This window comes from Panthera tigris, chromosome A2, assembly GCF_018350195.1.
Source record: "Panthera tigris isolate Pti1 chromosome A2, P.tigris_Pti1_mat1.1, whole genome shotgun sequence".
Lineage (NCBI taxonomy): Eukaryota > Metazoa > Chordata > Mammalia > Carnivora > Felidae > Panthera > Panthera tigris.
The window spans coordinates 3,551,070-3,672,965 of NC_056661.1; the positions used below are offsets into that span (position 1 = coordinate 3,551,070).

At 57.1% G+C, this 121,896-nt stretch overlaps 5 protein-coding genes and 2 long non-coding RNA genes across 16 annotated transcripts; 4 read left to right on the top strand and 3 right to left on the bottom strand.

The window, feature by feature from the left end:
- Positions 1-6,747: 6,747 nt before the first annotated feature.
- Positions 6,748-10,733, top strand: FEM1A (fem-1 homolog A). Its single transcript, XM_042977845.1, is given in 2 exon segments — positions 6,748-8,866; positions 8,869-10,733. Coding segments are annotated over 2 exon segments (1,965 nt in total). The 5' UTR covers positions 6,748-7,134; the 3' UTR covers positions 9,102-10,733.
- Positions 10,734-20,835: 10,102 nt separating this feature from the next.
- On the bottom strand, positions 20,836-32,038 carry TICAM1 (toll like receptor adaptor molecule 1). The gene is made up of 2 exons (XM_042977846.1): positions 31,957-32,038; positions 20,836-23,376 (listed from the first exon to the last, which is right to left on the bottom strand). The coding sequence occupies exon 2, from the start codon at positions 23,242-23,244 to the stop codon at positions 21,118-21,120; it is 2,127 nt and encodes a 708-aa protein (XP_042833780.1). The 5' UTR covers positions 23,245-23,376; positions 31,957-32,038; the 3' UTR covers positions 20,836-21,117.
- A 39-nt stretch (positions 32,039-32,077) lies between these two features.
- Positions 32,078-39,937, top strand: LOC122236549. The gene is made up of 3 exons (XR_006214590.1): positions 32,078-32,100; positions 32,742-32,823; positions 39,875-39,937. It is a non-coding gene; the product is annotated as an uncharacterized LOC122236549 (long non-coding RNA).
- Positions 39,938-40,207: 270 nt separating this feature from the next.
- On the bottom strand, positions 40,208-58,165 carry PLIN3 (perilipin 3). 2 transcript variants are annotated; one of them, XM_042977848.1, is made up of 8 exons: positions 58,110-58,165; positions 55,299-55,392; positions 51,517-51,715; positions 51,306-51,388; positions 47,770-48,067; positions 43,933-44,132; positions 42,533-42,658; positions 40,208-40,869 (listed from the first exon to the last, which is right to left on the bottom strand). In XM_042977848.1, the coding sequence occupies exons 2-8, from the start codon at positions 55,374-55,376 to the stop codon at positions 40,528-40,530; spliced, it is 1,326 nt and encodes a 441-aa protein (XP_042833782.1). In that variant the 5' UTR covers positions 55,377-55,392; positions 58,110-58,165; the 3' UTR covers positions 40,208-40,527. The 2 variants fall into 2 exon arrangements, with proteins under 2 accessions (XP_042833782.1, XP_042833781.1); XM_042977847.1 differs by having other exon boundaries at positions 40,208-40,872.
- LOC122236548 lies at positions 49,987-70,011 on the top strand. The gene is made up of 4 exons (XR_006214589.1): positions 49,987-50,306; positions 53,863-53,968; positions 68,059-68,323; positions 69,318-70,011. It is a non-coding gene; the product is annotated as an uncharacterized LOC122236548 (long non-coding RNA).
- Positions 70,012-71,314: 1,303 nt separating this feature from the next.
- On the bottom strand, positions 71,315-83,782 carry ARRDC5 (arrestin domain containing 5). Of its 4 annotated transcripts, none has more exons than XM_042977858.1 (3): positions 83,442-83,782; positions 81,533-81,738; positions 71,315-71,811 (listed from the first exon to the last, which is right to left on the bottom strand). In XM_042977858.1, exons 1-3 carry the CDS (start codon positions 83,692-83,694, stop codon positions 71,356-71,358), a joined length of 915 nt encoding a protein of 304 aa, XP_042833792.1. In that variant the 5' UTR covers positions 83,695-83,782; the 3' UTR covers positions 71,315-71,355. The 4 variants fall into 4 exon arrangements, with proteins under 4 accessions (XP_042833792.1, XP_042833791.1, XP_007075206.2 ...); XM_042977857.1 differs by having other exon boundaries at positions 71,315-71,829; XM_007075144.2 differs by having other exon boundaries at positions 71,315-71,883.
- Positions 83,783-83,865: 83 nt separating this feature from the next.
- Positions 83,866-120,471, top strand: UHRF1 (ubiquitin like with PHD and ring finger domains 1). Of its 6 annotated transcripts, none has more exons than XM_042977852.1 (17): positions 83,866-84,060; positions 87,669-87,835; positions 96,052-96,315; positions 97,060-97,220; positions 100,346-100,561; positions 106,246-106,346; positions 106,471-106,657; positions 107,252-107,375; positions 107,566-107,673; positions 107,956-108,060; positions 108,858-108,964; positions 111,610-111,772; positions 111,853-111,990; positions 113,672-113,831; positions 113,904-114,061; positions 115,739-115,843; positions 118,914-120,471. In XM_042977852.1, exons 2-17 carry the CDS (start codon positions 87,683-87,685, stop codon positions 119,058-119,060), a joined length of 2,397 nt encoding a protein of 798 aa, XP_042833786.1. In that variant the 5' UTR covers positions 83,866-84,060; positions 87,669-87,682; the 3' UTR covers positions 119,061-120,471. The 6 variants fall into 6 exon arrangements, with proteins under 6 accessions (XP_042833786.1, XP_042833787.1, XP_042833788.1 ...); XM_042977854.1 differs by lacking the exon at positions 83,866-84,060 and adding an exon at positions 86,102-86,356; XM_042977855.1 differs by lacking the exon at positions 83,866-84,060 and adding an exon at positions 86,873-87,000.
- Positions 120,472-121,896: the final 1,425 nt, after the last annotated feature.

Below are 121,896 nucleotides of genomic sequence, written 5' to 3' on the forward strand. Positions count from 1 at the left end.
GAAGGGGAGGAGGGGGAGGAGGAGGGGGAGGAGGAGGGGAGGAAGGAGAGGAGCAGGAGGAGGGGGAGGAGGAAGGGGAGGAGGAGGGGAGGAGGAGGGGGGAGGACGAGGGGGAGGAGGAGGAGGAGGGGGAGGGAGACAGGACCCAGGAGTCCTGCTGGCATTTTTTTTTAACTTTATTTATTTATTTATTTATTTTGAGAGAGTCAGAGCGTGAGTGGGGGAGGAGCAGAGAGAGGGCGCGAGAGGATCCCAAGCAGGCTCCGCGCTGCCAGCGCAGATCCAGACGCGGGGCCCGATCCCGCAAACCGCGGGATCACCGCCGCCCAGGCGCCCCATCTGCTGACGTTTTGACCTGTGACATCTAGGCTCCGGAAGCGTGGGAGGATCCGTCTCCGTTTAAGCCACCCCGTCGGGGACACTTCGCTGCCGCCTTGGCCTGTCCCGGCCGCGGCAGCGAAACGCCGCGAGCTGGCGGCCTCCGAACCGCAGATTCCTGTTTCCTCCGGGTGGGGAGGCTGGGGGCGCCGATGACCCCGGGTGCCCCCTTGCTTGGGGGACGGGCCCTCTGCTCGCCGCGTCCTGACGCGGAGGAAGGGCACAGGGCGCTCGCTCTGGCTCTCGGGGCCTCTCTCTCTGTCTCTCTCTCTCTCTCTCTGTCTCTCTCTCTCTCTCTCTCTGTCTCTCTCTCTCTCTCTCTCTCTCTCTCTCTCTCTCTCTCGAGGGGGGCTCCACCCTCTGACCTGATCCCCTCCCGGAGGCCCCACCTCCTAAAACCGTTGCCTTTTGCGGGTTAGGATTTCAGCGTCCGGGCGGGAGGCATGCAGCCGGTAACCCAGTAACGGGCAAGGGGGGGTAGTTACTTCCATCATTTCTCACCCCTCCCCCCCAGCCCCCAGCCGAGGTTTGGCGCCCCCTAGCGGTCGCCTGGCCTCTGGGCCAACCGGGTGCGTCCGGAGCGCGGCCGCGCAGGTGGCCACCGCGTGGGGCGCTAGGAAGCCCCGCCCCGCGCCCCTGGCCGACCGCCCCGGGTGCGGCCCGACGTTTGTCCCGCGCCGGGACGGACCGGAAGCGGGACAGCGGGCTCCCCGGAGGCGGAGGGGCTGGGGAGGGGGCGGTCGCCTGGCCCCGGGCCACGGTCCCGGCCGAATGGCGGCCCCTCCCCCACCCTGTCTTCTCGCGCGGCCTCCCCGAAGCTTGAGGGCGGCAGGAAAAACTCGGAGCGAAAGAGGAGGAGGTGGACGGCGCCGGCACCGGGGCGATCTCGGCCGCCATTCTCAGGCAGGGTGGCGCTGTGCTGCCTGGAACGGTTCCTTTGTCCACTCGACATCATATATGGAGCGCCTGCTGTATGCCAGGCCCTGTCGAGCAAACGCAGAGCACCGAGCACCCGCAGGCAAACATCGCGGCTCGTCCCAGCCCGCGTGGCGAGCGCAGACCAAGAATAATGGCTTCAATATATAAATTCTAGAGTAGATGTGGATGCAAGGTGACATGTGACGGAGCAGTCAGGGGGCCTTGGGGGGAGGGGTGGTTGACAGAGGGAGACGGAGCGCGAGCAGGGGAGGGGCCGAGAGAGAGGGGGACACGGAATCCGAAGCAGGCTCCGGGCTCTGAGCTGTCGGCACAGAGCCGGTCGCGGGGCTCGAACTCACGAGCCGCGAGAGCATGACCTGAGCCGAGGTTTGGACGCTTAACCCGACCGAGCCACCCAGGCGCCCCTGCGGGGTAGCTCATTTTAATCAGGAGTCCGTTTCTGCAGTGAAGGAACTCCCACCGGGATGGTTTCCCGCTTGGGGGAGTGGAGTCGCAGAGCAGGAAATTGGGAAGAAATGGGTAGGGTCACCGGGTCACGGTCAGGGTCGGGGAGTATTTCCACCCTGCCCACGCGGTAGGCACGAATCACCCCGAGGGCCCGGCTGAAAGCAGTAAGTAGGAGAGTGAGGGGGATGTGATGCGTGTTCTGTATTCATCACCTTTGGTTTTTGTTGTTGTTGTTGTTTTTCGTGATTTGTTAACTTTTAGGCACCTAGAATTTAATTTCAATACTGGCCGGGTTTAACATCTAGTTGTCAAAAATGCTGAAAATTTGACAATCAACTCTTGGAAGGCAGTACCCCGGGGGCAGGGTCCCGCTCAGCCAGGAGAGAAGACTGAGGTCCTCACACACCATGGAAATCAAAAGTCTCAAAAGTCCTGTGGGCGTGTCCCTACTCTGCCCTAGGGCAAGAGACCTGGTTCCCCAAATCTCTCCACTGCCAGGCCTATATCCAGTTCTCGGTCTTCCTTCTGGAGGGTAGATGCATCCAGGGTCAGTTCAAGCCACTTTATGGATCCCCCCTTCCCCCCCCCCCCCCCAATTCCTCTGCTGTCTTGACTTATCTGTTACCCCTAATCTCATGCAAACTTCAGCCCTTCCTCCCCTGGTCCCTGGCTCTCCCTAAGAGTGGACCAGTTAGGATGATGCACGCCCACTGTGGGTCAGAAAATCCAGAATTATAGTGGCTTCCAGAAGATAGGATCTGCAGCGTGGGTGAGACAACCAAACACAAAAGGCCACACGGTGCGTGATTCCATTTATGCAAAATGTCCAGAACAGGCAAATCCACAGACAGGAAGTGGGTTAGGACCTCCTGCCACCTGCCACCACATGGATGGCCCCGGAGGCCACTGTGGGCAGGGACAGAAGCCAGACACAGAAGGACACATCCCTGCGTGACCCCAGGCACAGGGGGGTCCCCAGAGGAGTCCCGTCCACAGAGACAGAGAGCAGATGGTGGGAGCCAGGGGTGGGGAGTCCGTGCTTCATGGGGACAGAGTCTCGGTTTGGGGAGATGGAAAGTTCTGGAGACGGGTGGCGGGGACGGCTGCCCGACTATGTGTGTGCCTGATGCCTCTGAGCTGTGCACTTGGAGACGGTCAAAAGGCTGATTTTATGTTATGTATATTTTACCCCAATCAAAAAAATAATTAAAGAAAACGCAGAAATGTTTGGCCACAAATATGTAGCTAGTGGGGGTTTTAATAGCAGGGGATTGGTTATCTACATACATCATAGCACAATTCCCCACAATGGAATACTACACTATCCCAAAAATACTGCTGGGAAAATCTGTCATTTGAATATCAGCTCTTTCAGAACACAGAGTTTTGTCTGTCCTGTTCACTTTCATACCCCTGATGTCCAGAGAGGTACCTGGCACCTAGTGGGCACCCAATATATACCCACCAGCGGGAGACTGTGCATGTAAAATGTGGCACCTGTTGAATGAATGGTAAAATATTCAAGCTATAATGCTAAGGGCACAAGAGGAGGTATGTAACACCTGTAATTTCTTGGTCCCTCAAATGACCACTTTTCCATGTTTTATCGACTCAGGAAACAGAAAGAAATACTGAACTATATCTAACTCAAAGCCATGGGTATGTGTAGCATGGTGGGGGGTGTTTTCTTGGTGTTTTTTTTTTGGGGGGGGAGGAGTGTTTGTTTCTATTTTTATGTTTCCCCTGGAGAGCGTTATTACATTGAAGGAAGGGACGCCTGGGTGGCTCAGTCGGTTAAGCGTCCAACTCTGGACCTCAGCTCAGGTCTTGATCTCAGGGTCCTGGGTTCAAGCCCCATGTTGGACTCCGTGCTGGGCATGAAGCCCACTTTAAGGACAAAAAAAAAAAAAAAGGTGTCGTTCTCAACACCTAATGGCACTCAAGGATGAAAGAAATTCAGACATGTGAACAGAACAGGATATACAAGAGACCCGTTTGTAGGTCAGGGCACCCGGCTGACTCAGCCGGGAGAGCTTGGGAGTGCGTGTAACTCTTGATCTCAGGGTTGTGGGTTCGAACCCTACGTTGGGTGTGAAAATTATTTCAAATCTTTTTTTAAATTTTTTATTTTTCTTTTTTTTAAGGTGTATTTATTTATTTATTTATTTAGCAAGAACATGAGCAGGGGAGGGGCAGAGAGAGAGAGAGAGAGAGAGAGAGAGAATCCCAAGCAGGCACCACAATGTCAGTGCAGAGCCCGATGCGGGGCTCGATCTCACGAGCCACGAGATCATGACCTGAGCCAATACCAATAGTGGGACACTTAATCAACTGAGCCGTGCAGCGACCCCCCCCCCCTTTTTTTTTTAAAGGAATGTCTGTAGGTCACTCGCAGTTTTGTTTCTGGCGAGGGGATATGGTGCGGAGTTTTCAGCTTTCCTTTTATTTTTTACCCTGTAGAGAATGTATAACGTTTGTGCAACAAGAAAGACTGTAGAAACTACGTACAGCCGAGGACATAAACGATATCACAATTTGCTGGACCCTACGTTGCTGTGACTAAAGGTCCAGGCCCTGTCTGGAGCCACCGGGCCTGGGTTCGAACCCCCATCCCACCACTCGTGAGCCCAGGGGCCTTCGTAACTGCCTTTGCCTCTGGTCCCCGCGTTCGAAACAAACCCCACCCAGCCTGTGTGAGGGGTTCTGTCCTCACCTCTCCTTCCTCGGGCCTCTCGTTTTGCCCCCTCCTTTAGCGCAGCAATCCAGAAATTCCACTAACAGGCCCCAAATCTCAGGAAGCCATTTTGGAGCGCGCTATGCACCGAACATTCGTGTCCCCCGAATCCCCACGGCGAGGCCCCATCCCAGGTGGGATGGCTCTGGGCGGTGGTGCCTTTCCGCGGCGATCGGAGTCAGATGAAGTCACGAGGGTGGGGCCTCCGCGGTGGGATTAGCGCCCTTGTCAGGGGACGAAGAGACCGGAACCGTCTCTCCTCCACGTGGGCACCCAGTGAGAAGGCGGCATCTCCAAACCAGGAAGAGGGCCCTCCCCGAACCCAGCCGCCCTGGCGTCGGGGTCTCCCAAGTGCTAGCCTCCCAAACTGTGGGAAATAAATGTTTTGTCCTTGTAGGCACCGCGATGGTTTATTTTATGTGCCAACCTGCCGGGGCTACGAGATGCCAAGAGAGCAGGTAATACGCTCAACTGCTCTGCGAGTGTCTGTGAGGGTGTCTCTGGAAGAGACTAGCATTTGTGTCAGTAGATGTTAGAGTAAGCAAGATGGCCTCACCGATGAGGGTGGGCCTCATCTAATCTGTTGAGGGTCTGGATAGACCAAAAAGGTGGATGGGTGCCTGGGGGCGGGGGTGGGGGGTGGTGGGGCTCTGTCGGTTAAGGTTAAGCATCTGACTCTTTCTTGGCTTGGGCTCAGGCCATGATGTCGCGGTTCGTGGGTTCGAGCCCTGTATCGGGTTCCATGCTGACAGCACAGAACCTGCTTGGGACTCTCTCTTCCCTCTCTCCCTCTCCCCTGCTCACGTGTGCTTGCTCTCTCTTTCTCTCTCAAAATAAATAAACTTAAAAAAAAAAAAAAAAAAGGTGGAGGGACGGAGAATTTGCTCTCCCTGCCGGAGCTGGGATGCCCATGTCTCCTGGTCTTGGGAATCGGAGCTCTCTCCTGATCCTCGGGCCTTCGGGCTCGGACTGGCTTTCCTGTGTCTGCAGTTGGCAGATGGCCCATCAGAGGACTTCCTGGCCTCCGTAATTCCGTGAGCCAATTCCGTGTGTAGCCTTGGGCTCTCTTTCTCTGGGAGCCCTAACACGGCCACCCCATCTGTGGTATTTCTTATAGCAGCCCGAGCTGACTCAGACAGTCTTTCCCGAAGATTCCTGGAGAACGTCAGTGGTGCCAGGGAGGGCATCCGGGGAGCGCCACCGGGTCAAGGGCTCACACAGGAGGACTCGGGAGTCTCACCCGCAGAGGGTCCAAGAGGTGGCCAAGTGAAGGTGTGGAACAGTGTTGCAAGAAGCGGGAACAGTACCTGTACAAGTTAGGAGGTGTGAGAGAACCCTCTGCGTTTCTGGAACACTCCCGAGCCCGCCCACATCCTTCATCTTTCCTAAGTTCTCAATAACCCTGGGGGCAGGCGGCAGCAAAGGGCAGGCGGGAGCGTGTTGGGGGTCAGGGTCTGGCTTCGGGGGGGGGTGCGGTTCACGCTTCGCAAGTGTGGACCTATGTGTGCAGTCACCCGGGCCCCCAGGCTCAGAAGGACCCCACGTTTGGTTTGAGGCTCTGCTGTCACCACCGGGAGGGAAATTCTTAATCAGTTTGAGCCCACGGAGGCCACATTTTCATTTCGCACGGGGTCCTGCCAATGACGTAGCTCCCTTTCCCCGGGTTCAAATCCCGACCCTGCCATTTACTTGCCCCGTGTCCTTGGGCGAGTGGCCGAAATTCTCGAAGCCCCGAACCCCAGAGGTATTACTCAGAGGGATCTTTAAGACCTAGGTCCGACGACCAAGGGCTTAGGCGGTCTAAGTCAAGTGTAGATTTTGTATTCGGGGCGTCGAGTGTTGGAGGAAGCAACGTTAAGTGTTCAATCGTGTATTAATGAGGGAGTAAATAAATGTACGCGTGCACACGAACGACTGAGAAGCGAGCTGAGCGCGGGACACCCGCCCTTAGGGCCACACGCGTACCCACCCCCCCGCCCCCCGCGTCCCTTACCGTCCCAGGCGCCGCCAGCCTCCCCGCCTCTCCCGAGCGCCCCCTGCCGGCCAGCGGCTCCGCCACGCCACATCCAGATCACACCGGGCCGTTTGGCCGGCTTAGCCCTCGTTCTCGCTCCCGATTGGCTCCGAGTCGCTCGCGATGCCTCTCGGGCAATGTAGTCTCTCGGCCCGCGGCCGCGTTTCCTGTGGGCCGGAGCGCGGAGAGAGCCACAGGAAGTACGTAGTCAGACTTGCCCGGGTTCCCAGAAGTCATGGGGATAGCATTGCGCGACGGGAATTGTAGTCCACGCCCGGCCAGGTTCCGCCTCAACCCTCTGCGCTCGGAACCACAATCCCCACCATGCACCGTGCTCCCAGGTCCCCTCTGCTGGCCCGCGTCCTCCTAGGAGCGGTAGTCTTGACCCTCTACGTCCCTCGTCTGTCTTGAGGGGGAGGCCGGCTCCCAGGACTACATTTCCCTGCGCGCCCCCCCCGAGCCCGCGGAGCGCCGGGACGCGGCAGCCATTTTGTTCCGCCGGAGAAGCCCCTAAGATGGCGGCGGGGGAGACGGTGAAGGTTGCCGCCCGCCCCTCCGGGCGTTAGCCCGCGCCCTCCGCGTCCCCCGGCGGCCGGCCCATGGCCTGGCGGAAGCCCGCGCCATGGACCTCCGCACCGCCGTGTACAACGCCGCCCGCGACGGCAAGCTGCAGCTGCTTCAGAAGCTGCTCAGCGGCCGGAGCCGGGAGGAGCTGGACGAGCTGACGGGTGAGGTGGCCGGCGGGGGGACGCCGCTGCTCATCGCCGCCCGCTACGGCCACCTGGACGTGGTCGAGTACCTGGTGGACCGGTGCGGCGCGAGCGTGGAGGCGGGCGGCTCGGTGCACTTCGACGGCGAGACCATCGAGGGCGCGCCGCCGCTGTGGGCCGCCTCGGCCGCCGGCCACCTGGACGTGGTGCGCAGCCTGCTGCGCCGCGGGGCGTCGGTGAACCGCACGACGCGCACCAACTCGACGCCGCTGCGCGCCGCCTGCTTCGACGGGCACCTGGAGGTGGTGCGCTACCTGGTGGGCGAGCACCAGGCCGACCTGGAGGTGGCCAACCGGCACGGCCACACGTGCCTCATGATCTCCTGTTACAAGGGCCACCGCGAGATCGCCCGCTACCTGCTGGAGCAGGGCGCCCAAGTGAACCGGCGCAGCGCCAAGGGCAACACGGCCCTGCACGACTGCGCCGAGTCCGGCAGCCTGGAGATCCTGCAGCTGCTGCTCGGCTGCCACGCCCGCATGGAGCGCGACGGCTACGGCATGACCCCGCTGCTGGCGGCCAGCGTCACGGGCCACACCAACATCGTGGAGTACCTCATCCAGGAGCAGCCTGCTGGGGAGGGGGGCCCCTCCGCCGGCCCGGCATGCGTGCCGCCCCCGGGGCCCCGCGGCCGCAGCTCCCCGCCGGAGGACGCGCTCGGTGACGCGTACGAGAGCTGCTGCCCCACGAGCCGGGAGGCCGCCGTGGAAGCCCTCGAGTTGCTGGGAGCCACCTACGTGGATAAGAAGCGGGACCTGCTCGGGGCCCTGAAGCACTGGAGACGGGCCATGGAGCTGCGGCACCAGGGCGGCGCGTATCTGCCCAAACCGGAGCCCCCGCAGCTGGTGCTGGCCTATGACTATTCCCGGGAGGTGACCACCACCGAGGAGCTGGAAGCGCTCATAACCGACCCGGATGAGATGCGCACGCAGGCCCTGTTGGTCCGGGAGCGCATCCTGGGGCCGGCCCACCCGGACACGTCCTACTACATCCGCTACCGGGGGGCGGTGTACGCCGACTCGGGCAATTTCGAGCGCTGCATCCGCTTGTGGAAGTACGCCCTGGACATGCAGCAGAACAACCTGGAGCCCCTGAGCCCCATGACCGCCAGCAGCTTCCTCTCCTTCGCCGAACTCTTCTCCTACGTGCTCCAGGACCGCGCGGCCAAGGGCAGCCCGGGCGCGCAGATCGGCTTTGCGGACCTCATGGGCGTGCTCTGCAAAGGAGTGCGGGAGGTGGAGCGGGCCCTGCAGCTGCCCAAGGAGCCCGGGGACTCGGCCCAGTTCACCAAGGCCTTGGCCATCATCCTCCACCTGCTGTACCTGCTGGAGAAGGTGGAGTGCACGCCGGACCAGGAGCACCTGAAGCACCAGACCGTGTACCGGCTGCTGAAGTGCGCCCCCCGGGGCAAGAACGGCTTCACCCCTCTGCACATGGCAGTGGACAAGGACACCACGAACGTCGGCCGCTACCCGGTGGGCCGGTTCCCCTCTCCCCAGGTGGTCAAGGTGCTGCTTGACTGCGGGGCGGACCCAGACAGCCGGGACTTTGACAACAACACCCCGCTGCACATAGCGGCCCAGAACAACTGCCCGGGATCATGAACGCCCTGATCGAAGCGGGCGCCCACATGGATGCCACCAATGCCTTCAAGAAGACCGCCTACGAGCTGCTGGATGAAAAGCTGCTGGCCAAGAGCACCATTCAGCCCTTCAACTACGTGACCCTGCAGTGCCTTGCGGCCCGCGCCCTGGACAAAAACAAGATCCCCTACAAGGGCTTCATCCCCGAGGAGCTGGAGGCTTTCATCGAGCTGCACTGACGGGGTCCTGAGAGCCGAGAAACCACCGGGAAGAGTGGGGCCCACGCTCGTCGCCCCGCCTCCCCCCTCCCCCGAGCCCTTAGGCAGCGGGAGACAGAAGGGCTCTCCAGGCTCCGGAGCCCCTGTCCCCTCCGCTCTGCGGAGAGGGGAAAGGAATCAGCAAGTCGTTGGTGCTCGAAGCCGTCCGCATCTGGCGCTCGAGGAACTGGCCCTCTCCGGGAGCCCGCGAGCCTGTCTTTGATCGGGGGAGGTTGCATCCCATCTGCCCGGGTCTCGGAGGACTTTTGCCTTCTTGCCTCGAGGCAGAGGGATCGAAGCTTTTGCCTTCTTTTCCGAGAACCGGGAAGAAGCTGAGGATCGGGTCCCTGCTTTTACGGCCGCCCCCCCCCCCCCCCCCCCCCCCCCCCCCCCCCCCCGCGGCCGAGTGCAGGGTGAGGACGGGGGAGGGGGGCGCTCCCAGGCGGCGGGTCGGAGAAGCAGGCCGGCTCTCAGTCCTGCAGCCCGCCCGCGCCCTGCCCCCTGCCCCCTGCCCCCTGCCCTCACCACGGGCCGTGGGCAGGGCTCCCTGCCCGGGCGGCCTGCCCCTCGCATGGCTTTCGTTGGTGTGGTGTTGCGTTTCTTAGTGAGCGGGCAGGTTACAGGCGTGGCGCGGGAGGCCAGAAGTTGTGCTGCCGTGTTTTTTCTTTTCCTGAGAATTTTTGGTCACACGGGATGAGCGGATGTCACACAGGGAGGTTGTGGCCGTGGCCGAGGCGGCGAGGCTGTCTACCAGGGGTGAGCTCGGCGGCGTGGAGGATTTGGTGGCGGTCCCTAAAGCGAGGCGACCGTCCATTTTCTAGAACTTGCCTGCTTGCCTTCTACTTGGGCCTCCCCCAACTTTCCACTCAAGTCACAGAGAGGGGCGTTTTCCAAGCGCGGATCGGGCCGGGCGCCGAAGGAGCTGGCGGGGCCGTCACTCCCCGACCCGGCAAGGACCCGCACGGTCGGAGCCGATCGGGGGCTCGGTTTCTGAGTCCCAGGAAGCGCGGTCGCCTCAGCCTCCCGGGCCCCGCGCGCATGCGCAGTGTGGCTGTGCGCAGCCCCGCGGCTCTAGGCTTTTTTTTTTTCTTTCTTTTTTTTTTTTTTTTTTAGCTGCTTGGAAGCCTGAACGCAGGTGTTCCTGAGCCAGGTCCCCACTCGCTGTTAACTGAGCTGGAGGAGGCGGCGAATGTCCACAAGTTGCCAGTGAGGTGATGAGAAATCTCGGTTTCCCACCACTCAGGGCGCGCGTGCGCGAAGCGCAGCGGTGCCGCCCACGCCCCCCGGCAGCGGCGGGCCGGTGGCGGTGAGCGGTGGCAGGTGGCAGAGGACGAAGCGGCCTCCCGGGCTCAGGAGGCGGGGTCCCGCCTGGAGAGGGTGTCCCCCCCCCCCCCCCCCCCCCCCCCCCCCCCCCCCCCCCCCCCGCCTCGTCTCGCAGCTGCACGGAGGCCTCGAGAAGCCACGAGAAGCCACAGCGGGCCCCCGGGCCCCGTTTGCATTTGCAGTGTTAGTTAGGACGTTATTTATTGGCAAGGCCGGGTTTTACCTTCCGTCGAGGCGGGAAAGTGTCCCTGTCCCTTCAAAGCACGGAATAAAGCAATGAGGCAGTTTAAATCGTGCGTCTCCGCGCTGGTGCCCGAGTCATTTAAAAGGCAGCCGTGGGGGGACGCGGGTGGTGGGGGGATGGACGGCTCCCTCCCGGGGTGGGCGGGGAGAGGGTGCCGCCCAGCGCAAAGGTCGTGGTGCGGGGGCTCGCAGAGCCCAGCCCCCGGGCCACCATCTCACGGGGGCAGTTTCTGTCTGTGTCCTGGGACCTTGTGTGGGATTTCCCTGGGAAGTGGCGTGTTTCTGCCCGTGGAAAAGGAGGGAAACCGCTGACTCCTCCCAAACCCCAGCTTTGCGGTAGGGAAGGCTCCAAAGAGGTGGCTTGGCCCTCCCGGAAGGCGAGGGAGGGCTGGGGCATCGGGGGGGAGCGCCCAAGAGGCCGAACTCGGTAGCTCTGCGGTTCCGGTCCGGTCGGGGAGGAAAATCTGGTCCCTCTTCTTTCTCCTGCCGGTTCCCTCGTGTAGTTGCAGTTCTCCGTACGGTAGCACAGTGAGAGCACTGCTCCCTGGTCTGGCGCGCTGAGTAGGTCCCGCTGCCCCCTGTGCGCCAGGCACGGTGCAGGCCCCCTCGGGTCAGGATTGCACCGGCCGGATCGAGGCTGATTATTCCGTGTCGTCCCCTCGCACGACAGTGGGGAAGGCCAGGCTGCTTCTCCGGCTCCTGGTTTCACGGGGGTCCGACCACTAACAGCACCCGCTCGGCTGTAATGGGAACACACGGTGGCCTGGGAGGAGTGGGTGTTGAATCAGCAGGTGCTCCAGAGTAGTCTCGGGACACAACACCGGCCCAAGCATTTATTGGGCCCTTGCTGGATGCCAGGCACCATTCCACGTGCTTCCACGGGCCACCTGAATCGCTGCTCACAGCAGCCCTGTAAACTAGGTGTGTTTTTTTGTGTGTGTCTTTTTTACATTTATTTTTGAGAGAGAGAGAGAGAGAGAGAGAGAAGAAGAAGAAGAAGAAGAAGCAGGGGAGGGGCAGAGAGAGGGAGACACAGAATCCTAGGCAGCTCCAGGCTCTGCGCTGACAGCACAGAGCCTGACACGGGACTTGAACCCATGGACCGCGAGATCATGACCTGAGCCGAAGCCGGAAGCTTAACCGACTGAGCCACCCAGGCCTCCTGAAGTAGGTGTTCTTCTTGCCGTTTTGCAAGTGGGGGAAACCGGCCACTGGGGTGTGAGAAGACTCGCCCGAGAGGAAAGCTGATCGGGGCTAAACACTTCCTTTCCGAGCTCAGACCTGAGAAGTGCGACTTTCGCCCCCAGGCCACGGAGGCCATCTTAAAAACGGCCCGGGCCCGGCTCGGGTGTCAGGTGAGAGGTGATCCCACTGCTCCAAAAGGTTGCAGACGATGTGGTTCCGGTTCCGGGGGCTGGGGGGAGGGGGTCCCCAGGTGGCAGGCGGGGGAGTGCAGGCCGGGGTCCCAGCTTCCCTGGCTCCGTCCGGTCTCGGGGGGCCTAGGGGTGAGGTGAGCTCATCGCTGCTTCCCCTGTCAGCTTGTGAGGGTTATAGGGGGAGCCCACGTCCCCAGTAGGCCGAGTGAAGGTGGGTTGTGTAAAGTGGGAGAGAGAGCAGGCTGCCTGAAGCCGCTCAGCCGGCAGGAAGTGTTAAGTCACTGGCAGGGGGTGGGGGCAACTGTCCAGGCCCCGTGTCCGGGAGCTCAGGACTGAGGCTGAAGCCCAAGGTCGAGAAAGCACGCGGCGCCCCCACCAGTGGGAGCCGCTGCCTGCCTCCACGAAGCCGAATTTGGCACCTCAGTTCTGCTCATTGCTGGGTGCTCGGTGCTCGGTACTCGCCTATCAGACCTTCCGGAGCCCCGTGGCTGTGTGGGGTCACTGCCGTGGCCTCGGGGCCCACGTGTCAAGGGAGCAGGTGAGTTCACGCGGGGGTGTCTCTTGCCTCTGGGACTACAGCTCCTCCCCAGACACTTGGGCCACACTCGTCGCCCCCCCCCCCCCCCCCCAGGATTCCAGGGGTGTCATCTGAGCAGTGTTTACAGGGAGGGGAGCAGAGCGTCCCAGCCTCAGGTTAAAGATAGCACGGGTCGGAATCACATCACAGCCTGGAAAGGGGAGGTGACCCTCCCTGGGACTGCTGGCACAGCAGGGTGCTAACTGCGTGTCCCTGGAGAAGGGGGTGTGGAGTCCCGAGTTAGGTTTGGTGTCGCCCCATGTGTTAGGCAAGACCCAGCCCAAATGTGGGCAACACTGGCACTCCTGGGGAGGGACCCCGGCACCTTTGCCCTCCGTGGGCTGTGGAAGAGACTCTGAACATCGGTGTTGAGTGGGACATTTGAGCTCCAGTGCAGCCTCCCCCTGCCCTGGGCCTTAATGCCCTCGATCAAAAGCTCCTCAAGCAGTAAGTTTGATGGGATGGATGTCCCCTCCTCCACGCAGCCCTCCCAGATTGTTGAAAGCCTCTCAGCCGTCCACCTCCCGCTGTGCGTTTCCTTCCCAGCCCACACGTATAACCTAACCCCTGAGATGACCCCTGTTTGCTTCCTTATTTGTTCCTGTGTCCCCTTCCCTAGAACGTCGACCACACCAGCTCGTCCCCTGTTGTGTCCCCAGTGCCTAGAAGAGGGGCTGACACCCGGTAGTTTGTTGCACGAATAAAGGAATTCACAGGGAGGCCCATGTGGCCCGATGGGGTGAGGGAGGAAGCTGCTGGGGGGCCCGGGGGGAGCACAGGCAGGTGGTTGGCGGCCCGCAGCCAGGGCGCTGGGCAGCCACTGCGGTTTCGAGCCAAGGGGAGATGCCGCCCGACGGCAGCCTGCAGGCCCCTGGCTGCAGCTGCAGAACAGGCTGGGGGAGGGGGGTGCTGGCATAGAGGGCGCACGGTGCCCGTGGCGCTTTCATACCGCGGGTGGTGCGACGGAGCGCTTGCCACAGAGGCGTCAGGCCCCCAAGGTCGAGGGACCTACTGTGCCCTTCGCAGGAGGGGCACGCCAGCCCCTGGCCCAGGGCCCCACCGTAGGAAGCTGGAAAGTCAACCCAGAGCACGTGGAAATCAGTGAGGCAGAAATGCACAAATGAGGGCTCCCGGAGCGAGGGGCCTGCGAGTCTGGGTCCCGAGGCCGCGAGGTCGAGCCCCACGTTGGGTGTCGAGATTCCTGACCTTAAGAAAACTTCTAAAAAAGTTTTTGATGCACAACAGAGAAAAACCAGTGAACCCCAAAGCTGGTCCTTTTATTTATTTATTTTTTTAAGTTTACTTTGAGAGAGAGAAGTGGGGGGGGGGGAGGGGCAGAGAGAGGGAGAGCGAGCATCCCAAGCAGGCTCCGTGCTGTCAGAGCAAAGCCTTGCAACGGGCCTCGAACCCCCCGAAGCCTGAGATGGAGGCCTGAGCCCAAGTCAGGTGCTTAACCCACTGAGCCACCCAGGTGCCCCTGGTTCTTTTAAAAGTTAAATAAAATTGATGCTTCTGCTGAGCACCGAGCATAGAACTGTTCAGTCACTGTACTGTGTCCCTGAAACTAACAGAACGCTGTACTAACTGTGCTGGGATTAAAATAAAAACTTAATTAAGAAACTTAAAAAAAAAAATACTTCGGGGCGCCTGGGTGGCTCAGTCGGTTGGGTGACCGACTCCGACTCCGGTCACGATCTCGCGGTTGGTGAGTTGGGGCCCCGCGTCCCGCTCTGACAGCTCGGAGCCTGGATCCTGCTTCGGATTCTGTGTCTCCTTCTCTCTCTGCTCCTCCCCCACTTGTGCTCTCACTGTCTCTCAAAAATCAATAACTGCAAAAAAAAAAAAATTCTTTTAAATAAAAACATATTAAGAAACAGGTTAAATAAAATTGAATGAAACGTGTGTGGTGGGGGTGGTTCTGGTTTCCGACCGCGGCCACGTGACCTTGGCAACATCACCGGCCCCTCCCCGGGTCTCAGTTTCCTCATCTGTAAGATGGGGTTGGCAGGAGCCGCTGCCTGCTAGCATCGCAGGAAGGAGTAAACGGGTTTGTCTGTGACAACATCCCGGCGCATCATAAGTGCGCAAAGAGCTGTGTGGTTACAGGGCGCCTGCTGTGTGCACGCTCGTTTATACATCTGAGGCACAGATGGATTGGGAAAGCTTTCAAATCTTTTCTTGAACGTGTCTTCGGGGACAAAGCATAGCGAGCCTCCCCTCCCCCGCCACGACATGTGAGTTTACAGATGTTCGTACCGAAAATGACCCCGAGTTTTAAAATAAAGACGAGTTTGTTACAATTTGTAACCGAGCTGAAATTCACCATTCCAAAGCGGACATACAGTTCAGTGGCTTTCACTGTAGTCACAAGGTTGTGCAACCATCACCGCGATCCGATTCCAGAAATAAAAAAGGGAGCTGGGGGGTAATCTTAAAGCCTGTTTAAAGAAAAATACTAAATGACTCGACAAATAGAAAAGACCTTCAAGAAGAGGGCAGATGGCCAGCAAAGAGCCTGCGGGACAGGAGACAGGTGAGCAAGGGGGATGGGCGGGCTGATGCCAGAGCCCGTCAGATCCCACGTGACAGAGGGGCTCCGACACAGCGACCCGCAGGGGATGGGGCGGGCATGTGGCGCCAGGCCGGCCTGCCAACCTCCAGTGCCCAGGTCCCCGCAGAGGAGGGGCGTGGGGTTCGCAGGGCGGGGACAGGCAGAGAGCCCGATAAGAGGTCTGAGGGCCCCCCGGGGGAGCGTCAGGGAAGACAGGAGATGGGGCCAGCCCCCCCAACCCCACCCCCAGAGGTCAGGAAGCTCCTTTTCTTGGGAAGAGTACAATTTTTTTTTTTAACTTCCCTTGGAAATTGGAAACCCTGGGCACCTCCCAGGGCTATAAAAAGGCCAGATCCACTGACCAAGTTAAAAATAAAAGGTCCGCGCCCAGAGGCACTGGGGGTGGGAGGGGGCACTGTGCGGGTCAGGCTGGGGTGGGCCGGCCTTGTTGCTGGGTGACTTAAAGCAGGTGTCTGCCCTCTCTGGGCTCTGGTCCCCAACAGCCTTAGACTGAACAGTTTCCAAAGGCCCAGTTACTGAGGATGTTTATACAGCTGCTATTGTTATTTACGGAGGCGATAAGCGAGGAAAGGGGCGTGGCGGCATGGCCTGAACTTGGCACTCTCTGGGGTCTCTGGGGCCTCTCTTCAGGAGGAATGCTCTTCGGTTCCAGGCAGGGGAGAACCCGGAATCACTGTCCCATGGCGACCCCTGGTGGCGCAGAACGCTCACTGCAGCGCTTTCTGGATTTCACCCCCCCCCCCCCCCCCAATAAACGCAGGATCCTGTTCTGGGGGGAAGGGGGCGCCACATACAGGACACAGGTTCTGTACTCAGGTCGGCCACACTGGCTCCTCCCCATCCTTCGGAGTCTTTGCATGGACTGTACCCTCCGCCTGCAGTAGCCTTTCCTTCTTGGAATGCCTCCTCCAGGAAGCCTCCCATGACCGCCCCCAACCCCAAGGCCCCCACAGTGGCCTCTGCGTCCCCCGTCACACCCAGGACCACCCCGGCTGCAACCACCTAGTGGCGCGTCTGTCTTCCCCACAGAGCCGTGAGCCCCGTGGGGAACATGGAACAAAGAGATTGGTTGCAAGATAGAAAGGTTGGCACATTCGTTCAGATTCATGTATTGAGCCTCTGCTGTGTGCCAGCTACTGGGGTCCAGCAGGGAACTCGCCAGATAAAATTCCCATCCTCCTGGGGAAGGCGGGTGAGAAACCAGGTGTTCAATGAATAAGTGACATTATTACTATTATTAGTCTAAAAACGCTGAGCATTAGGGAACAATAGAGCAGTGTGGGGGAGGATGGGGGCATCTGGTGGATGTGGTTGTAAATTATTTTAAATGGGAGGCTCAGAGAAGCTTGCCCTGGGAGGATGGCATTTGAGCAAATATCTGGAGGAGGTGAGCGAGGAGCTATGTAGACGTTTGAAGGAAGGGCATTTCAAGCAGCGGGAACAGCCCACGTGAAGGTCCTGGGGCAGGACCACACCTGGCGGGTCGAGGCCCATGTGGCTCGCACAGACTAGGCTAGGGGGAAAGACGGAGGAGGGGACAGCAGGTCGTGCAGAGCCTTGGGGGCCCGCGGGGAGGACTTCGGCTCCCCCCCCCCCCCCAAAGAGGTGGGAGCCCTGAAGGGCTGCGTCACAGGAGGTGCTCACAGGCGCCCTCTGGTGGGACAGCCAAAAGGCGCTGGAGACGCAGGGGATGTGCAAGATTCAAACCCAAAGCCCCTCAAGTTCTGCCCAGGCCCAGTGGCAGCCACGCATGCGCTGTGTGACACTGGGCAATGCATTGCCCTCTCTGGGCCCAGGGAGCGGGAGAAATTTGTACAAGATCTAACCATCTCGGAAAGACACCGTTCCAAGCAGGGACACCGCTAAGAACCTCCGAAAATAAATCATCTGTTATTGATTCATGTTTCACAGTTTTTATTTAAAAAACATTTTTTAACGTTTCTTCTTCTTCTTTTTTTTCCTGAGAGACCGAGCACGAGCAGAGGAGGGACAGAGAGAGGGAGACACAGAATCCGAAGCAGGCTCCAGGCTCTGAGCTGTCAGCACAGAGTCCGATGCGGGGCTTGAACTCACCGTGAGATCATGACCTGAGCCAAAGTCGGACGCTTAACCGACGGAGCCACCCAGGCGCCCTCATATCTCACAGTTTTTAGAGAAGGGGAAATTTTCAAAAAATCCCCCTCTATTTTTCCTTGAGGCTGTTTGTTCTAGTGGGGACAGGGGTTTCCCAGGAAACACCCCAGACCTGGGGCCGCTGGGGGCACACTGGCCTTGGGACGGTGGCGGCCAGCAGGGGGCACCAGGGCGGCAGGACGTGTGGCTGAGCGCCCCCGCCCCGCTCTGGGGAACCTTGGCCATGGCCGCGCCTGTAGCCGCGGGCTTTTCTCGCCCCAGTACCTTTGTCCATGCGGTGCCCACCTCTACGAACTCTCTCCCCAACCCATGGCTCTTCCAACTCACGCCTCAGGTCTCAGCTTACTTCCTCCTTCCAGAAGCTTCTCTCAATCCCCCCAGGTTGCTCAACGGTCCCCTTTGGGCCTCCGGAACCCCCCACACCTCTCCATCGCAGGCCCCATCGCCCCGTAACGTCTCCGTCTGTGGCAGCGGACCACGAGCCTGGGAGAGCAGAACTGGGTCATCCTGCGTCACCTTGGGGGCATGGTGACCACTGAGTCACCACTGTGCCCAGAGGGCCTGCGCCCAGGAGGAGCTCAGTAAATGTGGGTTGGATAAGCAGATGGATGAATCCACATCCTGCCCACTCAGTGCCCGGTGAACCCCTTGCGGGTGGGGAGCCGCGCCCCGCACAGACACGGTTGCCCGCGTTGTTGGTCAAAGGACTCACCGAGCAATGACTCTGCTCCACTTCCTGGGTTGGGTTCTGAAAACGCTACAGGGACCCAGACAGATCCACCCCGGTGCTCTCAGGGTATGCAGGGTGTGGCGGAGAAACCAGGAATTAGAAAGTAAAACAAGACTATTTCACAGATTAAAAAAAAAAAAATGGAGGCCATGAATGCACAGTGTGCACAACCTCCGTAGGGGCTAGAATCCAGCAGAGGGACACCTGGCTCCTTCTTCTGCCCCCAAAAGCTACTTTGCGTGCTGTGTGACCTTGGGTAAATGACTTCGCCTCTCTGGGCGTCAGTTTCCTCATCTGTAAATTGGGGCAGGGATAGTCTCCAGCCCCTGGGCTATTGGGAGGGCGAAACAAGTTCATGGGGCATGTAAAACCCTCAGCCCAGGGGTTTCCAAGTGATTGTCCTTTAAATATGCTGCCGTGACACAGGGACGTGGGAAGTGTTGGAGATCCAGACCCGAAATCACCGGGACCACGGACGGATGGGGAAAATGAGGCCCAGAAAAGGGCTGTGATTTGTTCCGAGTCTCACAATTTCTCAGGGATTAATAGGGGTTCGTGCTCTGAACGTGCCCGCTTGTCCCTCCTCTGCCCCCAACGTGCGTTCAGCCCCCATGGTGGCCGCCCTCGCCAGGGTCTGTTGCCACCGCTCTGGTCGCAGGCTCGCTCCCACGTGCACCCACCTCCCAGTCTGTCCTCCCCAGAGAAGCCACCAGAGGGCGCCTGTGAGCACTGGAGTCAGATTCCCACCCCACCCCACCCCCATCCTCTGCTTGCTAAGGGCCTCCAGGACTTCCGCCTTCCGGAGGGAAAAGCCCAAGTCCTTCCCCAGGCCCACAAAGCCATGCATCCCCTCCCCTCCTCCTCTCCACCCTCTCTCCCCCTCGCTCACTCTGCTCCAGCCACAAGGCCTTCTCGCTGTTCCTCCAACATGCCAGGCAGGGCTCTACCCCAGGGCGTTTGCACGAGCTCTTTCCTCCTTCCAGAAAAATCACCTGGTCCTCAAACTCTTCTCGTCCCGGCCAGCTCCTCTTTCTACAGGCCTTGGCTCTAACACGGGCTCCTTATGCCCCCACTGGCCACTCGGTCCAAAGTTTCCCCCCCGGGGACACTCCCATGTCACTGTTCATTTCTTCTGAGGTCTCTTCACTTTCTGAAATTATCTCTGCTTCATTTGATGATTCATTCACTGCTCCCTCCCCTCCGATTCCGACCGCACGGATGTATTGGGTGCCCCTACTGCACTCCAATGCAGGCACACAGTAGGCACCCCATAAATGTCACTTGAATGAACCAAATGGCCTGTTCACTGCAGCTGTCCCATTATTTGCAGCTAGCTCCCGCGTCGATGGTTCGAAACAGTCTGTCCACGAACCCACGCCACCTTGCAGCGCCCTGGAAGCTGATTTCAGGGGCTCCTCCGGGGTTTGACGTCAGTGCTACGAAGGCCCTGGCAAAATCTGAGTCAGCCACTAAAATAATAACTGATATGTGATGGCCTGGGTGAGTCAGCCAGGCCCGCCCTCCTGGGCCCCAAGAAAGGGGGAAAAGGCTTGCAAAGTTCATGTTTGCAGGAAGCAGTTGGGCGGGAGGGGCCAGCAGCTTCCTGGCTTAACCAGCTCAAATTTGCCTTTCCTTCCCTTGGAAATTACAATCTCCTCGCTCCTGACCTGTGTGACCTTGGGGACCAGAATTCACCTCTTGGAGCCTGTTTTTCTTCTCTGTAAAATGAGCCCAATGATGTAAGCCTGTACCCCGAGAGCGTTCAATTTTGGGGATTCAAAATAGGTTCAAGGCCGCCTGGCAGGCTCAGTCAGTGCAGCCTGTGACTCTTGATGTTGGGGTCCAGAGTTCCAGCCCCAGTCGGGCACAGAGAGTACTTTAAATAAATACCAATAGGGGCGCCTGGGAGGCTCAGTCGGTTAGGCGTCCAACTTCGGCTCAGGTCATGATCTCACGGTTCGTGGGTTCGAGCCCCACGTCGGGCTCTGTGCTGACAGCTCAGAGTCTGGAGCCTGTTTCAGATTCCGTGTCTCCCTCTCTCTCTGCCCCTCCCCTGTTCATGCTCTGTCTCTGTCTCAAAAATAAATAAACATTAAAAAAAATAAAATTAAAATAAATAAACAAATAAATACCAATAAAAAATAAAACAAAATACGTTGAGATCTGTAATACCTCCGGAATCCATAAATGTGAGTGCCCCACGAATGTTAATTCTATTCCTTCCCAAAGGTCTGTGACTCCGAAAAAGATTAGCCCCCTCCTCTCCGGGCCTGCCATTAATGAGCACTTACACTGCCCCTGGAGCGTCAGTGTGTCGCAAAGGATCTGCGGACAACCTTGAAACACTGGCATCATCAGCCCACTTCTCCGATGAGAGCGTGAGGCTCCGCAAGCCCAAGGCTCTCCCCTAAGATCGCATGGTGGGATCTGAGCCCAGAATGGGGTAGTGGGGGGGCATCAAGGCAGGACCCCTCCCAGGCAAAAAAAAAAAGGGGGGGCGGGGAGGTTACAGCAATCAAGTAATAAATGTCCTGTGTCTTTTCTCTCCACATTCTGTGATACGGGAACCAAAACTTGCAGCAAAGCACACTGCCCAGCAGAAGACTACATTTCCCAACCTCCCTTGCAGCCAAAGGGACCACGTGACTAGGCTCTGCCCAATGAAATGAGAGAAGCAGCGCAACTTCCGGTCCCGGCGTCTCCCTTCCAATCCCCTTTTTGGGGGAACACTAGACGTCTCCGGGAGTGGCACGGCACTGGAGAAGCGTTCAATAAATATTTATTAAAGTCGAAACACACTTCCCACATCCCCCAGCTCACTCCCCGCCACCGCCAGCACCCGGGTGAGAATCCGCAAATGCCACCACCAACTCCGCGCCGCACCCCCCCCCCTCCTTGCGCGCCAGAAAGTCGCCGGGGCCCATTTTGCACGATTTCCTGAGACACGAAGGTCTCCCCCGCGATGTCCTGAAGGTTGCAGACGACGTCGCGCTCCTCCTCCGCCCCGGGCACGGTGCGGGCGTCCCCAAGGCCGGGGTCACCGGTCACTCCGCGCCTTGCGTCTTGTCCTCGGGCGCCTGGGTCCCTCTCTGGTTCCACATGTGGTTGTGGAGGCCCAGCTGCACCATCTGCGCGTGGTGGATGATGAGGGGCTGCAGCCCCGGGCTCTGAGGGGGCGCCGGGGGCTGCGGGAAGGCGGGCGCGGGTGCCGGGGCGCCGGCCAGCCACGGGGGCGCGGGCGCCGGCGGCTGGTGGCCCGGCCAGGAGGGAAAGGGCGGGGGCGCTCCCAGGGGCCCCGGAGTCCCAAAGGGCATGTGGCTCCCGAAGGCCACCCGGAGCGCCTCCATCTGCGCCTGCCAGGCCGAGTGGCTCTGCAAGTAGGCCGAGTAGGCGGCGTTCAGCGCCGAGACGCGCTGCCGCTCGCCCTCCAGCTGCTGGTGCTGCCTCCAGTGGGCCCTGCGGGCTCGCAGCCTCTGCGGCTTGAAGGTGTTGGCCACCTTCTTGGCGAAGATACGGGAGCGCTCGTCCAGCCACACCAGGCTGGTGAGCAGGCTGCAGGTGTGCGGGCTGAGCTGCTCCCGCGAGCTCTCCAGGGGCAGGAAAGGGATCACGCAGTCCCGGCACTCGTGCCGCGTGAGGCTGTTCATCAGGGACTGGCCCGCCTGGTGCAGGCCCAGGTGGCAGTCGAAGTTGGGGGTCAGCAGCAGGAGGGTGAAGGCTGAGTGGTCGATGGCGTCCTGCAGGCAGCGCAGGTGGCCGCGCCCGGGCACCTGGAAATCCTCGCAGAAGGTGGCGCCATCGGGGACGCCCAGGCTCTCCAGCCTCTCTCGGACCCGCAGGGCAATGTCCTCGTCTGCCCCCGCGTGCAGGATCACAAAGTTGTAGAATTTCTGCTCTGGCTCCAGCTCGGGGGGCGGGGGGCACGGATTCCAGGCGGCGGGGCAAGCGGAAGGAGGGATGGATGGAGAAGGGCAGGGCGCGGAGGTCCTCGGGGCCGAGGGGGTGGGGGGGCATGGGGGGGTCCTCTGGGAAGCGGTATCTTCTACAGGGAGTGAGAGGGGGGTCTGGTCCTTGTCAGGGCAAGTGGTTTTGGGGGGCAAGGGGAGAGATGCGGGGGCTGCCAGCGCGTGGCTGCACTCCACCGGGTAGCGGGTGCCGCTTTCCAGAGCTTTGGGGGCGTCGGGCTGGCCAGTGGGGCTTGCATCTGGGACCACCTCAGGAAGTCTAGGGCCCGGGGTGTCTGGTGGCATCTGGGGGCCGGCAGTCTCTCCGGATGAGGGGCCCTCCAAAGAGGGGCCCTCCGATGAGGGGCCAGCGCTCTCCCCCAGCAGGGGCCCGGCAGTCACCCCCGATGGAGGGCCGGCTGTGTCCCCAGGTGAAGGGTTGACAGCCTCCTCGGATGGTGGCCAGCTCACTTCCTCAGGCTCCTGGCAGCCTGTGGGGGCAGGTTCGGGCCCGGGGCCTGCCCGGGGCTCCTCACACAGCTTGCTGGGCGCACGACAGCCGCGGTGCTGGCTGAGAAGAGGCATGGTGGGTGACTGGCTGATTTCCAGGTTGCTGGCGAGGGAGGCGGGGCTGCTGGTGGATCTCAGAGAACAGCCTCTGCTCCAGCCCGAAAGGCCCTCGATGGGCTTGGGCAGGCTGCGGGTGCCCGAGGGGGACACCGAGCATGGCGGGAGGCAGCCCCGATCGGAGCGAAGGGGCTGGAAGCTCCCGGGGGCCCGGATGACGCCCCAGCCGCACCGGTCCCGGGCCTCTCCCTGGAGCTCGGCCAGCCGGTGGTCGTCCCCGGAGCTGAACGTCTGGAGGGCTGTCTGGTAGGCCAGGTCCCGCATAGGGGCCGGGCACAGCTTCTCCTCGGCGAGCAGGTGGTACACCCGGGCAATGGCCCAGGACAAGTCTGGGGGCTCCTCCGGGGCCTCGGCGCTGTCCACGCCGGCCCAGCGGCGGGCCACGAGCCGGGCCACTGCGTCCGCCCTCAGCGCTTCCAGGGAGATCCTGGCCTCCGTCTCCTGGCCCAGCTTCAGAAGCACCATGGCGTACAGGAGGTCCGCCCCTCGGCAGCCCTGGTGGACCGTCTTCAGCTTGTGCTTAAGGTACAAGAGCTTGTCCTGGCCTGCGGCACCTAGAATGTCGAAGGCGCCAGAGAGCGACGGGCCCGTGCAGGCCATGGGCGCAGGTGGGTGCAGCCGCGGGCAGCAACACTGGAGGCTGGAGGCATGTTCCGCAGCCCCTGCCTTCCTGCATGCTGGGCGTCCCCCGACGTGCTCACCCCAATCCCACGGGGGGACCCTGGGGCCGACCTGTGGGGCGAGACAGACACCGTCAGAAAGGGGGCAGCTCCGGGGGGGGTCCAGACGCCCCCACCTGCCTGCCTTCAGCGCCAGCACCGCCTGCCAGGGTGACCTTAAGAAAGACGCGTCCCCTCCCCCGCCTCCATTTCCTCCTCTGCGACACGAGAGCCGCCGACACTTGCCTGGTGTCCCCCGAGAGGGCGACGCTACGATTTCCCCCACCCGCAAATGGCAAAATGTGTCCAGAGACATGAGGTCCCTTGCCCAAAGTCACACAGCCGGTGGGTCACGGAGCTGGGACTTGAAGCCACGAAACGTGGCTCCAGAGGCTGCGTGCGCAGCCGCAAAACTCCACTGCCTGTTGGGAATAATAATAAGCCCAGTGCTGGGATCGTTTCAGGGCATTGTGCTGCCACAGCCTTATGGAAAGTTCCGAGCCCCGATGCCTGGAAGTCAGCAGGCATCCCATACGTGTTCGCTAGGGAGGTAATCAGGCTCCCAGGTGGCCCCCAGGGACCCCCGTCCTGGCATCCACAGCCCAGGGCGGGGCTTCCAGCCGTAACCCAGAATCCGCCTTTGTGACTGACAGACCTCGGCAAAAGTGACGGGCTGTCACCAGTGACAGAAAACACCAGCTTGGTCACTCTCTGGCACCCCGTCGGGGGTAAGGAAGCGAGGCTGCCCTCCATGAGCCACGTGAGGGGGGCGGCTTGGGCTCTCAGCAACTCCAGCCCCGGTCGAGCCTTCAGATGAGGCGGCCCCTGCCGACCGCTTGACCGTGACCTCATGAGAGACTCCAGCCGGAGGCCCCCACCTCACCTTCCTCCAGATTCCTGACACCCAGTCTCTCTCTGTGTGAGATGATAAGTGTTTGTTGTTTTTATTTATTTTTAAATATGTTCTCCTACCCCGTGGGTTGCCTTTTCACTTTTTATTTATGAGAGAGAGGGCAAGCAGGGCAGTGGGGCAGAGGGGGAGAGAGAGAGAGAGAGGGAGGGAGGGAGAATCTCAAGCAGGCTCCACACTCAGCACAGAGCCCAAGACGGGGCTCGACCCTACGACCCTGGGACCACGACCTGAGCTGAAATCAAGAGTCGGGCACTCAACCCACTGAGCCACCCAGGCGCCCCAGTGTTTGGTGTTTTGAAACCAGGAGGTTCCGGGGTAATTTACGCAGCAGCGGCTGATACGGGCCGTGCTGATGAGACACTAGCCATTGCTGAGAGCCAGCTCCGCGCGTGACCGGGCTGCGGCTACTCGTCTTCTATTTCTCAAAAAGAAAGAAAGAGGAAAAAAAACGCCAAGCCGGCTCCTTCCTCAGACCCTTGCCTGAGCGACACTGTTCCCGTCTTCAACTCTCAGGCCCAATGGCACCGTCTCGGGAGCCCTACACGTCCACACCCGCCCTTCCCGGGCTGTCTCGCCCACGTCACCTGCTCCCCCACAGTGCGTCACGGGTGGACGTGCCTTGTGCGTTAGACTTTTCGCACTTGACACCTGTCTCCTGACCCCGGGGCACCAGAGGAGGGGGCTGAGACTCTCGTGGCCCGGAGCAGGGACCTAACAAATACTTGTGGGATAAATGAATGAGTGAATGGGGCCAGAGCTCCTATGGTCCCAATGTTGTGGATGAAACCACGGGCACAGAAAAAGGCCTTTCCCAAGTCCGCACGACAGACGCTAGGGACACTGTTCCAAACCTCGGAACTTAGGCCACCGGCTGCTCAAAGCAGGTCATATTCAGTTTTAGAAAAAAAAAAATGCCACTTCAGATCATTCCAGGAGGCTGAGAACACTTGATATGCCTTTCAGCCTGGGCCGGGACCTACTGCCTGGTTCACGCTTGTGCCCACGATGACACCCCTAAGGGTACAGACGTCCTTCTCAACTAACAACAGTTCTGAGCCCTGCCCCCGGACCCTCAGCGATGTCTGAGGGTATCTGTGGGTGTCGCGACTACACAGAAAGGTATCGAGTAGGTAGGGTCAGGGATACTGCTCACCCCTCCTTGCCCTCGTGGTGCCCAGGATGCCCCCCCCACACACACACACACAGAACGATCCAGACCCAATGTTGCAAGGTGCTGACATTGAGCGATCCTGGCACAGACCAAGAGCTGCTTCGTGAACCAACCCAGCCCCCTTTGCCGATAAATCACGGACCTCACTGCATAAACGATTCAGGATTTTTTTTTTTTTAAGTGCATTTTGAGTAGATACAGGCCATTCCGGGGCCCCAGGGCCAAGGTCAAAGACTCCAGAAAGGTTGGAGACGGCACGGGGAGAGCCAGCACTGGGGGCAGAGGTGCAAGGCGGACGGGACTGAGCCGATGCAGGGAGCAGGGCGGAAGAGAAGCGGGTGAGAAGGGGCAGGGGGGTGGAGGGGGCAGTGCTTGGGGGGAAGGATGTAGAGGCAGGTGGCTGTCTGGCTGTTTCAGAAATAGAAGCGGCCTGACATGCCGAAGTGCTGACTGGGGGGCGGGGGGCCGAGACAGCACAGACCCCCCAAAGGCCGCCGACTTCCTCGCGTGGAGGACAGACAACCCACAGGTGAGGGACGCTCACAGCATATCTATCAGCTGGGGACAAACGCCGTGGAGAAACGGCAGGCGGGAAGGAGGGTCTCGAACCCCATGAGTCAGGGGTGGGCGGGTGAAGTTTTAAACAACGTGAATCAAGAAGGCTTCAACGATGAGCGAGATTTCATCAGGACGTAAAAATGGAGAGAGTGAGGGGCACCCGGGGGGCTCAGTCCGTTGAGCATCCGATTTCGGCTCAGGTCAGGATCTCCCGGTTCGTGGGTTCGAGCCCCCGCGTCGGGCTCTGTGCTGACAGCTCAGAGCCCGGAGCCTGCTTCGGATTCTGTGTCCCGCTCTCTCTCCGCCCCACCCCTGCTTGTGCTCTGTCTCTCTCTGTCTCTCAAAAATGAATAAACATAAAAAAAAAAAAAATGGAGAGAGTGACCCATAGGGACATCTGAGGGAAGAGAGGTCCAGGAGGAGGGAACTACGGATGCAAAGGCCCTGGGGCAGGACCAGCCCAGCTTGATGGAGGAGCAGTGAGGAGGGAGAAGGCCCGCACGGCTGAGTGGGTGAGGGGGAGAGAGGGAGGAGGGGGAGGAGACCTGGCGGGGAGTCCGGAGGACTTGAACGTTCACACTGAGGGAGGCGGGACCAAAGAAGATGGAACCACCTTAGACCTGTGTAAATGTGGTGGCTGTGACTTAGGTGTGCCGCCACGAGGAAGAAGGACTCCGTGGGGCCACACTGGCTATTACTTCAAGGGAAGAAGCCGCAAAGGCAGAGTTTCAGGAAACTGCTAAGTTTTGTCAAGTGGGCAATCAATTCAAATATTTTAAAAACTTTTTAAATGTATATTTATTTTTGAGAGAGAGAGGGACACAGACAGAGTGCGAGCAAGGGGGGGGGGCAGAGGGGAGAGGGAGACACAGAATCTGAAGCAGGCTCTGGGCTCCGAGCTGTCAGCACAGAGCCTGACGTGGGGCTCGAACCCACGAACCGTGAGATCATGGCCTGAGCCGAAGTCTGGCAATCAACCGGCTGAGCCATCTAGTGGGTCCCCTGAAGGCCACGGATCTTCCTGTTGTTCGTTAAACTTACCAGGCACAGTCCTGCCTCAGGACCTTTGCACCAGCTGCTCTCTCTGCCTGCAATACTGTTGCTGGGTATCCCCCCCCCAGCTCACTCCCTACCCTCCTGCAGATTTTTAAAATCAAGACTGGCTTGATGACGGAGGCGCCTGGCCGGCTCAGTCGGTAGTGTTCGACTCTTGATCTAGGGGTCGTGAGTTCAAGCCCGATGTTGGGCATAGAGATTAAAAAAAGGAAAAAAAAAAAAAAAAAAAAAAAAAAAGGACCGCTCTCATGATACTGTGCGTAACTGCCCAGGCCAGAGGGCAGTTTATTTACTGAAACAAATAAAGTATTTCGGCCCCCAGCCATGCCCACTGATATACACACAGCGCGTGGCCGCCTTCCAACGACAGCCACGGAGTTGAGTGGCTGCAGAGGTGACCACGTCTCCCGCCTGCAGAGCTGAAAACACTCACTCTCTGGTCCTTTACAGAAGACGTTTGACAAGAAACCGGGATGTGATTTTGCACCCCCGCTCCTCAGAGGGGCAAACTCAACCAACGTGACCGGGCAGAACAGCTCATTGGCCCCAATATCTGTAACCTTTTATTTATGTATTTATTTTAATCTTTGTTTATTTTGGGAGAGAGAAACAGGGCACAAGCTGGGGAGGGGCAGAGAGAGAGGGAGACACAGAATCTGAAACAGGCTCCGGGCTCTGAGCTGTGGGCACAGAGCCCGACACGGGGCTCGAACTCACGGACCGTGAGATCACGACCTGAGCCGAAGTCAGACGCTCAACTGACTGAGCCCCCCGGGCGCCCCTCAGTGTCTGTAACCTTAAGACCAAAAGCCTCTCTCTCTCTCTCTCTCTCTCTCTCTCTCTCTCTCTCACCCACATAATCATCATGCAGCACGCAGGCTTTAATGGCCGTGACCGGCTGACCTGTGTCCCCCTGAAAAATCCGTGTGTTGGAGCCCCGACCCCCAGGACCGACTTGATTTCTGCTCAGGTCCTGACCTCACGGGCTCGTGAGTTCAAGCCCCGCCTGGGGCTCTGCGCGGACAGCGTGGCGCCTGCTTGGGCTTCTCCTTCTCTCTCTGCCCTTCTCCTGCTTGCTCTCTTTGTATCTTTCTCAAAAATAAATAAAAAATAAAAAAATAAAAAAATAAAAATAAGTCGGCCTACGCACGTAGGTCAAATCTGTTTGAAATGATCAAGACCGCGGCTAGAAACACGGTCTGATCTGCCCCTTCCACGGCCGTGAGTCACAGGTCGACTGTTCTCTGCGCTCGCCAAGGACTCCTGGGAGCAGCTGTGTTTATAACTTAAAAGGAAAAAACCAGATGCGCTGACATGCACCCTCCCATTTATTTGGGGTGGGGGGAGAGAGCCGGGGGGGGGGCAGCAGACAGGGTGGGGGGGACAGAGGATCCGAAGCAGGCTCTGTCCCAAAAGCACCGAGCCCGACGCGGGGCTCGAAGCCACAGACTGCGAGATCATGACCTGAGCCGAAGTCAGGTGCTTAACGGACCGAACCGCCAGGCGCCCCGTTCCTCTTCCTCTTTTTAAAACATTTTTAACCACATCTGGCTCCTGGCCATCCCCTCCTCCCCGACTCTCCCGCAGTCTCTGAGGTCTCTTCACACACTGGACAAATCTTTCTCGAGCACCTCGTATTGGCTAAGGGCTGCTGTTGCAGCCCCAGACGGGCAGAGCTCACAGTCTAGTTGGAGGAGACCAATAATAAACCTGACCGTGACCCGCTGCAGAGCATGGAACGGGCGGCGAAGAAAACGCGCCAGGGTGCGGCAGTGAGGAACGGGGGAAAGGTTCCAGAAGCCTGAAGAGCAAGGGAGACCTCTGGAGGGAAATGACATGTCGGTGGAGACCTGAAGGAGGTAAGAGAACAACTCAGGTGACGATCTGGGGGAAGACAGTTTCAGGCAAAAGGAGCCGCAAGTGCAAAGGTCCGGGGGCAGGTCAGAGTCCAGCGCGTTGCAGGAATGGGGAGGCGGCCCGTGTGGCTGGCGCGGAGTGTGTGAGGGGGAGGGAAGGAAAGGGGGCGGGGTCCTGCAGGGCCTTGAACGCCACGGGGAGGACTTGGGCTTTTACCCTGAGGGAGATGGGAGCTCTGGGGGGGGGCCTGTGGGCAGAGGGCAGCAGGGCCTGACTCGGGGGCTCACAGGCGCCCTCCAGTGGCCGCTTCCGGAAGAACGGACTGTGGGGAGCAGGGAGAGGAGCCTGGGACCTGGGGGGAGGTGACCACTGGCCCAGCCCAGCAATGATGGGCGCTGGGCCGGGGGGGGGGTCTCAAGGAAGTGGGGGGAAATGGTTGGCTTTGTGGATAATTTGGAGAAAGGGAGAGGAGCAGGAGGAGGCAAGGAGGGTACCTGGGCTTTTGTCCTGAATATTCTAGACAGACAATGAGGAGCTGCTTTGTGGTTAGGAGGGAGAAATCAGAGGTTATCTCAGTCACGACTCCTTGGATCAAGTCCTCCCTGTTCCCACCCTCCCCCTTCCCTTCCCTGACCTCACCCCCCTCCACTCCCCCTTGCTCCCTCAGATCCAACCACACTGTTCCTTAAATATGCCAGACTGGATCCTGCCTCAGGGCCTTTGCACTAGCTGTTCCCTCAGCCCAGGACACCCTTCCCCAGGTAGCCACATGGCTGGCTCCCTTGCTGCCTTCAGATCTCGGCTCAAACGTCACTTCCTCATCAAGGTCACCCTTGGCCACCCTGCCTAAAACTGAAGCCCATTCCCCCACACCCCTGCTTTGTCTTTCTCCTTACCTGACACGATAGATTTTACCTACTTTATTGCACAGGCACCACACCCTACCGGAGTGAGCAGCCCTAAGACCGGGATGTGCGTTTGTCTTGTTACACAGCTGTACCTAGTGACTGGCACACAGTAGGCACTTAATAAATACTGCCGGAAACAATCAACGAGTGGACAGAACAGCACCTGGCACACAGTAAGTGCTCAATAAATGTTTCCTGCTGACTCACTCCTCTCCCCAGCAAGACAAAAAGTCTAATCTGCTTTCCACCAGGACTGGCGCTTAGTAGAGGCACGACTCACTCCTTTTGGCTAATGAAGAAATGTTACAGGGGCGCCTGGGTGGCATCTTGATTTCGGCTCAGGTCATGATCTCACCGTTCCATGAGTTGGAGCCCCGCATCGGGCTCTGGAGCCTGCTTGGAATTCTGTCTCTCTTTGCCCCGCCCCCCTTCAAAGTAAATAAAATATTTTTTAAAAATTTATAGGGGCACCTGGGTGGCTCAGTCAGTTAAGCGTCCGACTTCGGCTCGGGTCATGATCTCACAGCTCTTGAGCTCGAGCCCCGTGTCAGGCTCTGTGCTGACAGCTCAGAGCCTGCTTCGGATTCTGTGTCTCCCTCTCTCTCTGCCCCACCCCCGCTTGTGCTCTGTCTCTCTCTCTCTCTCTCTCTCAAAAATGAATAAACGTTTAAAAAAATTATAAAAAAAAAAAAAGAAATACGACAAGGCACGGAAGGCAAAACGTGTCTAGATTGCCTCTGAAAAATGTGCGGGAGACTGAAGGGGTATTTGTTCAACAAGTGTTTCCTGAGCATCTACTATGGACCAGACACTGAATTAAGCCCATGACAACCCTGTAAGTCAGGACTATTTTGACTGCCGAGTTACACACAAGAAAGAGAGGCACAGAGAGGTACAGCGGCTCGCCCTGGGTCACACGAGTGGAAAGTAAAGGGGCAGGGATTTAAACCAGGAAGCCTGGCTCCAGGGTTCCTGCCCTTACTCACGCAGCACCTACTATGTGCCGGCCCCTTGCCATGCCTGGATCTGAGGAATCCGCAAGCCAGGCCAGCGGAGAAGCTGCTGGAAATGCATTCTCTGCACTCGGCAAGCATCATCTCGCTTTGCTTATTTGTCCTGACGGAGGACTCCGGGAGGGCCCTGCTTTGCCCCTACTATGTGCCCAGCATCCTGAACCGGGTCTCCTGGCACGCGGCAGGTTGGTCATAAATGTGTGTTGAAGGATGAACACATGTCCCTATTCAGAGGAGGAACCGGGCGCAGGCAGGTTTAGGGCCCACCCCCCCCCCGACACCCCCCCACACACAACCCCCCCCCCAACCTCCAGCTTGCGTGGGTGTCCCCGCGACGGCCCCTTCCCAACCTCCTACTTCAGCCACAGGGAAAGGGAAGAAAAGGCCCCGTGCGTGAGGCTCTCTGGGGCCACCCAGATCAGAATGTTGCCAGCAGCCACTGGGGGGGGGGGGGGGGGGGGGCGCGACTTGCAGGGACTCGGAGGCGAGGGCCAACCAACCAACCCTGTCCCCCACGGGAAGGGGTGGGGGTGCGGGGGCCGAGCTGAGGGAAGCAGGCTCCTGCCGGGGAAGCGGGTTCCGGGAGCCCCTGGAAAAAGTGGTTTCAGGGCCCCCAAGGGGCTGGGGGCCAAGAGGCGAGCGGGAGAGGCGGGGCTTGCGGGGCTGGAAGAACAGGGACCGGGGAAGGGGGCTCCAAGCTCCCGGAGGAAATCAGAAACATGGGGTGGGGGGCTGGAGAGGAATGGGGGGGGGTTGGGGAGAGGTACCGGATGTTGGGGAGAAATCCGGGTTGGAGGACTGCTGGGTGTTGGGAGAAGTCCAGAAAGAGTTGGGGAGAGATCGGTGGCGTTGGGAAGGAATTGGGGTGCTGGGGAGGGATCCGGGAGGGGGGGGGGTGGACTTCGAGGTGTTGGAAAGGAATTCGGGGTGCTGGAAAGAGATCTGGGGTGCTGAGGAGCAATGGGGGGAGGTAAGGAGGAAGCAGGGGGTCGGGGAGGACCAGGGCCACCCGGGAGAGGAGCCGAGCGTTGAGGGGGACACCGAAGAAGGGGCGCGAGGGCGCCATGAGCTGGGGGGGGGGGGGATGCAGCTGGTCGCGAACCCTGGGGAGGAGCCGCAGGCGTCGGGGGTGCCCTCCCCCGCCGACGCTAACCCCCTGGTTCCCCCCGCCACCTACCCGGGGTCCCGCTCCGTCCTCTGCGCGGGGGCTGGTGGCCTGGCGACGGAGCCCACGACTGGCGGAGCGCGGACGGCGCGCAGACGGCTCCACCCCTGGCCTCCGCCCGCCCCTTCCGCGTCCCGCAGGGAGCCTGGCAGGAAGGTGAGGTCACGCTTTCCCGCGGGACAGGGAAAGTCCCCGAGACACCCCGCAGCGAGCCCCCCCCCCCCCCCCGGGCTGCGGCCTTCGGCAAGTTTGGGCACCTCCCGGGCGCAGGCGCTGGGGACCACGAGAGGGACTGAGCCTGGCCCTCGGGGCGCCCACAGTCTGGGGAGAAAGTAACCACGGTTCACAAAAATGGATCATCTCGGCGAGTGGTAACGCTTTCCACTGCCGCAAACAGGGGGCTGGAGTGATATCGGCGGAGGCCTACCCGAAATCGGGCGGAAGGGGGGTCCTGGCCACCCTGGGGGTGGGGTTGGGGATCCCCGGGGGGCTGGGAAAAGAGCAGCCAGATGGCCTTTCTAGAAGCTGCGGACACGATATTTCAACATTCGTAAGGGGTCCTAGCCTTTTTGAGGGGGTCCCGGACCCAGCGCCCACATGTCCATTGGGCAGAGTTAAGATGTGGGACCATCGTACTCTCAGCCACCCCCCCCCCCTCCGAAAATGTTTTCATTTCTTTTAAAATCAGAAAAACAAAAACAAAAACAATGAATATAGTCCCATCCTGGGTCATAGTCGTCTTTAAACCAACACAGTTGCAAAATACAATTTTTGTTTATTTGCTTTAATGGACGAAGGGCCAATGGAAATCATAATGCCTCTGACCAGATTTCTTTGTCAGTGTGGAGACGCTCGGAGCCTCTTCTGAAAACACCATCGGTAGGTACATAAATCAAAGCACAAGAGGTTTACAAGGAGTGTTTTGCAAGTAAAAATATTCACGAAAATATTTTTAAAAAGCAGCTTCGTGATCCATTATCACTAAATGGGTAAAGGAAATGTGGTTCGTCCACACACGGGAATATTATTCGGCATTAAAAAGGAAGGAAATCTGACACTACAAGGACCTTATGCTCAGTGAAACAAGCCAGACACAAAAGGACAAATCTTGTCTGATTCCACTCGTAGGAAGTCCCTGGAGGAGTTCAATTTATAGAAACAGGAAGTAGATGGTGGGAGCCACGGGCGGGCGGAGGTGGGGTGGGGGGGGGGAGAGTCAGTGTTTCATGGGGACAGAGGTTCAGTTTGGGAAGATGGAAAGTTCTGGAGATGGGGGTGGTTGCACAACGGCGTGAGCGTGCTTAATACCCCTGAGCTGTGCACCTAAGAGTGGCCAGATGGTAAATTTCATGTTAAGTCTATTTTACCACAATTTAAAAAAAAATTGTGTTTGGGGCGCCTGTGTTTGTGGCTCCGTTGGTTAAGCGCCCGGCTTTGGCTCAGGTCATGATCTCACGGTGTGTGAGTTCGAGACTGGCCTCCGGCTCTGTGCTGACATCTCAGAGCCTGGAGCCTGATTGAGACTCTGTGTCTCCCTCTCTCTCTGCCCCTCCCCTGTTTGCGCACACGCGCTCGTGCTGTCTCTCTCTCTCTCTCTCTCTCTCTGTCTCTCTCTCTCTGTCTCAAAAGTAAATAAACATTAAAAAATAAATTAAAAAAATAAAAAATTGTGTTTGGGGTGCCTGGGGGGGGGTTCAGTCAGTTGAACCTCCTACTCTTGATTTCCGCTCAGTTTGTGATGCCAGCGTCATGGGATTGAGTCCCGAGTTGGGCTCCACGCTGAGCATGCAGACTGCGTAAGAGTCTGCCTGTCTGTCTGTCTGTCTCTCCCTCTACTCCTCTCCCCTGCTCGCACGCTCTCTCGCTCTCTCAAAAAAAAAAAAATTGTGTTGAATACTTGTAAGATAATCACTTTAAAACACTTTTGAAATAGAGCGCCACCGAAACACGCTCAGGGCTATACCTTTCTACTTACCCCCACATTAACTGACAAGATCCAATAACCCCAGTGACTTTACAGTGGTGATGAGCGCGGTATTTCGAGTTGTTTGCGGCAATGCAATCTGATATGAAAATCTCTGTGGTTTTCTATTGGGGACAAAGGCGTAGCTCCTGCCGTTGTCTTCATTCATAATTGAGGAAATGGTGAATATCGGTTAAAGTCAGTGGAAATAAAGTTGTGAATTTTTTTTTCCGTGACTTCATGAATTCCGTCATGGGGTTCTGAAGAGGTCCGTGGACCCCAGGCCGAAGTTCGCGTAAAGAGTCATGGGAGGGGAATCAAATGGAAGTTATACGGATGCTATTTCCTCCCCACCTAGGGTGCCTTGCTTAGCGTGAGTCTCTGGCGGGGGAGGGATTTTATTGAGCACCTACTGTGTGCCAGGCATGTCTAGGCTCTGGGAATCCACTGGGGACGGAGGAAGAAGTCCCTACCTTTGGAGCTTCTGCAGCTAGAGGTGGAGAGGCCATTAAACCCATCTTCCATGCCTCTTGGGTCCCCCCCCCCCCCGACTCTTACCAATTTTTGGAGTTTCATTAGGTACCTGTCCCCACACCGAACACCTCTCGATGGTCATCTGATCCTTGCCTTAAAATAATCCTCCCAGATGGACTTGAATGTGCCCATTTTACAGGTGAGAGAACTGAGGCTCAGAGAGGGTAACCCAGGCTTCCAGGGGAAACCCTGAGCTGCAGATGCGTAAATCTGACCACCCACAGACCGGTACAGTTGCCCACCTCCCGTTTTCCTAAAAGAGGTGAGGTGCCCTGTGCCTATCCAATCTCTCTCCCTCCTGCTCTGGTGGGGGCGGGGCCCTCCACGGGGTGCCCATTCAGCTTTTCACTTTCGCACACACAGACACGTATCCATGAATGTGACATTTAATGCTCTTTGGTTTGCTTTTTAATTCCCACCGGCCAGAAGTGAGCAAACTTTGTTTTCCTGCTAAAGGGCCGGATACTAAACATTGTCAGTGTTACAGTCCAGGCCAGACCGTCCAACAGTTTTCTGAGCCAGTGTAGGTAGCCCCACCTTGTTCCTTTTTATTCTAAAGTTTTTTTTTTAATGTTTTTATTTATTTTTGAAGGGGAGAGAGAGAGAGACAGAGCATGAGCGGGGGAGGAGCAGAGAGAGAGGGAGACACAGAATCGGAAGCAGGCTCCAGGCTCTGAGCTGTCGGCACAGAGCCCGATGCAGGGCTCGAACCCACAAACTTTGAGATCATGCCCTGAGCCGAAGCCGGACGCTCAACCGACCGAGCGTGTTATGGTCTCACTAAGCGTGACTGTAGTACAACTTACTGAGTCCCCAGGCATTGGACACGCAGTTTGTTTCCACTATTCCCGAAAAAAGGCATCGCAACCTTCTGTGGTGGTGGTTGTAAACCCTATGCCGGGGCTGCCTTCGCAATGGGTTCAAATCCTTACTCTTACACTTCGTAGCCCAGGATGAACTCTCTGAAACGTGCCTCAGTTTCTCCCCCCCCCCCCTTGTAACCTGGAGATGCTTCGGGGACTTAGTGGACAGCGTTTCTCTAGGGCAGCTGTGGAGAAGGGGAACTTCTGAGACTTCTCCTCAGACGTGGAGAATATACATTTTCACTCTTACTAAATCCTGCACGACTGTTCTCCAAATTAAGGCTCCTGGTTCACACTCCCACCGGAAAGGGAAAGGGCTCATTTCCCCCCCCCCCCCCCCCCCACTGCATGTTACTTTCTCTTTCTTAATTTGTGTTGGAGGATAATTCATAGGCCCTAAAGCATGTGAATCTTAAACGGACAGCTCAGAGGACTTTTGCATGGGTACCCATTTCCTGCAGCCCACACCCAGATCAAGACGTGTGTCTACACGTCGCTTCCAACCCCTGGAATGCCCCCAAGCGCCGCGGGCAATCCTCCTCCGATCGCTGTCGCCATAGTTGAGTCTGTGTTCCGAAACGTCACCGAAAGGGACTCCGAGTATGTATCCTTTCGTGTCTGGTTTCTTTTGCTCAACACGGTGACTGTGAGCTTCACCTATGTTGCCGCACTCCACCTGAAAAATAAAACAGCCCAGGGGCGCCTGGGTGGCTCAGTCGGTTAAGCGTCCGACTTCGGCTCAGGTCATGATCTCACGGTCCGTGAGTTCGAGCCCCGCGTCGGGCTCTGTGCTGACCGCTCGGAGCCTGGAGCCTGTTTCTGATTCTGTGTCTCCCTCTCTCTCTGCCCCTCCCCCGTTCATGCTCTGTCTCTCTCTGTCTCAAAAATAAACGTTAAAAAAAATTTATAAAAATAAAAAAAATAAAAATAAAAATAAAACAGCCGGTTATTTTATCAGCAAAATGAGCTTATTCAGAATAGCGGAGGAATTGCAATTTGGGATGGGCAAGACAGGGCAAACCACAGCCCAGGCCGGAGAACGAAGGGGAGGACTATTGCTTTCTAGATAAAAAGGAGGGAGCCGGGAGGAGCTGCTCTGAAGCAAAGTCCCCCGCAGGAGAGGTAGCGCTCAGGCAGAGGATGGTTTCTCATTGGCTGAGTTATGGTGGCTTCTCATTGGCTGAGTTATGGTGATTTCTCATTGGCTGACTTGTGGTGGTTTCTTATTGGCTGAGTTACAGTGGTTTTTCATTGGCTGGGCTGTTGCTGGTCAGGAGAAAATCTTCCTCCTGCCCCAGGTTTACGTGTGAGAGCTGAGCTCCCCCTTTCGGGGCTTCCTGACTCCATTCTAAATGAGGTTTCTCTTTATTTTCTTTTTTCTTTTTCTTTTTCTTTTTTTTTTTAATTTTTTAATGTTTTATTTATTTTTGAGACAGAGAGAGAGACAGAGCATGAGCAGGGGAGGGGCAGAGAGAGAGGGAGTCACAGAATCTGAAGCAGGCTCCAGGCTCTGAGCTGTCAGCACAGAGCCCGATGCGGGGCTCGAACTCACGAACTATGAGATCATGACCTGAGCCGAAGTCGGATGCTCAACTGACTGAGCCACCCAGGCGCCCCTCTTTATTTTCTTTTTTTAAAAATAAGTGTTTCTTGATTTATTTTTAATATTTCAATCAGCCAATTTAAAGTATTTTTAATCTTTTAATCAACAAAGTAACCTCCACACCCAACGTGGGGCTTGAACTCACCGCGCCAAGATCAAAAGTCACCTTTCTTCACTAACTGAGCCAGCAAGGCGCTCCTTTATTAACTTTCATATTGTGAATATCAGTAATTTATCTTTGTTCTTTGCTGTATAGTATTTCACCTTTTTTCTGTAAAGCAATAGTCCTCCCTTTGTTCTCTGGACTTGACTGTGATTTGCCCTGTCTTGCACATCCCAAAGTGCAATTCCTCCGCTATTCTGAGTCTCTCCCAATTTATCTGCCTCTTCTCTTTTGGATGTAAACTTGGGTTGTTTCAGTTTGGGGCTATTAAGAATAAGGCAGGGTCACCTGGGTGGCTCAGTTGGCTTAGCGTCTGACTCCTGATCTCAGCTCAGGTCATGATCTCACAGTTCGTGAGTTCAGGCCCCAAGTCAGGCTCTGGGCTGACAGCACTGAGCCTGCCTGGGCTTCTCCCTCTCCATATCTGCCCCTCCCCTGCTTGCAATCTCTCTCTCTCTCTCTCAAAAATAAACATTAAGAATTTTTTTTTAATGTTTACTTTTGAGAGGGAGAGACAGAGCATGAGCGGGGAAGGGGCAGACAGAGAGGGAGCCACAGAATCTGAAGCAGGCTCCAGGCTCCGAGCTGTCAGCACAGAGCGGAACCAGTGAGATCGTGACCTGAGCTGAAGTCAGACACCCAACCGACTGAGCCACCCGGGCTCCTCAATTTACATTTTTAAAAAAGAGAATAAAGCAGCCATGAACGTTTGGGGGCCTTTGTGTGGACATGTGGTCACACTGAGCTTGGGTATAAACTCAGGAACAGGAGTGATAGAACACAGGGGAGATGCCCCAGATGGCTTTTTATTTATTTTTTATTTTTTTTTAACGTTTTATTTTATTTTCGAGACAGAGAGAGACAAAGCATGAACAGGGGAGGGGCAGAGAGAGAGGGAGACACAGAATCTGAAACGGGCTCCAGGCTCTGAGCTGTCAGCACGGAGCCCGACACGGGGCTCGAACTCACGAACTGTGAGATCGTGACCTGAGCTGAAGTCGGACGTTCAACCGACTGAGCCACCCAGGCGCCCCGCTTTTTATTTTTAGAAATGACTTTTTATGTTTATTTTTTGAGAAAGAGCACGAGCTGGGGAGGGGCAGCGACAGAGGGAGAACGAGAGAGACCGAGAGAACTCCAAGCAGGCTCCACACCACCAGGGCAGAGCCTGACGTGGGGTTCCAACTCATGAGTGGTGAGATCATGACCCGAGCCAAAGTCGAGAGTCGGGTGCTCAACCAACGGGGCCACCCAGGCACCCCACAAATGACTTTAATCTTTTTTGGGGTTTTTTAGAGAGCATAAGAGGGGAGGGGGAAGAAGACGGAGATGGGGAGCGAGAGGGAGAGAATCTTAAGCAGGCTGCAGGCTCAGCACGGAGCCCGATGTCGGTTGATCCCATGACCCTGCATTCGGGACCTGACCCAGAACAAAAAATTGGACACTCAGCCGACTGAGCCACCCAGGCTTTCTTAAGGGTTTGTAAACCTTTGTCCATAGGCCAGAGCCCCCAGGAGAAGGTGACGTTGTCCTGCCTTTGCATACAGGGTCATTTTAGTTCTCTAGTGGGGCTGGAGACCCTAAGTCCCTCTCCTCACGCCTGTGTCTTGCTTGAGGACGGACGTTGGACCCGTCGCTCCAGCACCGATCATTCGCTTCCCCGCCCCCCCAAACCTGCTATCATCACCCTCTGCTGGAGATGTGCCGACACCCTTAGGCCTAGTCTCCTAAGCGGGACTCAGTGATGTGTAAAGTTACTGCAGCAAAACACATCGCAGCTCTCAAGTACTGGGAGAAACGCTTCTAAGCAGTCAGACGTTAACAGGAAGGTCTCAAGCTCGCGCCTGGCAAGCTTCCCCTGTAAAGGGTCAGAGAGTGAATATTTTAGGCTTTGCGGGCCACAGAGGGTCTCTGTTGCTTATTTTTGTTTGCTTTAAAAATGTAAACTATGCTGGGGTGCCTGGCTGGCTCAGGGGGTAAGGCGCTGGGGTGCTCTTGGGGTCACGGGTTGGAGCCCCATGTTGGGGGTAGAGCTTGCTTAGGTAATTAAAGAAAAATGTAAACTGTCCTTAGCTCATGGGCCGGGCCAGCACACAAGCAAACACCCGGCTCTTTGGATGGTGAGGGCTTGTGCTTTCGCTATAGTCACTTTGTACGGGGACTGCGTGTAGGAAGTATTCATTATTAAGTTTGAGAGGCAGGGTTTCTGTTGTATCTAATTTAAAAAAAAAAATTTTTTTTTTTTTTTTTTAACATTTATTCATGTTTGAGAGTGAGAGAGACAGAGCATGAGCGGGGGAAAGGCAGAGAGAGAGGGAGACACAGAATCCGAAACAGGCTCCAGGCTCCGAGCTGTCGGCACAGAGCCCGATGCGGGGCTTGAACTCACGAATCAAGAGATCATGACCTGAGCCAAAGTCGGACGCTCAACCGACTGAGCCACCCAGGCGCCCCCGTTGTGTCTAATTTTGAATTTGTACTTGCATGTTCTTTGCCCCCAAACGTGTTTAACCTTCTTGAAAAATTGAGATACAATCGACATAGAGCACAGTATCCGTTTTAGGGGTAGAACGTAGGGATTTGGTACGTGTGTATATTGCAAAACGAGCACGAGAAGTTAATGTCTGCCGGAGCTACGATTTCTTTCTCGTGAGGAGAAGGGTTCAGGTCTACTCTAAAAAAAGTGACAGGTTTTAGTGGCGCCTGGGTGGCTCGGTCTCCTAAGCGTCCCACACCGCAGCGCGCGGCCTGGCGGCGGTGGGGGAGGTGAAGGATCCTCCCTCCCTGCTCTTCTCCTGTCCCAGGGGCTGGACGAGAGCCCTGAGCCCCACTCCGGATCTGGCCCTGTCCTGTTCCCATCCTCGCGAGCAGAGCAGGGAAGCGGGCCGAGGCGGCCACCCGCGGACCCCGCGTCGCTCAGCTCCTGGGAACGCATGCGCGTGCGCACACAGCCTGTACTCAGCGGCAGGTGAGATTTATTAAGGCAACGGTGACACTCCAGGCACCCGCGAGCGGCCGGGCAGGCCCCAGGGCCCCCCGCCCCCCCGCCCGCTCCGGAACGGGTCTCAGCGGTTCTGCCTCCACCCCACACCCCAGAAGGGCCACGTTGCAAGCCAGAAGTCCAAGTCCGTTAGCTAAAGGCGGATATCCCGGGGCCTTGATGTGGCACAGGTGGGATGTAAGAAACCTAGCCTTTGTTTCTAAGAAGAAAAAATTTGGAGGGGGCCTGGGGGCCTCCTAGAAAAAAATCTGTTTCTGGAAACCTCCCCCTAATGACTGATGAAGGCAGGCAGTGCTTCCTCCGAGGCGGCAGAGGGCGCTCCCCGAGGTGGTAGCTGAGATGGGCCGGGGGGAAGGGAAGAAACACGTTCCAAGCGAGGCGAGGGGGCGAAGGGTCCAGCGCTCGTGCTGACCCCTCAGGGAAAGACTAGGTCCCTCGAGCCCCCTTCTGACTGTCCTATTTCTTCTCCTCTGGGGCCTTCTCAGCGACTCCCGGGGCAAAGGGTCCCACCAGCCACATGATGGGCGTGTTCTGGGCCACGTACTCAACCATGTGGTCAAGGGCCTCTCGGGCCTTGGCCACCTGCTCTCGGCTCTGCGTCAGGATAGTGCTGGACAGGTCCTGGAAGGAATGGACGCCAGAAAAGGTGGCCTGGAGGCCCTCCACCTGGTGGCGAGCCTGCTGAACCTGGTCCTTCACGTGGGAGGGCAGCCCCTGGATGCTGGACCCCAGCGAGGCGCAGGTGTTCTGCAGCTGCTGGGCAATGTCGCGGAACATGGTAAGCGTCTGGGACTCCACCTGCTGGGAAGGGGCGGACAGTCAGGACCATGTTTTGGGATCCAAAGCCCGGGGAGAGAAAGTGGGGGTTCTCCTGCCCACCTTCCAGAAAACCTTTCCTTGGCGAGCCCGTCCAGCACAGTGGTTTGGGATACCAGCTCTATTTGAGTTTTGAACCATGTGACATAGACCCCAAAGTGAAAAAGAGGCACAGTCACTTCGGAAGACAGTCCGGTGGTCCCTCAAAACGTTAAGAGTTTCCACAGGACTAGCGATCTGTTCCATTTCTAGGTATCTCCCCAAGAGAAATGGAGACACGCGACCATACACGGGCTGGGGCTGGTCACAGGACGTTATCCACAGGAGGCAAAAGTGGAGACAGTCCAGAAGCCCATCAACTTGTAAACGGGTAAACAAAACCCACACGGGGAACGTCACTGGGCCTCGAGCAGGAGCGAGGCGCCCACCCCTGCTGCCCCGCAGTCGGACCCTGAACACACGACCCTCAGGGAGGGAACCAGACACCGGAGGCCCCACAGAATGTGAAATGGCCAGAAGAAGCTCATCCACAGACAGGAAGGGGGTTCGTGGGTGCTGGGGACAAAGAGCGTCTGCTATATCTCAAGACGTTTTTCAGGTTTTTTTTAAGAGGACGTCTGGAAGAACTTTCCAGGCAGGAGCTGTGTGGTGGGGGAGACGGAAGTGTAAATGCGTGCATCGGGACCTTAACACCCCACCCCCACCACAGGGGGGGGAAGACAGCAGGCTGGGAGGCAGGACTTTGCCCTCAACCTGCCATCAGAGCGCTGGGGAGACTTGAACCTGACAGGGAGGTGCCGACCAGAGTCAACACCCACATCTCGCAGTTGCCATGGTCAGCGGTGGGGGAGAAGGGAGAGGGAGGCGGAGGTAGGTGGTTTGGGTCTGAATGCTAACAATTTTGCACCTGCAGAGACAGCAGGTGATATCTTCACAAATGCCATTTTTGAACGGTTTACTATGTGCTTTATGTAGCAGCTCAATTTCTTCTATAGACGTATGTAACTCACGGACCAGAAAATGCACCCTTTTAAGTATATAGTTCCGTGGTTGTTAGTACATGCACAAGGTTGTGCAACCACTGCCTCGAGCTCCAGAACGTTCCATCACCCACCAAAGAAGGCTCCTCCCCATGAAGCAGTCCGTCCTGACCCCCTCCCCAAGCCTCTGACAGCCTTGAACCCCTTCCCGTCTGTGGATGAGCCTGTTCAGGGCGTTTCACACACGTGGACTCACACCCCGCGGGGCCTCTCGTGTCTGGTTCCCTCCCTGAGCGTCGGGTGTTCAGGGCCCGTCCGCGGGGCGGCAGGTGTGGGCGCCTCACTCCTGCTCGCAGCTGAGTGACGCCCCCCCCATTCGTAGCGGACACGTTGGCGCTGGGACACAGGAGAAGGGAAACACGGCAGGGTTTAGAGTTCAGCAGGTTGAGAGGCGTCACAAGTGTCCTGCAGTTCAAAGCAACACCCACACCTAAAGGAGGAAATCAAGGTGGGCTTCCTGGAAGAGGTGCCGTCACGTCCTAAAGGTGGTTAATGGCAGGAGAGGCTGTGGAAAGCCTTCCAGGCAGGTAGGTCCATCCGACAGAGGCGCGGAGAAGGAAGGAAGTCAGGGCCCTAAGGATCCCACGGGGACCCCACGCTGGTACCTCTGGTTTGGCTGGGTTCTCCTCGGTGCCCCGGAGCTCCTTCTGGCTCCAGCTGAGCCACATCTGGTGCAGTTTCTCCTGACCGTCCAGCAGCTTCTGATCGACTCCGTGCTTGACGGTTTCCATCTGGAGCAGGGGAGGGGAGAGAGAGAGAGTGAGAGGCCGCCTCCAGCCCCTGGCCAATGCTCGCATCCCAGGAGAGGCAGGAGTCCGGAGAGAGGCCCACAGAGTCGTCCTTTTATCCGGGAGCAGGTGGTCTGTGAAGGGGAGGAAAGCGGGACACTGTGCTCACGTATGCTCTCCCCGCTGTGGTTTCATCACCGACATTTCGTCTGCTGCTCCTTGTAACTGGGCCCGGCCCCGAGACGGGCTCTGGCCAACGGAACGTAGCAGAGCCTTGAAAACTGTTTCAATGGAATGTTATTCAGCCTTAAAAAGTCAGGACGTCCTGCTGCCTGCCACCGCGTGGACGGACCCGGAGGCCACCGTGCGCGGTGACAGGAGCCGGACACAGAAGGACACGTCCCGCGTGACCCCAGGCACAGGGGGTCCCCAGAGGAGTCCCGTCCACCGAGTCAGAGAGTGGACGGTGGGAGCCGGGGGGGGGGGGGGGGGAGTCCGTGCTTCATGGGGACAGAGTCTCGGTCCAGGGAGATGGAAAGTTCTGGAGACGGATGGCGGGGGCGGGTGCACGACAGTGTGAGCGTGCCTGATGCCACTGAGCTGTGCGCTTGGAAATGGTTAAGAGTGGCCAATCTTACCCCAATCAAAAATTGAAGAAAAAGAGCGGGGAGGGGCGCCTGGGTGGCTCAGTCGCTTAAGCATCTGACTTCGGCTCAGGTCATCTCGCGGTTTGTGAGTTCAAGCCCCGCATCGGGCCCTGTGCTGCCGGCTCAGAGCCTGGAGCCAGCTTGGGAGTCTGTGTCTCTGTCCCTCTCTGTCCCTCCCCTGCTCATGCTCTCTCTCTCTCTCCCTTCCTCTCTCAAAAGTAAATAAACACTAAAAGAAGAAAAAAAATTTTTTAATTAAAGAAAAAGGCGGGGGGGCGCCTGGGTGGCTCAGTCAGTTAAGCGTCCGACTCTTGATTTCAGCTCAGTTCGTGGCTCTGAGCTGACAGTGCAGAACCTGCTTGGGATTCTCTCTCTGCCCCTCCCCTCCTCTCTCGCTGCAGAAAAAGAAAAAATAAAAAAAGAGGGAGGAGCTAGCACTCAGTACAGGAAGCTCAGCAAAGAGAGAGAGAGAGAGAGAAAGAGAGAGAGAAATAGGAATTTAGCTCCTTAGAGAACAGATAGAAAAAAGCCTGGCAGGAAGGGGCAGGATGTGACCGCAAAGTGGCGGGGGCGGGGGCTGGGGGGGGGGGGGATGTGGGCGGAGCCCCCGGGGCAGGGGCGGGGCCTCACCAGGCTGAGCGCCTGTGCCAGCTGCAGCAGGGCCTCCTGGGCCCGCTGCCGGGTCAGCTGCAGTTTGCCCAGAGAGTGAGCGTAGGCCCGCTGGCGCAGCCGCTCCGAGAGGGAGCCCAGACGCACGAAGTAGCTCTGCTCCTGCCGCTGCTGCTGCACCGACGCGATGTCGAAGCCCTCCAGGGACGTGGCGAGGCGGGCTGCAGGGAGGAAGGAAGGAGAGGCGCCGTGAGGGCCGGGACCCGGCCGCGTGTACCGCTCGGGCTTCGGCGTGCGGCCCTCGGGCCTGCACGCACCTGCCCAAGTTGTGCCCCTCGCAAGCTGGGGAGCCTTGGAGCGAAGGGGGTCCCCCGCCTTGCTTTCCCCCATCTGCAAAATAGGCATGATGAGAACCGCAGTTCCCAAGATCAAGAGGCCTTGGAAGGGCACGAGGGTCTGCAAACCCCGGCCCTCGGGCCAAATACCACTTGTCCCTAGGAACAAAGTTTTATTGGCACACGGTCACGCCCGTTCATTTACCTATCTTCTGTGCTAACAGACGTAAGTAGTTGCAACAGAGACTGACCCACGAAGCCAAACATATTTACCGATCTGGTTAAGAAAATGTTTACCACCCCCTGCTCTGAAGTGATTGTGCCACGCAGCCTCAGTTTCCCCTTCTGTAGGGCCACCCGAGTCAGAGCTGCCTGAATTGTGGAATCTGAACTACCTGCGTCAAAAAAGGCGCACAAATGAGCATTTCGCAATTTTTGCTAGCGGTTTATAGCAGATGATTTGGCTTTCTGTTTTCAGTAAGTGATAATACCCGTCTTTCTAAAAGAACCTTGAAAAGCTGATTTAAAGAAGGGTGTTACATAAATAGCACAGGGAGCACGAACACACGGCCAGGGTAACATAACGGATGACCTCTGGTGGGGCAGGAAGAGCCTGATTAAGTGAGGTCCCCATTTTAGCCACGTATTTTTGCCGCTCCTTCGGGCCAGGCACTGTGCCGTCAACAAGAGACAGAAAGTAAAGGAAGGAAATCCCACAGGCTGCTGTTGACCCACAGCTCAATCAAGGTTAGCCTTCGATCGGGGGATTTCAGCGGTTTCTACAAACGCTAAACATTCCAGAAGAACACACTCTAACCCAGGGGTGGATCAACTTTTTTGGCACGGGGCCAGACGGTCAATGGCACTACTCAGCTCTCCAGCTGTCCTGCAGAAGGTCTCAGATAACATGGACACAGATGGGCGTGGCTGTGTGCCAATAAAACTTTATTTACAAATGCAGGTGGTGGGCCAGATGTGGAGTTGGGGGTAGTCTGATAGAGTCGGCTGGGGAGAATGTCATTTCATGACATTTCAAAAATGAACAGCAGGGGTGCCTGGGGGGGGGGGGCGGGCTCAGTCGATTAAGCGGCTGACTCTTGATTTTGGCCCAGGTCATGATCTCACGGTTTGTGAGTTCAAGCCCCAAGCTGGGCTCTGCACTGACAGAGTGGGGTCTGCTTGGGATTCTCTCCCCCTCTCCCTCTGCACCCCCCCCGACCTTAAAATAAACAAACATTAAAAAAAAAAAAAAAGAACAGCAAGCATACACGTGGGACACTCGGGCAGAGAAAACGACCCGAGTTTCGAGAAAAACAGACCTTCCCATCCCCCCACCCAAGGCGGGTTGCAAAGACTAACCCACACTAGCAACATTCTGAACCTGCCCTACTGCAGTCCAGAACTTCTCCGTGGCCCCCAGGGGCCCTGGGGCGCTGCCCTTGTAAGTGAATGGGGCTCTGCTGTTTTAGGCCAGGATGTCTGGCAGGATCCCAGCACGTCTGAGCCAGCTGGCAGGGCCCTGTGGAGCTGGCAGGTGCCCTTGGCAGAGGGGAGGAGGAGAGGGACCAGCCCGCCTGAATCATCGAGTTTCTCCAGAAAGCCAACGACTACCACTTTGCACTGAGGATTCCCAGGGAGGATCACGGAGACGCAGAGCCAACTCGAGGAGGGTCTCCAACTGGCCAAAAGCAATGGGACAAGTGAAATGTTGCTAAAGCAAATGCGTAGGATTGGAATATGTCACGTAAGTCTGCGCGTTCCAACCAGCTAGCCCCGCGCTCTGTGTTTCCTCCGCGAGCTGTACCCGGGGTGATTAACACTGCAACAGAGAACTTTCCCCAGGGAAGTTTCCCAGCTAACAGAGAAAGAAGAGACACTTAGAATAGTGACGTTTTGCAATTCCAATCGTCAACAGAGGTGCTAACCCACCAGGGAACCACATGGTTCCCTTTGCATGAATGTTGCAGAACAGGTGAAGGAGGGCGTCTCACCTGGGAGGTGAGTCTGCCCCACAGGGGACGCTGGGTAGTGTCTGAGGACATCTGTCTCCGGCCAAAGTCGGATGGAGCACGGTGTCTAACCGACACGCAGCCCCATGGGCCCTCGCTGCCGTGGGCACCAGAGTCCGCATCGCGGTGTGGCAAAAGTCCTTCACGAATGTGCAAAGGATGAAAAACCAAAACACGAATGTCCAAAGGATGGCTGTCCCCAGAATGTGGGGACAGGACCACAAGAGGACTGTGGACCACAGATAAGACCGGCTGCTTTGTCTCAACAGTTTCATCCCCCGCTTGTCGGTCTTCATTCCTGCTCCCGCCTGGCCTAGCCCCCATCACGCCCCCCAGGGACCAGCAGGGTACCCTCAGTCCTGCCCTGGATCCGATGGGCTCCTGCTTTCACCGGCACCGCCTGCCCTTCCGTCCTCCCCGCAGCGGCCACCAGGGGGCGCCCGTGAGCACCCAATCAAGTTCCGCTTCCTCTGCCCACAGCCCGCCACGACTCCCACCTCCCCAGGGTAAAAGCCCAAGTCCTCCCCACGCCCCCAAAGGCCCTGCAGACCTGCCCTGTCCCCTCCCCTGGCCCTCCCCTCCTCCTCCTCTCTCCCTCGCCCACTCTGCCTGTTTCTCTAACACACCAGGCAGGTCCTGCCCCAGGACCTTTGTTTTCTACACCTCTCTCTGCCCTGACAGCCATGCAGCTCCCTCCCTCCCTCCATTCACCGGTTCAGAAACACCTACCCCACCCTCCCCTTGGAATTCTCTCCTTTGACCTGACTTCCTTATACTTTATACTTTATACAGTGAGTTCCTGGAGGGCAGAATTCTGTGCACTGATGTATCCCCCCAGGACTTGAAAGACAGTCAGGAGGCAGGTGCTCAAGGAACATCTGAATGGACAGATAAATGCCTGGGGCGGGGGTGAGGGGAGTGACAGAGGAGAGTGATTTTACGCTTGGGTTTGAATGCCTACTGAGCACCAGGCCCCGTCCTAGACAAGGGGCACAGCAGTAAGACCAAGACAGAAGCGTCTGCTTCGTGGAAGTGATGAGAAGTGCCAGGCAGAAAAACCAAAGCCCAGTGAGGAGGGGGCGGGGGGCAGGTTTTAGGACACAGTATGGACGAGGGAGGCTGCAACTTTAGAGGCTTCACTTGGGAAGGTGGCATTGAAGCACAGAGCTGCAGGCAGAAAGGAACTACCCTTCCTGACATCTAGGGGTTGGACGTTTCCAGTAGAGGGGATAGCTGGTGCAAGGGCCCTGGGGCGGAAGCATGGCTGGAGTGGAATGAGTGAGGGGAGGGGGGAGCCCTGAAAGGCTGTGGGCAGAGGTCAGCACCTGACTGCGGTGCTCACAGGGGCCCTCTGGTGGTTGCTTCAAAGAGAACAGACATCGGGGGCCAGGGTGGAGGCCACTGCCCTGGTCCAGGTGGCCGCAGATTCAAGGAGACACTGAGGGACACACCCTAGGTGGCCGCAAGGAGGGGGGAGGTCTGGGGAGGGGTCCGGGCCCCAGGGCCGCACTCACCCAGCTCAGCGTCCGTCATGGGCAGGTGGTTGTCCATCCATTCCTCGGACTTGCCCAGCATCGTGTCCACCCCGCTCAGCACCACCTGGCCCACCCGGGAGCCCATGACCGACTGGACGCCACTGGCCACCACAGACTTGGTGGCATCCACACCAGTCCGCACAGCGCCCCGGGTCACATCGACCGCCTCCGTCACTCGGGTGGCCACTGTGTCCTTGGCGCTGGACACGGTGTTGGACACGGCTTCTCGGGCCCCCGAGACCTTGGACGAGACCAGCTCCTTGGTGTCTGCCAGAACCTGGAACACAGGCCGGCATCAGCACCCCCGTCCTCCCTTCATACCTGGGTCCCACCACCCCTGCGCCCCAACCTCCGGGGAGGTTAAAGGGAGGACTGCCCCCTCCTGAGTGAACACACAGGGGTCAACACTGAGTCTGGCAGGGAAGATCCTGAGCTCCAGAGCCTGGGTTGAATCCTGGTTTGATAGGTCCTAGCTGTGTGGCCTCAGGTAACTCATTCCACCTCTCTGTGCTTCTGTTTTTTCACCCACAGTGTTACGGGCCGCAGTGTGAACCCTAATCCCGAAGACCTCAGGATGTGACTATTTAAAGAGGTAATTAAGGGGGCGCCTGGATGGCTCAGTGAAGTGTCCGACTTCAGCTCAGGTCACAATCTCACAGTTTGTGGGTTTGAGCCTTGCGTTAGGCTCTGCACTGACAGCTCAGAGCTTGGAGCCTGCTTTGGTTTGTGTGTGTCTCTCTCTCTGTCTCTGTCTCTCTCTCTCATTCTCTCTCTGCCCCTCCCCCAGGCTTGTATATCCCTGGAGGAGAAGCGGGTCCAGCATGCGGTGGGCATTTGTGGATCAACGAGTGTTGATCTTCTTGAATCTAAACAGATCTATGTGCACAGAACTCTCGGGAAAGTTAACAACCAACCACTCCCACTCCCACTCTTTCAAGTTGGAATCCTGCCAGACACCTAGACCTCTCGTGTCCATGGGAATTAGTTGTTCTTGTTTTTGAGACAGAGTGCCAGTGGGGGAGGGGCAGAGAGAGAGGGAGACACAGAATCCCAAGCAGGGTCCGGGCTGTGAGCTGTCAGCACAGAGCCCAACATGGGGCTTGAACTCATGAGCCGTGAGGTCATGATCTGAGCTGAAGTTGAACGTTTAACCGACTGAGCCACCTAGGTCCCCAGAATTGGTTTCTTTTGGGTGGAGAAAGGTGCCCACGGGGGCGGTCACGTAGCTCATGCCGGCCCAAGTTCAAACCCCAGCTGTGACACCACCACATCCCATAGAAACGGGGAACGCTGCCATTTCCTGGTGTGTGTGTGTGTGTGTGTGTGTGTCTGTTAGGGGGTGACCTCATAGGGCCTGGAGTAGGGACAGCGCTGTGCCTCTAAGTCAAGAGCTGGGAGGGGCTCTGTTGGATGGCCTCGTAGAATGTCACCCTGAGCTCATCCCTTCTATAAACGGAAGGAATGTTGGCCTCATGTGGCACCAGCAGAAGGACACGAGTGCCCAGCCCTTAGGAGGTGGCTCATGGCAATATTTTTCCATTCTTCTGTGAACTGGGCAATTTCCACCTTCAATGCCCAGCCTGTTAATGGTCCCACACGGCAAAAGCGGAGACTGAGCGTCCACTACGTGCCAGGCTATATGATGGGCACCAGACAGAGCAAGAGGTAGTCTGTGCCCTTACGCCACTCGGGGACACGGAGCGGCAGCTAAAAAGCCGTTCAGATGGCGGCAAACTTACAAGCCAACGCAACTTGGACACGTGACTCACAATCGCCAAAAGGTGGAAGCCAGCCACTGACAGGTGAAAAAAATAAACGTGGTGCATCTACACACTGGAATCTCGTCCGGCCTTAAAAAGACATCCTACCACCTGCCACCTGCCACCATGTGGATGGACCCGGAAGCCACTGTGCGCAGGGACAGAAGCCAGACACAGAAGGACACATCCTGCGTGACCCCACGCACAGGGGGTCCCCAGAGGAGTCCCGTCCACCGAGTCAGAGAGTGGATGGTGGCAGCCGGGGGTGGGGAGTCCGTGCTTGATGGGGACACCGTCTCGGTTTGGGGAGATGGAAAGTTCTGGAGACGGATGGCGGCGGGGGGCAAGGGGAGCCGCAGGACAATGTGAGCGCGCTTGATGCCCCGGAGCTGTGCACTTAGAAACGGTTAAAGACAATACATTTCATGTCGTAAAGAAACTAAAGTACGCAAGTGCGCACAGCAGTGTTATTACAGCCAAGAAGCGGGAACGACCTACGTGTCCGTGGCGGAGGCAGGAATAAGCACTCGTCCACCGCGCACGCGCACGTCCACAAAGGAACGTGTCCACCGCGCACGCGCACGTCCCGCAGGCGCCTCCACCGCGCACGCGCACGTCCACAGATGAACGTGTCCACCGCGCACGCGCACGTCCCTCGGCCGCGAGCAGGAGCGAGGCGCCCACCCCCGCCGCCCCCGCGGGCGGACCCGAACCCACGCCGCTCAGAGAGGGAACCAGACACGAGAGGCCACACAGGTGTGTGAGTCCCCGTGTGCGACACGTCCAGAACGGGCTCATCCACGGACGGGAAGGGGGCTCGTGGGGGCCGGGGCGCTTGGCAGGAAGAATAACGGCTAAGGGACGTGAGGTTTCTGGGTGATGGAATGTTCTAAAATGGGTGGCGACCGTATTCACGGTGTGAATACGCCCGAACCACTGAACCGTGGGCTTTTAAAGGAGCTCGTTGTGCGGGTTGTGACTCAGAGCTCAGCAAAGCGGCGCGGGCGTGCCAGAACGATGCTGGCTGCTGGCCACCTGCAGCCATTTCCATTTAAAATTAGTGATTGAGTTTCTCAGCCACGCCGGCCAACGTCCCAAGGGCTCGGGAGCCACATACAGCTGGTGGTTTCCACACGGGACGCGGCGCAGAGAACGAACATGGACATCAGAGACGGTTCTGGACGGAGCTGAGCCAGAAGGACCTTCTTTAAGAGAGAAGGGAAGGCCTCTGAAGGGGTGGGATGAGAACGGGGGCCTGAGAGTCGGGTTCATGAAGAAGGAAGTGCACGTGCAAAGGTCCCGGGGTGGGACGGAGACGGAGGCGTTCACAGTATTTGCTTCCCCCCCATCCCCGGCTCTCCCCTGAATGAAAGTTCCACAAGGGCAAGCACTGTGTTTCTATCACCGTGTCCGGTGCCCGCGGGTACTGATGTCACTGAACCCTGAGTACGGAGGCTGGCGTGAGGCAAGGGAGGTGGGCAATGAGGGCAGGGGCGGGGGGACGGCGTGGGCCATAAGGACGGCCTCGGTTTTTGCCCCAGGCAGGGTGAGAGGCACAGCGCGGGGGGGGGGGGGGGGGTTTGAACAGAGCTGGGTGGTGTTCAGAGCATTCTTCCAGTGAGGGTGGTGGGGAGGAAGTGGTCGCGTGTGTCTGTTCTCGCTGAGATGGGACCCCACACTCAGTGCCCCGGGGGACCCCCTCCCGGCTGAGCCCCCGCCCCCCCCCCGGGGCTCCCGATGGCGGAGGTCAGTTACCTTCTCCGTCTGCTGCTGCAAGATGGGCAGATTCTCCTCCAGCTTGTCCAGCCCCCTGTGGGCGTACTCACTGGCTGACGTGACTGCAAGAGACGGGGCGAGGCTGAAATCGAGACTGGGGCGCGGGCACGCCCCTCGGGGCCCGGGAGGGGCAGACCCCCCCCCCAAACAGCCAAGAGGTAGGCTCCGTGCTCGCCGGGGCCTTGCTTACTCTGGGGCTCCAGCTTGGAGAGGATGGGCTGGGCCCCGCTGATGGCGGCCGCCGTGAGGGTCTTCACGCCTTTCTCGGCCGCGTCGCAGACGGTCTTGACGTGGGGGTGGCTCTCCTTGGTGGAGGCGTAGGCCGCCGACACCATGTTGCAGGTGGAGCTGATGAGGGGCATGCCGGCCACGCGGTCCACCACGCTCGGCTACGGGGACAGGCGACTCAGGGGGCCGGGCCTGGGACTTGGGGTGCCCTGCAATTTCGAACTCCCTCCCGGCCAGGAAACGGCCCGGCCCGCGCTTGCTTTGTGGCCACGTGGTTGCACCAGCCGGGGCCTGGGGGTTCCTTCCGCTCTGGGCTTCGTTTATCGTAGCCCCTCCCCCTCATCTGTTTGAACGTGCACTTGACACCCACTGTGGGCCAGTGACCAGAGACGAGAGCCCTGCGCGGCTGGGGTCGGCAAGCTACAGCCCGTGGGGGGCCCACACCTGATTTTCTTATTAAAAAAATTTTTTTTTAAATTTATTTTTGAGAGAGAGAGACCGAGAGACAGAGTGTGAGCAGGGGAGGAAGAGAGAGAGAGGGAGACATAGAATCCGAAGCAGGCTCCAGGGTCTGAGCCGTCAGCACAGAGCCTGACGCGCAGCTTGAACTCCCGAACCGCAAGATCATGACCTGAGCCCGAAATTGGACGCTTAACTGAGCCACCCAGGCGCCCTGTGATTTTCTTATTCTTGTCTGTTTTTTCCTAACAGCTCTATTGAAGTAATTCACACACCATTAATGCCACCATTTAAAAACGCAATTTAAACAAATATTAAAAAAAAAAAAAAAAAAAAAAAGCAAGCACAATTCTGAGGGTTTTAGGGTTTTCACAAGGTCGTACAACCATAGCAGCTAATTCTAGAACTTTGTCATCACTCCCAGAATGGTCACTCCTTGTCCCCCCCCCCCCCCCCCCCAGCACCCAGGAATCCACTTCCTGTCTGTGGATGAGCCTGTTCTGGGCGTTTCACACATGTGGACTCCCACCCCGTGGGGCCTCTCCTGTCTGGTTCCCTTCCTGAGCGTCGTGTGTTCAAGGTCCGTGCTCCATATGGTAGCATGTATCAGTGTTAGAGTTTTTTTTTTTTATTTTTAAAAAAGTTTATTTTGAGAGAGAGAACATGAGTAGGAGAGGGGCAGAGGAGAGGGAGAGAGAGAATCCCAAGCAGGCTCCACACTGTGATCACGAAGCCCATATGGGGCTTGAACCCACGAACTGTGAAATGACCTGAGCTGAAATCAAGAGTTGGACGCTTAGGGGCGCCTGGGTGGCTCAGTCGGTTAAGCGTCTGACTTCAGCTCAGGTCATGATCTCGCAGTCCGTGGGTTCGAGCCCCGCGTCGGGCTCTGTGCTGACGGCTCAGAGCCTGGAGCCTGTTTCGGGTTCTGTGTCTCCCTCTCTCTGACCCTCCCCTGTTCATGCTCTGTCTCTCCCTGTCTCAAAAATAAATAAAACGTTAAAAAAAAAATTAAAAAAAAAAAAAAAAAGAGTTGGACGCTTAACCGACCGGGCCACTAGGCGCCCCTCATCTTAACCGTTTCTAAGTGCGCAGCTCAGTGGCGTCAAGCTCACGCACACTGTCATGCAGCCACCCCCAGCCATCCGTCTCCAGAACTTGTCCCCAAACTGAGGCTCTGTCCCCAGGAAATATGGACTCCCTGCCTCCAGCCCCAGCTCCCACCATCTACACTGTGTCTCTGTGACAGGACTCCTCTAGGGACCCCCGTGAGTGGGGTCACACAGGACATGGCCTTCTGCCTGGCTTCTGTCACCGTGCACAGCATCCTCCAGATCCATCGACATGGTGGCAGGTGTCTGTGCTCCATTCCTCTATGTGGCTGATATTCCGTTGCCGGCTGGTTTTGTAAATAAAGTTTTATTGACACACAGCCACGCCCCTGTTCATTTACATATTGAATATGGCTGCTCTTAGCCTACGGGAGCAGAACTGAGTTGCTGGGACAGAGGCTCAGTTTCCGCACCCATAACATGGGGGCGGGCATCCATTCCTGTTCAGTAGGAGTTGCAAAGATCACTCGTGTGAAGATACCGGCAGGAGACTCACAGGCACCGTGTGAACTCGCGTTTGAACGCACTTAACCGCCAGTCCCGGGAGGTGGGGCACGTTATTCCATTTTACAGAAGGGTTAACTGGGGCACGGAGGGGTTGAGTAAGTCACCCAAGATCACAAAACCAGGCAGCGGCCACTCTGGGCCTTAGACCGTCTGCCTCCAGGATTTACCCACGAGGTCTCTTCAGGACTTAATCACCAATCTCCTGGGTGATCCAGCAACTCTGCTTTTAGGAATCTACCCCAGGGACAAGACACACGCATCCACACAAGACTCGCCCATGAAGGTTCACAGCATTCCTGACGGCCAAGTGGAAACAACCCAGATGTCCATGATTTGGTGAGTGGATTAAAGAGAAAAAAAAAAAAAAAGTATGGTATAAGGTAGGTTTTAAAAAAATTCATAGTCTCAGGGCACCTGGCTGGCTCCTGGAGAACATGGGACTCTTGATCTTGGGGTCGTGAATTCGACCTCTGTGTTTGGAATAGAGTTTACTTAAAAAAAAAAAAAATCAGGGATGCCTGGGTGGCTCAGTGGGTTAAGGATCTGACTCTTGATTTTGGCTCAGGTCATGATCTCACAGTTCGTGAGCTCGAGCCCCGAGTTGGGCTCTGTGCTGACAGCTCAGAGCCTGGAGCCTGCTTCGGATTCTGTGACTCCTTCTCTCTCTGCCCCTCCGCCTCTCACACACTCTGTCTCTCTCTCTCTCTCTCAAAAATAAGTAAACATTAAAAAAAAAATTTTTTTTTAAAAAGCAAGGAAGGCACCTGGGGCGGCTCAGTAGGTTAAGCGTCCGACTCGATTTCGGCTCAGGTCATGATCTCGAGGTTTGCGAGTTGGAGCCCGGTGACTAGCTCTGCACCTCCCCTGACCCCGCCACACCCCCCCCTCCATACACACACACACACACACACACACACACACACACACACAGTTTTTAAAGGAAGGAAATCGAAAAGACAAATCCTGCAGGATTTCACTCATGAGGTACCTAACATAAAAGGTAATAGGTAAATTACCTTAAATTTACCATAAATTTACGATAAAAGGTAAATCTCAGTTTCCCTATTCTGGACATTGCAGAGTGAATTTATGAAAGTGAATTTATAAAATTCACTCTGCAATGTCCAGAATAGGGAAACTGAGATTAGTGGGGGCCAGGGGCTGGGGAGGAGGGCAAGGTAATGGGAATGACTGGTAACGGGGATGGCGTTTGCATCTGGGGTGAGGAAAAGCTTCCGGAACTAGATGGCGGTGGCGGTTTGCACATGGCCAATGTACTCAACGCCGCTGAAGCGCGCACAATTCAGCACAGTATTTGCATCGTTGTTATGTGTCGTTTTACCTCGGCTTCAAGAAAAGAACGAAGCACGGACGACCCACGATGTGGGTACGGCCCCCAAAACATGACGCTCAGGGGGAGAAGACAGACACGAAGGGGTCTCAGATCGCAGGACTCCATTTATAGGGAATGCCCGGAACAGGCAAACCCAGGATGAGGGGCGATTCGGGGCGGAGCCCTGCTCTCCCCCAAGCCTCTGGGGTTTCCGGTTCTGCCCCCGCCCCCACCCGTGAGACACGTGTCCGGGGTGCGGGTGAGGGACCCTCACCCGCAGAAAGAGCTCTGTTGACCTCCACGTGCTACCAGCAGGCCCCGCCCCCCCCTCACCTGCTGTACCGGTTCTTCCGGTTCTTCCGCTGTCACCGGGCTGCTGCTGACGGTGGCTTCTGTCCCGTCGCCAGACATTTCTCAGGAACAGGCACTGTGGCAGACGCACGGATCAGTCAGGGTACAGCGTGCCCTGTCCCTCCCCCCAGGAGGAAGTCCGGGTTCACATCTGCCCTGCGACCTCCCCCCCCCCCCCCGTTTTTTAGAGCCCTGCCTCCCCGTCCTTCACCTGCACCCGCAAGTGGGCCCGCGCAGATGCTGGTGCCGGTTCAGCAGGGCTGGGTGGGGCCCCGAATCTGCTTCTAAAAAGCTCTCAGGTGCTGCTGATGCAGCTGTTTCCAGGGCCACGCCTTCAAGGCCAACGCCAAGAGTTCCACTTTATCAACACTTTGGGGAGGCACCTGGGGTGCAAAACCTCTGTGGACGGCAATTCGCCGATGGCTACCTGCTTTCAAGAGCCATCTTCCCCTAGACCCAGAGACCTGCAGGGGCTGGTCCCACACCTGCACTGCCACACGGGCAGAGATGTGTACCTGTTGTCGGCCACAACAAGACACTGGAAACCACCCGGTTTCCCAGCAGAAGGGGCCTTGAAAAGATGGGACACAGCCCGGCTAGTGGCTACAGAGACCTTCACGTGTAACTGGCCGGAGACCTTCAGGGAAGAAAGGCGGGGGTGGGGTGGCAAAGATGTCTGCTGGCACAGAATCTCCAGACACAGTTAACTGTTAACAGTGGCCACCTTTCAGGGAAGATCAGGTGGCTGGGGCAGGCCTCTGACTTTGGAGCCAGGTAGGTAATATTACCAGTTCAAAAAAAAAAAAAAAAAAAAAAGCTAAGCATTAAAAAGAAAAAAAAAAAGATGGAGCCCCTCAGTGGCTCAGTCCTTTGAGCATCTGACTGTGGCTCATGTCACCATCTCAGGGTTCATGGGATCTGTCAGCACAGAGCCCACTTCGGATCCTCTGTCCCCCCTTCTGTCCCGCTCCCACTTGAGAGCTCTCTCAGAAATACACACACACACACACACACACACACACACACACACACACACACAGCCCCTACTGCAGACCAAGTCAGGCTCCGGAGTGGCCAGGGAGGCTCCCCAGGTGACTCTCCTGCACACGTTTGCAAGGTACGACGGGAGCCACAGGTGCGTTCCGTTTTTCTGGCCAGGCGAGGGCAGGTGGGTGTCAGACCCAGATGGCCAGAGTCCCAGCTGTGCCCATGCTATACTTGGTTGAGCAAGGAGCCTCCTCTCCCCTGGCCTCAGCCCCCTCACCTGCGAAATGGCGCTAAAGGTAGAGCCTGCCTTCGAGGCTGGTTCTTCCGGTATTTCTGGGAGGAGCCTGTTGTGAACCCCTGGCCTTGATTCTGAGTCTTTCCTTCTAGAGGAAGGGGGCCCGGCCACCCGGCCGCCGCACTGCCCTGTCCCCCGGGCACAATCCAGCGAACGGATGTCCCGAGAGCACCAGTTCTGGGGTCCAATTTGCAACTCGCTAGCGGTGGGAGCTTGGGAGAGCAGCACCCTCTGGCAGAGCCTTGCCTGCCCCATCTGTAAAATGGGGATAAGCGTTCCCAGCTCGGAGTCCCTGCAGATCGGCAGAGGGACTGAACATGTGGCGCTTAGCTCAGTGCCTAGCACGTGGTAGGTGGTCAATAAACAGAACCATCTCACACACATGCGAAGCCAGTCAGGAAGGAGCTCCTGCTTGTTACCAAGGTCCCCAGCTGGGAAGTGGGGCCAGCAGGTGCACTTGCCCCTGGTGATCATCACGACTCCCATGATTTCCCCCACCTGCCCCGGAGCCTGAGCTCACCTGGGCACCTTGGAGGCCCATTCTCCCATTCCCTTTGCCCATCGATCCCTCCTGGCGCGGGTTTAACCAAGGGGCGGGGGGCGCATGGCAGATGTCAGCGCCCCCGGAAAGTCCCTGGGGTCTGCAACCTGTCTGCAGCCGGCTCCAGCCCCCAGAACAAGAGCTAGCTGAAACGCTGCAGTGGCGCAGACGTCCAGCCGCCAGGGCATGCTAAGATACAACTTCCAAAGTTCCCAGACACCGAGGCCCCAGGCCCGGCCCTTGGACTCAATCCTGACATAGGTCCCAAGGACTCAGATAATAGGTAGGCCTTCCCAGCCGCCTAGAGCAACCCATTGGCCACACCCACCCAAGGGAGGGGGGGGGCGGGGGCCGCCCGCGAGCTCCCCAGGGTCAGCTGGGCGACCAGAAACCGGGGTGTGGGAGGAGTTAAGCCCCCAGGTGGCAAATCCATTTGCTGGAAAGGGGGCTTTGCCAGGCAGAGAGACAGTCCCCGGGTTGGGGGCGGAGGGCGGGGCGGAGGAGGAGGGGTAGGGGCGCCCTAAAGCCCCGGGAGGGCCGATTTCCTGTGCAGGACAGGCTGCCGCTGCTCGCCTCCAAACTGCGTTTGCAAAGCAAGCACAGTTTTTGTTTTTGCTTTTGTTTAGAGAGGATGTGTTTTATAATGGGGACTTTACCGCCCCCCGCCCCCGCCTTAATACTGCCAATTCTAGGGGCTCTTTCTGCCTCCCCCTAAAAAAGTCTCAGGAACTGAGAGGAGAGAGTTTGAAAGTCTGACTGTGTTCCAGAAATTAGATTTTTTTTGAGTGGGGGGTGGGGGGTGGGGCACTGAAAGAGACAAGAAAGCTCAGCCAGGGCTGGAGACCCCTCCCCAGGCCGAAGAGAGCAGCCGAGTCCCCAGGAAGGTCCTCCCCTCTCCTTCCTCCCCTGGGACGCCCCGGGACTCGGCGGACCTCGCCCCCCGCCTCCATGGGGCCCCCCCGCCTCTCACCGCGGTCAGCGGGACGTGCAGGGCGCGACAGCCAGCTCGGAAACGGTCTGGGGCTGACCCCCTGGGGAGGCTTTTATACTCAAGGGGGCGGGCGCTCGGGAGTGACGGGCCCGAGGGCCAATCGTATCGGGAGGCTGCCCGCCGTCAGGCCTCGGCCCCGCTCGGTCCGGGACGTTGGAGCCACAAGTGAAGTCCAGGAAGGCCCGGACTTCTGCTGGACGCGCGCGCGATCCGCCCTCTGTCTGAGTCGGGCGACCCTTGGAAGACGCCTGATCCAGCAAAGGGCGCCCCTCCCGACCTCGGGATCCTATGAACTCGGCGCAGGGAGGTGCGATCCAGGTTCTGGGATTCCCCCCCTCCCCCCCCCCCCCAGTCCCTCCTTTTCTCCAGGGGCGGTGAGAACCCCAGAGGTCTTTGCCTGATGCCCCGTCGCGTCAGGAACCGAGTCCCAACCCTGAGAAGGTGATGGAGCCAAGCTCGACCCAACAATGTGAACAGAGCCTTCGCCACATAGGTGAACAGATCAAGAGTGCCTTCTGCCGGTCTTGACCTGCATGGTACCACTTAATCCTCCCAAACGGTTCCTTTATCATCCCCATTTTACAGATGAGAAAACTGAGGCCCAGAGACGGTCGGTCAAGGGTAGTGCAGGGATCAACTTCCAGATCTCTGACTCCTGGATCAACCCCTCCCTAAAGCAGCAACCACTTGGATTTGTTTGCATCCCACCCCCCCCACCCCCCAATCATTTATCCTCTTGGTCTATAAACCAAAGTCTCAAACTCAGGTGGTCCCAAGGGCCAGAAGGAAGGAAGTGGCTCCGCTAAAGCGTTGGCAGCCTGGCAGAGAGTGGCCCTATGGGACACCCACCCAGAGATTCCCACATCCACCAAGATTTTAGACTAAAGAAAGTGCTCTGCCTTTTACGAAAACCACCGGACCACACAAAACCCAACCGGGGCTGTGTTCACCTCAGGAGCCACAAGTTTGCTACATTACGTGGGGTGGGGTGGGGTCTCTGAAGCCCCGGAAGGAACAAGAAAACAAATTGGTATCTGTGACTGTGGTTTTTCCGACAGTGACCACACTAGCACCAGGCAGTAGAGCTTTCTGAGACGCTGGGAATGCTCTGGAATTCTGTGGCATTCAATATGGTGGCCACCGGCGCCATATGGCTTTTGCACATCAGGAAACTGAATGTTCGCATCTAAGTAACCAAGTGCAGCTAGTCAGATTCTCAAGTGAGTCTGAGACACCGCGAGGATTAAGGCAACCAGCCACAACAGTTACACGTTTCACCTCGGCTGCTGGCCTTTTTTTCCTACCCGTTCGCGTTCCTACTCATTCACTCAGCCATTCTTCTGGAGCTGCTGTGCTGGGCGTTGGGGACAGTGAGTAAAACAGATCCCAGCCTTGTGGTACTCACCACCCAGTGGCAGAGACAGGCAATAAACGAGAAATGAGTGAAATACATAGTAGGTCGGGGGGTGGTGTTACTGAGAAAAGCAAAGGACTGAAGATGGGAGAACGGGGGTGTGATTTTTAATAAGGTGGTCAAGGGAGGCCTCCCAGATTGGCGTCTTAATGCAGAAGCGAGGGAGAAAAGGAGAGCCCCCCCCCCCCAGAGATCCGGGAAAACAGCACGTTCAAAGGCCCTGAGGCAGACCATGCTTGGTAAGTTGGAGGCCCCGCCAGGAAGTCGATGAGGGGGTAATGGAGGATAAGAGTCCTGGGATGGATAAAGCTCAGAGAGGTTAAGTGAGTTGTCTAAGGTCACACAGCTCAAGAGTCACTGGGAGTAATGTCTGGTAGCACAACTTTTGAAGGAAAGGAGAACAGCCATGCCCACCTTCTTCCCTAGTGTGGTGCTCAACCCCCACGTTCAGCTCTCCGCCAGTGCAATCCGGGGCGTTGGCCATTGCGCATGTGTGTATGTCGGTGGGGGAGGGGACCGCACCACCAGCAGCAGCTACACGACCAGAGGCTTAGTGCTCGCTTTTCGGCACCACTGCCTCCGCCTCCTGGCAGTCTTCCTGCCCACCTCCTCAGTCTCCCCCAGGCGAAGGCTCCCGGACAAAATAGAGGATGTCCACTTCAATTTGAACTTCTGGTCAACCAGGAATACATTTGGGGGGGGGGGTAATAAGTATATCCCGTGCACTATTTGGGATATACTCAGCGTTCAAAAATGATTCCTTGCTGACCGGAAATTCAAACTGAGCTGGGCATCCTTTTTATTTTTCTGTTTTTGTTTTTGCTAAATCCGACAACTCTACCCCCAAACTCACATCCCTCTCTCTGCCCCATCCACATCCTCCCTCTGTCACCTCCTGGCCTGGGTGGGCTCCTTGAGGGCAACACCTGTCCAGGATTATTCCCAGGGTGGGAGGTGAGAAACATACTGTTTTCTGAGCTATTTTATTACATTATTCAAAGGCCTGCTTTAAATTTCCCCCATTTTCTGGATGAGGAAGCTGAGGGTCAAAGAGGTGATGTTCCAGGTCGAAAAACCAGAAATGGGTAGTCGGAATTTGTCTGAGATCTCAATGTACCCTCCTCCTCCTCCTCCTCCTCCCGGCTTCCCCTTCCTCTTCTCCAGGCACACTTTCCAGTGGAAAAGCTCTGAAAACTCCCATTCTTTTGCGCCGAGCCTAGAGGAAGGAGAGACAGACCAGCGTTGTGCCACTAGGTGGCGCTGCTGGTCCCAGATTGGTCTCTGTTGGCCCAGGTGTCCCCTCCATCCACAGTCTGACCCTTCCCTCCTTCCATCCATCCATCCATCCATCCATCCATCCATCCATCCATTTACCAAGCATCTCTTATTATGTGTGAGCCAGGTCAGGCCTGGCTGCGAGGACCTAGTGATTCACTGCATATTCAGTCATTCAGCAAACAATTATTAAGCACCTGCTGTGTACCAGGCTCGTGCTCTGCAGCCCCGGGGATTCAGCCTCTACCACCTTCAAGGCACTTATAACCCAGTAGGGAGACACTTGCCAGGGACTAGAAGGGCTGCATTCAGATTTTCACAGCACTGGGGCGCTTGAGTGGTGCGGTGGGTTAAGCGTCTAACTCTTGATTTCCGCTCAGGTCTTGATCTCGCGGTTCATGAGTTTGAGCCCCATCCGCATCGGGCTTTGCACTGACAGCGCAGATCCTGCTTGGGATTCTCTCTCTCCCTCTCTCTCTCTCTGCCCCTCCCTCCCCTGCTCACGCTTTCTTTCTCTCTCTCTCAAAATAAATAAACTTAAAAAAAAAAAAAAACACTTTCACAGCCCTAAGGCACTTTGGGGTCCCTCCCTCCATGAAAAAAATATTGCAAATGACCTTTTACAACTGCACTGGTATTGCATTCATTCTTTTCTCCTGATTTTTAAGATAAGTTGAAAAGAACCATTTCCACGGACCCTTAAAAGTGTCATGGGTCCTGGGTCTCCTGGGTCTGACGAGTAAGTTGGCTCTGGTGCCCAAGGGTAAAAAATAGAGGCGATTGGGCCGCGTTGGAGCTACACAGGCACAGTGGAGCCCAGAGGAGGGCTGGACCCAGGCTGTGGGTGGTCCTGGGAAGCCTCCAGGAGGGTAATGTCTAGGCCGAGTCCTGAGAGAGAGGAATCAGCGTCAGGCAGGTGAAGGCACTGGACAGGTATTCCAGGCACAGGGAACAGAGAGTGTGAAGGTGCAGAGCGAGAGGCTGGAGGGTAGAATGTGGTGGGGGCAGGGTGTCAGCGAAGAGAGACCAAGTCCGACAGTTCGGTCAGGGCCAGGCTGATAGGAGCCCTGAGGACATAGGGGAGCCACAGAAGGTTCTGAAGCATGGTCAGCAAGGGCGGGTGGGAGGGAGCATTGGAAACTGTCTTGGGCCGCCTTATGGATAAAGGAAATCAGGAAGGGGAAAATGAGCTCACCTGCTTGAGGGAAGTCTTACAGAAAAGGTGGAAGTCATAGAAAGGAGGAAAGGGCAATACAGGAGGACATTCCAGGCACCGTGATGAATTGCTCATTCAGGAAGTGTGTATTAAACACCTCTTGTGTGCTTTGCTGAACAGCGGTGAAACAGAAAACGGCCGTCCGGATGAGGTGTACTCCGGGCAACAGGAATACCTGTGCAAAGGTCCTGGGGCAGCACTGGACTGCCGTGTTGGAAGAAGGGCGAAGAGGCCCGCCCAAGTGGCCAGAGCAGAGCAATCCAGGGGGGGAGAGAGGGAGGGGACGAGGCAGGTAGGCTAGGGGAGGACCTGGGCTTACACCCCGGTGGGGTGGGGAGAGGCGGGGGTGGGAGCCCTGGAGGGCTGTGGGCGGAGAAGAGGGGCACCTGACTCAGGTGGGGGCATAGCTGGGGTCTTGAACAAGCAGGAAGCTTTTGGGCAACCACGGCTCCTTCTGGGAGAGGGGGCTGGGAACCAGGAGTAGGGGTTGCTTGGAGCCCTGCTGAGGAAGGGGCTTCATCAAGCAGAAGCTTTTGGCCTTTATCGTTGAAACGGGGGATTGAGAGGAGGGAGGCCCTGTTTAGGTCTCTGGGGAGGGGGGTGGAGTCTTCAAGAGGCAGAGAAAGGCAGGGGTGAGGGCAGGGCAGGCGGGAGCTGATGGCCCATGACCAGGCCTGCAGGGAGGGTGGGGGTAGGTGGGAGAGACCACGGCAGGGAGTGGACAGGCCACGGTTCAGAAGGTGAGGTTGACTCGCGCCTGTGGCGAGGGACCCAGGGAGGCGGAGGCCACCTAGGCCCTCCCCGGGGCTGGGACCAGCGGAGGAACGAGTTTGGGAGGGCGTTGGCGAGTTTAGTTTTGCCTCTTTGAGAGCCCGTGGGTTGCAGATTTATCGAGTAAAATTACAGGATACCCAGTTAAATGTGAATTCCAGATACACAATGAAGAGTTTTTAGCATAAGTATGACCCCAATATCGTAAGGGACCTACTCATGCTAAGAAATGTTAGTTTCGCTGCGCGTCCTGTATTTTTCCTGGGAGCCACACCCCAGCCGAGCAGACCTGCCTACGTCTTCCCCAGCGACGCCAGTGGCTGGACAGTCTGACCAACTGTGGCCCGATGGCCAGAAGGCAAGGTTTTGTCTCCTTGTGCCGGCTCGCCGCGGGAAACCGGGGGTCTTTTAACATGCAGGCCCTGGCCTGTCCCCGCCCCCCCCCCCCCCCCCCCGCCCTCATGGCGCCAACTGCCCGCTGTCCCCTGCACGGAGGTACCGGCTTGGGGGGAGGGGAGCAGCTCTGAGACCCACTGTCCCCTGGGCCGGCCCCTCCCGGGCCGGTCAGGTCCCACTGGGCACCGCCAGCCCCAGAATGCCAGGCCGGGGGTCCCGGCAGAGGGAAGGGCTCCGTGTGGCCTCTTTCCACCCAGCTCTGGTGGCCCGTCCAGCTCAGAGCCAGACATCTGAGGCCCCCTGGCCTTTCTGTGAAGTCCTGCAGGCAGAGCGGGCTGACTTCCTCGTCAGAATGTGCCGGAAGGACAGAGGCCTAGGGGCGGTTGACCAGGAACTAGATCCCTCAGGGCCGCAGCCACCCCCTGCTGCCCCTACACTGAGTGGCCTTGTCTGGGGTGGCCAGGCCCAGCAGCTCAGGGCCTGGCCCGCCAAGCGTCAGCTGCCAGGATGTGCCAGTCACGTTGGTGGGGAAAGAACACCCCGTTCTTGGCTCTCCCGGCTGCCCCTTTGTTCACAGGCAGAGGTGGGGGGCTGTTGTCCTGGCAACCGGCCCCTTCCCCCTCGAACAGTCCCTTGAGGTGAGGAGTGGAGGCACCTGGGATCTGGGGGTTCCGGCCAGAGAGGGTCTCCTGTCACCCAGGATGGCAAAAGAACACCCCCCACCCCCCGCCAGCCGGCCCTGCCCGCTCAGGGCTCACGTGTCCTGGACACGGGGGAGGCCAGGTCACCCCCTTGGGATCGGAATGCCGGAGGTAGCAGCAGCAGGGGGGAGGACATTCCCAGCGGGGCAGGCTCCGTGGTGGCAGCTGCTGGGCCCCGCCTGTCCTATGTCCCCTGAGTTGGAGGCGGCAGCTGGTGCAGCGGCTTGGGTTCCTGGGGGGTGGGGGGTGTTCTTTTGGGGGTGGGGGCGAAGGAACGTGAGAAGCACCTCCCCCCGGGGCAGGAAGTGGGGTGGTCCCAGCTGTGTTCTCCCGTTGGCCCACCTGTCCCAGTGGGTACCACAGGCCACCGCACAGGAAGTGTTCCCAACGCCCGCCTGTGTGGTCTCCTGAATCTGGGGCCCAGAGGGGAGGCAGCCGACGGCGGCGGCGGCGGGGAGGGGGCAGGAGCCCCGCCGCCATTGTGCGTCAGAATCTTCCAGAAGCCCCCAGCTGCGGTGACAAAAGTATCCGGGGGGTGAGTGCTTACTTTGGCCGACGCGTTTATAGACGTAGGCTGTTTGATCCTGCATCTTTGGGAAGGAGGGACGAATGATGAACTCGAGTTTTACAGGTGGGGATACTGCGGCTCAGAGACGGAAGTGACTCAGCCAAGGTCACACAGCATATAAATAGCAGAGCTGGGAATCTCATTAGCATTGACTCTATCAGATACACTACCTCCACAGAGACACCCGACCCTGTAACGCGCACAGGGGTTTTGCCACCTGGGGCAATGCTGCCTTCAGAACTCTCGGGGATTCTGACTCCACTTGGGGTGTCTGGAGACTTTTGGAGTTGTTCCTACTCGGGGTGCTCCCGGCGTGGAGGGGGTGGGGCCAGGGATGCCGCCCAGCCCCCACAGTCCCCAGGGAAGCCCCCACAGAGAGTGATCCAGCCCCACATGTCAAGTTGTGCCACGGTGAGCGATGACAGTTCACATTTAAAAGCCGTCATGGCGAGCATCAGTAGTCACATTATTTTAAGTGTAATCATTCCTTACAGATTGTACAGATGAGAAAGCCCACGTCCGGAGAGCCTGTGGCTCAGACTCCCAGCCCTGCTCGGGCACCGCCGTTCCTGGCTGCTTCCATGATGCCCTGTAAGCTTTACGGGAAAGGGCGCTGGTGCCCAGGGGAGATGTAAATGAGGACTCACACCCGCAGCCCCCAGGACGGGCTCAGACCACCCTGGGCCATCTCGGCTTGGCCACTCACTGATGCTGAGGGCCGCTGGCCGGCCGGTCACCTGCCTCAGCTCTGCATCTCTGAGATGCGTCCCTTCCTCCTTAGCCGACGCGCTGCTGAGCGGTGGTTAGGGGATCTCATCCTGGTTTTGTGAGCCTGGGCGCCCCCCTGCCCTTCTCTGAGCCTCTGCTGCCTGGTCGGTGAAATGGGGGCAGTGATGACCCTTGATGGCTGTTGTCCTGATTCACAGATGATGGAGAGGATTCAGTCCACAGCTCGGCTTGGTGCCTGGGGCACAGTGAGGACCATGTAAAGCTTGGGTATTATAGGGGCGCCTGGGGGGTTCAGTGGGTTGGGCGTCCAACTTCGGCTCAGGTCGTGATCTCAAAGTTCATGGGTTTGAGCCCCGCGTCAGGCTCTGTGCTGATAGCTTGGAGCCTGCTTCGGATTCTGTGTCTCCCTCGCTCTCTGCCCCTCCCCTGCTCATTCTCTGTCTCTCTCTGTCTCAAAAATAAATAAACACTAAAAAAAAAAAAAAAAAAAAAAAAAAGACTTGAGTATTATTATTTAAAATTTTTAACGTTTATTTTATTTTTGAGAGAGAGAGACAAAGTGTGAGCGGGGGCAAGGCAGAGAGAGAGGGAGACACAGAATCCGAAGCAGGCTCCAGGCTCTGAGCTGTCAGCACAGAGCCCGATGCGGGGCTTGAACCCATGGAGCGTGAGATCGGGACCCAAGCTGAAGTCAGACGTTTAACCGACTGAGCCACCCAGGTGTCCCATTATTTTTAAGTGGGCTTCATGCCCCGTGCAAAACCCAGCACGGGGATCGAACTCACAAGCCCGAGATCAAGACCTGAGCTGAGATCAAAAGTTGGACCCTCAACTGACTGAGCCACCCAGGTGCCCCTTGGGCATTGTTATTATTACAAAAAATTCAATGGTAGTAAAATACACACAACATAAAATTTACTGTAATTTATCCTAGCCATTTTAAGTGCACAGCTCGTGCACAGCTCAGTGGCATTAAGTGTATTCACACTATTGTGCAACCACCCCCCACCATATGTCCCCAGAACTTTCTCATCTCCCCAAACTGAGACTCTGTCCCCATGAAACACTGACTCCCTGCCCCCTGCCCCACCCCTGGCTCCCACCGTCTACTCTCTGTCTCTGTGGACTGGGCTCCTCTAGGGACCCCCGTGAGTGGGATCAGGCAGGATTTGTCCTTTTTTGAAATTTAAAAAAAAAATTTATCTTTGAGAGAGAGAGAGAGAGAGAACGCACGTATGCAAGTGAGAGAGGGACAGAGAGAGAATCCCAAACAGGCTCTGTGCCTTTATCAACAGAGTCCGGCTCGGGGCTCGAACTCACAAACCTCGAGATCATGCCCGGAGCTGAAATCAAGAGTCGGATGCTTAACTGACTGAGCCACCCAGGCGCCCCAGGACTTGTCCTTTTTGATTGACCTACTTCACCTAGCATGACGTTCTCCGTGTTTATTGATGGTGCATCATGTATCAGGATTTCCTTTCTCTTTAAGGCTGAGTAATATTCCATTGTATGAATGGACCACACCTGTTTATCAGTTCATCCATCGGTGGACCCCCCAGCTGCTGTACCAGGGTGTGATCATGGAAAGAGGAAGAGTCTAGAAGGATATTCAAGGTGGACCCAATGGGATTGGTCAAGCGATTGGTTGAGGAATGTGTTGGTTTTTTTTTTTTTAATTTTTTTTAATGTTTATTTATTTTTGAGACAGAGAGAGACAGAGCATGAATGGGGGAGAGGCAGAGAGAGAGAGAGAGAGACACAGAATCGGAAGCAGGCTCCAGGCTCCGAGCCATCAGCCCAGAGCCCGACGCGGGGCTCGAACTCACGGACCGTGAGATCGTGACCTGAGCTGAAGTCGGACGCTCAACCAACTGAGCCACCCAGGCGCCCCAAGGAATGTGGTTTTTAAAAATACGCCCAAAGGGATGCCTGGCTGGCTCAGGCTGTAGAGCATGTGACTCTCCCTCTCCAGGTCATGAGTTCAGGTCCCATGTCGGGTGTAGAGTTTAAAGTAAAAAAAAAAAAAAAAAAAAAAAAAAGCAAACAAAAAACATCCACAAATGTTTGCTTTTTTTAAGTTTATCTATTTATTTTGAGAGAGTGGGAGAGAGAATCCCAAGCAGGCTCCACACTGTCAGCATGGAGCCCGACTTGGGATTCAGACTCACAAACTGTGAGATCATGACCTGAGCTGAAATAGAGTCAGGCACTTAGCCAACTGAGCCACCCAAGCGCCCCTCCATAATGTTTTGACGCTCCTTTATTTAAAAAAAATTTTTTTGGGGGGCGCCTGGGTGGCTCAGTCGGTTAAGCGTCCGACTTCGGCTCAGGTCACGATCTCGCGGTCCATGAGTTCGAACCCCGCATCGGGCTCTATGCTGACAGCTCCGAGCCTAGAGCCTGTTTCGGATTCTGTGTCTCCCTCTCTCTCTGACCCTCCCCCATTCATGCTCTGTCTCTCTCTCTCTGAAAAATAAATAAATGTTAAAAAAAAATTTTTTTTTAATGTTTATTTTTGAGAGAGAGAGAGAGAACATGAGCAGTGAGGGGTCAGAGAGAGAGGGAGACACAGAATCGGAAGCAGGCTCCAGGCTCGGAGCTGTCAGCACAGAGCCCGACGCGGGGCTCGAACTCACGAACTGCGAGATCATCACCTGAGCCGAAATCGGATGCTTAACCGACTGAGCCCCCCAGGCACCCCGACACTCCTTTGCAAAGGTGGAGCCTAATTCTCTTCCCTGTGAGTGTGGGCTGGACCGAGTGAGTTGTTTCTTACAAACAAAATATGGCAGAACCGATTGTGTCCAACACTCTGAGACTCGGTCACAAAAGTCACCGTGGCCTCCCTGCTCTCTCAGATCACTCGCTCTGGAGGAAGCCAGCTGCCGTGTTTCGAGAACACCCAAGGAGCCCAGGTGGCGAGGAATTGAAGCCTCCAGCCAAGAGCCATGTGGGCGGGGCTTCTCCAGTCATCACAATTCCGTTTTGAGAGGCTCTCTCTCTGCCTGCCGTGTGGACAATTCCGTGTTGAGAGGCTGTCTCTCTGCCTGCCGTGTGGACAATGGACGAAACGGCAGAGGTGAACGTACGCCCCCTTGGGAAGCAGCCACTGCAGTCATCCACGTAAGCACTGATGGTGGCCTGGGTTCGGGTGGTGGCAGGGGAGATGGAGAGAAGTGGACAGGTTAACAGAGCTGCCGAGGAAGTAAAACAAACAGAATTTGGGAGAATAAGCGACTCAGGTAACTTCACTGTCGTGGGAGCTGAGGAGTGGACCGGTGGTGCAGGGTGGGGAGAAGGTGACGTGACCGGTTTGGCTGTGGCCACATTGAGTCCATGCCCCCCAAATGTCCAAAGGCCTCCATAAATATAGCTACTCGTATGATAAGAGTAGACTAGGGGCGCCTGGGCGGCTCAGTCGGTGGAGAGGCCGACCTCGGCTCAGGTCACGATCTCACGGGTTTGTGAGTTTGAACCCTGCATCAGGCTCTGTGCTGACACAGCGCGGAGCCTGCCTCTGATTCTCTGTCCCCACCCCCCCTGCACCTCCCCTGCTTGTGCTCTCTCTCTCTCTCAAAAACTGAACATTACAAAAATAATCAGAGTAGCAGACGCGGAGAAATCCTAGGGTACACCAGTGGCTGGAATAAGCAAATTTCAACTTGTTATGTACTTATTGTTACTTGTTGTTTATTCAATAAAGTTTTATTCCTTGCGTTTGCACCAATCAAGCGCGAATCAAGTGTCCTGGGGCAGCTCCCCTCCAAACACTCCTCTGCAAGCAGCTGGCAAAAGGGGAGAGAGAGAGCAAGGTTCCTATGGCAAGTTTGTAGCGTGGATCTGGCCCTGAAGTGACTTCCGTCGCTTAACCAGATCAGTCACAGGGCCATTGGCCATGATCATCTTACCTCCCATTGGCCAGGCCAATCACGTGGCCACACCTAACTGCAAGGGATACTGGGAAATGTAGTCCAGCCATGTGCCCAGGAGGAAGTAGGAAACCCTGATGGAAAATGAGCCAGTCCTTGCCAGGGTCTTATTATTGTCCCCATCATTTCTGTTATTATTTGCACTTATCATCTGCAGAAATGACCCTTGACGGTCACCCATATTTCAGGACCCGAGGAGGGTGAGAGGTGCTGCCTGGTATGTCTGGAAGGCTTCCTGAAAGAGGAGGTATGGATGATGTGGCTTTGAAGAAGACAGAAGCCAAAGATCTGAGAAGTGGGAGAAGAGTAAGAATCTGGCGTGACATCAGGGAAGTCGTTCCTTCGTTCCTGGCCGCGCGGAGCCTGGTGGGCCAGGGTGAGTGCCAAGGGGACCCAATGGACCGAAGTGCCTGATTTGTGTTCAGAGTCTCCTGGTTGCTTGAGGAAGCAGATTGCCAGATAAGATACAGGACACCCAGTTAAACCGGAATATCAGATAAACAACGCATGATTTTTTTTAAGCCTAAGTATATCCCAAATACGGCAAGGGGACGTACTTATGCTAAAATATTACTGTCCTTCTGGAATTCAAATTTAACGAGGCATCCTGGACTCTTATTTGCAGGGAGGACAGAATGTAGGGGAGGTCAGGTGCTGGTGACTGATGGTCATGGATGTGACATGGGCCCGATGTGCAGGCCGTATGCCCGGAGGACTTTGACGTCTGCCCTGAGAGGGGTAGCCCTGGGAGGCTGTGAGTGTAGGAGGGACAGGCCCTGACTTGGGTAAGGGGCCCTCAGACCCAACCCCGGGGCTTGGCAGCCACCTGCCCCCATGGATTTCCCCGGCCTAGGGCCTTTCCCCTTCAGCAGGGCTGACATCTGGGGCCAGATCATTCTTTTTTTTTTTTTTTTTTTAAGTTTTTATTTAAATTTCACTTAGTTAACATACAGTGTGATATGAGTTTCAGGTGCACAGGATAGTGATTCCACACTCGTGTACATCACCCAGTGCTCATCACGACAAGTGCACTCCTTCGTCCCCATCACCTATCTCACCCATCCCCCCACCCCTACCCCCTGGTAAACAGCAGTTTGTTCTCTGTAGTTAAGAGTCTGTTGGGGCCAGATTTTCTTGATTGTGGGGGCAACCCCGTTCACTAGGGATGTCGAGCCGCATTCCTGACCCCCGCCCACTCAACGCCGGGAGCACTCGTAGTCATGACAACCACAAATGCCCCCAGACCTCGCCCAGCGTCCCCTGGGGGCAGAGCCACGCTGGGTGAGACTCACTGGGTTAGGGGATTCCATGGACCTCCAGGAGACTCTGCATCCCATAATCATCTGACCTACTGAGGTCCTGGGATACCGCACACATTTATATACACACATCAAGGGGCACCTGGGTGGCCCAGTCGGTTAAGTGTCCAACGCTTGGTTTCAGCCCAGGTCATGATCTCGTGGTTCGTGGGTTCGAGCCCCGCATTGGGCTCTGTGCTGACGGTGAGGAGCGTGCTTGGGACTCTGTCTCCCTCTCTCTCTGCTCCTCCCCTGCTCTCTCTCTCTCTTTCTCTGTCAATAAATAAATAAATTAATAAGTAAACATTTAAATACACACAACAAGCGGGAGGGAGAGAGGAGATAACTCACAAACACTGGAGGGGTCACCCTGATTTGCACCGCCTGACCCATCGGGGATTTGTTCTGGTGTCCAATTTTATGCCCAAATGATGAACGCAAGGTTTCTCCCCCTTGGCACTGTGGGCCGTTGGGGCTGGGTCATCCTCGGGGGTGAGGCCATCCTGGGCATTGCAGGACAGCGAGCCACATCTCTGGCCCCCACTCCCCCCCGCCATGCTCGGAGTAGCCCCTGTTCCCCTCCGTGGGGACAGCCCTTACGACTGCACGTCGCCGGTATGCCCAGAGGGCTGAACCACCCCGGCCGCGGACCCCAGGTCTAGGCACTGTAAGAGCCCAGCAAGGAAATGGGTCTGGAGCGCCAACCGGGGCGGGGACGACTGCCAGGTCTTGTCCCTTCCCCTGGTCTTCTCCCGGCCATCGGGGGAAAGCGATACCTCAGTGGCTTCGGTGTGAGAAGGAGGTTCAGGCATGTCCCCCGCCCCCCCCCCCCCATCCACCGTGACTCATCTGAAGCCTGTCTTACGAGACAAAGAAAGGGCTGCTCATACCGTCCAATAAAACTTTTAATATTTAGAAGTTTGGGCGCTTAATTCTGGCACTCCTGGCTCACGGGTAACGCTGCCCCCTCCAGCGGCTGGCAGCCGGCGGTATCCACGGGCGCGCCGGTGACGATGATGGGAACCTTGGCCTTCACACAGGTCAGGGACCGCGGCAGATGGACCGCGCTGACCAGCTCGTAGCGGGTGCTCATGATCTCGCCGTCCCGGGGGCTGCTGCTCACGGACAGCACCTGCGGGAGGTCGAGGGTGCTGACGATCTTGGTGGCGTCGAAGGGCGCGATCTGGGTGTTGGCCTCCTGCCGGAGCAGCTCGCTGCTGTCCTCCCGCGACCGCCGCTCCGCCTTGGGGGTGAAGCCCTCGTAGCGCACGTGGGCATAGAGGGCGAAGACGACCGTCTTGATGCTCTTGCCGCTGTGGTTGCTGATCTCCGTGGTGAAGACAATCCCCTCCCCCGGTGCGAAGGTGTTCTTTTCCATCTGGATCTGAAGGCAGATGGTACCCTGCATGCAGCAATTGTACGAGACTTTCTTCTCAGCCTCCACGAACAGAGGGCTCTGCAACTGGGGAGGGTGGGCAACCGTGAGGGGTCACGGCCACGGGACCCCCTCTCGCCTGCCTAACGTTCCTCCACCATAGCTCCTGCAAGCCTGGAGCCGCTGGGACCCTCCTAAGCAGGAGGCCCTGAGGGAGGATCGGGAGCCTTGGGGAGCCTGGCACGGCCTCCCAGCTTCCTTTACTCAATTCCCTTTGCCTTTCTGACTATCAGTTTCCTCCTCTGCAAAAGAAGCCTTTGAAATCCACAAGACCCTGGTTTACCCCCACCTCCATTGCTTACTTGCTGTGTGACCCTGAGCAAGTGGCTTGACTTCTCTGGACCTTGGATTCTTTCTTTCTTCCTTCCTTCCTTCCTTCTTTTTTAATGTTTATTTATTTTTGAGAGGGAGAGAAGACAGAGCGTGAGCAGGGGAGGAGCAGAGAGAGAGGGAGACACAGAATCGGAAGCAGGCTCCAGGTTCCGAGCTGTCAGCACAGAGCCCGACGCGGGGCTCGAACCCATGAACTGTGACAGCATGACCTGAGCTGAAGTCGGACACTGAACCGACTGAGCCACCCAGGAGCCCCACTTTGTTTCTTCTTTTAATGTTTACTTATTTTTGAGAGAGAGAGAGCACGCACATGTGAGCAGGGGAGGGGCAGACAGAGAGGGGGACAGAGGATCCCAAGCAGTCTCCGTGCTGACCGCAGAGAGCCCGATGGGGGGCTCGAAGTCACAAACCATGAGATCATGACCTGAGCTGAGGCAGGTGCTCAACCACCTGAGCCACCCAGTCGCCCCTGGTCATTGGATTTCTAGAAGACAGGAGATGTCTTGCCAGAGACCTAGGGTTTACCCAGGTAGTTCAGACTTTAGGAGAAAATATTCCGGGCTCTGAATTACGAAAAGAAAACTGTAGAGTTGAAATTATGTAACGTGTTTCAATAAGCCATTCTATCAACTTAGCTGCTGGGTTGCAGATAAAGTCACACATTATATTTACCGAGTGGCTTGGGTGACGTTTTACTTTTTATTTGTGAACAATATTCTAAAGGATTCAGCGTGATGTGCGGTGGGCTTAGAATAATCGCTCTCCACTTTTGCTGGCTTCCGGTATCTTCTTGCAGAGGAACTTGATACTTTTACAAGTGTGTGTGTGTGTGTGTGTGTGTGTGTGTGTGTTCCCCTTCAGCATACCAAAAAGAGAGAGAGGAAAAAAATTGTGCAAAAAAACCTTGCAAACGCCCCTCTGACTCCCCATTAGTGACATCGAGTTGGTCGCTTGAAGCTGGCTCTGATGGGAGTATTTTCACCAGGGAAGTTGGTAAACATTACACATCAGGGCTGCCCCCGCCCCCAGAGCCTAGCACCCCGCTGCCGCGTTCCCACAACTTGCTTCATCAGCGTTTACAAATTCTCCTGATTTGTTCCAGATCGCTGCTCATTTAAGGAATAAAATATCAGGGGGCACTTGGGTGGCTCAGTCAGTTGAGCACCTGACCCTTGATTTCGGCTCAGCTCACGATTTCACGGTTTGTGGGTTCGTGCCCCGTGTTGGGCTCCGTGCTGAGTGTGGGGCCTCCTTGGAACTCTCTCTCTCTCTCTCTCTCTCTCTCTCTCTCTCTCTCCTGCTTGAGTACACACTCTTTTTCTCTCAAAATAAATTAACAAACTTAAAAAAAAATTTTTTTTAACGTTTATTTATGTTTGAGACAGGGAGAGACAGAGCATGAACGGGGGAGGGTCAGAGAGAGGGAGACACAGAATCTGAAACAGGCTCCAGGCTCTGAGCTGTCAGCACAGAGCCCGACGCGGGGCTCGAACTCACGGACCGCGAGATCGTGACCTGAGCCGAAGTCGGCCGCTTAACCGACTGAGCCCCCCAAGCGCCCCTAAATTAACAAACTTAAATAAAAAATTTAAAAATATATCAGTGTCGCACAACTATGTGAATGTATTTGATACCAATGGTTAAGTGGTAAATTTTGTGTATATTTTACCACGATTTAAAACAAAAAAAATAGGGGTGCCTGGGTGGCTCCGTCGGTTAAGTGTCTGACTCTTGATTTTGGCTTGGGTCCTGATCTCATGGTTCCTGAGTTCGGGCCCCGCATCGGGCTCCACACTGACAGTGTCTCTCTCAAGGTAAACAAATAAACTCCAATAAATAAAATAACAAATAAAACCAAGCTCTAGTTGAGGCCCCCATGGGCCCCTCTCCAATGCTGTCCTCCCACCCCTGGCCCTCTTCATCCTGAAATGGGGGGTTTATCATATCAGCGGATGTTTACTTATTTATTTAATTTTTTAAAACATTTATTCATTTTTGAGAGAGAGAAACAGTGTGAATGGGGGAAGGGCAGAGAGAAAAAGCGCTGAAGTCAGGCGCTTAACCGACCAAGCTACCCAGGCGTCCCATATCTGCAGATTAAAAAAAAAAAACTCAGACACAGAACACCCCACAAAGCAAATATGCAACTGTGAATTAATATCAAGTCAACTCGCCTGTAACCTCCCTCCAAGAAGAAGAAGGAATTTGCTAGTTTTCCCCCAAAGTCCCTCACACTTGCCCAGGCGGCAACCCCACCTGCCAAGGGCAATACCCTGAATTTCACGGTGATCAATTTGTTGTACCTACACATTTGTTCTCCTACGACATACACGGAGGGACCTACGCCAGATTATTGCCTCAGAAAAAAGTGTGTAAAGAATCACATAGCGGGGGGCGCCTGGGTGGCTCAGTCGGTTAAGCGGCCGAGTTCAGCTCAGGTCACGATCTCGCGGTCCGTGAGTTCGAGCCCCGCGTCAGGCTCTGTGCTGACCGCTCAGAGCCTGGAGTCTGTTTCGGATTCTGTGTCTCCCTCTCTCTCTGACCCTCCCCCGTTCATGCTCTGTCTCTCTCTGTCTCAAAAATAAATAAATGTTTAAAAAAAAAAAAAAAAGAATCACATAGCAGGGCGCCTGGGCAGTTCAACCGGTTAAGTGCCCAGCTCTTGGTTTCAGCCCAGGTCATGATTTCACAGTTCATGAGTTCAAGGCCCGCACTGGGCTCTGCGCTGAGAGCACACAGCCTGCTTGGGATTCTCTCCCTCCCTCTCCCCTGCGTTCTCTCTTTCCCTCTCTCTCTCTCTCTCTCTCTCTCTGTCTGTCTCAAAAATAAATAAATAAACTTAAAAAATATTTTTTTAGAAAGAATAATGTAACAAGCACAAATGTGTCTTCTAACCAGTGGAAGAAAGGAAATGTTACTGATTTGACTGAAATTGGGTGACTTCTGGGTGCTTTGCCCCATTTTCCCCTCTCCTTCTTTTCCGGACTGGCATCTGTCATTCTCGTATGAAGTTTTCTTTTCTTTTCTTTTTTTCCTTCTCTTCTCTTCTCTTCTCTTCTCTTCTCTTCTCTTCTCTTCTCTTCTCTTCTCTTCTATTTTTTTTAGGCAGGCTTCGTACCCAGCACGGGGCTTGAACTCACGACCCTGAAATCAAGACCTGAGCTGATACCAAGAGTCAGATGCTCAACCAACCGAGCCACCCAGGTGCCCCTCATGTCAACTTTCATATTACGTACAAATGCATCTGCTTGTGGGAGAAGCATACAATCCTGTTTTACATAGTTTAATGCTTTAAATAAATCAAGCTGTCCACGTTTTCCAGCAACTGGCTTTTCTAGCTCTGCATTCTGGGCTCGAGATGCATTTGTATCGACACACCTGTTGTTCTGGTTTGTTTTCACCATGGCCACTGAGCGTGTCGCAAAATAGTTTATAGTTTATTTCTTCAGGCAGCCCCCCTCTACAAGATGGATGTTTACATAGTTTCTATGTGTTAGATGTCATAAAAGGGCTAGAAGGAACATCCAGACATCCGGACGACATTTCTTCCTGGACTTACACAGGAGAGTTGCTCTCCGCCACAAGCTGGCAAACGTTTTCCGTAAAGAAACTGGTAACAAATATTTTAGGCTTTGCGGGCCACGTACAGTATCTGTCATATATACTTTCTTCTTCTTTTGTTTTTTAAACCATAACTCATGGTTAAATCGTAGATTTCAGGGGCGCCTGGCTGGCTCCTTTGGAAGAGCATGTCACAAGCACACAGATTTTAATATCGAGACAGAGAACACAACCTGTGTTTGCATCTACGTCTAGGTCTGTGAAAGAGAAATCGTGTCATGAACTAACACTTATCCATGACACATGCCTGCTGGTACTTTCTGTTTCACTCTATTCTATTTACTGTATTCGTTTAAAAATGTTCGTCACAGGGGCGCCCGGGTGGCTCAGTCGGTTGAGCGTCTGACTTCAGCTCAGGTCGTGATCTCTCGGTTCATGAGTTCGAGCCCCGCGTCGGGCCCTGTACCGACAGCTCAGAGCCTGGAGCCTGCTTCCGATTCTGTGCCTCCCTCTCGCTCTGCCCCTCCCCCGCTCACCCTCTGTCTCTGTCTCTCAAAAATAAATGAAAATGTTAAAAAATTGAAAAAAATATATTCATTGCAACCTTCTGAATTCATTTTCCTGTTATGCTTAGTGGACTTACTTTATTCTATTATTTTGCTTCATATAAAAACAAAATTTATAAAACATTAGCTGGTCGTAACCCACCAGATTAATTTTTTTTCTGGTAAACTCTGGAGTCTACCTATTCAAAGCTATTATATTCTGTCCAACACATTGATGTTGTAAAAACAAAGCTTGTTGCAACCGACCACATTTATAGTTTCTGACCTATTTTATTCTATTCTTTAGTATATATTTGAGGGTTTTTTTTAAATTTTTTGAGAGAGAGAGAGAGAGAGAGCAGGCAGGGGAGGGGCAGAGAGGGAAACAATCCCAATCAGGCTCCTCGCTGTCAGTGAAGAGCGCGATGTGGGGCTCAAAACTCACGAACTGTGAGATCATGACCTGAGCCGAAATCAAGAGTCAGACACTTAACCCACTGAGCCACCGAGGCGCCCTTATTCTTTCATTAAAAAAAAAATTAATTGCCACCCACCAACCATATTTTCTTCATTTCCTATTCTACTTATTCTCTGTTCTGTTTTCTTCTTCTATTTAAAACACACACACACACACACACACACACACACACACACACACACACAACGTTTGCAACCCCCAAAATTGGCTTTTTTCTAATACTTTCCATTTTGGCCTTATGCATTCTTGCATTTTATACAAATGAACTGGCATCCCATTAAATTGATTTTCCAACCCATGAATGGGCGTGATCTGAGGTTTGGAAAACACTGGTCCAGATAGGATTGCTTTCCCTTGGAGACCTAGGGCTGACCCCTGACCCCAGGTGACCTCACCTCTACCCTCAGCCTCTGACCCCCTGCCTCCTCCCCCCTCTCCGCCTCCCTCTCCTCCAGGAGGCTAATTGCAGGCAGTTTTATTCTAAATCCCTCCAGTCATTCATTCGAAAATTCCTCGCATGCGTTAGAACCCTGCAGGTGTTAAGGAACTGGCTGCCCTAACTCAAGGCCAAGCCTGTAATTCTGGCCTGTGGCTGAGAGAGGGGCCAAGAAATACCAACGATGGCCCAGTGGCCTCCCACGCTAGGTCAGGCAGGGTGGCCAAAGCCCACTGATATCCAATAATGTTGAGGGTACAAACCCCACATTGGATTTCCCGGATCTGGGAGTGTCTTAGAGCCCCGCATTCCTTTGGCATAGGTGAGCCTCTGGGGGTGGGGGGTGGGGGGATTCATCCAACCAGTATTTGTTTGCATCGATTTAGTGCCAAGTTCAAGGAAAACCCGTAGCAGTTAAGACAAGCCTAGTCCCAGGGCGCCTGGCTGGCTCAGTCAGAGGAGCGTGTGCCTCTTGGGATTGTGGGTCCGAGCCCCAGGTTGGGTGTAGAGATTACTTAAATTAAAAAAAAAAAAAACTTAAAAAACCTAAAAAAGAAGTAAGACCAGCCCAGTCCCTGCTCTGGTTGGGCCGGGGGGGGGGGGGGAACGAACGCATAACTGGCACATTGAAAATGAACCAGGTCATTTCCGATGAGGCTGTGGTGGGATGCAAAATGGCGGGGGGTGGGGGGCAGGAGTGAAGGAGAGGTGGGGCAGGGGCTCGCTTAGAGTCAGCGGTTAGGAAATGTCTCTGGGACAAGTTCCTTTTCCAAACGGTACTGATTCCTGGAAGAGGCAACGGGGTCCCATCTTTCCAGACTCTTAAAGGTACAAAGAGTGGAGAGGAGGTGAAGAGATCAGAGCCCTCGAGCCTGGCTAAAGGGAATGGGAAAACAGGGCAGCCACTGTGGAAAAACAGGCTGGCGGTTCCTCAAATGTTAAACAGACTCGTCATCTGACCCAGCAATGCCCCTCGAGGTATCAGGCCAAGAGAGACATGCAAAACTTTGTAGACCTGTGCAGTACCTCGACTCTATGCAGCCGAGAGGTGGAGGAGACAACCCAAGTATCCATCAGTGCAGGAATGGATACATAAAATCGGGTCCCATCTGTGCCCTGGAATATTATTCAGCCATGAAAAAGGATACATCACAGACGGAGCGGGCACAAAGGCGAGCGGGTGGGAGGGAGATAGCTGACACACAAAGGCTCCGTACCCTACGATTCCATTTTCATGGAACGTCCAGCACTGGCAAACCCAGGGAGAGAGGAAGCGGATCGATTCGTGGTTGCCAGGGGCTGGGGGAGGGGATGTGGGGAGTTTGAGGGGTGACAGCTAAGGGACGTAAGATTTCATTCTGGGGTGAATAGAACGTGCTAAAATCGACAGAGGGGCGGGCTGCACGACTTTGTGAACACACTAAAAGTCATTGACTTTGCGCACTGGAGGAGGGCGATTATAAAGTATGGGAAGTGTATCTCAATAAAGCGGTTTTGTTTCGTTTTTTTTAAGTGGAAGGGGGAAATGTCTGCTCCTCCCCCCTCCCCAGCTCCCCTCCCAGGGGGGCCGTGGCTGTTTTGTCAGTTTCTCTGGCCTCCTTCCGGAGAGTCGTTTGCTACACCTGCAAGGAAGTACATTTCACGCTCTCACCACCGGGCTGCCGCGCGGGGCCCGGGGTTCTGAGCTTCGCAGCGCTCACGCCACCCCGTGACTGACACGTCCTTGTCCGGTCTTTGTTTCTCTTTAACTTTTCGGTGGAGTATACCTTGGACAGCACCCTGCCGGTTTCATTCTCCTAGCAATGAGCATTTAGGCTGATTCCAATTTTTTTTTTTTGCCACCAAAACATTGCTGTAGGAGGTCACGTCACGCGTGAAAGAATATCAGTAGGAGAAATTTCTAGAAGGGAAGTGGCTGGGACAAAGTGCATGTTCACTTTCATTTGGATAGATGCAGCTAAAGTGCCCTCTGTTGGGGTTGCGACAGTTTATTCAGTGACTACGTGGCCTCGGAGCAGAGATCCGAAGGATGAGGAGGAAGGAGAGGAAGATCATATCATAGTGTTCCAGGCGGAAGGCACAGCCCGTGCAAAGGCCCTGGGGCAGGCCCAGGCCTGGAGTGTTGGCCGAACATTGAGGAGGCCCATTTGGCTGGAGCAGAGGGAGCAAAGGGGAGGGAGGGCAGAGGGGAGGGCAGGGCGGGGATGGGGCAGGTCACTCAGGGCCTTGTGGGCAGCGGGGACTTTGGCCTTTACCCTGAATGAGATGGGAGACGGGGAGGGCCGTGGGCAGAGGAAGGTCATCACCTGACTGCCTCTGGCTGCTCTGAGGGCAGACTGGGGTCAAGAATCTGCCTGTACCTGGTTGAGCCCCATCACTGCTCACTGCACCAGAGTGGTAACCTCTGCCCTGGTGCCCCAGCTCCTGCCCTCACCCTGCCCCCTCTTGTCTATCCTCCCTAAAGCAGCTGAAGGGAATGAAATGACGACCCTCTGCCCACCAGGGCTCCCACCTCCATCAGAGGTGGGCCTTGTGCCCCAGGGCCTTTGCACGGACTGCTCCCTCTGCCCGGAACCCTCTACCCCAGATGTCCACATGGCTTTCCCCCTCTTCTCTTTCAATTCTCTGCTAAAATGTCACCTCCTCAAAAAGGCCTCCCTTGACCAGTCTGGTTAAGACAGTACTGAGTAGTCAGAAAAACCCAGTATTTTCATATCCTCAAAACGCATGTGTGATAACTCCCTTTGCTGCTATGATCTTGATTTTAGATCTTCGCACTTCCTGGGCACCTCCTGGGTGTGCAGACTTTGTGCTGAACACTCTGGGGTCTTCATAGGCACCCATCGAGGGAAGTAGTTTTCTTCTTCTCATTGCGCAGGTCAGGACAGTCAAGTCAAGGCTCCGGGAGCCGGGGTGTTTTGTTTTGTTCTGTTTTGTTTTTTAATATTTATTTTTGAGAGAGAGAGAGGGACAGACAGAGAGCGAGTGGGGGAGGGGTGGAGAAAGAGAGAGAGAGAGAGAGAGAGAGAGAGAGAGAGAGAGAGAATCCTAAGCAGGCTCTGCTCTGTCAGTGCAGAGCCCAAGGCAGAGCCTGAACTCACAAACATGCGAGATCGTGACCTGCGCTGAAATCAAGAGTCAGCTGCTCAACGGATTCCCCCCCCCCCCCGCCGGGGGCCCCCTGGGAGGTGTTAATTGCCCAAGGCCACCCAGCTAATAGCATATCTGTCAACGGAGTCACAGGCTGGGTCTGACCCAGCACCAACATTTCCAAAGGGAAGGCCAGAGGAGGGCCATAGTTCGCTCAGGGTGACACAGGGGGCAGACGGTCAAGCGGCCTTGGGCTCAGGCCTGATCATCCCAGGGCTGGTCCACCCCTCCAAGCATCTACCCTTCCTGAGACCCTCCAGGACCATCGCAAGAGGTTGGCTGGGCCACAGGTGATTCTTGTCACACGCATAAGAATACTGGAGACGGAGGCTGGGACAAGATTCTGGGGCACATTCTCCAACCTGCGCCGGGCACTGTGGGAAGTTCGGGATTTACATGAAACATGAAATGGAGGTGGGGGGGGGGGCGGGCTCTGGGATTCCTACCTGGATCTCGAAAACTAAAACGCCAGCCATCTGAGCCACCATGATCTGATAAGAGTCCCCAGGGAAGTCACTTGGCCCAACGTCACTCCACCCACCTTGACTTCTACCTTGACTTCTCTGCACCTGGCCCTCCAGGAACCATCTAGAAAACCTCCTTTGCTTAGCCAGACCAACATCATCACATGGCCTTTCCTTTTCCAGGCCCGGAGGCCACCCCCTTTCATGCCTCTTTTTGTGGGGGGCACCATCTCTGCTGTCTGAGGGCTCAAAGACCCTGGAGAGTCACCGAGCATCCAGGCATCTCTTCCACCCGTGGGTCACAGGGAGGTCTCTGCTTAGTCTTGACTTGTTGCAGGCTCAAGGGCATTGGGGACCACTCGTTCTCTGTAGGGGGCGTCCAGGGCACTGGGGGGTGTTGAACAGCTGCCCTGGCCCTATCTACTCGATGCCAGTAGCTCCCCTCCCCCCAGCTGTGACAGCTACAAACGTCCCTGGACACCGCCCAGTGCCCCCTGGGGAGGCAGAATTGTCCGGGTTGAGAGCCCCGGCCTTGCGCCTGCCCTGGTTTCTGATTCACCTTTTGTGAACTTGGCCTGGGCAACCATCCGTGCCTTTTCCTTCTTCCTGGTGGGGGCCACCTCTGTCCCCTGCCTTCCCACCTCCCCCTGCCTCCCGTGAGCTTTGAGGACAGGTCCGACCCCTGCTCCTCTCCTACCACTACCTGCAGTGCGTTTTCTTGATGGAAGTCTGAAGTCCCTTGAATCAACAAGTACGTTCTCTTCTTCGCTAGAACGTGCTCCCGACCCATGCAGGAGGCTTGCACGAAGTAGGAGACGTGGCCAATTTTGCTGGCGAAGGTAGAAGGAAGCCTGGGAGGTAAGTTGAAATGGAAGTCAAAGGTGTGGCTGCCTGCACTTAACCAATTATCTGAAAGCAAAACACACCAATGCCATCAGAAGGTTCTAGAATCTTTGTTTTTTTTTTTTTCCTCCCCCACTTTTTATTTATTATTTTGGCAAGGGCTTTGTCCTGGGCCTGGCCCGCCCATCCCTGAGCTAGGCTGAGCTCGGCTGAGCTCTGTGCTTTTAGGGCTCTGCATGGTCAACAGATCTCAGGTCTAGGCCTCAGCCGGGCTGGAGGGGGATGGCCCCGGGTGGGTGATGTGGCTGGGGTGGTCACCCCAAGCTATCCACAGGAATGTGCTCACCGCTACTCTGGATCTGCAAAATTGGAGGTCCCGCCCTCAGACACGCATTCATTCATTCATTCATTCATTCATTCAACAAACACGTCTTGAGCGCCTACTTGCACCCCCAGTACCGGGCACAACCCTGTGCCTAGAAGGCGCTCGATAAATGTTTGTGAAATAAATGAGTGAATCCACTGAAGGCTTGAGCTCATGCTTTGCGGGGCAGGAATGCTGGGCAATCAGAAAGGCTGGTATCTGACGCTGGGGGAGGTCTGGGTGGGGACCGTTTGCTCGCAAAAAGTAACACTTATGACGCCCTTCCTGTGTGCCCCACGCTAGTCTAAGCCCTTCGTATGCCATTAGGTCACTAAGTCCTCAAAACAATCTTATGAGGCAAGACTTTCTGGCTCCCATTTTCCAGATAGGTTAACTGAGACACGGAGAGGCAACACGGCTGCTGGCCAGTAAGGCCTGGCATGGGGCCGTTCCTGCCCCAGAACCTTCTTTTTCCTTTTTTTAATTAAAAAAATGTTTTTAATGTTTGTTTATTTTTTGAGAGAAGTAGAGTGTGAGCGGGGGAGGGGCAGAGAGAGAGAAAGAGAGAGCGAGACACAGAATCTAAAGCAGGCTCCAGGCTCTGAGCTGTCAGCGCAGAGGCCGATGCGGGGCTCGAACCCACGAACCGCAAGGTCGTGACCTGAGCTGAGCTGAAGTCGGACGCTTAACTGACCGAGCCATCCAGGCGCCCGCCCCTACCATTCTGACCCCTAGAAATCTGCACAGCTGGTGTCCCTCCCACCGCCCAGTAGTCACCTCTTTGAAGGGACCTCCGTGACCTCCCCATCTAAAACTTTTAAAATTCTAGAATGAAACTTTGTCTAGCTGAGCATTGGCCAAGAGTTGTGGAACACCCGGGAACACCCCCGTGAACACATTTTGGAAAGGACATGTAGCTCCAGGGCAGCTCAGCCTCCCTGGTGTCTGTCCAGACTTTGGATCTGAACCTCGTGGAGTCGGGGCCGAGTTATTCTTTCCCTAGAATGTCTTCCCTGCCCCTCTCTCTTTCCCGGTGACCATAGGACTCCTTATCTTTGTCTCCTCGGAGTTCACTGCTAGAGGGAGATTTATCTGTAAAATCACAAGAAAGATGTTTTACTGGCCTCCCAAAGTGGTCACGGGGCTAAGGACAGCATTTTCCAGGGGAACTACTTTGATAGTTCATTTCGAATATCTGGGTCCTGCTCAGCTCTTCCTGTCTTGTTATTTTCGTGTTGTGAGTATCTGATGGTCATTGTTATACATAGCCTCCCTCCTGGGGAGGACCCAGGCCTCTGCCCCTGTCTGGTATCCCTGGGGGTTTGTTGATCAACTAACACATGTGTTTACCTTCCAGACCCAGCTTCCTATCATGGCTAGAGTTGGCTGCTGCCTTCGTCCTTACCCTCTACTGGGAATGTCTTCGTCTTGTGCACATAGTCGGCCTTGTTGTTGCAAATAACATCCCTGCTATAATCACGGGATGCCCCGATTTCTTCATTCCACTCCACGTAACCCCTCCCCACGAGCTCCACCTTCACTACGGGGTCCACCAGGGTGCTGTTCAGCATCAGAACCACCTGCCCTTCTATGCTGGAGCCGGCCGGGTAGACCACATCCTTGGGCAACACTAATTCGATCGACTTCACCACAGACATGGGGGGTTGGGGTGGTGGAGGAACATCCTCCCCCCTCCCCCAGGACACTGAGAGTCCCAGTTCCTTTGCCGCGGCGAGGTCACCTGTCTGTGACATCATCCAGCCAGGGTTCTGGGAAGGGGCCTCCAGTGGCCGGGAGGGGAGACGAGGCTGTTGTTCGGGGGGGGGGGGGCGGGACGGCTTGGGAATTCCAAAGTCCTCACTGGTTGGGGAAACGACAACCTGACCACGTTTTCCTAGGAAATAACAAATGAATACGCAAAAGCAGCCACAGACCCTAACACTCCTGCCACACTGGGAACGCCTGTCATCGTGCCAGGAGGCCAGAGGCCTGGGTGGGGAGAGTTCTCGCAACGCTCCGGTAAGGTAGGCATCATGAGATCTGCTTAGAGATGGAGAGGAACGAGGAACGAGCCCCAAGGGATGTTCTGCTCTGTCAGATGGCCCCCATGTGCGGTACGCGCGCTTCTCAGGGTTCATACGCTGGTTAGGCTCACCCGCGTCTATTGTCATTTTAATGGCTAGTTACACCAGTCGGAAAAAAAATTACGGATATGGCCAGGGTATGAAGTTTGGTGTGTCCCGAGCGAAGATGCTTAGAGTGTCGTGTGCTCCACTTTGCTCACTCATCTGACACTTCCCTTTACACCCGTGTCTCCCCCATCGAATGGGAAAGTCCCTCCAGGGCGGGAGGAACCTTGTGCCCACCCACGTCGGCTTGGCTCCAGGCCTGGTTCAGACAAGAGGGGTGTCGGTAAAAGTTTGTCGAGCGACTTAATGGCCTTCAAGAATATATGATTTTGCAAAAAAGGAGACCGAGGCCTTGTGCCCCCCTAGCGGTTTTCTTGGTGCCTGATCTGCGCGTGGGCTGATGCCTAAGTGGGAGGGCCGCTGGAGCACGAGAGGTGTCAGGAAATGTCCATTCTGCAGACTCCGGCAGGCCTCATTCATTGTCTTTGCTGTGTCTTGCTTTATTTTACACGATGTCTTCTGTAGACATGGCCGTCTTGTCTCCTAAGCGGTTTGTAAGCTCTTGGAGATGCTTGGCTAAAATCAAGGTGTTCTGGGATTCTGGGGGAGACTCTTGCCATATTCCTTGCCTGATGACCTCATCATTCCAACCTCTCCTTCCCCGGTCACTTCTCCTCTGACTTGGCCCTTCTGCCACTCTCTTTCACTTATTAGGACCCTTGCGATGATTTGGGGCCAGCCTGCTCAATCTAGGATAATCTCCCTCACCTAAAGACCTTTAATGTAACTTAATCTGCAAACTTCCTTTTGGCATGGAAGCTACCGTATTCACAGGCTCCAGGGATATCTTTGTGGGGGACATGATTCTGTCTGCCACCTGGGGACATAACAGCAGAAGGGACTCTGCTCACTGGCTTCCCATGCCGCTCAAGACACGAAGACCAAAGTCCTCCTGGTGGCCCTTGAGGCCCCAGGTGACACCTCTCTGACCTCATCCCCTCTCTGCCCAGCTACGCTGGCCTCTTGGCTACACTCCCCCCCACATTTCTAAGCCTTTTCCCGCCTCTGAGCTTGGCCGTGCCTCCTCGACCCATCTGTCCTTGGTTTCTATCTCAGATCGCAGCTCAAATGTCATCTGTTCAGAGAGGCCACCTCTCCACCTCAACCGGAATGTCCTCCCTGCCCACTCCCACATGCCTCTCCGGCCACTGTCCTGGCTTTGCTGCAAATAGAATCTGAAATGATTAGCTTGCTTTATTTATTTATTTATTTATTTATTTGTTGCCTGTCTCTCCAGACAAGAATTTACCCGTCTGGAGACCACCAACGGGGGTCGGCCTTGCCCATTGTTGGGCCCCCCAGCTCTGAACACCGTGTCCAGGCGCTTTGTAGGTGCCCAGCATGGGTCACTGTGTGCCCGCCAAGACTGGCCAGAGCAGAGCAAGCAGGGCGGAGGGGGCAGGGCAGTCCTGCCCGCCTGGACAGCCGGAGAAGGCGGGAAAACGAGGCGGGAAAACCCAGCAAACAAGCCCTGCGGGTGGGGAGCTCCAGCAGGCCCTGACGCCAGGAAATAGAGCTTGGGGCGATCAGGCTGGCCATCGGGGTGCAGGCGGTCTCCAGAGGGGCCCCAACATCCCACTGCGGTGTTTAAACACTGATTCCGGCCTTCCTTGCCCTACTGTCAGCGAGTGCCCGTGCCCGGGGAGACGGGCTGTGGGGAAGGAATTAAAAGGTCAGGGGGTCTTTACCCGGGGTCCCTCCCTAGGGCCCCCGAGGGACGCACGTAGTTAGGGGGGCCCAGCTCCCGCCACCGGGCCGGGTTGCACACTGGGCGCGCCCAGCAGAGCGCGCAGGGCTGGGCGGGGCCGTGGCCGGCTGGGCGGAGTGGGGCTGGATCGGGGAGGGGGCGCCCCCCACCCCCTTTCTCGCTTCCCGCCACTGCAGCGGCCAATCACCAGGCAGGCGCCCGCCCCTGGCGCGGCCTCCCGCGGCCCCGCAACTCCCAAACGCCGAGTTTTCGCGGGAAAAAAAATCAGAGCAGCTGGCAGCGCGGCGGGCAGTGGTGGCCGTCCAGGGCGCTCCGGGTTACAGGCAGGTCGGCGCGGGGTCCGGGGCCACACACGCGTCTCCATCGCCATCCCCAGCCGGGCCAGGCGCGCAAGCAGGAGAGCGGATCGGGGCGGCCGGAGAGGTGAGCCTCCGGACGGATCGGGGTGCCAGCCCGGGCCGGGGGGTGGGGGGAAGGGCTCGGTGCACCGGGCGCGGAGACTTTGGAAAACTTTCCCGAGCGGCCCGGGGACGTGCGGCCAGCACGGGCGCACGCGTGCCCCGCGGCGTGGCTGCCGTGCACGCCGTCTCGGGCTCTGCCCCCGCCCCGCCGGCCCTCGGGAGTCGTCCTTGGCAGCCCGGGCGCTGCCCGGGGCGAGGGGAACGTCCCCAGAGCCCCGCGGGGGTCGCGCCCGCTGGGTGGGGGAGGGCCTGGTGAGCCGCAGGGGAGGATGTCAGGCTCCGCGCCTGCGCGCGGGGCGCCCCGCGATTCAATTGTCGCGCCCGAGCCCGATTTCGCGCGCCCTTAGTTCCCCGGGCGCGCCTGGGCCAATGGGGAGCGAGCGGGGCGGGGCAGCCGGGCGCGGCGGAGCCAATGAGCGAGGCGGCTCAAGTGAAGGGGGGCGGGACTTGGCGCGCGGGGCCCCTCGGCCGGTCCCGGCGGTGGGGGTGGGCGTGGGCTAGTTGGCGTGGCCCGAGCGGACGGGCGGGAGAATAAGAGAGGCTCCGAGTCCGTGGGTCGGAGTGCCGGGAGCGCGAGACTGCCGGCGGGGCCGCGGTGGGGCCGAGGTGAGTCGCGCGGCGCGCGCGGGGGCGGCCGGGACGGGGCGGCCGGTTGCCATGGCCACCGCGGGGCCGGCCGCGTCGCGCGCACGCGCGCGCGGGGGGGGGGGGCGCGCGCGCGCCAGGGGTCGGGGCCTCGGGGGTTTGGGCGTGGGGGGGATCGTCCCCCTTGGGTCACACTTAGTTGAGTTACTGGGACTTCTGAAGTTCCAACCCGCGCCGGACTTTTGGGTTTTCCCCTTGCGTCAGTATTAATTCAGAGAATGAATGAATGAATGAATGAACGAACGAACGAACGAAGAAATAAACGAACGAACCTGGCCCCTCACCGTTCGGCCGTGTCCTCCTTCCTCCTCTGGACATGATTGTCTTCCCTCTGTGAAAGGCGGAGTGGGTTGGAGTGAGTGGTCCGAGACGCCGATTGCCTTCCCCTAATTGACTCTCCCTCCTCGCCTCTCCGCCCTTGCTGGTCATTAATGCATTCATTCCTCCACTTCCTCTGCCGGGCCCTGGTCAGCTGTGGCTAGTTCGGGGACTCACGCGCCGGGAGGGCGTTCGAGGAGTTTCCTAGTGTCCTCAGGGTGGACAAAGGCCAAGGTGACCTGAGAATGGCACGGTCTGGCGGTGGCAGCAGCAACGGAACTGACCTAGGGGTCCCGCTCTCTCCCCCTCAGCACCAGCAGACGCCATGTGGATCCAGGTTCGCACCATGGACGGCAAGGTGGCCCACACCGTGGACTCTCTGTCCAGGCTGACCAAGGTGGAGGAGCTGAGGAGGAAGATCCAGGGGCTGTTCCACGTGGAGCCAGGCCTGCAGAGGCTTTTCTACAGGGGCAAGCAGGTAAACCCGCCCCGCCGGCTGCCGCCCGCCCAGCACCTTTGTTCTTGCCTGGTCCAGGCGTAGTACATATACTCTCCCCGCCCCTCGTCCGGTCCCGCTTCACGTCTCCACAGAAACCTCAAATGCCTGAGCCAGGAACAAAGGCTCCACTCGCAGATCGACAGACCGGGCAGGAAGCTGGCACTCCAGTCCGTAGCGTTTGGGCTTTTAACTCTGCCTGCCCGGTTTTTTGAAGCTCCCCTCCCAACGATTTCTAGAGAAAGAAGTTGGAGGTGGCCAATGGGGGACGCGTGAATTTCGAGGAAGAGCCTCGAATGGCTTACTCAGACACTGGGATGGAAGGGAGCAGGTTTTTTCTTTGAAACACACGCTGCTGGCCCACGGCCTGTACCTGTTTAGAGTTTGACCCCACAGAATCTGTTTTCTGGAAATTTGGATCAGCTTGTTCAGAGTCCGGAGATGGCGGTTGCTCGCCAGGAATTTCCGCCGCTCTGGGCCCGCTGTGCCGAGCGAGCGGGACGTTGTGCTTTCCACGGGTCTGCGGGCCCCGCTTTTCCGTCTCCTTTCTTCTCGCTCTCTCCCTGGGCCCCTGGTGGCGTTTAAAATGGCCACCCTTGCTTTCCCAGCTGCCCACACTTGGGACGCTTTCTCCAGGGGCGGCAGGGGGGTTTCCGTTTTTGTCGCTATCTCTGGGGAGATGGCACGTCCCGTGAGTGGGATTTCCCTGGGCGTGGGATAAGCTAGCACGCCAGCAAGCGCCAGTCCCATCTGCAGGGGCCATCCCAGAGTTGGGTGCGCGGTAGGGACAGCGGTGTAGCGACTGTACCGGATTAAAAGTCTTCAGTCGGGGTGCGCGTGCCTGACTTTGTTGTCGCGTTTGAAGCGGGTACTGCCGCCATCTGGTGTCTCGATTGAGAAATCAACAGTGCGCCTGGCCCGCCAGGAGTTTCGGGGGCTGGGAGGATCCAGCGTGCTTAACACGAAATGAGACCAGATGATTAATTTCTTGGGCTCGTGGTGCCCTTGGGAGACCCTTCACCTCCTTCGTGCGACAGGCAGGATGACTTCAATGTCTTAAGAATCTGAGTGAGCCCGCCCTGCCTGGGGAGGGGAAGCCGGTCCCGCGAACTGGGGGCTTTGACTGTTCGGTCGCCTGCGACTTCGAAAAAAGGCAGGGCTGTGAGTAACCTCTGCCGAGGTTCTGTCTTCCGCCTCCAGCAACGGCTCATTTCTGTGGCATCCAGGCTGACTTCTATTAGCCACTCAGTCTCTTCGTGGAGCGGAGTTTCTGAGAACCTCCGAAACAGGTCACAGTGTAATTCAGAGGTGGGCTGGATCCTGTCCTCTCAAGTTTGAATAGCTGTGAGCTTCTCCCAGGTGGCGCATGTCACAGTTGTTACATTTCAAGCCTGCAGAAAAGTCACAAGAGCCATGAACACCTAAGCACCCACCCCTGGGCCTTCCCACGGACGCTTCTCTGCATTTGCGTCTCCGTATTCGCGTCATTGCAGTTTGCTCTGCCCTCCTCTCTGTCCGCCAAGCCACTGTATGTTTTGGAACTCATTTGAAACTAAGTTGCAGACGCTAGTTCACGCTCTCTCTAAATAGTTGAGCACGCCCGTCATTAGAGTTCAGTATCAGTTTGTGTGTGGTTGTGTGTGTGTGTGTGTGTGTTTTTAAGGTGGCATTTGTACATAGTGAGATAGACGCACCAAAAGCAGACGGACCCTTTGCAGTTTTGACAAACGTCTACGCCCACGTAATCAAACCCCCATCACCCTTCGTTCGTAATGTGATGTCTGATCCACACAGAAGTCCTTACAACTCCTGTGTAAGTTATAAAGCGGGATGCTAACACGAACACCTGCGGGCGTTAGACACGTATGTTGTACCTTTAATTTTCAGGATGTCAGCGATGAGAGACGGGCCCCACTCGGCAGCTTTGTGAGGGAATGTGTCGTCACTTCTGGCTTCCGGATAAGGAAGCCGAGCCTGGAGCGTGATGCAACTTCCCCAAGGATGCAGGGCGAGGCCCTGGCCTGGCTGCCGGGAGGTGTGGACAGCGACGGGGCGGGGGGGAGGACGGGGACAAAGGCCTATATAGCAGCACCTCAGTGAGTCAAGTCTGCAAACAGACCAAGCTAACAGGTGATAGAAAGCCGCACAGTTTCCAGTGGGGGCAAGAGTGCTGTTTTCACAGAATGTTCTAGAGTCTTTGTAATCCTTCCTCGCACCCCCCCCCCCCCCAAAAAGAAACATGTAGTAGTCCAAGGGCTGCAGTGAGGTTGATTGAGCCGATAAAGCAGAACCTAGCTGAGTCTTTCTCCAGGATATGGGAGGGTTTCGTGGCCGGGTTGTTTAGGCTGAATAGGTTGGCGGTTATGTCGCTTGATTGGCGGAAATGCAAGAAGGCGGAATGGGGGCAGGGACTCGGGCGGCAGGCCCAGCCTGGGCAAGGGCGAGAGGCATCTGGCGCCCTTTTTTTTTTTTTTTTTTTTTTTTGGCTGCCCATGAAAATGACAATGGCTGTCCTTCGTGGTGACTTGAGCTCAGGTGCAGTGCTGTGCTCTTCACATAATCTCCCCACGTTCCCTGCCCAAGGAAGTGGCTGTCGTGCGGCCTGGTGAGAAAGCAGGGCGGTCATGGCCAGGTCCGGCCGGTTAGGGGTAAAGGTGCAACGAATCCGTGGGCTCTGGGTTTCTCCCCCTCGGCCTTGCTGACGCCAGGGGGGCCGGCTCGTTCCCTGCATTTGCCGCCACTTGGGAAGTACTGATTTAGTAGATAATTTACTTTAGGAAAACAGCTAAATCGGCCTCGCGGGCCTCAAAAGCTGTGCTAAGGACAGTCTGAAGGATCAGTCTGAGTGGCGCCCTGAGAACGGCCTTGCGAGGGTCATTCGTGTCCCCGCACCCCACCAGCTCAAATTGGCTCTTCCTGAACGCTGTCCCCGATTTCCTGAAGGGCAGAGTCGCTGTCCCCGATTTCCTGAAGGGCAGAGTCAGAGTCGGGCAGCAGAGTCCTGCCCTTCAGGCTGTTCGAGGCAGGGTCCCCCCCCTCCCCCCAGCTCCCAGCTGGAGGGCATTCCCGCTAAGCCGGGTCAGCAAACCCCTTATGTAAATATTTGTCCCTGTGAGGACTGCTCACCCCTGCCCTTGGAGATAGTATGCAAATGAATGGGCGTGTCTCAGGAGGAGCCCAATAAAACTTTATTTACAAAAACAGGTGCAGGCTGGACTGTCACACTGGCTGTAGCCTGCCAGTTACACCCCTTCCCGCCTCCATTCGGGGTCCAGGGTTCCTGTCAGGAACAGCATTGCCGCGGAATGTACTAGAACAGGTCCCCTAGGACACCGTGTTGCAGAGAGGTTTTCCCGGGCAGGGGTGCGCAAACTGTGTGGTCTCAGGAGTCCCTCGGACCCTGTTGAAGGCCCCACGGAGCTACTGGTGATGAGGAGGGGTCGTGCGTGGCCTTGAGGTGCTCACCTGCTGTCCTTGCTCTCCCCGCTGAACCGGGGAGCCCTGTCCCCTCCGCCGCATCTGGGCTCCGGCTTCACGTGTTTTCTTCTCTCCCATCTCTGTCCGTGTGTCCTGTCCGCATGTCGGGTTGCTGCAGAGCCTGGAGGCCAAGCAGGGCAGGTGAGGGGCCAGGGCTGCGCCCCCGGGAAGGGCTGCAGAGCAGTGTCCTGCTTCCTCCCTCTCCCAGCTCACCCACAGGCCCTGTCAGTGCTCCCTTCCCTCCTCCAGCTGTGGGTCCCTCCCTCCTGGTGTGAGGCTCAAGGCCCACGGTAAGCCCCTTCTGGCGTCTGTCGCCCCCACGTCTCGCTGAAATGGCTGCTCCGAGCAGACTGAAGAACCACATCTTGTCAAGCCCTGGGGCGTGTATTTCCTGGCCTCTCGTGCCTCTGGGCAGCACCCTGCACCCTGAAGAGTAGCCCTCGAGATTGTCACGAGGGGACAGAGAGTGGGCAGCGGTGGTAGCCGTGGCAAGTTTTTAATCCCGGTTTCCAATGGGAACCAGCGTGTTTAGATGTCAAATCGTGTACGTGTTTATTTCGCCCTTGCACGGCATGCGTGGCCGAAAATTCCAAATGTCCAGGAGGCATACTTGGACTGAAAAAGAAAGACGGGGGGCCTGGGTGGCTTGGCTGGGTGTCCGAGTCTTGTTGGCTTAGGTCCTGCTCTCACGGTTGTGGGATCGAGCCCCAAGTTAGGCTCTGTGCTGTCAGTGTGGAGCCTGCTTGAGATTCTCTCTCTCTCCCTCTCAGCCTCTTTGTCCTGCTTGCTTTTGCTCTCTGTCCCTCCAAAAAAAGAGAGACAGACAGACAGACAGACATAAATACTGTGGGTACTTTTGCCTAGACCTGAATTGTCACTTATGGAGTTATCGGCCCCAAACCACGTATACATGTTCCAGAATAGGTAGTTCGAGGGATTTTTCAGTGCAGAGTTTGGTTCTACGAGATGTTAACTTCAAGTTTAATTTTAACGTTAGGACTGCTACCACGAGGTGCAGATCACCTGTCTTTCGGCTTTTGTACTTTTTATTCATGCCATTAGCCTCCGCTGGAACTTTAGGATCCCCCTTTTTTTTTCTTTTTTTAAGATTTTATTTTTAAGTAATCTCTATATCCAGCGTGGGGCTCAAACTCACAACCCTGAGATCAAGAGTCGCACGCTCCACCCACTGAGCTGGCCAGAGGCTCTGGAATTTTAGGATCTTGAAAACGAATCCAAGCGTGGAATGTTCCAGCACCTGATGCCGAACACGTTGGCATGAGGCAGGCCTGGGCCCAGCCTCTCTGCCCCATGGTTCCTGAACAGAACTTTTGTGCACAGCTTTGGGCAGGCAAGGTGGAGGGAGAGGGGCACACAACACATACCTTCTCTTACAGCAAATAATTGTGCAAGCTTCCTGTGGACTTCGGGGGCCCTGCTGGAAGGTTCCAGAAGTGGCCTCAGGAAGCAGCCAGACCGGCTTGTGAATTATGCGCTTTGCCACCTCCCGCCCGCAGCCTGAATGCCCCTTTCCCTGTCCTATTTGTGCCTCTGTCTGTGTCCTTGCTCCTGCACGGTCAGGGCTTCCTGACCCCTTGTGGACCCTAGGGGCCCGGTTGTGCTCTCCCTGGTTCCGGCTCTCTCCCACCGGCTCTCCCTTGTCCGGAGCCCAGCATGAGGCTTGATCTCATGGCTGTGAGGACATGACCTGGATCTTAGGTTCTCTGCACCATTAAAAGGAAGGTTCAGAGATTTCTAGTATACCCCGCCTCCCACGTACAACCCCCCCCAGCTGTTGGCATCCCTGCTAGGGTGGCATGGCTGTTACGTTCAACGCACGGGTGACGTTAGGGTTCTTTCCTGACGTGCGTTCTGCGGGTTTGGACACGTGTGGCAATACGTACCCGCCACTGTGGGTCAGAGGGGCCTCGCTGCCCTGAAACTGAACTTGGTGCCACGCCTGCTCAGTCCCTCCTCCCCCAGCCCCTGCTGTCTCCGTGGCTTTGCCTTTTCCACAATGTCCCAGAGCTGGAATCATACAGTACCTGCCTTTCTTGGACTCCTTTTCGCCCTTAAAAAAAACCCACAAATAATTAAATGACAGCTTTATTGAGATGTGATTCACATACCACACCGTTCACCCCCTAAAGTGCACAGTCTGGTGCTTTTGACTCTATTCACAGCATGGTGCGTCCATCACCACAGTCAAGGTTAGAACGTTCCATCACCCCAGACAGAAGCCCCATCCTTGGGGTGCCTGGGTGGCTCCGTCGGTTAGGCATTCGACTTCCGCTCAGGTCATGATCTCACGGTTTGTGGGTTCGAGCCCCGCGTCGGGCTCTGTGCTGATAGTTCAGAGCCTGGAGCCTGCTTCGGATTCTGTCTCCCTCTCTCTGCCCCTCCCCCCCTCATTCTCGTTCTTTCTCTCAAAAATAAAAAAACCTCCAAAAAAAAAAAAAAAGAAGCCCCATCCCTACTAGCTGTCACTCCCTCCCCCCTCCCCTGGCACCCAGGAGTCCCCTTCCTGTCCCTGGAGGAGCCTGTTCTGGACTCACACCCCGTGTGGACTCTCGTGTCTGGTTCCCTCTCTGAGCATCAGGTGTTCAGGGTCTGTCCGCGTGGCAGCGGGTGTGGGCGCCTCGCTCCTGCTCACGCCGAGTGACGTGTTCGTGCGCGGCAGACGCGTTGTGTGTGTATCCCCCCCCCCCCCCCCCCCCCCGGTTGATGGACGCTGGGTTGTTTCCGCCCTTAGGCTGCTGTGAGCCTGGCTGCTGTGCATATGGGTGTGCAGGTTGACCAGTCTGGTCTCTTCCTTCCCATCTGTGTCCCCTCTACCCATTGTCCTGTGCTGGCTCTGTGGTGGAGGGCCGGCATCATGTCTCCCCGACCCTGGCCTTCCCGTGGCACGTGGGCAGGGCTGGGCACATCGGAGGCTGCACCCTCGTGCCAGGTGAACAGGTGGGGGGGACGGGGGAGCGGGGTCGCGGAATTCCCTGTGGCCGTAGGCGAGCGTTAATGTGTTCAGGTGCATTCTTCCGGGGGAGCGGGGTGATCATTCGTCAGATTCTCCGGCCCGTGACCAGTAAAGAAAAGACTAGCAGCCAGTGCAGCAGAGGCTTTGGACCCTGAGCCGCGCTTTGGTGTGAAACATTGCCCGCCGCCTGGCCTTGGAACCACCACTTCCGGTATATCGGGAAGGAAGGAAAGTCGATTCGTATCTGCTCTCCTTTCTCTTCTTCTTCTTTAGGACACTGCCTCTGAACCAGCGAGTTCTGCCCTCAGGGGACGGTGGGTGGTGTCTAGGGACGTCTGTGGTTGGCAGGGAGCGTGCGGGGTCGGGACTGCCGCTCCCCCGTGGTGCCCAGGAGGGTCCTGCAGGGAACAGTCCGGCCCCATGTGTCCGCAGTGCAGAAACCTGCCTTGGGGCATCGGGATAGACCTAGATGCACCGAGGGTCCTTGCTGGGAGCTGGTGGAGCGCCCCGGGACAGTTTCTAGCAAAAGACAACTCCTTGGCCTTTTGAGCCACCGGGATGCGGCTCAGAAGGTAAAACTCCTTCACGCGCCCTTGCCAGGACGCGAACGGGAGTTGGCTGGCAGGGAGGGTTTGCTAGCAGGGACTCCGGTGGGCAGAGGGGCCGAGCGAGAGCCAGAGCCTCCAAAGGGACTGGTGACTGTTGGGTGTGTGCATCGGTGCATCTAGGACGGGGGGACACGGACGGTGGGTCGCTCCCTGTTGTGGGGGCCTCCCCGGCCCCGCCCGCTCATGCTGGGAGCACCCCGGTTGTGACGACCGAAACGATCCCAGGTCTCATCGAGTGTCCCCTGGGGACAGGATCACCCTGAGCGAGACCCCCTTGGTTAGGGGGTTCCATTCACCCCCAGGAGTCTCTGCGTTCTGTAACATCCTGACCTTCTGATGTCCTGGGACGCTGCACACATTTAAATGCACACGCCGAGTGGAGGGAGAGAGGGGGTGACTCGCAGACACCGGGGCTCACCCTGCTTTGGACCGTGTGACCCTGCGGGGAGTGGCTGTGCTGCCCAGTGTGGGCAGGGACTGCGCTCCCATTTTTTCCCCTAAGTAACTAGCGCGGAGTTTCTCTGCCTTCACACCATAGACATTTTTGAGCCAGGAAACCTCACCCAGCGTTCCCTGGAGGGCAGAATCGCCCTCTGTTTAGAACCGGTGATAAAGTGATAAAAGTTACGAAAGACAGAATATTAAGAAAACCTCCCCGGGGCTCCTGGGTGGCTCAGGCGGTTAACCGTCCGACTCGTGATTTCAGCTCAGGGCGTGATCTCACGGTTCGTGAGTTCGAGCCCCACGTTGGGCTCTGCGCTGATGGTCCAGAGCCTGCTTGGGAGTCTCTCTCTCTCCTCTCTCCCTGCCTCTCTCCGGCTCCCTCTCTCATAATAAATAAACGTTCAGAAAAAAAGAAAGAAAACCTCTCCTGACATGGGAGGTTATGCTGTGTGTTCACAGAACGTTTGCCGTATGACACAGGGAATATCTTTGGAGGCGTAAGGGCCCCAAGGGAAGGGGTGACAGCGTGCACCCCCCGGGAGTTGATAGGTCGTGTCGTCCCGTAATCTCAGCCAGATCCTGGCCTCCGAGAGGGCAGGTGTGGTACTGTGCTCGTGGCGGAGTCCTGCCTGGCACCCGGAGGGCGAGGGCAGGTGTCTGGCGGGCCAGTGACCTTGGCCTCGGTGTCTCTGCAGATGGAGGACGGCCACACTCTCTTCGACTATGACGTCCGCCTGAACGACACCATCCAGCTCCTGGTCCGCCAAAGCCTGGTGCTCCCCCCCAGCAGCAGCAAGGAGAAGGACTCTGAACTGTCAGATACCGATTCTGGCTGCTGCCTGGGCCAGAGCGAGTCGGACAAGTCCTCCAACAGCGGCGAGGCGGCCTCGGAGGCAGACGGGAAGGCGGGCTTAGCGGATGAAGACGCGTGGGACGAGACGGAGCTGGGTCTGTACAAGGTGGGTCTCGTGCAGGAGGTTTGGGGCTGAGTGTGCTCCCCGCCCCCCGCCCGGCCAGTCTCTCCGCCCCCAGGCCACCGGGCTGCCTGCCCCCCTGCCCCTCCATCGTCCCTGGCTTCCCAGGTGCCCACCTGCGGTCCCAGGAGGGCGGGCAGGCTGCTCATTCCCTGGGCGGGGCCCCCGGTCCTGCCGGGAAAATCGCCAGTGGGTGGGCTCCTGGAGCATCCCTGTGGGAACAGAATATTCCAGCATTCCCTTGTGATCCTGCGTGGTGAGTGTTGTGTCCGGGTTGTGCGGGGGTCTTCTGTGCCCTTCCCGGGGGCCGCGAAACCCCTGAATTCGCTGCCACCCTTGAGGTCAGCCAGCGTCACATAAAGATCTGGGTTCCCAGCTTATCTCGAGAGACGGGCGTTCTGGCCTCCCCGGGGCTGCAGAGCAGAGGCGATTCTGCCCCCAGGGGACACTTGGCGACACCTGGGGACGTCTGTGGCTGTCCCCGCTCCGGGTGCTCCTGGCATCGACGGGCGGGGGGCCGGGGATGCTGCTCAGTCCCCGACAGCACCTGGGACTCGCCCGCCCGGAGGGCGACCGGGCCCCAATGTCGGCAGTGCCGCAGCCAAGGAATCCTGTTGTGGGCATTTGGGTCTGATCCCGGTCCCGAAGTCCCGGGTGCCCGAGAGCCCGCGGCGTCTGTGGTCAGCGCTGCCGATCGGACCAGTGTCCTCGGTTTCTCGCCCCTGGCAGGTCAACGAGTATGTGGATGCTCGGGACACGAACATGGGGGCGTGGTTCGAGGCACAGGTTGTCAGGGTGACCAGGAAGGTACCTTCCCAAGACGAGCCCTGCAGCTCTACCTCCAGTGTGACGCCCGAAGACGACATCATTTACCACGTCAAATATGACGAGTGAGTGGCACCGAGGGTGGCTGGGCCGGGGCGTTGGCTCCGTGTACGTGGGGCCTGGAGGTTGGCACCGCCCACGCCAGCAAACCACACAGGAGGCCACCCCTCGAGGAGCCACGTCTCGGGGACCCACAGCCAGGCGGACCCCCTCCTCCTCGGGTCATCTAGTTGGAAAGGTGCCCCGCCCACCCCGCTTCCTGTTTTATTCTGTTCATGCCTTGTGTCGCCACTGCATGAACCGGCTCCCGAGTCTCTCGTCTGTCCCTCACTGGAGTGCACAAGTACTTAGCGCTTACTGTGTGCGAGGCACGGGGAGTCCCCGTCTGTCACGGAGAGGACCTCAGATGTGCTCCTCGGGTGTCTTGACTGGCCGTCACAAGACCGCACAGGCTGGACGGCTACATGTCACAGTTCTGGAGGCTGCAGATCCCAGATCACGGGGCTGGCAGGGTCTTCCTGGCTTTTGGATGGCCGCCTTCCCACTGTGTCCTCAGGCGGCCGGTCCTTTGTGGGGCCAAGAGAGAGCCCTGGTGTCTCCTTCTCGAAGGACTCCAGTCCCGTCAGACTAGAGCCCCACCTTTATGACCTCTCTTAACGCTGCTCCCCTCACTGGAGACCCCATCTCCACGTGCAGTCACATCAGGGCTTAGGGCTCCGACCTGGGGACTTTGGGGGACACGTCTCCTTCCGTAACAGAGGGCGTGCGTACCTCCCCAGGGAGTTTACATTCCGGGGGGGGTGTAGGGGCCCCATTGGCTTCCCTGCCGGTTTCTGGCACATCCTCCCTTCACTCTGCAAAATTCACTGGAAGAGTTGGATGAAGGAGTCCGTCCCTGCAGGACCCGCGGCCTCTCGGAGGGGGTTACACACTGCGGCCTTCGGGCCGCGTCCCCAGCCCTATGCCATCCGGATTTGTGAAGAAAGCTTTATCAGAGCACATCAACTCCCGTTTGTTTATATATTGCCTGTGGCTGTTTTGCTTGTATAGAGTTGGGTAGTTATAAACCTTAGAATATTCACTGTCTGACCCTCGGGGAAAGTTCGGCAACCCTCGTTCTCGAACATTTGCTGGAGAAAATGAGGCGCTGCGGGCAGTCGTGATAGATCTAGGGATTCCCCTTCAGCCGAGGTGTAACCTCGTTGTTGGTAGAATGTTTCCTTCAGCCCAATTACTTGATGCCTTATTCGAGGCTGCTAGAATATTCTTGCACGTTTGGAATAATGAATTCCTATTGTAACGAGGTAAGCCCGTCTCCATAAACCGCTCCCGGTAGAGGCACGGGGAGGCAGGCAGCAGTGTTTTGCCTCCACAGATGTCCTCTGCAGTAAGCCCTGGGGCGGGGGGTGCTGCCCCAACAAAGAACGTGGCACTGCTGAGTGGCTTCTAGTAACAGAAGTTGGTGCTGTCCCCGCCCTGGACTCCAGAAGTCCACGATCAAAACCACGGGGCCGGCCGGGCGGCGCTCCCTCCGGAGGCTCTAGGGAAGGATCCCTCTTGGCTTCTTAGAGCTTCTGGTGGCGGCTGGCAGTCCTTGGCCTGTGTCCCTGTCTCTCCAGTCTTTGGCTCTGTCTTCACGCGTCACTCTCCCGTCTGTCAAAGTTCCTCTTCTTGTTGTTTTGTTTTTTTCTTTTTTTTTACTGTTTATTTATTTTTGAGAGAAAGAGACAGAATGCGAGCGGGGCAGGGGCAGAGAGAGAGGGAGACGCAGAATCCGAAACAGGCTCCAGGCTGAGAGCTGTCAGCACAGAGCCTGACGCGGGGGTCGAACCCACGAACGTGAGATCGTGACCTGAGCGGAAGTCGGACGCTTAACCGACGGAGCCACCCAGGTGCCCCTGTTTTTACCTTTTTAATGTTTTATTTAGTTTTGAGAGAGACAGGGAGACAGAGCGTGAGCAGGGGAGGGGCAGACAGAGAGACAGAGAGAGACAGGGAGAGAGAGGGAGACACAAAATCCCAGGCAGGCTCTAGGCTCTGAGCTGTCAGCACAGAGCTTGACACGGGGTTCGAACTCAAAAGTCACAAGATCAGGACCTGAGCCCAAGTTGGTTGCTTAACTGACTGAGCCATCCGGGTGCCCTCCCCCCCCTTTTTTAAATGTTTGTTTATTTTTGAGAGAGAGAGAAAAACAGGAGCAGGGAGAGAGGGAGACACAGAATCCAAACGAGGCTCTGGGCTCCTAGCTGCCAGCACAGAGCCCGACGCGGGGCTCGAACCCACAAACCGTGAGATCGTGACCTGAGCCGAAGTCGCACGCTTACCTGACTGAGCCACCCAGGCGCCCTATTTTTTTTTTTTTTTTAATTTTAAATGTTTATTTTTGAGGAGATGGGGGAAGTTGGGCAGAGAGAGAGGGAGACACAGGATTGGAAGCAGTCTCCAGGCTCAGAGCTGTCAGCACAGAGCCCGACGTAGGGGTCAAACCCACGAACGTGAGATCATGACCTGAACCAAAGTTGGTCGCTTAACTGAGCCACCCAGGGGCCCCGTGTTGTATTTCCTCTTCTTTTTTTTTCCAACGTTTTTTTTTTTTTTTTTTTTATTTTTGGGACAGAGAGAGACAGAGCATGAACGGGGGAGGGGCAGAGAGAGAGGGAGACACAGAATCGGAAACAGGCTCCAGACTCCGAGCCATCAGCCCAGAGCCTGACGCGGGGCTCGAACTCACAGACCGCGAGATCGTGACCTGGCTGAAGTCGGACGCTTAACCGACTGCGCCACCCAGGCGCCCCATGTATTTCCTCTTCTTAATAAGCACGCCGGTCATTGCATTTAGGATCCCCCCCCACCGTGTTGACCTCCTCTTAACTTGATGACATCTGCAGTGACCCTATTTCCAAGTGAGCTCTCCTTCCCAGGTACCAGGGATTAGTACTCCCAACATGTCTTTTTGGGGGACACACAGTTGAACCCACAGCACCTTCTGTAATCGGGGTGTGTCTTCTCTGGCTGTGTATTTTCCATACCCGCCAAGGAGATGGTTGGGGAGGGGACTTCACAGGCCACCGTGATCAACGTGACCCAAACGCACGCTGGCACAGCCTTTTCTGCGTCGGCTTCTATCTCCTGCCCGGGGAGTGAAGTCGGGTGTTCCCCCCGGCATCTGAGCATGGGGTTTTCCTCCTAGCTACCCGGAGAATGGAGTGGTCCAGATGAGTCCCCGCGACGTGCGGGCCCGTGCCCGAACCATTCTGCAGTGGCAGGAGATAGAGGTCGGCCAGGTGGTCATGCTCAACTATAACCCCGACAACCCCAAGGAGCGTGGCTTCTGGTACGATGCGGAAATCCTGCGCAAGCGTGAGACGCGGACGGCACGGGAGCTGTATGCCAACGTCAGGCTCGGGTGAGTGAGACGCCGGGCCCTGCGGCTGTCCGGCCGGCGCCGTCTGGGGGAGGCCCTCGGCCTCTGCCACACGCTCACTCGGGGGACCGTCTCCGAGCCCCGGGCCCCGACAGTGGAGATTTCAAGTTGCCTTTCTCTCTTTTTTGTGCTGTTTTGCGTTTGGTGAATAGTCATAATCTCAAATGGGTCAAAGTCCGGACGGTACCGAAGGAGTATTCTCCCTTCTTCTCTTTCCCTTGGTCACCCGCTTGTCCTTTCTGGAGACCTGTCTTCTTGTGACCTGCCAGGGATATTCTGCGCATAAGCAGGCATAGACACGCACAGAAGCAAAGCACACGTAGGGATGTACTCCACATCAGGGCTCGGCAAACTGCAGTCCGCAGACCAGATCCGGCCCTCTGCCTGTTTTGGCAAATAAAGTTTTTTTTTTTTTTAATTTTTTTTTTTTTTTAACGTTTATTTATTTTTGAGACAGAGAGAGACAGAGCATGAACGGGGGAGGGGCAGAGAGAGAGGGAGACACAGAATCGGAAGCAGGCTCCAGGCTCTGAGCCATCAGCCCAGAGCCCGACGCGGGGCTCGAACTCACGGACCGTGAGATCGTGACCTGAGCTGAAGTCGGACGCTTCACCGACTGAGCCACCCAGGCGCCCCATTGGCAAATAAAGTTTTATTGGCACACAGCCACGCCCATCTCTTCAACGGTTATCTGTGGCTGCTTTGGTGTCACAAGGGCAGAGTTGATTAGTTGGGAAAGAGAGTGTGTGGCCTGCAAAGCCAAAAATAGTTACCGTCTGGCCCTTTGCAGGAAGTGTGTGCCAAGCCCTACTCTACCTTGCCTCTGTGTGTGTGTGTGTGTGTGTGTATGTGAGAGAGAGAGAGAGAGAGAGAGAGAAAATATATATAACAGAAAACTTACTATGTTAAACCTTCCAAGCACACAGCTCAGGGGCATCAAACATACTTACACTGTTGTGTAGCTACTCCCACCATCTGTCTCCAGAACTTTCCATCTCCCCAAATTGAGACTCTGTCCCCATGAAACACTGACTGCCTGCCCCCTGCCCCAACCCTGGGTCCCACCATCTACTCTTTGTCTCTGTGGATGGGACTCTTCTCGGGACCTCCAGTGAGTGGGGTCACATAGGACGTGTCCTTCTGTGTCTGGCTTCTGTCACTGCGCACAGTGTCCTCCGGGTCCATCCACGTTGTAGCAGGTGTCAGGATTTCCTTCTTGTGGTTGAATAATATTCCATCATATGTATTATGTATACGTACACAAGTATTTGGGTAACAGTGTCCTAAGCACAGGTACAACAAGTGCAAAGGTCCTGGGGCAGGGCCATCCCTGGCGCATTTGTAGTCTGAGGAGAAAGCCAGTGGGGTGGACTGGAGGGAAAGAAGGTGGGAGGAACCAAGACTGTGGGAGCCTCCAAGCATCATGGAGACGTACGGATCTGGTGTTCATTGTCTGTCGCGGCCAGCCATTGGAGCGTTTAAGCCCAGGAGCCACACGCTTTGACCTACAGTTAAGAATCCTAGCTCTGGTGGCCGAGAGGGGAATGGACTGTAGGGGGCAGTGTGGGAGCAGGGACAGCAGGGCAGAGGCTGATGCTGGCATTTAGGAGCAAGGTCCTGGGGCTCAGGCCAGGCTGCAGCTATGTCATTGCTAGAACCAGTGTGTTATTTCATTGCTGGTCTCTATTTTCTTGTTTCCTTTTTTTTTAATGTTTGTTTTTGAGAGAGAAAGAGGGAGAGGGAGCATGAGCAGGGGAGGGGCAGAGAGAGAGGCAGACACAGAATCAGAAGCAGGTTCCAGGCTCTGAGCTGTGAGCACAGAGCCTGACGTGGGGCTTGAACCCACCCCAGATCATGACCTGAGCCGAAGTCGGGCGCTTAACTGACAGCCACCCAGGCGCCCCTGTGTTTTCTTGTTTTCAATGTCATTGATTTCTGCTTTCATCTTTTAAATTTGCTCCCTTCTTGTTTCTTTGGGTTCTCTTCCTTTTCTAGTTTCTTGAGGTAGCAACTTACAGTATTGATTTGAGCCGTTTTCTTTCCTAACATCAGCACTCAGTGCTATACGTTTCCCTCTGAGCACTGCCTTAACTGCTTTCCACATATTTTGCTATGTTGTATTTTTTCTTTTTCTTCACCGTTCAATTTTTTTTTTTTTTTTCCTTTGAGACTCCCTCTTTGGCTCCCGGCTTCTTTAGAAGTATTGAGTTTCATTCCCAGGTATTCAGAGACTTTTGAGCTGTCCTTCTGTTGCTGATTTCTAACTGGACTTTATTGTGGTCAGAGAACATACTCTGTGTGATTTCACTTCCAAATATGTTGAGGTTTGTTTTATGGCCCCTGCTAGGGAGGGTCTAACTTGGTGAATATTCCGGGGTTCCTTAAAAAAAAAGTATATTCTGTTGGTGGGCAGAATGTCCTGCTTGACTCTGTGAGAGTCTGTTCTCTGCTGGTGCTCACTACTGATCCTTGCTGCTTGTCTGTCTGGTTCTCCATCAGGTGCCCCGTGAGGCCCTGCGGCCAGAAGGCCCGAAGGCCTGCTCTCGCTGTGGGGCGCGTCTGCCTCTCTTGCACAGTTGGGAGGCTCTTGTCTGGTGCACACACCTTTAGGACAGTTCCGTCCTCCTGGTCAAAGATCTTTCCGTTGTGTTAGTTTTCCTGGCTCCGCGGGGAGGGTATGACATACCTGCTTGGCTTTTCCAAGTTATCATTTGCATGCTGTGTCCTTTTCTTCCCTTTGACTTTCCAACCGATGTGGTTGAATTGGAAGCGACGTTCCCATACACAGGATACAACTGGGTTGTTTTTTAATCCACTTTGCCATCTTGCCTCTTAATTGGCACGTTTAGACTGTTCACGCTTCCGGTAATCATGCTGTGCTGGGACTTTGTTCCCCCTTGGTTTCCTCCGTTGCCCGTGGGTCACTTAAAACGTGTTACAGGATTCTGTGCAGATTTGCGTGTGGTCTCCCGAGTGTATCGGTGTGCGTGGTTTTCCTAGTGGTTTCTCTGGATTTCACTGTAAACACGTGACATACTGGTGGTCACTTTTGCCACTTGGGGTGAAGAGTAGAAACCTGTCTTCGTTTCTGTCCCTTCATAGTCCCGGAGAAGCGGACGGTGTCAGGATCTGTGTTTCAGTCCTCCCCTATGGCCTTGAGGACGCGCACGGAGGCTAATCTGTCATATGTGCCCACACTTGTGCCCTTTCGGTTTTTCTCTCCTCCTTGTGCTCCTCAGATGCCTTCCTGTATAATTTCCTACCTGTCGAGGAACTTCCTTCGCCTTCCTGCAAGGGCGTGTCCACTAGCAATGGATTCTTGTCACTTTCCTTCCTCTGGCAATGCCACTGCCCCCAGCGTAGTGAGGTAACGCCCAGGCGTTGAGCCGTCGCATCCATGCGTCTCTTGCGGGTTATTTCCGTAAGGTGACTCTTCCTAAGAAACTTAGTTGTAATAGTGTCATCACGACGCAAAGAAGAATCAGAATTAACTGATGCACGTTAAGTGGCCTCTATGCCTAATGCGGGGCTCGAGCCCACGACCCCAAGATCGAGGGTCACATGCTCCACCGCCTGAGCCAGCCCGGCGCCCCGGTCCTAATTTCTTAGTAACGTGTTCCGTCGTTGGTTCGTCTTCCAATCATCTCACTTTTTTTTCCTCAGCCATCCGTTTGGTCGGGATCTGTGTAACGTGCACGGGCTTCAGTTAGGTTCCCATATATCGTTCAAGCTGCTGTTCCCTTTCAGTCTCCGGTCCTTTGCTGTCCCCCTTTCCTGACCGGGCTCTCTGTTGCAGAAGCCGGGTTGTTTGTGCCAAAGCATCCCCGCAGCGGGGTTTTGCCTTGCGCACCTCCCAGCGCCGCCTCCTACGCGCCTTTTCCCCCGGGCTTCCTGTGAACTGGTGGGGCGACCTGGGCCTATGTGGCCCAGGGCCGTGGCTGTGGCCACTCGTGCTGTCGAGCACCAAAACGTGGCCAGCACGAGCTGAGACGTGCCGGGAGTGTGAGACGCACACTGGGCGTCAGGACTTTGTGCTGGAAAAGAACACCCAAGTAGCTCGTTAACGGTGCCGTAACGGTCCTCCCGGGTTGAAATAATATTCTGTGTACGTTGGGTTACATGGAACGCATTCCCATCAATTCCGTTGCTTTAAAAAAAAAAAATTTTTTTTTAACATTTATTCGTTTTTTGGGAGACAGAGAGAGACAGTACGAGCAGGGGAAGGACAGAGAGAGAGGGAGACACAGAATCCGAAGCAGCTCCAGGCTCCGATCTGTCAGCACAGGGCCTGACGTGGGGCTCGAACCCACAGATAGAGAGATCATGCTCTGAACCAAAGTCAGATGCTCAACCGACTGAGCCACCCAGGCACCCCTTGCTTTTTTTCTCGTTTTTAATGTTTATTTATTTTTGAGAGAGAGACAGAGCATGAGCGGGGGAGGGGCAGAGAGAGGGAGACAGAATCCAAAGCAGACTCCAGCTCTGAGCTGTCGGCATGGAGCCCAATGTGGGGCTTGAACTCGTGAACCACGAGATCATGACCTGAGCCGAAGTTGGACGCTCAACCAACTGAGCCACCAAGGTGCCCCCAGTTCGTTGTTGTTGTTGTTGTTGTTTAAAGCTTATATATTTATTATTTTGAGAGAAAGAGTGCAAGTGGGGGAGGGGCAGAGAGAGAGGGGGAGAGAGAATCCCAAGCAGGCTCTGTACTGTCAGCACAGAGCTGGATGCAGGGCTTGAACTCATGAACCACAGGCTCCTGACCTGAGCCAAAGTCAGATGCTTAACCAACTGAGCTACCCAGGCACCCCGAGTTCCATCCGTTTTTACTTTTCCAGGATGGTTGTTAGGAAACGTAGAATTCCACAGGTGGCCCATGTTGGTGACCACATTCGGTTGCCGTTGGGGACGTTGTTGATGGAGTTGTTGGATTGATGCCTGGAGGTCATTGTTTTCTTTTAAATGTCTGTTTCATTTTGAGCTTGGAGCCTGATGTTTGATCTCAAAAACACCGTGAGATTATGACATGAGCTGGAATCAAGACTGGGACGCTTGGGGGCGCCTGGGTGGCTCAACTGGCTGAGCATCTGACTTTGGTTCAGGGCATGATCTCACAGCTTGTGGGTTCGAGCCCCGCCTCGGGCTCTGTGCTGACAGCTCAGAGCCTGGAGCCCGCTTCGGATTCTGTGTCTCCCTCTCTCTCTGCCCCTCCCCTGCTCCGGCTCTGTCTCTGGAAAAAAAAAAAAAGAGCCAGACACTTAACTAAAGCACCCTGGCGCCCCTCACTGGGGGTCCCTTTAAGCTATCAGAGTTTTCGTAGTCTGAGACCAGGAAATTGAATCAGACTTTACCTGTAGGTTTTGTATGTGGGGCCTAACTCGATCGGTCTTGCCTGCCGCAAGGTTAGACATTATTTGCTCAGACTCATCACGTGATGAAACCCCGGTGTGCGTGTCGTTTCCATCTGGTTTCTGAGCCGGCAGGACTTGAGCTGGCGAGGGGAGGAGCTCCGTGGACGCTCGCGGCCCCCGCGGCCCCCGTAGCATTGGGACCAGAGCTGCCCGTGCGCTCTGCGAGCCGCCGCGTTAGGTGGCAGGGTCCCCGCCGAGGCCCCCGGGGCGGGTCCGCCAGCGGGACCGGTCTCGCTAACGGCTTCCGCCTCACAGGGACGATTCTCTCAATGACTGTCGGATCATCTTCGTGGACGAGGTGTTCAAGATCGAGCGCCCGGGCGAGGGGAGCCCCGTGGTGGAAAACCCGATGAGAAGTGAGTTCGGGCCCCGCCCCACCGCGTGTTCCGCGTCGGGCGTGGCGTGGGGTCGGGGGGCGGCTTCCGTCCCGACCGTGCCCGGCCGGCGCCGCCCGCGCTGAGCCCGCCGTCCCCTGCGCAGGGAAGAGCGGGCCCTCGTGCAGGCACTGCAGAGACGACGAGAACAAGGCCTGCCGCGTGTGCGCCTGCCACCTGTGCGGGGGCAAGCAGGACCCGGACAAGCAGCTCATGTGCGACGAGTGCGACATGGCCTTCCACACCTACTGCCTGCGCCCGCCCCTCAGCAGCATCCCCAAGGAGGACGAGTGGTGAGCGGGCGGGCCGGGGCTGGGGGGCGGGGGGGGGGGGGGCCGGCGTCACGGCACGTCTGGAGCGCGGCCTCTCGGCCACCGCGCTCGCGTCGACGTGGACGGGGCGGTGGCGACGGGCTCGGCTCCGGGCCGGGGACCCCCCCCCCCCCCCGACCTGTTCGGGCTCGGTGCCGCCGCTCCTCGTGGCTGTCGTTCGCACACCTCGCCCTCGCCGGGGTGGGGAAACCGAGTCTGCGGCCGCGAGCAGGTGCCCATCGAGCGTCCCCGCGTGTGTCCCGTATCCCAGCCGGGTTTGCCCTCGTCGTCGGGAGGCCCCGGGAATTCCCGTGGGAGAGGGACGAGCGTCTGCCGTCCAGTAGAACGTTCCGGGGCGAGGGGAACGTTCCGCCCTGCCCTGCCCTGCCCGGTGGGGTCGCTCGCCACGCGTGAGCCGTGAGCGGGGCTTCTCGTTTATCGCGCCGGCATCGAAATGGAAACGCCCCCCCTCCCCCAGCGCAGGATGGCAGGGAGTCGCGGAGCCGGTGTGTCCGCGGTGTGGGGCCCGAGGGACGGGCCGGGCGCGGGCCGGAGGTGACGCCCCTGCCGTCGCAGGTATTGCCCCGAGTGTCGGAACGACGCCAGCGAGGTGGTGCTGGCCGGGGAGAAGCTGAAAGAGAGCAAGAAGAAGGCGAAGATGGCATCGGCCACGTCCTCCTCCCAGCGGGACTGGGGCAAGGTGAGGCGGCCCCGCCCCGCGCCCCGCCCCGCCCGCCCCGCGCCCCGCCCGCCCCGCGCCCCGCCCGCCCCGCGCCCCGCCCGCCCCGCGCCCCGCCCGCCCCGCGCCCCGCCCCCGCGCCCCGCCCCCTGCCGCCCTTCCTGGCCCGCCAGCGCTCAAACTGCCCTTGCCTCTGTTTCCGGACCGACAGGGCATGGCGTGCGTGGGCCGTACCAAGGAGTGCACCATCGTCCCGTCCAACCACTACGGACCCATCCCGGGGATCCCCGTGGGCACCATGTGGAGGTTCAGAGTCCAGGTACCCCCGACTTCCTGGGCTCTGGGGCCTCAGAGGCCCCCGCCCCTGGGCGAGGGCCACCCCGAGGGAAGGCGGCAGGGCTGGGCTTCAGGCCGGTTCCTTCCAGGGTGTGGCTCAGACTCGGGTGTCTGAGGGAGAGGCTCTCCTAACGGGTGATGACGCCTTTGGCAGAAGAGTCCCGCCGCTGGCTTTGAAAGTGGGAGGGAGCCAGGGCGGTGGGGTTGAGCGTCTCTGTCGCGGCCAATCCCGAGGGCGCCATTTATTTCTCGGTGATCGTTGTAGGTCAGCGAGTCAGGGGTCCATCGACCTCACGTGGCGGGCATCCACGGCCGGAGCAACGACGGGGCTTACTCCCTGGTCCTGGCCGGGGGATACGAGGACGACGTGGTGAGTGGGGGGGAGATGGCCTGGAGTCATAAAACAAAACTGTGGGAGATGCACATAAACTTCATCATCGTCACCATCTCTAAGCGCACAGCTCCGCGGCATCAGGCACACACACGCTGTTCTACGGCCGCCCCTGCCGTCTGTCTCCAGATCCTTCCATGTCCCAATCTGGGACTCTGTCCCCATGAAGCACGGACTCCCCCCGCCGGCTCCCGCCATCCACTCTCTGACTCTGTGGACGGGACTCCTCTGGGGACCCCCTGTGCGTGGGGTCACGCGGGACGTGTCCTTCTCCGTCCGGCTCCTGTCACCGTGCGCGGTGTCCTCCGGGTCCGTCCACGCGGTGGCAGGCGGCAGGACGTCCTTCCTTCCTGAGGCTGGGTCACGTTCCGGCGTGTGGATGGACATGCTGTGAATCCTTCATCCACCAACAGACGCTGGGGTTGTTTGCACGTTTAGCTGTTGTGGACCGTGCTTCCCTGAGCGTGGGTGTGCAAACACCTTCTCAAGGCCCCGTTTTCAGTTCTTTGGGGCCTAGACCCAGGAGTGGGACCTGCCACTTCGTATGGCAGTTTTGTTTTTAACTTTTCAAGGAACCTTCGTACCCTTTTCCATCGTGGCTGTGCCAGTTTGCGTTCTTACTCGTCCCTCACGGCGTCCCGATTTGTCCACGTCCCTGTCTGCACTCGTCACGTTCTGTGTCTCTGTTGACATCCTAACGGGCGGGTGTGGGTTTGTTTTCGGTGGAGTCTGTGCTCCTGTGTGTGGAGGGCTCAGCCTGTCCTTCTCTGTTTCAGGACCACGGGAATTCTTTCACGTACACGGGCAGCGGTGGTCGAGATCTTTCTGGCAACAAGAGGACCGCGGAGCAGTCTTGTGATCAGAAGCTCACGAACACCAACAGGTCTGCCGAAGCGGGTTTTCTTACTTCTTCGCCAGCCGTGCCTCCGCCTCGTCCTGTGGCAGCTGCACAGGGGTGGGGTTGGTTCTGTTTTGGGGTGTCCTGTCCAGGAAGTTAGCGTCCCATTAAGAGTGCAGTGGAGGGGCGCCTGGGTGGCTCAGTGGGTTAAGCGTCCAACCTCAACTCGGGTCATGATCTCGCGGTTCGTGAGTTGTAGCCCCGCCTGTCGGGCTCTGTGCTGTCAGCACAGAGCCTGCTTCGGGTCCTGTCTCTCTCTCTCTCTCTCTCTCTCTGCCCCTCCCCTGCTCACGTGTGCGCGTTCTCTCTCTCTTTCTCAAAAGTAAACAAACATTAAAAAAAGTCTGCCATTAAAAAAAAAGGAAAAGTGGTAGAACGTAGGGATGACGAACATCCATTTTTTTTACCTTCCTTTTGCTAAAGTCCTTCAGATGTGTTAAAGGAAACTTTTTCCCTAAAAGGCCAGATTATAGATATTTTTGGCTTTGTGGGCCGCATGGTCTCTGTTGTAACCATCCAGTGCTGCCATCATGGCACAAAAGCAGCCTCAGAGCCCGTGTAAATGAATAAGCATGGTTGTGTTTCAGCAAAACTTTATTTGCAAAACCGAGTGGCGGGCCAGTGATTGCCGACCCCGCACTGTAGATTGGCAACGGATTTTATAAGCACAAAAAGCATCTTGAAACCGAGAAAATGACAAGAGATGCGATGACCTAAATGTTACACGTTGCATCAATAAGACCCATATGTAGAATGAAAAGGCAGATGACTATTTGGGGGACAAGTCTGCTACGGACATGGTATGTGATGGCTGTGTTCTCGTATATAAAGAGCTGTTGCAGATCAATAAGAAAAACTAATAGGGAATTGCAAAAGACAGATCGTTCACAAAGGAAACGCACATCCTTAATGACCACGAAAGCTTACTCCGTGTTGGTAATCAGAGAATACAGATTGAAGCGATGGTAAACTATTTTTTTCCCCTGTAAAATTGGCCAAAACCTCTAAAATGTTGAGAAATGTCAAGACCGAGACTAGCGTTCCACCGTTGGTAGAAATACAGATGCGGGGGCGCCTGGGTGGCTCTGTTGGTTAAGCATCTGACTCTGGCTCAGGTCATGGTCTCAGGGTTCGTGAGTTCGAGCCCCGTATTGGGTGAACTTAAGCCCTGCTTTGGGATTCTCCTTCCCTCCCTCTCTCTCTGTCTCTCTCTCTGCCCCTCGCTCACTTGCGCTCTCTCAAAAATAAAAGAAAAAAGAAACATAGGTGGGTGCCACGTTCTGGGAAAGGTATCTATATGTATAGAGAGCCTTGAAAACGTTCCTATCCGTGACCCCGTAATTCTGCTTTGGAAGTGTGTTTGTGAGACACAAGAGCATGAAAATCTTATGTGTGGTGACCTGTGTATGTTTTTAAGATTTTATTTTTAAAGTTTATTTTTTGGGGAGAGAGAACGCGCACGCGTGCATGAGTGGGGACGGGGTGGAGAGGGGGAGACAGAACTCCAAGCAGGCTCCGTGATGTCAGTGCAGAGCCCGACGTGGGGCTTGAATTCACGAACCGCAAGATCATGACCTGAGCCGAAATCAGGAGTCAGATACCTGGCGACTGAGCCCCTCCCCTCCCCCCCGCACCTCTATACGTAGTGATACTTATCATACCGTTGTCTAAAATCGCAGAATTCAGGGGCCTGGGTGGCTCATTCGGTGAAGCATCTGACTTCAGCTCAGGCCACGATCTCGAGGTTGGTGGGTTCGAGCCCCGAGTCGGGCTCTGCGCTGGCGATACGGAGCCTGCTGGGGATCCTCTCTGTCCCTCCCCTGCTCGTGCGCGTGTGCGTGTGCTTTCTCCCCCTCTCCCCCTCTCTCTCAGATAAATAAACTTAAGTAAATAAACAAAATCGCAGAACAAGTAACTAAATACGGCGGGGGGGGGGGGGGGGCGTGCTTTGTTACACAGTTATTTGTCTAGTGGAGTACCTTAGTTTCAGTGGCTGTTGGGAGCCGTGTTCAGGAAAGCCTGGACGGTGCGGGGACTGCCCTGAGCTCACTTTCGGGATGAGAGCTGGACCCACGCCTCTGTAGTCATCCTCAGGAAGCGTGTGTCCACAGCAGCTCGTCTCTCCTTCTGAGCCACGAAGACGCTGCCGGTCGTCCGTGCTGAGCCTGACCCCCGGTCCGCCTGTCCCGGGGCCTCCGTGCCCCTCGGTGGGACGGGCCTCCCAGCCCCGCGTGGCTTCGCACACCTCCGCGTGGTGTGTTCGTGTCCTGCGCCTCCTCCTGTCGTAAAACACCACAAGCGGGTGGTTCGTGAAACAACAGGAATTCGTTCTTGCGTAATTCTGGAGCCCAAACCCTGAAATCCCGGGGTCGGCAGGGCCGTGCTTCCTGTGAAGCCTGTGGAGGAGCATCCCCCCCCCCCCCCCCCCCCCCGCCCCATACCCTTTTCCCATAAGGACAGTCAGGGCCACACTAGCCCACTCTGATCTCTTTTGAACCTGACCCCCATCTGCCACACCCTCTTTCCAGAGAAGGTCAGGCCCGCGCCCTAGCGGTGAGAGCGTGAGCCTCTCTTTCACGGGGACGCCGCGTGGCCGGCCTCTCCCTCACGGGGCCTCGCTCTCCCCACAGGGCGCTGGCCCTGAACTGCAGCGCCCCCATCAACGACCGCAAAGGGGCCGAGGCCAAGGACTGGCGGTCGGGGAAGCCGGTGCGGGTCGTGCGGAACGTCAAGGGTCGGAAGCACAGCAAGTACGCCCCCGCCGAGGGCAACCGGTACGACGGCATCTACAAGGTGAGCGGCCCTGCCTGCCCCCGCCGGCCCCGCGCGGCCCCAGACCCCACACGGTGCTGACGCGGCCGCGCTGCCCGCAGGTCGTGAGGTACTGGCCGGAGAAGGGCAAGTCCGGCTTCCTGGTGTGGCGCTACCTGCTCCGGCGGGACGACGCGGAACCCGGTCCCTGGACGAAGGAGGGGAAGGACCGGATCAAGAAGCTGGGGCTGACCATGCAGGTGCGTCCGGGCCGGGCCTGCCGTCTCTCGCCTGGGAGCCCCGCTCTGGACTCCTCTGGCCTAATGCCTGCGGAGCCAGGAACTGCCCCGCGACGCGCCTCGTCTTCCCGGCCGGTCGCTGGGGATCGGGGCAGAGCCTGCCTCAGGGAGCTTCGGGCAGCGAGGGCCCGGCCAGTGGGGGCCTGCCTTCCCGGCCGGAAGCTCCCCCAGGTTCCTGTGATCTTAAATGATTTCCGGGCACCTGGTTGCCCCTCGCGGGCTGTACCCTTGGGATCGTTCAGCCCGTGGATTTTGGGGGTGGGCGGGTGGTGTTTGTGTTCGTGGTTCGAGGGTGGAGAACCACACTTCCTTGTGCGAGCCGTGTTCCGGGAGGGGTTCGTGTGAAATCCGCGCGGAATCCGGTTTCCTCCTTTTCGCCAGGCTCCATGGCGCCCCCCAGGCAAACCCACAAAACCCGTGTGACGTGGGGAGGGGTACGCCCTCCGAGCACTCGCTCACCTCCGCCCAGCAGCCGGGGCGCCCACCTCCCGATCCCATCTCCCAGGGCTCACCCGGTGCGGGGCACGCCTTTGCTGCACCATAATTATGGCTTTTCTGTTCGTTACGGCGAGTCTCTACAGCTGATAAGTCGGTGTGGGACTATTTAAGGAATCTTAATTGCCACTGAGAATCAGATGCCCCCCCGCCCTCCGCCGAGGGTCACCAAAGAGTCGTCTTCTGAACGTGATGTTTGTACCTCGGAGAATTTCAGAGGCTAAGGAACGGGAGAGGGAAACAGCCAGGGGACGGGAACACCCGCTCCCGGAATATTCACGAGTTAACGATTGCGTTCCTAAAGAAGCTTGTCGATCTCTTGATGAAACCCCAGAAAGTCCCACAGGACTGTAGGTGCCTCGGAGATGGGGTTCTAACTCAGTAATGCCTGTCAGACCCCAGAGGAGCCCCAGACTCCTCTACATTGGGTTGGCGAGCAAGGGCCCTGAGGCCACTTCTTTGTAAATGAAGTTCTCCCGGGGCGCCCCCTTTCGTTCCGGGACCTCAGCGGGGCTCCGAAGGCAGAAATCCTGCCTGGCGCCTGGGGAGGGGAGGAGTTTGCCCACCTCTGAATGAAACAGGGTTGCCTGGGTGGCTCAGCTGGCCGAGCGTCCAACTTCTGTTCGGGTCGTTATCCCACGGTTCTTGGGTTCGAGCCCCGCGTCCTCAGTGCGGAGCCTGCTTTGAATCCTCCCTTGCTCTGCCCCTCCCCCGCTTGCTCGTGTGCTCTCTCTCTTTGTCCCTCTCCCACTTGCTTGCACGCTCTCTCTCTCTCTCTCTCTCTCTCTCAAAAAGAAATAAACATTTAACAAAAGTAAATCGCGAGGGTGATAATTAGACTCTCAACTTGCTGGAGCTGCTGTGCAGCGTTTTCCAGGCGTCCCCCCGTTCGACCGCTTCCCCTCCACCCCGTCAGGGCCACGCTGCTCCCTCCGCCCTCTTATTCCCGAGAAGTTGGACAGTTGGCGGTGCATTTGCCCGAGGCTCCCTGGAGGCTGAGCCGGGAGAGGGAGTCCGGGGCTTGGAGGCCAGAGCGGGGACCGGGGACGGAATGTCGATGGGGTGAGGTGGCAGAAAGGGCGCCGGCCGAGGCGGCCCCCGGTCCCCGGACCCCGTGCTGCTCACCGCCCGACTTGACCCTTTGCAGTACCCGGAAGGCTACCTGGAGGCCCGGGCCAGGAGGGAGAAGGAGAAGGAGAACAGCAAGAGGGAGGCCAAGGAGGAGGACGAGGACGAGGACGAGGACGAGGAGGGGGGCTTCACCTCCCCCAAGAAGGGCAAGGGCAAGCGGAAGTGCAAGTCCGGAGGTAGGTGTCTCTGCGGGCGGCGCCCACGTGCGCGCTCGGCCGCCCGCCCTCACCCACTCGGCTCTGTCCCAGCAGGGGGCAAGACCGGCACTGGGTCCCCGCGAGGGACACCTAAGAAAAGCAAGGTGGAGCCCTATAGCCTCACGGCCCAGCAGAGCAGCCTCATCAAGGAGGACGAGAACAACACTAAGCTGTGGAGCGAGATCCTGAAGTCGCTCAAAGACGGGCCGGTGAGCGCCCCCCCCCCCCCCCCCCCCCCCACCGTCCCACTCGCCCGGCCTGGGCGGCCTCTCCCCTCACCCTTGATTACGTGACGGGTAGAGATAGTTCAGCATCATCACCACGTTCAGCGCACGGCTCAGCGGCCTCAGGCACACGCACGCTGTCGTGCAGCCGCCCCCACCACCCGTCTCCAGAACTTTCCATCTCCCCAGACTGAGCCTCTGTTCCCGTGAAGTGCTGACTCGCCCGCCCCCCCCACCCCCGGCTCCCGCCATCTACTCTCTGTCTCTGTGGACGGGATTCCTCTAGGGACCCCCTGTGCGTGCGGTCACGTGGGACGTTCTTTCTGTGTCTGGCTTCTGTCCCTTCACACAGCAGTGCAAAGCAAATACGCCCCCGCCGAGGGGGCACGTCCCCAGCTTTCCCCTCTCGGGCATAGTCCCAGGCGCCGGATCGTCAGGTCAGTCTGTGCTCAGCTTTCTAAGGAACCGCCAAACCAGGCCCGTCTGTTTTCGGTCCTCCTGCTCTGAGTGCAGCAAATGACACGGACGGGTCACTGAAAGCGAGCAGCCCGGTGGCCCCCGACCGCGGCCTGAGCCTCGCTCTCCAGAGTCCATTATGTACGCTCAGGGCCTGCCTGTTGACTCTGATGTCCTCTTTTCGTTTGTCGTGCTTTTTTGAGTTTCTTTGGGGAGAGAGCGAGCGAGCAGAGGAAGGACAGGGAGACCGTGAAAGAGAGAATCCCACGCAGGCTCCACGCTGTCAGTGCAGAGCTCGACGTGGGGGTTGAGCTCACGAACCGTGAGATTGTGAGCAGGAGCCAGGTGTTTCACCGACTGAGCCACCCCGGCTCTTGGTCCCGGTCATCCTGTCTCGGGGCCTTCGCCCTCACGGTCCCTCGGCCGCGAGGACCTTCCCCCGAAGTGCTCCTGCTCAGGACTCCTGCGGCAGCCGTGACGAATGACCACGGAGTTGGGAGCTCGTAGCAACACAAACCCTCATTCTCTCGCAGTTCTGGAGGGCAGAAGCCCGGATGAGTGCCTAGGGGCCAAAGCCAGGTGCGGGCAGGGCCGGCTCCTTCCAGAAGCTCCAGGGCCGGACCCATTTCCCGTGCTTCCCCGGCGTCTGCAAATGCCGCGTCCTTGGGCCCCACACGTCGCTCCGGGCCCCGCCTCCCTCTCACAGGGACCCTTGTGATGACGTGGGGCCAGCTGGATAACTCAGGGCAGTGTCCCGTCTCAGCGTCCCTAACCCCGTCTGCAAAGTCCCATTAGCTTCACGAGGTGACACCACAAGTCCCGGGATTCAGATGTGGCGTCTTGGGGGCCGTGACCCAGCCGGCCGTGTGTCGTCCTCCCGGTCGCCTTTCTCCTTGCAGCGTCCCGGGGCAGCCCCTCCCCGGCTGCCCGCCGCCCTCCCAGCTCTGCTGCGGCGTCCCGGCCCCGCCTGTCCCATCTTTGGTCCCCCTCCCCCGGCCTCTGAGCTCCACGTTGACAGGCCTTGTTCTGTGGCCCCCAGCGGTGGACCCCGACGCCCAAGCAGCCGCTGACGAGCCCACCCCGGACTCGGGGCCTCTCGGGGCCGCTGTTTTCTTGTGTTAACCGGCGGCGGGCAACAGGTGCCTCCCCCCTGGGTGGGCGTGCCGGTCAGAGGTGGGCTCGGCTCACACGCTCTCCTTCCTCCAGTTCCAGAAGTTCCTGAGTAAAGTGGAGGAGACGTTCCAGTGCATTTGCTGCCAAGAGCTGGTGTTTCGCCCCATCACGACCGTGTGCCAGCACAACGTGTGCAAGGTGAGAGGGGCGGCCGCGGGCCGGGCCGGAAGCTGCTGAAGGGACTGCCCCGCGCCTGCTGCCACCCCCTGGCACGGGGGCTTTGCTGCCACGTGCTCCAGGCACCCAGGCTGCCCGGGGCCTGGTCGTGGCTGTCCAGGTGGCCTCCCGGACTTTGTCCCAGGCTCCCGTCACCCCCCTGCCCTGCACCTCATCCTCCCGTGCCTCCGGCGTGCTGCAGAGTAAAACTGGGGACCTAGGCCGCCGCTGCCCACCTCCCTGTGGCCTGAAGCCATAGGGGCCCTGTGCCTGTCTCTCCAGCAGGCCCTCGCCTGCCTGCCTTGGGAGTGTTCTCTGGTCCCCCCACCCCTGGAACATTCTCCCCCAACCCCCACCATGGCTGTGGGTCCGGGGCGGGAAGGGCGGGCAGGAGGGAGGGCTTCCTAGTGGAGGCAGCATCCCAGGTAGGCAGAGCGGCAGGGGCAGGAGTGGACGGGCAGGCAGCGGGGGCCTCGAGGGGACGAGGGGTGGGAGGTGGGCCCGGAGGGTAGTCCGTCTTAGGAGGGTGGGTGGGAGGGGAGCCTGGGAGGGGCCGAGACAGGGTGGGCGGGGGCGTCCCGGGCACTGTGGGGGAGGGGGGGACTACCGGCATCCCTGGCCCCGCCCACTCGGTTCCCCGAGGCACCCCCAGTCCTGACAGCCACAGCTGTCCCCGACACCACCCAGCGTCCCCCGGAGGCAGAGTCGCTCGGTGGGGTGGGTCGTTCTGCCGTGTCTTCTGGTGAGAGTCGGTTGGTAGGGACTTCAGTGCGGCGCGGGCAGGCAGTTTGAGAACAGGCTGTCCCCGCCTCCCGAGCGCCCTGCCCTGGCTGTCTGAGTTGCCGGCGTCCTTTCTCGCCTTCGGGCCGTCTCTGTGCAGGCCTCAGTGTTAGCTGTCACGCCAGGGGAGGGGCTCAGACCGCCAAGCAGTGTGGCGGGTCAGGCCCTTCGCTTTTCCATCCTTGGGCCCCGCTGTCCTGCCTCGTGGCCCGATCGGTGCCTTCAGCCGTGTGGCCGGGGAGAGATGCCCCGTGTGTCCCAAGCAAGGCTCTGCCCCTCCCAGCTGTGTGGCCTTGGAGAGCCACCCGGCCACTCTGAGCCTCAGTTGACTCGGTGCAAAGGAATGGAGTGACACCTTCAGACTCCAGGTGACAGGTGCTGTGCTCCAGGTCAGGCCACAGAGAAGGAGCGGATGGTGGGGGGTCTGGCCGCGAGCCTCGCCGTGGAGCCGGTGTGGGTGCCGTGGATGGATGGGCTGCTGGCACGTGGGTCTGTCCCCGCTGCTGATCCTGGCAAGAACCTCCGCCTCGGGGTGGGGGGGGGAGGGGTGCTACAGGAAGGCGGCCTTGGCCCCCACGTCCTAGCATCTGATTTTGGTTTGTTTTGTTTTCTTTGACGTCTACTCATTTTTGAGAGCGAGAGAGAGTGCGCGTGAGCAAGTGGGGGAGGGGCAGAGAGGGGGGAGACCCCGGATCCAACGTGGGCTCGATGGTGGGGCTTGAACTTACAAACCGTGAGACCTTGACCTGAGCCACAAAGTCAGTCCACGATTAAAAAATTGTCTTATTGTCATAAAATGCCCACAATGTAAAACTTGCCTTATTCACCATCTCTAAGCGCACAGCTCTCTGACATCAGGCACACCCACGCTGTCGTGCAGCCACCCCCACCCTCCATCTCCAGAACTTTCCGCCTCCCCAGACTGAGACCCTGCCCCCAGGAAGCACGGACTCCCCGCCCCCTGCCCCTCCCCTGGCTCCCACCATCCGCTCTCTGTCCCTGTGGACGGGACTCCTCTGGGGACCCCCTGTGCGTGGGGTCACGCGGGACGTGTCCTTCTGTGTCCGGCTCCTGTCACTGCGCACGGTGTCCTCCGGGTCCGTCCACGCGGTGGCAGGCGACAGGACGTCCTTCCTCCCTGAGGCTGGATGATACCCCAGCGTGTGGATGGACGCTTGGGGTGTTTCCATCTTGTGGCCGTCGTGAACAACGCACCAGTCCACAGCCGGAATTTTGAGCGTGGACCCGAATCTTAGTCGTGTTTTTCGTCCCCGGAATCGGGGCCGTAGACCTTATTGGCAAGGATGCGGGAGTTTCACGACTAAGACGGGAAGCCACAGGCTGCACACGGCGGTCGGATGTGCCGTGGCACCAGCAGGCCTTCTCCTGTGTCGAGTGTGTCCTTTCCCCCAGGCGCCCGACGCCATCCGTCAGGGGTGCACGCCCACCGGTGCTCGCATCCCTGCGTGCGGGGTCCCGGCCGGGTGCCTGGCGGCTCCGCTTGTGAGAGCGGGCGGCTGGCTCTCCCGGGCTGGTCCGCTGCTCTGCTCTCCCCACCCGGCTTCCTTCTCCAGCGGTCGCTCGGTTGAGAATCGAGTTGGAACCCAGACGGAAATCTGGCTCAGGGCCAAAGATCCTTCCTTCCCTTCCTCCCTGTCTCCCCACCAGCACACGTTTATGGAGCACGTACTACACGTGGGGGTCCTGTGCTTGGTGCTGGTGGGGACTGTCTGGTCCGTGTCCCACGAGGATATTCGTGGAGGTGCCATTTTAAGACGGGGGGTCGGGGGGAGGGTCTGGCTTCAGCTCAGGTCCTGATCTCACGTTCGTGAGTTTGAGCCCAGCATCGGGCTCAGTGGTGACCGTGCAGAGCCCACTTCGGATCCTGTCTCCCCCTCTCTGCCCGCCCCCTGCCCCCGCCAGCTTGTGCTCTCAAAAAAAAAGACAGGTAGGGTGAGGGCTGCTTCTGACATTCGAGGGTCATCAAGGAAGGGCCCTCTGAGGAGGCGGCCCGAGCCGAGGCGTGCGTGCCAGGAGAGCCAGAGGACAGAGCTGAGGGGCAGCGCGACCTCAGTACCGAGGCCTGGAGGCCGGGACGAGCTTGGAGTCCGTGAGGAGCCCCGGGGAGGCCAGGCTAGAGGTAGAAAGCGAGACCGATGGTCAGGAGGGGCCTCCGGACCCCGTGAGACGTCGGTAATTGTCTCTGGCTCCGTCCTGGGGACGCGGGCGGCTGGCTCGGACGGTGCCGCTCACAGCCCCCTCTGTCTTGCAGGATTGCCTGGACAGATCCTTCCGGGCGCAGGTGTTCAGCTGCCCGGCCTGCCGCTACGACCTGGGCCGGAGCTATGCCATGCAGGTGAACCAGCCGCTACAGGCCATCCTCAACCAGCTCTTCCCCGGCTACGGCAGCGGGCGGTGATCCTCAAACGCTTCTCGCCGGTAGTGTTTTTTTGGAAAAAAAAAAAAAAAAAAAAAAAAAAAAAACGTGTCACAGGGGTCTTGGCCCCCTCTTTTGTTTTTAGTGGGCTTAACTTAAACAGGTAGCTTTTCCTCCACTCCCTAAAAAGCCTCGTCTTCCTGGTTTTGTTTTGTTTTGTTTTGTTTTGTTTTGTTTTGTTTTGTTTTAACCGACACATTTCCCGGAGTTTGTATTACGGCTCGAAGAAAGAAGGAAAGAAAGTTGGACTTCTCAGTGTTGTGTTTTGGTTTTAGAAAAATACAAAGCCTGCAGTTTATCAGCAGAACAACAAACACAAACAATTTTTTCCGAAGATGGAATTCAAAACGCCTTGGCGCGAAGGCTGCTCGTGTTCCCGGCGCCAAGTTCCCAGAAGTTCCCGCCGCCGCCGAGCCAGAAGGCGCCCGGCCGCCCAGAACAGTCTTTTTCAAGGTGCGTGGCTTCGGCCTCCGAAGTTGAAAGCGAGCGCATCTCCCTGACCGCGCGTCCTGCCGCCTAGAAGCCAGCAAGGCAGCGCCTGCTGGCCGCCGGGGGGTGGCCGGCCCCGCGTCACCCACAGGGAGGGTGACAAGAAGCGAGGAGCCCCCTCCGGCCCGAAGCCATCCCCCAAGTTTGCTTTCACGTGGCAGCCGCCCCACGCAGAGCCCTCCTCCCCGGGGTGAGCGGACAGGAGTCGCCCCGAAGCCGCCGCCCCCGGACCTCGGCGCGGGGCTGGGCGGGCGGCCGAGTGCCCGCTGTCTCGTCTGCCGCGCCACGGAAGCGGACGTTCGAAGCCATGTTCAAGTGCCTTTGGGTCTTTTCTTCTGTTGGAAACGTGGGGCTCTCTTTTTAGCACTGAATTGTCGAAAATGCCAACCAGATCCTAAAACTGTGGTTAACCTGTTCTTCCCGATAGCGGGTGAGTGTTTGGGGGAGATTTCTTTTTTGTCCATCCTTTCCACTGAATTTTCAACTCCCCGATCGAGAATTCTAAGAGGGAATTTTTTTTAAGTACTTTTTTTCTGAATGAAATTTTTTTGTAGTTATTGTATATGTACCAAGAAAACTATAACTTAGGGTTTGGTTGTGTTTCTGGTTTTGTTTTGTTTTCTTTTCTTTTTTGGTTTTGTATTTTTTTTGGAATGATTTGTTAATTTTTCTAACTTTACCAAAGTTTGCAGCTTTTACCTCAATAGAACAGGAATATTTTAAATCCCATAACTGCAGACAAACTGGAGTGGTATCGTTTTAAAAAGTCTTTTTTTTTTCCTTATTATTAGGTTGTTAATGTATTAGGAAGAAACCGCGAAATCCTGTGTAGGCTTTTTCTAAACAGTTCAATATTCTTTGTCCAAATTTTAGATTCTTGGAATAAACGCCTTTTACAGATGCATTGGGTTGTGTCTTCTGTCGGCGGATGGTTTTGTGGTCTGCCAGGCGGGGACCTCTTCGGTTCCCCGTATTTCGCGTTCTGTTCACGAAAGCCCCAGGAAGACAGGCCTGGCAGGTGGCATCCGTCCCCTCCAGAGGAGAGGACGGACCGACGACAAGGCGGTGTGCCGTGATTGGGCTGGGACTTTTACGGGGCCCGCCAGCCCGAGCCGAGGGGCCGCATCCAGCCTTCCGGCTTGGAACCAGGGCTCACTTCCTGCTCCCCAAGGTCAGTGGTACTGTTCCCGTTTACGTGTGAGGAAACGGACAGCCACCCCCTCCATTAGGAGCTCGGCCTGAAGTCACACGATCCTAGAGAGGTCTCTGCGGGCCAGGGGGCTACTGACGGCCTGACACGCTCTCTTGTCTCCAGCAGAAGTTGGAGGTCAAGATGGTGACGGGTTAACCATCCACTGCAGGGAAGGGCGCAGCTGCCCCGTTTGGTCCTCGCGATGCATCACGTGTGCCCTCGAAAGCATGCTGGGTGGGGGCGGGGCAGAGAGCTAAAGGGGCCGGGCTGCCTCGCGGGGCGAGGGGAATGTTCTAGGTTTGCTGATGGTTGTGCTCCTCTGCGGAAATACTCCAGTCCTTCGAGTTGTAACACTTCTGGCATGGGTCATTTTCGTGGTGTGGCAAATGTCAAGTGTGAACGCGCAGAGGAAGTGCCCCAGACGTGCCCCAGGCCGGCCCCCCAGCCCCCAGGGGCAGAGCACACGGAGGTGGGTTCGTGGTCGAGACTGTTGGCTTTTTGGACGTTTCTCTCATTTTAAGAGTCACGAACAACGTCTCTTGTTAAAAATTAGCGAAACCCAGGAAACTGTGGAAATGCCGGGCAGAAGCGATCACAATATTAGGCGTATTTCTTTCCTGGTTTGCTTTGGTTTTTATGGTTATGTAACCACTTTATCGAGATACGCTTCGCGTTGCCCTCAAGTTCACCCGTTTAGAGTGTACAGTTAACTCGTTTTTAATATGTTCAGAGTCCCGCGACCATCACCTTTCGTTCCGGAACATTCTCACCCTAAAAAGGAATCCCATCCCCCTCTCCCGGCCCCCACGAGCCCCCTTCCCGTCCGTGGATGAGCCTGTTCGGGACGCTTCACACGCGTGAACTCCCACCCCGCGTGGCTTCTCGTGTCTGGTTCCCCCGCTGAGCGTCGTGCTTTCGGGGGCCTTCACATGGCAACATGTGTCACTGTTTCACTCCTTTTAAAGGCTGAATAATATTCCATTATACGGATTAACCACCCGTTTAAATCCACCCGGTTGACTTTGTTGTGATCTTTTTTTAAGTTTTTTATTCACTTTGAGAGAAAGTTTACGTGAAAGCGAGGGGAGGGGCCGAGAGAGGAGAGAGAATCCCAAGCAGGCCTTGCATCGCTGTCAG

Excerpts from the sequence above, each read along its gene's own strand:
- TICAM1 (XM_042977846.1), bottom strand. The coding sequence starts at position 23,244 with ATGGCCTGCACGGGCCCGTCGCTCTCTGGCGCCTTCGACATTCTAGGT.
- PLIN3 (XM_042977847.1), bottom strand. The coding sequence starts at position 55,376 with ATGTCTGGCGACGGGACAGAAGCCACCGTCAGCAGCAGCCCGGTGACA. Across the intron at positions 44,133-47,769 it reads CATGACGGACGCTGAGCTGG|CCCGCCTCGCCACGTCCCTG; the intron begins GTGAGTGCGGCC and ends TCCTCCCTGCAG. Across the intron at positions 42,659-43,932 it reads TGGCACAGGCGCTCAGCCTG|ATGGAAACCGTCAAGCACGG; the intron begins GTGAGGCCCCGC and ends CCCCTGCTCCAG.
- ARRDC5 (XM_042977856.1), bottom strand. The coding sequence starts at position 83,694 with ATGTCTGTGGTGAAGTCGATCGAATTAGTGTTGCCCAAGGATGTGGTC. Across the intron at positions 81,739-83,441 it reads GAAGACATTCCCAGTAGAGG|ATAATTGGTTAAGTGCAGGC; the intron begins GTAAGGACGAAG and ends TTTTGCTTTCAG. Across the intron at positions 71,890-81,532 it reads ATCAAGAAAACGCACTGCAG|TTGCAGAGCCCTCTGTTCGT; the intron begins GTAGTGGTAGGA and ends CACCCTCCCCAG.
- UHRF1 (XM_042977850.1), top strand. The coding sequence starts at position 87,274 with ATGAACGAACGAACGAACGAAGAAATAAACGAACGAACCTGGCCCCTC. Across the intron at positions 100,562-106,245 it reads TATGCCAACGTCAGGCTCGG|GGACGATTCTCTCAATGACT; the intron begins GTGAGTGAGACG and ends TCCGCCTCACAG. Across the intron at positions 113,832-113,903 it reads GCGGAAGTGCAAGTCCGGAG|CAGGGGGCAAGACCGGCACT; the intron begins GTAGGTGTCTCT and ends GCTCTGTCCCAG.